General features: G+C 36.4%; 3 protein-coding genes and 1 pseudogene across 3 annotated transcripts; 1 reads left to right on the top strand and 3 right to left on the bottom strand.

The window, feature by feature from the left end:
- The first annotated feature begins 496 nt into the window (after positions 1 to 496).
- LOC144434139 (ectonucleotide pyrophosphatase/phosphodiesterase family member 7-like) lies at positions 497 to 9,158 on the top strand (annotated as a pseudogene).
- Positions 9,159 to 13,007: 3,849 nt separating this feature from the next.
- Positions 13,008 to 95,105, bottom strand: LOC144434138 (uncharacterized). The gene is made up of 43 exons (XM_078122593.1): positions 94,461 to 95,105; positions 50,416 to 50,604; positions 48,579 to 48,660; positions 48,193 to 48,370; positions 47,346 to 47,510; positions 47,044 to 47,190; positions 46,548 to 46,613; positions 45,760 to 45,874; positions 45,249 to 45,389; positions 44,652 to 44,827; positions 43,896 to 44,046; positions 40,639 to 40,770; positions 39,469 to 39,644; positions 38,237 to 38,379; positions 34,195 to 34,437; positions 33,611 to 33,727; positions 32,521 to 32,767; positions 31,748 to 31,932; positions 31,100 to 31,188; positions 29,933 to 30,011; positions 28,890 to 29,132; positions 28,108 to 28,191; positions 27,668 to 27,744; positions 27,150 to 27,211; positions 26,665 to 26,720; positions 25,824 to 26,011; positions 25,333 to 25,436; positions 24,985 to 25,128; positions 24,450 to 24,611; positions 23,779 to 23,895; positions 22,918 to 23,051; positions 22,009 to 22,165; positions 21,138 to 21,267; positions 20,673 to 20,914; positions 20,161 to 20,232; positions 19,384 to 19,649; positions 18,885 to 19,024; positions 17,952 to 18,050; positions 17,138 to 17,265; positions 16,282 to 16,364; positions 15,732 to 15,822; positions 14,881 to 15,021; positions 13,008 to 14,337 (listed from the first exon to the last, which is right to left on the bottom strand). The coding sequence occupies exons 1-43, from the start codon at positions 94,966 to 94,968 to the stop codon at positions 14,062 to 14,064; spliced, it is 6,525 nt and encodes a 2,174-aa protein (XP_077978719.1). The 5' UTR covers positions 94,969 to 95,105; the 3' UTR covers positions 13,008 to 14,061.
- A 10,182-nt stretch (positions 95,106 to 105,287) lies between these two features.
- Positions 105,288 to 115,380, bottom strand: LOC144434576 (peroxisomal leader peptide-processing protease-like). Its single transcript, XM_078123044.1, has 9 exons — positions 114,660 to 115,380; positions 112,797 to 113,030; positions 110,937 to 111,121; positions 109,927 to 110,088; positions 108,789 to 108,960; positions 108,162 to 108,279; positions 107,312 to 107,403; positions 106,111 to 106,205; positions 105,288 to 105,723 (listed from the first exon to the last, which is right to left on the bottom strand). The coding sequence occupies exons 1-9, from the start codon at positions 115,328 to 115,330 to the stop codon at positions 105,611 to 105,613; spliced, it is 1,842 nt and encodes a 613-aa protein (XP_077979170.1). The 5' UTR covers positions 115,331 to 115,380; the 3' UTR covers positions 105,288 to 105,610.
- Positions 115,381 to 118,403: 3,023 nt separating this feature from the next.
- Positions 118,404 to 121,683, bottom strand: LOC144434137 (uncharacterized). The gene is made up of 3 exons (XM_078122592.1): positions 120,152 to 121,683; positions 119,736 to 119,889; positions 118,404 to 118,853 (listed from the first exon to the last, which is right to left on the bottom strand). Exons 1-3 carry the CDS (start codon positions 121,681 to 121,683, stop codon positions 118,404 to 118,406), a joined length of 2,136 nt encoding a protein of 711 aa, XP_077978718.1.
- Positions 121,684 to 121,896: the final 213 nt, after the last annotated feature.

Below are 121,896 nucleotides of genomic sequence, written 5' to 3'. Positions count from 1 at the left end.
TCGAAAAGGAAATGTTAGGCTTTCTTTGCTGTTTCCAAAAAGAGTTTCTCTTTATGTTTGGATAAACAGTGTTTTTTAAATAGATATTCCATGCCAAATTTATTCAAGAACTGGACAGGATAGACAATGATGAAAAGCGCTGCAATTCATTTACCTATGGAGTCTTTATGGCAGCTATTGAAATACAGTTCATTGCTGAACTCTTATTTTACAATAACAGTTCATAAGGTCAAAGTAAACTTTTGTTGTGTGAAAAAGAAACCGCCAGATGACCCAGTTTGAGTCAGTTCAGGGCAGCAGCTTCATCAGTAAAGAAATACATGATTTGTATAAGTATTTACTGTCCATCCAGTTAGTAGTTACGTGAGAAATGCACAGTTCCAACTCATGTAATTTTTGAGAAACGACATCTGCTGAATTATGAGCCCCGTGCTATAGGGAGTGAACTCTATTTCAAAAGGACGCTTTGCTTTGTGTTAAACAAACAAAAAACTAAATGGTGTGTGAATATAAAGAAGTGCTGGTAGGGAAGATCTTATGACTTAAATTTTACATAACCTTTTCATTTTTTGAGTAGACAGGGTTGAGCGGTAGGACTAAACAGACGTATGACAAAACGATTTCTTATGTAAAATCAGTACACCAACCTATAATCCAAGAAGTATGTCAGTGACTACTGATGTTTAGGCATGTTTCAGTAAATAGTTACTAAGTAAAACACACTTAACCTTTATTATATGAAACAAAACAAAAATAAAGGAAAATACTCGTACAAGTTCTATACCATGTCCACTTAATGTTCCACACAGTACAAATAAAACTGTTGCAAACGCTACCACTTGATATAGCTTGGAAAATTGAAATATAGTTGAGTATATATGTAGTGTAGTAAATAGATAAATAAAGACAGACAGACAGACAGACAGACAGACAGACAGACAGGCGGACAGACGGACGGACGGACGGACGGTCGGTCGGTCGGTCGGTCGGACGGACGGACGGACGGACAGACAGACATTTTTTACGGAAGGTAAAAGACGAAATCTTACCTTTGTATATATATAGGGAGGTGCATCGCAACAGAAGTTGTTATTGGTGCAACTTGATTGTCTGAGGTATGACCGGTTTGGGTTTGACATGCCAAACCTAGAAAACATTGGAAGGCAGGGTGTAAAAGCGAACAGTACTCTTCCACCATTCCCGCCACAGTCCATGGCTTCGATGTATACTATTGCAACAGGTAATCGAATTGCCTTTTGTTTCTAAGAACATCTTCGATTTAGGTAAATACTTCGTCATGATTTACACTTTTCACGTGTAAGAATTTAGCCTCAAAGGCTAGGAACATCGAAACTAAATATAGTTACTGTACCAATTTACTTTGAAAATTAGTTTCTAAGATTGATCAGTCTCGCATCTAAAATGATCAATTTGTGAAACATTTCATATCATCAGTCTGATCACTTTATCTTGAACAAATTAAGACATCCTAAGAAACTTGGACTTATTATTGATTTTAATCGAGAGACTAAAAAACAAATAAGATACCCTTTCCAATTTTTCAATTTTTACTTTTTCATCTTTTTTAAAAACACGTCGAGAATAACATGAACTAACATGTCCCAAAAGAAGTCTCAATCAAGATACCCCAAGACAAGTCTCCAAGAAAATAAATTGGAGTAAAGTATTTAGACAACAACATCACATATTGCATATTAGATATCCAGATTTCGCCAACTAGTCATCGACAGAAGGTAACATCTTCGTCATATGACATGGAAACCGACCTAGTGAATCATAACTTTAATACATGTAGCAATACACTATATTGAATACACTATATTGTACAACACACACACACACACACACACACACACACACATACACACACATACACAAATAAACAAACAAACAAACAAACAAACAAACACACTCACACATACACACTCACACATACATACATACATACATACATACATACATACATACATACATACATACATACATACATACATACATACATACACTTTTTAAAATACCCAATTACAGTTTAGTTTCAGATGTAAAATGCACATTTTTGACGTACACACTATTACGCATAAATATTCTTGTACAGGTCTCTACGTAGAAAGTCATGGTGTTGTGATCAACAAATTGTACAACGCGATCACTGGTGAAGTATACAGCCCTGTCAAAACTTTCCATACCGCCGAGTGGTTTGACACTGGTGCCGAACCTATTTGGGTCACAGCTCATTTACAAGGTCTAAGGGCTGGCACACTCAATTATCCCGGTGGATCTGTCAAAATTAAAGGGGTCAGACCTGATAAAGACATCAGTGTTACAACATGGGGACCATATGAATCTGATTTTAACCAACGTATTGATAAAGTCATACAATGGTTTGAAGAAGACGATTTGGATCTTGTTATGCTCTATTATGGACAGTTAGATCATACGCTAAGTCATACCGGTTTGTTTTCAGCAGACACAGCAGCAAAGATAAAAGAAATAGATGATGGAATAAGATACCTTGTGGATGAACTACAGAAACACGGGATTTCGGATAACATGAATATCATATTTACGAGTGACCATGGAATGATCCCTCGAGGAAGAGGAAGAGGAATAAGGATTTGGGATTACATTGATGAAGATGACATTGCATTTATTGTTCCACAAACTGGGCCTTTTGGAATGTTAACACCAAAAGAAATAAGCGAGATGAGGTGGCGTATCAAATTTAGATGGAGAGAGAGAGAGAGAGAGAGAGAGAGAGAGAGAGAGAGAGAGAGAGAGAGAGAGAGAGAGAGAGAGAGAGAGAGAGAGGAGAGAGAGAGAGAGAGAGAGAGAGAGAGAGAGAGAGAGAGAGAGAGAGAGAGAGAGAGAGAGAGAGAGAGAGAGAGAGGGGGGGAGAGAGAGAGAGAGAGAGAGAGAGAGAGAGAGAGAGAGAGAGAGAGAGAGGGGGGGAGGGAGAGAGAGAGAGAGAGAGAGAGAGAGAGAGAGAGAGAGAGAGAGAGAGAGAGAGAGAGAGAGAGAGAGAGAGAGAGAGAGAGAGAGAGAGAGAGAGAGAGAGAGAGAGAGAGAGAGAGAGAGAGAGAGAGAGACTTTTTGAACATTCAAACCTCAGGAGTCGTTTACCTTGTACTTTGCAAAATAGTTCTCTTCATTTACCCCCCCCCCCCCGGGGGGGGGGCGAGTCCCGCTCATTGGGTATACGTATATGTACCACCCTGGTGGGGGTTTCGCGTCTAACATGGGTACTGTAGTTTTAGAGATAAGGAGTCCTAAAATGGGATCTACTTTACATTATTACCAATTTTGTTTGGTCTAAAATAGGGTCTTGGAAGGAATCACATAATAAATTCTCGACGAGTTCGAAATTTCTGGGAACTTGATTTCCCTAGGAATTCCTGCAGTTAATTCGCTGGTGATAGTTTCATATCAGTGATTATATATTATGGTCAAAATGGGTCTAAAAGGGGTCTGGAGTTAACAACATGGCCGCAAACCCAGCAGACCAGGCCAGTGGTACCCCCACCCCACTCCCGGCCATTTACCCTACCATGCCGTGACTTAATTATGACGCTGCAGTCAATAGACAAGCGAGTGTGTGTATCTGCCAAACTTCTCTGTATAAGTTAAGATGGGGGTAATATAGCCATACAGTTGTATTAATAATGTATTGGGAGTAAATTTGGGTATTGGAGACAATTTTCAAGTATTCTATGGCTTCCGATGTGTATGCTTTGAAACTTATGCTACTAAATGGCCTTCTACAAGTCCCTTTTATCAAAAATGTGCTTACCGTGGGAGGGGGACACCCCCTCCACACCCTCCCCACTAGCGATCCTGGGAGAGTATGCTGTTTCTGCCCAGAATTAAGATTGAAAGAGAAAACTCTGCTGGCTAAGTATTTCCAAGTACAGGTTACAGCTCAATGTGAGACCATTTTCGCAAAGCCTACACCTATTTGTAAAGAATCTCTCCGCATGTTATGTGTGGACGCTGAAGTTGATTGCCACTGTTAGTTTACAGTGTGTAACGTAGTGTACCATAAAAAGGTTTTGTTTCCCGTCCTAAGGTAATTTCAAAAATGATGTGGTGATGCGGGGTTGTTTTTGTTTTTGTTTTTTCATTTTTTATGGGGGGGGGGGGGGGGTATGGAAACACACAACTGGTGGATCGATCAACCATAAACATTCCCAAGAACGCTGGCAAACTGTTCTCCAAGGACTGGTACTGCTTTTGCCATCCCAAGTTACGATCTTGCAACCACCTGATAATGGCATTGTGAGTTCAAAACGTCTGTTTGGGCGATCCAAATTATGAAATTTAGGCCACACTTTTGAATGTCTTTGAGTCATCAGAACATGGAAGGCATCTTTAACAGGTTGCTGTGACACTTTGTCACAGTCTTCGATCAAAACGATCTTTAACTACTTGCCACTATGTCTTCCAGTTTTGCTTGTAGGGGGACACTCTGGAAATTTCCTTCATATACACGTGACACCAAAGCCTCAATACGGCATAGTTCGTTACTGTTCGGGTAGAATAAATCGATCCCCAGAACTTAGAATACATTTACATAAGTCCTCGTACAATCTGCATACCTTGGTGGAACTTTCAACATCGACAAGTCAAATGGACGCAAGATTTTGCTGCCAACGGACATTTGAATGGACAAAAGCATAGCGATACAAAAATAAAACATCCCCCTCACTGATCTACCACAGGCAACTGATCATGACAACGTACGAAGTATTTCAACTGTAAAAAAACTTCAGTGATTGTAATACTATATATTTACGGTAGTTAAAGAATTCTTGTTTAGATGTACCTCTATGCATTTCGTCTTTACATGTTAGTTACATTCGAACGTGTTTCCTGGGTAGTTATTCATGTTATCTCAGCGAACGCGTACGCGTTCTCTACAGTTCGCTTCTTATCTCCTCGAACGTAAGCGCACTTATACGTCACCTGTCTCCAATCTCGCATTCTGATTGGTCGAGAGCCCTGCAGATACACAGGCGTATTTTTCACCAACAGCCGTATTTTTGCTTGTTGTATCACGTGATCACTACACGTCCCCTTGTAAACAAATCTAGCAGACAACTAGAGATCGAGCTATAACCAGCATTTCCAATGCCAAATTTGTTGTCAATCGAACAAATATCACCGTTTTATACATTGTAACAAGTCTTTGAACTGTACTTTTCATGTCACAGGGAAATAGTCAAAAATTCCACACACAACCGTGAAAGTCCAGTGACGGCGAACGCACGGTCGTCACGCGATCGTAAACATGAATTCCTAAATTTATGAAGGATATGAAAATCACCACCACAAAGGGTGTAATTTTTGCTTAACTAGAACAACAAAGCACATCACGAACATTTATGTACATTTAATGGAATACAGTACGCAAAACAAAGACGCACTCATTTTTCAGCTGATGGTTATTAAGTTTGAATAAATCGCTGAGTGATATGCAAATAGTAAACATTACGTCATACTACTGAGCAAACGCGCACTCTGATTGGATGATAAAGTTAAGGCTGACATGTAAACAACCGCATTGCAGTTATCAGAGAGGTGCATGATACTACGCTCGACAGTATAACGCGGAAGTGATTTTATTTTAACATGAAACAGCATTTTTAGACATTCAAAAATGGATTCATAGTCGCAGGTGACGTATAAGTATGTTATTTGCCAAATACTGTTCCACATCTTGCTGCTCGAGGTAATTTTTCTGGTATAACGGCTCGCCTCCGGCTCTCCGTTATACCAGAAAAAATACCTCTCGCAGCAAGATATGGAACGGTATTTGGCAAATAACATATACATATCACACTAATAGTAATACACATGAATGATGATATAGACAAGGTGGGAAAGCTTAAGAGGACGTCATCGAAAAACACTACCAAAAAAAAAAAAGAAATCCTCGCTTCAGTTTGTTCATGAGTGAAATGCATGATTAAACAAAGACTTATCTATGCATATAAAATTGTAGCGTTGCGTTGTCGGGTTTTCTCTTTTAATGATGTTTGAAGGATATTGTTAATGTTAGTCACTTCCGCATTTCAAGCTTTCCTACCTTGTCTGTTTGTACACATACGTTGCAAAAGTAGTCATGAAGTATTGTACGATTCATAGAAATATTTGCCACAGTTGTGTTATATGAACTCAGAAAAGGGGAAATTTAAGAAATAATTTCTAAAAAACGTTGTCCTTATCGTGAAAATTTCGGTCGCTTCGCATAGCGTTACGTATACTATGAACTGTCTGTGTGTCCGCTAGACGTTCTGTCGAGCTTCTACAACACATGTATTTCAGAGTACGCGTTCATCCTTATAACATGTATGCACGCGTCTGCGGCATGATACTCTATGTTCCAACGTATTCAGACGAAATGTGTAGTGGTACCATCAAATTACCAGTACTTTACTTACCCTTTAAATATACTAATACAATCACTGAATGTTTGTACAGTTGAAACATTTAGAACGTTGTCAGCTGCCTGTGGATCTACAGTAGTCAAATGAATTTTCACAAATCGCCAGTGACGTCTGAAACAATAAAGGGGAAACAGAATAAAAACGTACGATGCGCATGGTTTGGAATGACGCGCGCGAGGACGGGAAACAAACCCCTTTTTTTGGCCTAATGTGAAGTGGAGCGGGGGGGGGGGGGGGCTGTACAATTACACATTAAAATATGTGCAGTCGGGAGGGGGCTACGAAAACTCTTTATAAGAGCGCGAGGGGGGAAATTGTTAAAATCAAAATGATTGAAAACTTGATTGATCTGTAGCTTGGTGGGATGATTTAGAGATATGTAAGGGAAGAGTTGTTCATTGCATGATGATACTATCACTGATATGCACATCAGTTATAAACATAATTTATGTCTAAAATGGTGAGAGTCGAACCAAAGCTACTACGCAAAATGATTTAGTTGAAATTTTGTGAGGATGTTTCTGGGGATGTGTAGATGATGAAGTATTCAGGACATGATGATCCCATTAGTGATATACAAATTAGGTCTAAAATTAGAACTTTGGTCAAAAGCTAGACGGGACTGACATTTCATGGGGATGCTTCTAGAGGTGTCAATCTGTAGATGTTGGAAAAAAGACATATTGACTCAAGTGACCATGGCAACCAAGACCGTGTGCTTAATAATAGCGGCCAAATGTCAGTTACACGATCACTCACGGCTTAAATTGTACAGTTGGGCTACAATATCATTGTCGCTATTTGCAATAGAGTTAAGCTAATTCTTAATGTTCATCATGCATTATATTAACCGATAAAAAAGATGAAAAGGAAAAACAACACTTTTTGTCATTAAAGGTATATCAACGATTGAAAGAAGCCCATCCTGAACTGAACGTCTACAAGAAGAGTGAAATACCAGAGCACTATCACTTCAGAAATAATGATAGAATTCTGGACTTGTTACTTGAAGCCAACCCACCTTGGATTCTTAGCACGGTAAGACTAGGTATTAATGTCCAGTTTTGTTTGCAAAGTTAGATTATGTTATGCAAATTCATACACATTAGCCAAATTCATATAAAGGCATAGTGACCGCTGGAAATCTTTTAATCAGTTTGTTTGTTTGTTTGTGAACATTATATAAGGTGCTAATTTACACTCGCCTTCTACACCGCCTCTTGATTGGTCACTGTGAGGTTAACAAGACCCGAGAGTAAGGAGTCAGAAACTGTCCATAAATTCATTAATTATGAATGAAACTGTCCTCTATGTTGTTAACTATGACATTATTAGTAAGCTTGTGGAAATAACCAGGTGTAGTCAACGAAGCTTTTCTTGCAAAAAGCTGTCCATATGCAATTTTTCAGTGGGCGGGCATTTTGTTTAGATCGGTAGTGGGAGGGGAGCAAGTGAGGAAGAATTAATTGCGGCAGGGAAGTCCTGATTTTGATACAGTGGGAGGGAAAATGTGGAATTGTGAGGGAGGGGTGCACATTCTGTACATCAAAATGAATTGCTGATATAGTGGAAAGCTCAAACGTTTTCCTGGTGGGGAGTGGCCATCATATCGCGTTGGCAGTGGGCAGGCGGGCAAGTTGAAACCCAGTGGGTGAGGGGGGGGGGGGGGGGGGGGGGCAGACATCCTTCACTACCAGTGGGAGGGTGCATAAGAAAAACTAAACACTCTCCCCACAATTGGGGGTTGGGGGGGGGGGGCGATTCTATTAAAAACATCTATTTGGTCAGAAACAACATATCGTTAATGAAAACCACAAATCTGCCCTTTGGCTGCACCTGTATTTTGCTTGAGGCTTGCAATTGCCGCAGACGAAATTACAGACGATTACCCCAAAAAACCTGGACCTTGGCGATATCTATCAGTAATTATACGTTAATTAATTATTGATATGTATTTTCGGCTAATTTCAGCGCAGTGTATTTAATAGTACAAGTATGGGTTTCCATGGCTACGACTTCTTACACCGGGGAATGCAGTCAATATTTTATGGTTATGGACCTAAATTTAAAGTTAATTATGAACGAGGACCGTTCGAATCTGTGAGTATGATTAATATTATATGTTCATTTTAATGATAAAGATTATAGAAATGAAAAACATCAAGAAACGATGAGCACATAGGTAAAACTGCTTTTAATTAAAAGTTTCATAATTTCTGAAGTATATGTTTGTGAAGTTCTGAAACTACGACAACCAGCCAGCCAACGAGACAAACAGACAGACAGACATACATACAGACAGACAGACAGACAGACAGACAGACAGACAGACAGACAGATAGACAGACAGACAGACAGACAGACAGACAGATAGTGCTAGTGGGGTAGACAGGCAGGCAGACAGGCAGGCAGGCAGACAGAGAGACAGAGAGACAGACAGGCAGGCAATGCTATGACATAACCCTTCCTTACGGAAGGTAAAAATGACATCCAAATCTTAACCGTCATTTTAAGCTATTGAAGGCTTTAGATAAATTGAATTACATATACTAAATGAAATACTGTACCCCACTGTATTGTTTCTTACTTCAGGTAAACATATACTCCTTAATGTGTGAAATACTTGGTTTGCAACCGGCACCAAACAACGGTTCCCTTGACAACGTTAAAGATCTCCTTGCTGAGGTGGCATAAGAACTGCTACTTTTGCACCTATGTATACCTGTGTTGCTATGGAGATGATGTTCGATATAAGTTTAGTTGTTTATATCTAGATCAACAGATGTCTGATATTATACATGCACAAACCAAGTAGTTGTCTTTGAACTGAAAATATAGATTATATACCATGGTTGTTCAACGTCACAACCTATGTCTATGTCACTGGTTGTATTGGTCGAAAAATAAAGTGGCCAACACTGTCACTGAAGTGTCACTATTGTATTTCACATCGTGTGAAAATACATAATATAGTAATATTTTCATGGATACATTTTACTGATTGATGGAGATTAACTTCTTTCTGTGGTTTCAAACAAAAATGAAAAACTACGTTAGGGTGACCCTATTTTATAAATTGTCGGTCGATTAGGAAAAAAAAGCAAAAATTTTGAAGTAAAAAAATCGTCTTCATGCCTCTCCTTTTCCTCCTCTCTTCTTTTTATTGGATTCCTGGTAACAAGCCCTTTCCCAACTTCTCTACAGAACTGTCATGTTTTCAGCCCCCCCCCCCTTCTTGAATAACCTCCGTCATGAAAAAAATGCTCTGTTTGTGAACAAGTGTCGTCATCACCACCATGACTAGATTTGTTTAGCCTGTTTATGGCACTTACGCTACGGTTTATTCCACCTAATCTTTTGTTAAACGGAATATACAGTAAGTGCTGTAAAACGGTCTAACACAAGTGGGTTATAGCTAGGTTTTGTTGTTCAGGTATAACCATCCTGTAATCAATGTAGTTGGAAATCCCCAAAATGTACATTGATCATGAAAGTCATCAGAAATACCACCCTAGTACTGGGTGTATATTTAAACCAATGTATCTGTACAGTAGCTTATATCAACATATTATAATGTCTCCAAAATAGTTTTAGTTTGTGTGTGTCCTAGCTGAAAGCTAGGTTTCCGCTTTCGTAATAATAGCTGAAAGCTAGGTTTCCAGTGTTGTAATCTTAATCTAAAAACAAACATATTTTGTCACCTGTTATTTTATGCAGTATTTGAGTTGACTGTGATATCCGACATGTTCTTCACCCCTAACAAAACAGGGTTGCATGACATTCCATCATATCTTAGACTGTATATTCTAATTCTGAAATGGCCCTCAAGTTAAAATAAACAAAAAAACATCAAACATATATTCATTTCACATCAAATTTATTTCAAAAAAGTTGTAAAATATTTACATAATTACAAGTCCAGTTCTGGGCTGAGAAGAGCCATTTTACATATACATTGAAACCTCTGGCAAATGAGGCTTGCATAATTTACTTTAAAAGGTAAATAAATAAAAAGACAAAAAAAAATGTATACAACTGTTGGAAACTTTGACATTTCACAATGTACTGTATCGGTTTCACACTAAAGTACTGCAGCCTCTCATAATTTTCATCATTTTTTAAAAACATTTTTTTTTTTAAATTTGAGAATAATTTCCCTACAGTATGTGGCATGATCTTGAATACTAAATGATGAAACTGACAACAGCCTGGACATTACCGTGCCCAGTTGGTGAATATTGAAGTTTCAGTTAAACGTTTGTGGTAGACCCCTCAGGAGAACTATAAAATTTTAACCAACACACCTTATAATATAATCAAAATAGTTTGATAAGTTGAGCGTATCAGCAGACTTCAAATCTGTTGGAGTGACGGCAATGTCCTCCATAGGGAGTCCAACTGGCAGAAATGTTGTATCATGCATGCCATCTATATAAGATTTGTCCAAATAACCTGAACAAAGATGGGGGACTGTACTTTCTCTCTAAGATCTATGGGAGTATTCTCCGTGATCGTGGCACTTTGTGATGTAATCATAAATAGCACCATCTATCATGAAGTGAACAAGATTGATTGTTTGCAGTCGAAAGTGCTCAGCTTATCAAACTATGCTGCGTGTATTGGTTAAAATTGTGGTATTCTCAAGCCTGACGTACAGCCCATTTCAAGTTACTGTTTACTGGCTATGTTTGATACATAACATCTACACAGTAACCAATAAGAAATGGCACATGCTACACTTTAAGATAGCAAGATTGGATGAATACAATTTCTTGTGACATTTTGTCTAAATGAAATAAACTAACGTACCTCCATGCAGACATAAAATCATTGGTGCCTGAATGTCTGCATCTAGTTTTTTTTAGACAAAATGTAGCAAGAAAATGCAATCTTAATATCTTAGAGTAGATATACAGTTTCTTATTGGTTTCTGCATGGTTGTATCAAACATAGCTAGTGAATGATACCTTGAAATGGGCTGTACATCAACTGATGCTTCTATTACTCTACAATCAGTATGAGCTGGCAAAATGTCCAAGCTGAAGTCAGGTTTCATCACATTAATTGTTAATCGATCTAACACTAGTTTTTTTTTTTAAAGGGAACAACTGAGATGTAATCTTTGAATCTAACCATACATATACTTCCATTGCACATGACCATCCTTGGCCTTGGGAAAGGTTACTATTACTACACATTTTGTTAAAGAGCAATGGCTCTTAATTATCAATCATGCAAAATTTCAAAATATGATTCAAATCTTGTTGTTTTAAAAGACCATGGACACAACAAGAACTTGTATAAATATTATTATTACACTTGAGTGTTCAAGAGTATGGCAAGCTGGACACTTTAATAGAAAACAAACAAAAAAGAGAACATGGTTTCGTGTACAAGTTTATTATGTTGTACACTTGTTTTTAAATTCTGGTATTCGTATTGTAGAGAGTGCATTAATTTGGCAGTGATTTGATGCAAATGCTTCAATTTTATTGCCTCTGTTAAAAAGAAATATTTCATTATTTTTCATGTTAATATGAAGTTCCTGAAGTTTCAAACGTGTGATGTTAGGTACTTTTTATGTAAATGTCTACTTGATAGTAGTGTACCTATGTTGTTGTTTTTTATCTCTCTATTAGTTAAAAAGCCTTGATGTTTTATTAATTTTGTGTATGAATTTCAGCTTTTAATGATAGAATCATGTGACAGTGGTGAGCTAAGGGAAAAAAGAATACAGTTTCCTCACTAGACCTTTCCAGTAAACAGCGCCCTCTAGTGAGTTTGGTAAAGATGACAGTATATGCACAGCAAGAAGTCACTGATGAATATCATTTAAAAAAAAAATTTTGATAGCATAATGTGACATTTACATAAAATTCAGTTACATTGAGTCATTGCCACTAGAGGGCGCTACTCATCAGGAAGGTCTGTTGATGGTATTTGGAAATGAATGACAAGCCATAATCACAATGTAAACTGTCACTAGAGGGCGCTACTCAGGAAGGTCTATTGTTTATTTGAAAATGAATGACAAGTTATATCACTATTTAAACTGCCACTAGAGGGTGCTAGTAATATGAAAGGTCTATTGATTTGCAAATGGAGATGAGCGACAAGTAACAGGACATGGAAAACAATTACAAAGTTGGTAATATTTCCATCATGGGTTGCAATCAGCTGTTGTACAACAACAGATAACAAATTGCTGTCAATTACACAAAGTGAATCATTTCAAAACAACGACCTCCTGACCAGCAAATAAAAACACAAAGAAATGTGAACAGACATGCAAACATATAAAATGCATGACAATATTTCCACCTGCTTCAGAAACCCAAATATTTATGACATGTAAATTTGTTTGACAAATAAAAGTATTTCTCCTCTGGATGGCACTTCAAGGTGATACTTCAGAGAGCATCAAAGCTTTATGTTATAACTTAGAATATAAGATCATGGGGGGGGGGGGGGGGGGGGCGGGGGGCGGTTAACATCAGTTGTATTTAAAACACAAGACTGTATATGGTAATCCCATAAAACTCTACAACAGGTGACACTGTGCAGGCCACTCTTTGCAGTGTCATGTACATCGAAAGGGGGTGTGTGTGGCCAGGGCTGGAAAGTAGTGATTTTGCTTTTCACAGATCCAGGACCAGTAATCATATTTGACTGGTTTTCATATACAGCTGAACTCTGAATGAGCAAGTCCATGTGTTATTTACTAAATTGTATACTAAAGTGTGCGAGCGACATGTGCATTTAGTGATAACTATCATCATATATAACTTTTACAACTTTTTAATTTACTCCACGAGTTCAACTACTGATCTGTTACCCCAGTTAGTGTAAGTTTTAAGTTTTCACTGGTTCACTGATGACTAAAATTCATCACTTCTTAAATGTACATCACCACTGTTTTCCAGCCCTGGACATGAAACTACAGCCAAAGTACACAGAACTTCCTATGCAAAAATGAGATGTCTATTACAGCAAGTTCTACCCCTCCTGCTTCCCCCCCACACCCTCAACACCTAGAAAAGGAAAAGGAAAAACAACTTATTCTTTGGTTATGTTTTACGGCCAACTTCAATATTTTCACCAATTTCTTGTTTGGCATATTACATTTGGTATAAATAGGGCACATATTTGGGGAGGGGTGAGTGTTATTAAAAACCTATAGAAACACTGAACCCCTCCTTACTTTGTTGGAAGTTAACTTGATTTTTCTAGGGGGTGGGAGAGGGGTGACATTTTTAAGAGAGGACGAGGCAAAGTCTTTACCTAACAGTTAAGCACTGCTATCCTTCATCCATTTGAATACACAAAGTTTTGTAGTTGGCACAGTATCATTATTATTGCAGCAGATAGAATTACTTACAACTTTTTGATTATGTACACTATGTTAACACTTTTTACAAATAAAAAAGAAAGAAAAAAAAAACTACACACAACCTGAGACAAAAAATGTTGCAAGTATTAGACAAGATTTTATTTGACCCATGGTGGAAATGTATAGGGGGTTTTGCAGGAAGTGATATTAAAAATGTGATCTAGGATGCATAGCAAGTATGTATTTAGAGTTTAGGTTTTTTTTACCCTAGCCTAGATATACACCGTTATTCTCTGCATATGATGACGATGACTCCCCATACATGTCAGCTGCGATGTCTCGGATCTGTGCCTCTACGATTGGGTAATGTTTGAGAACGCTTTGAAGATCTTCCCTTGATAAGGCGTATACGTCTACGTGAGTGATGGCTTTGTATGAACATCTCCTTGGAATGTCGTAGACTAGATTGATGTCATCAAAGTATTCGCCTGCATTGAGGACCTTGTTTAGTTTGGTCTCGTCATCTTCACTCATTCTCCCAACCTACAAACAACATACATCAAATTTACATACCTCATCATTTTACAGATTCAATGGTGCTCTGTTGAGAAGACAACACAAGTTTTCTTCATTTAAAGACAAAGCCCACAGGCATACAACACTGAAGTACCATGAAAGTCAGGGTCACAAAATTAAGTAATGGCCATATTTACATTGTCTATTATACATTACACATGCAAGTTGCCAACAATATAAGCCTGCATGAGAATACAACAGAACTCCATAATGCACGAGTGTAAATATGGCATACTCTGGGTCTTTGCACTCGTTTTTACTATGCAATCACACACTTTCGAAATAGAACGAACAATCACGTCCTCATTTGCATGTAGGTATGCAATAATGTTTTTGGTATTGCACGGCAGTGCAAATACTACTAGTATGTATGCACACCAGTTCAAGATGTTAGTAATCTCTGGTACAGAAGTTCTTGTCCTATTTTGAGCCTCTTGCATGAGGTACTGAGAATTACCAATGGTTCTGAAGAAACAGTATGTTGTGACTATAGAACTACAATATACTTACAGTTCCTCGGTGTATGAGGTACATCTCGTCTCCGACATCACCTTGTCGCACCATGTAGTCATTTGGCATTGTCAACACTTGTCGTAACATAGGGGATAGCGTACGGAAGAAGCTGTCTTCTGCACCTTTGAACATGGCCACCTGAGATTGAGAAGGGAAAGTGTATATTAATATCATGCACTATATCATCATATGAGTTAATTCTCCAGGCTTGTATATACCTGTTGCCATCCATCAATTCATCCTTCAGACAAACGCTTGCTCTCAAAAAATTTCACTAAAGTCACTTGGAGATTGCTTCTAAAGAGCTCTGACATAAATATGATTTCTACCAATAATATTCAGTTATCATTTCTTTCTTATAGTGAATACTACAAAGCATTTCAAATTAATGACATATATGTTTTGGAATTTTGTATTAGCTCTTTAGGAACACCCCAACCCTCCCTATTTCCCCCCCCCCCCTTAATTCCTGGGATACATCCTGAATGGCATAAAATTACTTAAGCTGCACTAGCTGCAACTGGAATCTTTTTTGAAACTTTATCGTCATAACGCATAGCCTGAATAGTATTGAATCACCTGTAGGTAAACATATCTGTACAGCAGTACACATAGTATGGTGTAATATATCCAAACAATTGATTTTTGGGTCCGCACCCAAAAATCAGCACCCCAATGAATAACTTCTCACTATACTACTTATAGATAAAACAGACCTCTAATTGACATGTACAGTATCTCATTATTAATATTTTAACAATTTTCAGTGAATTTATTGTTGGTTATCTGATTAACAAAATAATACTCAAGTTACAGCTAGTGCAGATTTAAAAGACCATGACATTTACCTTCTTTAGTAGATGTTCATTTGCACCAAGCCATATTGCAGCATGCATACAGGACGGGCTGTCTTTTAGAAGATTTTTAATATCAACGCCTCTGCAGAATTAAAATAGATAAATAAATCATCACATTTTTTTTTTCAAACAAAACAAAATAAAACTGTTTATATGCATAAATATCACACAAAAAAAACCCAGCAAGATAATCAAGGGAAGGTAAATATAAAATTCAAATCACACTTCCTGAAAAGTCAGCTAAGGTGTGTACTAATGAGTTTGTAAGACAACAATTATCACTCCAACAATAATATTAAACATTGAAACTAGCTGGAGATTCAAGCCATTTTTTGTACGAATTTACTGCTGATTATAAAATCTGCACCTTTTTTTTGCAAACTTATGATAAAGTGATTTAACAAGACCAAATAAAATTACAACATTTTAGTATTGTATTGCATAATCGTCTTCTCTAACTTGAACGTGTCAAAATAAGTTTCACCTATAGTTCATTTGATATTTTCTCAAAAACGTAAAAAGGTAAATTGATTGTACTAACTTGTTCCTCATCCAGATGTAGTCATAGTAACTGACAACTTTCTTCTGTAGTTTGCTAGGCAACCCTTGGTCATGCATATGATCCTACAGATAAGAAGATGTAAGATTACATTCAGTGTAAGTCTACTTGTTTTATGATGTTGACATAAGATGGGTGTGTCTTTGTATATTTTTATGGATCGCTGACAACAGTAACCCATAGTCATATATGTGATATGTCCCTCATACAGGATATTATACATTAATGACAGTTCACTTCTAAATTCACAAGCTTGAATTTTACATCACTTACATTACATGTGATAGACTAGAAATACCAAGTTGAAACTTACTCCTCATTCATTGTTCACTGTAGATCCTTGCCATGGATATGCATTGTCTCATGGGAGTATGCATAATGTAAATAGCAGAACATAAATATTCATGATTGTTTTATTTGAGGGTAATAAGCACTTAGGAGTCATGAATATCTATGTGCTGCAAAAATATACGAATCTGGTAATCCAGCCTTCGGTTTACTAAGATAAGTGCAAACTACATCTATTTGTTCTTCAATGTGGTAGATCACACAAGTGGTTGATAGCGGTTCCTCTGTTGTGCGACTATAATCACCCTGTGATCGGACATAGTGTAAACATTGGAAGTCCCAAAACAGTACACTGCAAATTCATGGAACTCTGTCAATAAAACTCTATCACTAATCCAACATCCATTCAATAACTTATCACTGTTGTATCAAAACGTTGTGACAATAGTTTTAGTTTGTGTCTATCTTAGCAAACCGAAGGCTCAGTTACCAGAGTAATATCAGTGGTGATTTTCAACATAAAGATAAACTAAGTATTGTTGATGCTTACCTTGATACCTGTCAGATGTTCTTCATATGCTACTCTGTTAGACTCGGCATTGGCCAGTGTGGAAGCGATGTTACCCAGGATGAAACCAAAGATCAGCTGACCGACAATCATCACAAAGCTGGCAAAGACTGTAATGATCAAAAAAATAAATAACTCAGTGAGAAATGGACAATCTCAACATTTTTAGTACCGGACTCATTTGAATTCTCATCCACACTGGTGAGACCACAGTACCAGTATTCAAAAAGTAGTAATTATGACAAGGATGTTCTCTGTCCAAGTAATGGTTTTTGAAAAGCTGGCATTTAGAGTATGAACATTTTGTGATATCCAATTAATTTTATTGTGCATGTTTTTCAGTACAATAAATGTATTGACAGCAGAATAGCATTTTTTAGAGAGCTGCAGAAAATGTTATAGATCCTCATATTTGAATCAAGCAGTTCAATTATTTCATCCTTTATTTTAGTTTTTGTTGATTCTTTCACTTTACACAAACTAAGCTGTCACTATTTCTGGCAAACTATTACTGCTAATTCTGGGACTCCCCTCCTTGGTTGCACTTTATTAGAATGACACCTTGATTAATTTAATATTTTGTAGTTGCATTTCTATCGCATCATACAAGAATCTTTAAAGGCCAATGTTGTATCGGTATTAACGTTCGTGAGAAAAACAGTTGCACGACAGAGAGCTGTAGAAAAGTTGGTCCTGAAGACTGACTCTAATAAAATCATTATGGCTCCACTGGCATGATATACCGACAGTAATCTAAGACAATGGGATTCAAACATTGGTCTTTAAATCGACTTACGCATTTCACCGATACTGTAAGCGTGGATGTCACCATAGCCTGTAGATGTCATTGTAGCAACACACCAATAGATGCAGTCACAGTACTGTTGTAGTATACCTTGGTGTTCAAGACCTGGGTACATACAGTAAGAAATACATTGAATATATAAACCCTTACACCATGCACAAGCCATTTTCAACAACAAAATATGGAATATATACTCTGGTTGTTCTATGCATAGACCCTCCACCCACGTATCCTGTTGGTAGAGGGTCTATGTTCTATGTCACAACAACGCATGTCTATATCACGACAACAAGTGTCTACATCATTCGTTCGACTGCATTCGAAATATGAGTCAAAACACTTAAAATTGAAAATTGAAACCGAGGCGCTTAAAGGCGGAGCTGGACACCCATGTGGTTGTCGTTAGCACCTAGACATCCTATAATCTTGGAACAATTACGAGTAATGAACAGTAATGGCTTTTCAGTATGAGTAACAAACAAGCTCCAATCCGATCATGTTTTGTCCAAAACTGTATATACCACATATAAATATCCACTTTCTGTAATAAAACATGCATTCCCTAGACATTAACACGTCCAGACATACCAAATTTATTACCAAAATCACCAGCTGTTCATTGTTGTCATGGCTTTTCATATAGGAATCACTGCGTTGTTCACTGTATGCATTCAACTTTGTGAGAATAAACCCCACGATGTTAGGGTTCTTTTATATCCCTGTACCAGTGGTTATGTGAATATGTGTGGGCTCATACTATGGATATTTACATGCTATTCAATAACAGTGATTAAACAAATGAGCACACACTCAGCGTTCCATGTACATGAAATCATACGACCATTCATTTGTACTAGCACTAATTCTTGTCATATTCTGCCATGCACTTCCACTCACTTCATCACCGTGTCAGTCAGTATATACATGACTTACCTTCATTTGCTGCCCAAGTTCCTGCCATACAATTACCCAGGGGGCACGCAATCACATACCATATACTAGCAAACAGGTGAATCACTATGAACAGTTCTACAAAGAACTTACAGAGTCGAACAAACAGTACACTGAAATAAAAAAAAACAGAATGAAAATATCAAGTAAATAAACAACGTAAAACTATTACTTGTAAAACTATTGCAGTGGTGCAGGAAAATGATTCCAAATAACTTTTTCATATTTTTCCACCAACTTCATAGACTTGCAAAGTCTTTTTCAAAAAATATTTAAATTGTCAATTTCATACAGAAAATAATTTAAATATCAAAAAATCTCTGGACTCCATTTTTTTATTAAAAATTTTTTTTTAAATGTTTTTGTTTGTCTTTCAAATCTCTACAAAAGTCATTTTAAAAGTTTGTACTATTTTTTTTGTGATCTTCCTATTAATTAGTACCATATTTTTCTGAACCGAGGTGACGCTTACTTTATATTCAGTTCTTTCTCCCAAGAGGTGAAAAAATTGGAGACACGGATGAGTCGTAGTAGATGTATAAGTCTGAGCATAGATAAAGCCATATATCGGGATTGTACAGAGCTGCCACACAGTGCAAATAAATCGACGGGTAGAGAAGCGATCAGGTCAACTAAGAAGCCATTGGTCTGTTTCAGATAGTGGTTGGACACTTTGACAAAGTCTTTTTCCAGTTCTGCATATCGGTCACTGTAGCTTACATGAAATTTGATGTAGATCTAGGAAACAAAAAAGAGTTGTTTTTTTTGAGCAGTGACTGCTGCCTTTATGCTACAACTATTGTGGCCCTTTGCTTTAAAGTCAAGATGGTTTGTGAACAGCACACCTAGTGGCCAAACTATGAAATCTTTTGTCTTTCCAGTAGACTGGAATACTGTGCATGGAGCAGTACTCAGGTACTCAGGGACAAAAACTATTGAAATATCGAAGGTCCAGTTTTCATTAGGGGTAAGTTTAGGTGTGAAACAGTGGTCTGGCACGGCCATATATAAAGTTGGTGAAGAACAAATAAATGATTCTATGTGATCCTGACAGCTTCAATTCATTCAAAGATAGAACTTTAAACGAAAAAGAACCTCAAATTGAATCATGGACTTTTTGATTATAAAAGCAAACAAGACAAATAGGATCTAATGTGATTATGTATTATCAAAACACTGGGATCTTGTGATTATTTTTTTCTTCAAAACAGTATTAAGTATCAAGTACATGTATGAGTGTTGTACTCACCTCTAACCAAAAGATGCCTTCACAGATGTAACTGAAGATTAGGATACCAATATGATGATGTTGGAAAGCAGCCTGAAATGTTCAACAAACACAATCTTATCATTTCTGAATTATACCACTAGAGGGTGCACTTGTTTGATCACAACAAAGCTATGGGTGTCTTACCTTTTCTGAATTACACCACTAGAGGGTTATTCCTTTGCTGGCAAACTTACCAGTATGTATAAATCAGTGATTTAACTTTTGTAGGGAGACCTATTTTACCCTTCAGTTACAAAGAAATCATTTAATTTACATAAAATCAGTAATTTATACCAATAAAAGCAGAGTACACATGGACACACAGACACCAACACAGACAGACAGTGAGACAAAGAGAATGAAAACATGAGCACCCCTTTAGGAGCTAAAAGTAAAAAGTATCAAAATTCTTTTTGACTTTGACTAAATATGGAAAAATGAAAGACAACAACTCTCAGTCCAGTAAATTTGACAAGACATGTTTTCCTCACCTCATAAATAATAGTCCAAGATGTTACAAGTGCCAACAAGCTGGTAATATTTCGAAGGAAGCGGACAAACCGACTATCAGGATCGAGTACAAATCGGTTAGCTTTTCTGATGGCAGCAAGGCATGTTCGGAATCTCTCCTTGGAACAGAATTTGGAACAGCAGTTTCTCTGTCTCACTACTTCAGTAGGTGGGATATCTAAGGATACGTCGTCTGTTTCGTTAGCGGCAGCTGTCGATGGGCCTGTCAGTACAGTTAAATTTAGATTTCAATTAGCAACGGTAAAATATTGGTTTAAACTTGACTAAATATCACTTTTGCGTAAAAATAATACAAAAATGGATTATCTGCTATTTTCAGCCAACCTGCCAATAGTGTTCATATAACCATGGACTAAAGCAAAAATACCACATTTGCATTTTTTTCTTTCATAAAAAAATATTTTGCATATTGAAAGAAGTCTCACCTGGACCACCTGGGCCAGATGGCTGGCCATTCTGACCTTTCTTAGCTTCATCTTTCTGTTCTTCTTTCTTCTCTTCATCAGCCTTTTCCTCAATTTTCTCTTGCTTTGTAGCAGAAGCAGATGGTTTGGGCTGAAAATCAATAAAATTACAATTAGTAACGTGATATCCACCCACTTCTCAATTCTTGTCTTTATGTCCTTTGAATACATTTTACACCGTATTTCAACAAATTTCAATAGAGCGAACTTGGTCTATTTGCATGTTGAATGATGTTGAAATGACAGATTCAGTGTGTTAACTGTAGTTTTAACTGCCATTTTGTCTGCTGTACTACATTCTTGCTAGACTCCCAAAAACCTCTAATGCACTTGTCAAATCTTCTATACATGTATTTCTTGTCACTTGTGACACTCAAAAAAAAAAAATTGGCAAATCACACTTAGTCTAGAAGTCATAATTATACATGTACATGTACAATGGTAAAATTCATTCTTACGTAACATTTAATACTAATAAAGTGAAATTTCAGCATTTTTCTAAGGTCAAGAAACCATGGTAACAAAAATGAGGCAATCTGGTAAAACTAGCATAGTTTCCAATACATTATATCATAATTCTGGTGAGGAACCCCAGTAAAAATGCCTGAGGAACTCAATGTTACCGCTTACCAACTTACCGCTTACAACAAAAGCACTGAATTTGCAGCAAAAATGTACATATATAAAACCAATGTACTGAGACGCCAGACAAAGAATTCAAAATCTACATGTATATATTAACCACTGACAGCTGAAGACAATGCTATAGAAAGAAATTGCAGGTAAATGCTGCTAGGAATTCCAATTTAAAAGCAATTCAAGTTATACTTACTGGTGGGACATTGACTTTCTGTTTACTCCTTTTCCTGACAGCATTGATTCTTTCTTCAGCAACTTTCTGGATTTGTTCTTTGATCAGTGGATAATGGGTCAGTACACGGTCTAAGTCTTCTTTAGTTAACACAAAGATATCACAGTTGTTTTGTGTCCTATAGATGCAACGGAATAACATGTATTGTCAGTGTTACATTAGAGATCAGTAAGGAGGGGGGGGGGGGTGTAATACTAATACATGGTATTATGACGTTAGAAGGGGATGTATAATAATAATGACATGACTGTGGGACAGAATAATGTAATTTGGCTATGTGTTAAAGGAAAGGTCCACTCAAACATATTTGCACCTTTAGTCAGCTTTATTTTGTAATTTAATTAATGTGTGTGAATATTAGATATACAATGAAATGTGCTAAAGTTATAGCTGTGTGCAGCCATTTTGGGAGCTTAGTTAGGGAACTGTCAAGATTGTATAGGTTTAGTTAGGCAATTGGAGTTGTGACTCACTACGCTGTGTGCAGCCATTTTGGGAACTTAGTTAGGCAACTGTCAAGATTGTATAGGTTTAGTTAGGCAATTGGAGTTGTGACTCACTGAGCTGTGTGCAGCCATTTTGGGAACTTAGTTAGGCAACTGTCAAGATTGTGTAGGTTTAGTTAGGCAATTAGAGTTGTAGTGCAGCCATTTTTGGAGCTTAGTTAGGCAACTGTCAAGGTTGTGTAGGTTTAGTTAGGCAATTGGAGTTGTAGTGCAGCCTCACTGCGAACTTCGTTCGCTTATAGTATGGAAAGAAAGCCTGAACATCTAGCAGCAAGACTACCATTTTGGGAGCTTAGTTAGGCAACTGTCAAGGTTGTGTAGGTTTAGTTAGGCAATTGGAGTTGTGACTTGTATCTATACTTACCTTATTGATGCTGTTCTAGGGACGCTGAAGACTAAACTGATTTCACCGAAAAATCTACCAGCTTGCATCGTGTCAAAGACAATATGTCCGTCTTCTGAAACCACCTCAACCACACCACGATGGATGAAGAACATCTAAGGAAAGATTCGGTAAATGACTTCTTATTAGGAAGAAAGTTGTGCTTTGTCAATTTTTTCCAACTTTTTTAATTCTATGAGGTATTGTCAATTTGTGGATATTGTTAGTGCATGATTCTGCAAAATTTTTGGAACAAAGAGAAAAGCTGGTAAAACTTGCATAGATTGCCATTAATCTAATTTTGTTACCAACCCTGGAGCAACACTAATAAGGAACTTGCAAACCCGCCATGTTGAAAATTGCATCATGGGAAATGTGATAGTAAATACTAATTTAGTATTGTAAACAATGTTGATACATTGTTTGTAACCACAAATAATCAATTTGTTGTCACCCTGACAATTGTGGGAGGTTTATTTTATCAGTAGCTCCAGATTAGGTATTATGATAACCACAGATAATCCCATAGTCCTTTGCATCTGAGCATGCTCAGTCTGGATTGCAAGTTCCCTATTGTGCAATGCGTGAGACATGTTGAAGTTCATCAGTACTTTCACTTCAGGGCAGAGGAACGTATGTGGGAAGTGACAGCTGAGAAGTGGATACAAATGCTGTTTAACAGTACCGGTACCGGTCCAGTTTTAGTTGACAACTATTCATGCAGTCTATGATAATTTTTTCATCATTCATCAAGCATACTTTTTTAACAAGACGAGTTTGAAATTTAATAAACTACAGGAAAGCAAATACAAACAGTTGTTGATTTAAAAAAATGTGACTTACTTCACTGCCTATGTCGTGTTTTCGGACCACATAATCTGTGGCTAGATAATACACAGGTTTGATACACATTGACAGCATCTTTTGAAAGCCTATTTCAGTATTTTGAAAGAGTGGTACCTAAAAAAAAAGATCAAAAGTAATTATTTACAATGACAAAAATATTGCATGGTAATAATATAGTAATTGGTTGTAATAGGTGATAACACACAAGCACAAGTTAACTTTCATATGAAAATTGGGGAAAATTTTACATGGAGATTGGGTTTTTAAATATCATGCACTACAAAACCAAAGAGTCAAGACATAGATACTACTGTGGAAGCCAAGCTTTCAGTTTGCTATTATGGACACAAACTAAAAAGCTATTGTTGATACATGTGGTAGCTATAGGTGATAGCAGTGCCTCTGTTTTGCAGATATCATCACTTTGTGATCAAGATAGCGTAAACACTGGAGTTGCAAAAAATGTACACTGCAAGATCACTGAAGTTATCAGAAATGCCACCCGACTGAGTAAAATTAAAACAACATCCATTCAATAGTTCATATCAACATGTCGCAACAATAATTTTAGTTTGTATCTATCTATCTATCTAAGTCAGCTGAAAGCTTGATTTCTGCCATTGTTTGTATGTGTCTGTGTGGAGTACAACTGAGATGATCTCACTCACCTTGTTGATAAGTTCCTGATAAAGACTCAAGGTGACATCAGCCTTGAGTGAGAGTGGTAAGCCATCAAACAGTGAGTCCGGGTCAACACCTTTAGTCCGTAGCCATAAATACTCGTAGTAATTCTTTACCATATGTCGAATATTGTATTCCATGTCCTGGTCCTATGGAAATATCACAACAATTGTAACATAATTAATGATATGTGAAGTCATGATATATGAATGACAAGAGAGCTTGGCCCAATTGGCACATTGCTAGTTCAATACAATCTTGTTGTATCCATTTGTTCTTGTGCAAGATTTTTAATCACAAATTGTACCCCACCAGTCAAGGTTCACAGTCTGGACCTGGTAGGACAAACATTGTAATATGAAAGATTTAATCTTTACTGACTACCCATATTCTGTGCATAAAAGGGTGTTGAGGGAGAATAAATGGGTAATAATTCTTGTACATTACAGCACTTTTTCAATTGTAGAAATGAGCTGTAAAAAAAATACATTATCATCATTCGTTATTTATAAATATACTTACCTTCATAAATGCATGAATAGCGGTGATTTTCTCCTGGTATCTGGCCCTCTGTGAGTCAGCATTAGCCAAGCTAGCAGCAACACTAGCAATAACATAGCCAAAGAATGCAATGCCGATGATCATAGACAACAGGGCAATCACCATCTGTAATATACAGGCAATAATTTGATGTTAGACATATGAGCTCTGTCTGTCTGTCTGTCTGTCTGTCTGTGTCTGTCTCTGTCTCTGTCTTTGTCTCTGTCTCTCTCTATCCCCCTCGAAATCTCAATCTCAATCTCACTCTCTAGATAATTACAATTCACAACATCTCTTTTCTTTTAAAAATACAAGCTGAGACAAACTCACCTCTCCAACATTATTTGCATGTATGTCCCCATAGCCTACAGAGGCAGATGTAGCAGAGGCCCAATACAAACTGACAACATATTGGCCGGCAATGGATGCAGCAGCTAAAGTTGTAAACAAATACATAGTATAATAAACACATGTGTACGATTATTGTTTGACAGTAATATTCTGTCTTTTCTTTCTTTTTTCCACTTCTGAATCTATGATCTTCCATTGTGCATTTCCCATTGCTCTTTACATGATTCTTGTTTCAGAAAAAATATTTTCAAATTATTTTTTTCTCTGTTTTCCTTCTTAATCTTGTATCTACAATCTTCCATTACTATTTCCATTTTTTACTTTCAATGACTTTTACTTTAGAGAGTTTCGTTTCAGAATATACTATGCTTTTTTTTTTCTTTTTTTTTTTTTTTTTTGGGGGGGGGGGGGGTTACTTTTCTTCTTTTTCACTGCTATTCCTCTGGTGAACAAAACCACTATATACTTACTGACATTGTGATCTGTGTACATGAGAGCCCAGGAGTTATTAAGGCACCTATGGTAATTAGTTTTGACTCGGCCGACCAGATCGTCTTCAGTGGGATTGATGGAGAATATGGGTGGACAGGCATTGATGTACCACAGACAGGCCCATAGATGAATAAACATCAACAGGTAGAACAAAAATTTGACTTCCCTACATGAAAAAAAAACATGTATAGAATTGCTTATTATAAAAACTCACATTATTTTTCTTCTGTTTTTAGCTGTGTTTATTCTGTTTAGGAGTGGAGTAATGTCTACTTTTTATTATCATTTTAGGGTGCATATTACATATACATGTTTGCTGACAATGGGTGTCCATGGCAATGACCTTCACTAAAAATGAATGAGGAACAATGGCATGCCCATTATATTTAACTACAAAAAATCAAGGTGTACTTGGAGGTTGTAAATTAGTCTCGGTTACCCAGACTCCCACTGCTAGGAGCTCTTCTATGAAAGTCTGGGGAAAACACGTTCCAACTACCCAGCACTGGAAGTCAAACTGTGTAAGTCATAAAAACTGGGCTTCCAAGGCCTGTTTGTTGTAATTTAGTTGCGTCAATTGCTTGAGGAGTGATACCCTGTCATGAAGGTACCTAAATTGTTCGGCCTGCAATGTTGGATGTGAAGTATTCCCCAGCATGCACTGCTCTAGGAGTTAGTTCCTGTGCAGGTGAGTTGGGATTCGGTTTCTCTCGCTTGGGGATGTCTGAGTCATAGGCAGAGCCCCCAGTGACAACAGTCTGGGAAACCAAGACTAATCCTAAATATGACTGAAGAAATCTTACTATGGGATATACTGACCTGATGAAACCAGTCTCACGTTCTACACCAGATTCCAGATAATTGAAAGCCAGTGGCTGAAAATAATAAAATACAGAATGTACATCATATACATTGAAATTCGTGCCAGTTGAGAATAGTATAGATCAACTTCTGAAATGTCTAATATGAGTATTACAGGTTCTGATGATGTAGTCCACATATTATCACTGTGTACTTGAATTATTGGACACTGACAATCTTTACAGGTCTAAAATAACATGGAGGCTCACCAGCTTTCGATACAGACATGAAAGAGGTTGACCTATCTGTGAGGGCGCCCCACATCACATTGCTCCACCCTCACCGGCCTTCGATACAGAAATGTGTGAGGGCGCCCCATCAGGGGTACCTTACAGACTATCTGATTACTTGATCAACTTGGAAAACACAGTTAAATATGCAGAGGAAAATTATCTGAATTTGAATCAAATTCCATTAATTTGTGAATAGCATAGCATACTTACCAGTCTGTAGACACCTAGTAATCTGTTTAGTCTTACTACAGCATAAGCATGTACAGCATACCCTGTAAAAGTTAATGTAAAATATACTCATCAGTGCTGCCCAATACAACAACATATAATGCTAATTCTAATTTTGCTAGTACTTTTCTTTCAGTTTTTACCTATAGCTATTTCGTGTTAATGTATTTGTTGTAATTGGACAAATACCATATGATGGATGCACTGTCGTCAATAAATAAATAAATAAATAAAAAATATTTAAAATATGAATAAATAAATAATTAAATAAAATAATTTTTTAAATAGCTTTGAGGGGAAAAGATGAAATGTGGAAATCAAAGTTTTGCTTAGAATTACAAAGTATCTATATGGTCATGAGCTATGCAACTATGATCCACAAAACTAAATCTTGGCTGGTTTTATTTTTTTCTTAAATATAAGTTTGACATCACTATCTTGGGAAACATAAATATATGAAGGAAATAATTTGTGTTTTCTTTTCACTGGTTGTTACCTACCTGAGAATGATCCAAACACTGCAAAGGCAATCAGCTCAGTTGGAAAGCCTGCCATCAGGTCAAAGAAAAAATTGGTCCTGCAATTACAAAGAAATTAATAGAAGTAAATTAATGTTACCGGATTGAAAAATATTGACAAGTAATCATCAATATTTACCTACAGCCACGTTTAATGTAGTGTGTGACTCAGAAATAGAAAATCTTCAACTTTTGCTATTTAAATTAACAAAATATTATTTTTTTTTAAAAATGTTGCTACTACTTTGTTCAAGAAAACTAACCCATTTTCAGTTACTATAAAGCAAAATAATATGGGGTAAAATGCTGATGCTGTATAAATCAAGTACACACAGGTAAACCCATGGAGAGACCTACAATAGTGTCCACAACTGAAATATGGTTCCAAGCTACATGCAGTGAGAAAACTAACTATAACTTACTTGAGATAATGTTTGGCAGTCGACAATGGATGGGTGACTAACACATTGTTTTCATTGTAAAAGGCAGTGTGAAACTTCAAATACCTGGAATAGATAATATCAAAGGTAAAATGTGTCCACCGACAGACAGATACACATGTATACTATCATGAGTTTTAAATCTTACAAATGAAGATTAAAGTACTAGGTACTCAACATAACCATTTTCCTGGAGACACGGAAATGTTCAATTGTCTAAAAATTGACTATTCATGTTTTAGTCTTACATGGAGAGTGAAATGTCCTTTAAATACTTTCCGTTTGCTGGGGAAAAAAAGAAAGAAAGAAACTTCACACTTCTGAATTTTCAACATGATCATTCAAGACCAGTGTAGAGGGTGAAATATTGAGTTCCTGGTTCCTGTTTTAGTATCCTTCTAACTTTAATGATCAATTTCAAAGGCAATGCCACATCCACAAGATTAAAAGAATAATTACGATTTAAAATATCACCACTGGCAGGGCTCGAAATTAACTCTGGCCCAGCAGCCTGGGGCCACTAAATCATTAGACTGGACTGGAAGATTTTGGAAAGACCTGGCCAATTGGACCGGTAGATTTTGCTGCAATGTTAGCTCAGAATGTTTCTATCATTTTCAAAACTATGCTTGGTGACACCAACATGTACACATACTTTGAAGTTAGACAGGTTTTCCTTTTGAAACCAACCTATCGTTTTAATGGCGTTACACTGAGAAAGACAGATTAAGTAAAATAAGGTCACAATGCTTGTAATAACTTACATGTCGATATAACATATGAGGTCCAAAGCGTAGTTAAAACTCCAAAGCGGTATGTCCATATGGAGAAACGAGGCTTGTAGGCTGACTGAGAAGACTACGAGTATTGCAACGCCAACACGCACAATTTCCCATCGTTTGCACCATTTCCCGCTTGGCAAGAAGCACCGTTTCATCAACAAGAAGGATAGAAGATATGTGATAGGGCTGAGAGATTTGAAGGGTCCTTTGTAATCGTCAGTAGTACTGAAAAAAACCCAATAACAAGTGAAAAAAAAGTTAAAATTTCCACCTAGTTTTGCAAGTAAGTGAGTTTTTCTAAGAGCAAGTAAGTTCAATCAGAACGAAAGTAATATTCAAAAACAATGAGGAAATGGAGAACAGAAATCCAGCAAGTATACGATATAAATCACCTTTATGTTGTACACTATAGTCTTTTATTAATAAGAGTCACTTCTGAAATTCACATGTAATAATACTTCATTCCAATATACGACTTTTCTTTATTACAAATTTCAAACCCTCAAATTAACAAATCTTAAAATGGCTAATGGATGAGAAATAGGTATCTATTTATAGAATTTGGATTACTTTAACTTTACTATGTTTTTCTACTTGAAAAAACTGCCAAAAAAATATAGACCACATCTGGAGTTCAATAATTGCAAAAAATAATTTTTTTAAATTTGTTTAAAAATCATTTCTTATATGTACAGTAACAAACATTTTAATACACATTTTTTTTAACTTTACTATGTTTTACTACTTGAAAAAACTGCCAAAAAAATAGACCAAGTCTGTGTTTGGAATTCAATAATTGCAAAAAAAAATTTAAATCACTTCCTGTATGTACAGTAACAAACATTTTAATACACATTTTTTATTATTAAATTAATATATTATTCTTTTTTGCAATTGATGACTTATAAAATATGGACTTTGTTAATACTGTTTCATATCGCTTTTTTCAAACATCAAAAAGTAATAAACATCCAGAATAAATACCTACACAAATTTGTGATCAAAGCAATGATTTTCTAACTTACCAGTCAAAGACTCTGACAGACTCCTCTGTTGGTGTTACAGGAGTGGATTGTATGATGTCATGTAACTGTTCAGTCTCTCCTGAAGAGTAAAATAAAACATCCAACTTTTAATGTCACATTTTGGTAATCTTAAATTTGATGTTTAGAATGAATACCATTACACATGTACAAAGTCTCTGTTTCAAAGCTGAGAATGTTTCAAAACTATTAACCTCAAACAGGAATTTTTTTTAATCAAAGCTCCTGAATTTTCTTGTAACTTTGTTATTTTTAACATACCGGTAGTTATGTTGTTGTGTTTGTTGACGTACATTTGTATGTATATAATCAAATAATAATAACAATGTTGGTTTTTATATAATGCTTTCCCACTCTGTGCTCAAAGCGATTTACAATTATTACCCCTGGCACAGATCTATAGTGGCACAACGGCCCTTTACTTCAACTCCCTGGGGAGTATACAAACCATTGCAGTCTCAGTGCATAGGATTAAAGCATTCACATTGCAACCTCTATCCTACCAGATTCCCAATTATACAGCTGGTTTGACTGAGGGACAGTCGTGGTTAAAATCTTGCCCAAGGACTTTAGCCATTCAGAAACAAACGGCAGCAACAGGGCTCGAACCTGCAACCTGTAGATTCAAAGTTGGCCACTCTAACCATTCATCAATCATGACTCCAAATCTTGCAGTATGTATGATTACCTAGTCATCAAACCCTGGCAGCATTCCCAAATTTACCATTTGTTAACAAACAAGTACATTTGTCCAAACTGTTTATAAGTACTATACATGGACATGAAGCCGGTGTACATAGTACAGTACCATCAATGACTAGTAGACAGGTAATTCAGTTGATTAGATTTGTTTCCAGTAAAGGTTTAATGTATCTCTCAAGACACAATAATTACCAAAAAAATACCAGGAAGTTCCAGCTACTAGAAATTTGTTGGATCACAAACCCTGGAAACCATACTTAGAAAAGTGGCATATATCAAAACTGTGACAACATATATTTTACCCTGGGATTTCATTTTTTAAATGTAATTGCACTATGTGAAAATATGAGATCAATGCTTATTCCAACACTTACAAATTAATAAATTTAAAATTAAATAGATTTCAACTTAACTTCACAAATATTGTAATAATAGGTTTTAACTTACGTTTGGGTTTGTCCTCTGGTTCCCTTTTCTGAGAAGCATTCCTTAGTTCCATCAAGTGTTGTTTGTTTTCAGCAGCTTCTTTGAATTGCCTGATGGTTACCACACAAGAAAGTCAAAATATTAGCAATTAGATATTACTGCCGATTATCTAAACTGATGTGGTTGAAGCTAATTGTCTAAACTGATATGGTTGAAAGTCAAAGTATTAGCAATTACATATTACTGCTAATTGTCTAAAATGATGTGGTTGAAAAACACAAATGTTTCAAAGCTTTTAAAGTCCTAAAGATCTGAGTAATAGCCATATTGGGTGAAATCCCCAATTCAAACATAGAGAAATGTGATAATTTCAGTTATTAGTTTTGTGAAAGTATGAAGATAAGCATATATTTGAAAGTCAACACTGGAAGTCCTAAAGATCTGAGTAATAGCCATGAATGATGATGGATGAAATTCCAATTCCAACACACAGAAATGTGACAATTTCAGTTTTGTCAAGTGATGTAGATAAGCATAATATATTTGAAAGTCAACTTTGGAAGTCCTAAAGTTCTGAGTAACAGCCTAGGATGAAATTCAAACCCTAACATACATGTAGAGAGAGGTGACATTGTTAATAACAAAGCTGACAAGTATATAGTCCCTTACTTATCAATCAGTGGGAAGTGTTGAAGAACTTCGTCAAGGTCCGGTCTTTGTAACATCAACAGCTCACAGTACGATGAAGCTCTGACTGTCGCTGTACGATAATCACCAAAGATGAGTCCAACTTCACCAAAGTATTGTCCAGGTCCGATCATGCTAGTCACTCTGCTTAAGTCTGATGATAAAACCTGACAAACAAAACACAATGTATGTCACTGTACTTATAGTTTAGTTCAAGACCATGCTTCAAGATACATTTTTATTGCTGATCATTCAATACATTACATTTTCAAGGATTTTTTGGAGTCACAATGGTCAAGTGGTAAAAGCGCCTGGCTAAGTGCTTTGAATCTGCATGTTAGTTTGTTACCAGATCAAGACACTGCCATCTGTTTCCAAAGGCTAAAGTCTTTGAACACAGATTTAAACCGCCATTGTTCATCAGTTAAACCAGGCTTTATAAACAGGGACCTGAAAGGATAGGGGTTGCTCAGTGAAGGATTGAATCCTTATGTTCATACAGAGGCTACAATGCACTGTATGCATCTCTTAGAGTTTAGAAAGTTATATAGGGCTTTTGAGCCACAATAGGTCTGTGCTTGGGATAACAACTATACAATGTTATGATCAGAACAATGACTGTGGAAAAGCAGATTTAAAACACATGTACCATTAATACAAATATGATAACTTTTCAAGGAGTGGGCAGAAATTCCAATACTTTGAAGAACTTTTCAGAAGCATAAAATACACATAATTGTCAATAAAACACTCACTTCGCAAGTCCCTCTACGGATGAAGTACATCTCACGGCCCATATCACCTTGATATACGATTATGTCACCAGGTGTAAATAGGTAAGCATGGGTTTTCAGGGATAACATACGGATAAAGCTTGGGTCGCAGTCCTTAAACAGTGGTACACATCCAAGAGTTGCCTGGGCATCTTCAAATGCTATGTCTTGTTGTAAAGCTATAGGCATATCATGCATCAGTTGTTTGCCACCTGGCATGGCTTCTCCTCTATATAGATGTACAGAAAATGGTCAAATATTAGAGTTTAACATAAAATACGCCTTGGAAATAAACATTTGAACTTTTACTGTTACTTTCATGAAAACTCAAAATCGTTCTCAGTTAAAATTAAGAAGAAGAAAATAATGGCCATTCTAGAAATGTACAAACTTTTGAAAAAAAAAAGTCAAATTGATATTAAATCAAGCCATGATATTAGAATGAAACATGACTGTCAAAATCAAGCCATGATATTAGAATCCAACATGGCTGTCAAATACCTTGTGAATTCAGAGGGAAAATAAAAGAGTGTTGATTTCCTTGAAACTTGAAAGCACAATGGTTAACCCTCAAAGTTCTTTTATTATTTCAAATTTAAAGAACAAGGAATTTAAGAGCTTTCCTATGACAGTTTGCAATGATTTCAAGAATTTTGGTTTTCTGGGAAATTTGATCCTGAGGCGCATTCTACATGTACCCTCAAAGCTCAATATGTGATTCCATATTACGTTCAGAAATACACCACTGTTGATGTGATAAGATAAATCATCAATTTCAAATGCTGGAAAAAGTTCATGGCAGAGATTTTGAAATTTATTTCAAAAACATTAAAGATGGAAGAAGCAACATAAACTGTATAATCAATTTTTTTTCTAAAAATGTCTGTGCCATATATATAGCCACTTCTTTTTAAAAAAAAGAACAACCCAGAAGTATGATCAACATAACCGAACATATTCAGTAGAGCCATTCTCACGTTTACATTGCTCTTCCAACAATTGAATATGGAAAACTACATGTAGTCATGACATCTACATGAAAACTAAGACTATTGGGACATTTGGATATTACCTGTGTCTTCTGAAGAGCAAGCTGAGATAATTGACAACTCTCCTTTGGAGGTCTGTACCCAGGTGATGATGACGCATGAACTCCTGGACGGCAAATAATTTCTCTTGAAAGCTGACTCTGTAAAATAAAAGAACATGAATACAAAGTTTAGTGTCATGCAATCCAAAATATTGACTTTGACATGTACTAGAATCATGCTAATGTATGTATGTATATATGTATGTATGTATATATGTATGTATGTATGTATGTATGTATGTATGTATGTATGTATGTATGTATGTACGTACGTACGTACGTACGTACGTACGTACGTACGTGTGTGTGTGTGTGTGTGTGTGTGTGTGTGTGTGTGTGTGTATGTATGTATGTATGTATGTATGTATGTATGTATGTATGCATGTATGTATGTATGTATGTATGTACGTACGTTGGAGGTGTGGATGTATGTGTGTGTGTGTGTGTGTGTGTGTGTGTGTGTGTGTGTGCATGTGTGTGTGTGTGTGTGTGTGAGCATGTGCATGTATGTGCATGCATCCATGTCTATGAGTCTGTATGTGTGTGTGTCATATCAATAATTTTACCTTGGTGCATCAGCATTTGCTAAAGTAGCAGCAATTGATGACAGGCAGTATCCATAAAGCAGTAATCCAATCAACATGGCAGCGAGAGCTATGGCTCTTCCAAGTGTGGTATGGGCACTGATATCACCGTACCCTGTACTGGACATGGTGGCTGCAGCCCAGTACAGTGCCAACACATATTCTTCAAATGGCGAAGTCTCTGGTGTAATGTCTGCAAATTCTGCCCAGCTACCAGCTGTACAGCTGAAAAATCAAATATGGCAAGAAAAAGAAAATGTCAAAGTTAACTTTAGACATGGGGAAGAATTTAGAAACAAAATGATAGTGTAGATGCACGTATGAAAAGGATGCTAGGAACAGACAGAACAGTTTTAAAGACTGAATGAATTGGAAAGAGGTTGTACACAGAAAAGTAGATAAGAGAAAAATTGAACAGGTAGTAGGAAGTGAATTTACAGTGAAAAGTAGTAAAAGCAAGCACATGTATGTGTGACAGGGTGAATGTGATGCATACTTTAACGTTAACGTTAATATCCTGCAGAGAAAGAGACAATGTAAAGTATAGTAGAACTGAAATAGGCAGTACACAGATCACAATAAGCAAGCTATGTGTGAGAAAGAGACAATTATGTAGAGTATAGTAGAGCTGAAATAGATGGTACATAGATCACAATAAGCAAGCTATGTGAGAAAGAAATAATATATAGTATTAGTAGATTAGAGCTGAAATAGGCAGTACATAGATCACAATAAGCAAGCTATGTGTCAGATAAATCAACATCCAAGTGTATACAGTGTAACACTTATTATAAGCTGAAATGTTAATGATAGGATTATAGAGAGTCAGGTAGGGAGACAGACAGAAACACACAAATATCTGATGGACTTGCAGACAGACAGACAGAGACAGACAGACAGACAGACAGACAGACAGACAGACAGAGACAGACAGACACAGACAGATAGACAGACAGACAGACAGACAGACAGACAGACAGAAAAATAGAGACAGACAGAGACAGACAGACAGACAGACAGACACAGACAGGCAGACAGACGGACACAGACAGACAGACAGACAGGCTGACTGGCAGACAGGCTGACAGACAGACAGACAGACAGACAGACAGACAGACAGACAGACAGACAGACAGACATAAAAATACAGAGACAGCAACTGGGATAAGCAGAGGGGATGCAATGAAGAACTTTGACTTTGCACAAAGAAGACCCACACTAACAGTAACTGTTATATTTGCATTGTGCACACTATTCAGCCTGCTCTGGTGGTAACAAGAATTTAAAAATTGTGATTATCAGATTATAGTAACAAAGCTGTTGGCTGCAAAAATTTGACACTGACACAAGCTGATGAAGTGAAAGAAAGACGACAACACACTTTAAGAGGACAGTTTGAAAGTATGAAAATAACAGGACTTGACCATATCTTACTTGTAAATATCATCACAAAGTTGACTGCTGAAAGAAGAAACAACACATGCACTTTATTTCTACCCCGACTATGTTTGTAATACAGGTGACGATGGCTATCACTGATGAGGGCAGTACATGTATACAACAAACAACACCATTGTAAGTGGTTCATTTTGAGAACTGACCACTTATTTCATAACCAATGTGTGCTTTGACAGTCTCACCCTCTCTTTCAAGGAATTTTGGGTGATTTGAGAAAAGTAATTTACAAGATTTTTATTACCAGGCAGAAACTTAGACTGAAATATTCGTCTTTGTGGGTCGTTTCATTTTGCTGTCACTTAAAAGGGGAAAGTCATTCCAAAAGGTACACACAGGTTATGAAAATGGTCCATTGAACTTTCCAGTTTTTATGTGCTACTGGTATGTATTTCAACTCTCACTCACTGTGTATCCCATATAACAAATTTGTCACTGTAGGGATACTGATTCTGAACTTTGATTACTGTTGCAATGATAGCTTTGTTCACTGTCTGGAGGTATTCCTCCCTCTTATGAGATGTACATGTATGTACAGCATGTAAAGTATGTGTAACCTTTTATTAACACAAACTGACTCCAGTTAACAGTTTAAATGTGTGATAGGACAGAACAAAACACAATTATGACGTTGATGGGTCAAATGACATTCCAAGTGGGTAAGAAAGGGAACATAGAGTCAGAACAATATACATTGTACTACTGTATGTAATTCATGATAAAAGACAACTGAATGTACTATGACAATGAATGAATGTTTGAATGTCTGTGGAATGTATGTACATTGAATGGACTTTCCTTTTAAGTTTTAACCATGCATGCAAACGTACTCTACTAGCCTTGCTTTGCATCCAATTTGAATCTTGATCGTATGTTAACAGAAGGATGTATTAAAGTGTGTGTGCATGTCTGTCTGTCTGTCTGTCTGTCTGTCTGTCAGTGTGAAAGAGCGTGCATGTACATTTATGTATGTATGTATGTATGTATGTATGTATGTATGTATGTATGTATGTATGTATGTGTGTGTGTGTGTGTGTATGTGTGTGTGTGTATGTGTGTGTGTGTATGTATGTATGTATGTATGTATGTATGTATGTATGTATGTATGTATGTATGTATGTATGTATGTATGTATGTATGTATGTATGTATGTATGTATGTCTGTCTGTCTGTCTGTCTGTTCATACATATGCATACACGTACATGTGTACATGGAAGGTAGGGGTTTGTATAAGGACAGCTATTTTGTTATGAACAATAAGGCGTTCAAAATAAAGCAAGGTTAAAGAGTAGTTTGATATATATATAACTGTAAGACTTGTCACACTGAACACACTAATAACAGACATCGCATACCAAAGACAAGACATTGAAAATACTGGTATATGGATGCAATATTTGCAATACATTATTCATGAAGTGTGAATACCAATGTGAATCTGAATGAAGTGCAGATACCACTGTAACGCGGATATCACTGTGAATGTGAATGAAGTGCTGATATCACTGTAATGTATAGGATACCGTTGTGAAAGTGAATTAATGATCGAACCACTATGTAATGAAAACAGTAAACCACCACAGGTAGTTTTTGGAGACACTTTTTACAATGTAGTGGGGGAACACTAAATAGTCACAATTATACCTGTCGTCACTGTTTTTTGAACCTTTTGAAGTGAAGACAAAGGCTTGACCATGTCCGTTAAGTCCATTGTAACACCTTTAAATGTGGTTCCGACAAAGATGGCAGCGTGTTAGAAAATATCGAAAGAACAAAGCAGAAAGTATGTCAGAGAAAGAAAATGTGTATGACATTGTGTGTTTGTCTTGTGTCTTACAGGTAGATTTTATTAACAATATGTTCAATATGTGTGATATCAGATATTTGTTTGCTTTACATTCAGACAAAGCTACTAAGAGTAAGTTAGTCGAGAAGTAAAACTGTGTAATGTCTTTAAAATGTGTCAAATTACTTACATTTTTTCTGTAAGAAATTGTCATGTAATGCCTTTAAAATGTGTCCAATTTATGGATGTTTCTTTACATGTGTAAGAAATTGTTGTGTAATGTCTTTAAATTATGTAAAATTTCTGATGTGTTTCTTCAAGAAATTGTTCTGTAATACCTTTAAATCATAATTATGTAAAATTTCTGATGTGTTTCTTCAAGAAATTGTTCTGTAATACCTTTAAATCATAATTATGTAAAATTACTGATGTGTTTTTTCATGAAATTGTCATATGACTTTAAATTGTGCAAAATTCATGGATGTCTTTCTTCAACAAATTGTTGTGTAATAATACCTTTAAGTTATGTAAAATTTACTGATGTGTTTCTTCAAGAAATTATGTAACGTGTAACACCTTTAAAATGTCAACAATTTACAGAATATCTTTCTGCAAAATATTGTTGTGTAATGCCAAAGTTTACATTTTGTGTAAAAATGTGTAAAAATTTACGTGTTATGGGGTATGTGTTTCTTCAAGACATTGTGCATCGTGTGTTGTTGTAGGTAAGAGGGGTAAAAATCTAGAGATCTGATGAAAACTAATTTGAAATTATTACTTACGCTTTGCCATGACATGCTGACACATACCAGATACAGGCATTCCAGTGTGATAATAGTGAAATGTAAATGAAGAATTTGAAAAACCTGATCGTGCCAATGTCTACATCGAGGTCATCTTCTAACTTGGTAAAGAAGTTAGGAACCTAAACAACAAGAAAATCAACAACAAAATAATATTTACAATAAAATAAATAGAATAGTTAAAAGGGAAATAAAGGTGTTTTCATCAACCTTTGGTTCTGGAGTCATTTCATAATTTTTCATCATATAAATTCTGTGTCATTCCCAAAAAACATTAAATTGAAACTCTATGTCACCTTCATTCTCATAGTGGTCCTGTGTTGCATCATGGGACTTAGCAGACATGCATATGTATCAGATGAACACTGAATATTCATGACTATCAGAACATAATAAGCACTTAGAAGTCATAAATAAATAAATACAATTTGCATGATAATGAGTGTATTGCGTTACCAATAATTTACTGAAAAGTTAAACATCTGTATTGAGTAGATGATGACAAGACAAAATGACAAAAACTGTAATTTTTTACTGAAGTGTGATATGAAATTAATTTGCCTGATATTGTGTGACTAATGAAAAGCCAAGAAACTTTATGAAAATCTTGTGAAGACACAACAGACGCACTGCTGAGAAATGACAAAAACATTGGACTACTGGTACATAAGGTCAAAATATAAAAATTGTGTGTTTCGGATAACCCGACCAACCTTAGTTTAAGCCGCCGACCCTAAACATTTTTCAAACATTTACGTCAAAAAGATAAAAAAAGTCTTTGTTTTCTTGACCTTCAAAAACGTCTGTGCTACCTGTACATATTTCATCAAACTATCACAGAAGGGGTATTCTGACCAACAGTTTGTTTGGTTTTGGGTTGAAGCAGTATTTTTCACAAATTTTAAGTTAAAAAGATAAAATAAAAATAGAAAAAAATCCCAACCTATCTATCCTATTTTCTGAGGCCTTGTTATCGGAAACACACAATTATTTTTTATTCACCTAAAAAAGGCCTATGCCAGATTAGTTCTAAGGAGAGAAAAATAGTTGTCTGGCAGAGCTATGGATAAATTGATCATGGATAAAACAATGATCCTATCTGATCTTTATGGCTACACTGATAAAACAGCATTAATACGAGAACCTGGGATTGAATCATGGGCCTTTAAGCACAAAGACAAGCTTTTACATGAAAGGTATCTTTTACTTACAATCCAGTATTTGATAATTCTGTTCAGTCTGAGAAAGGAGAATAGATGCCATCGTAGGGGTCCAGCTGGTTGTACAAAGCAGAGAAGTTCTATGGGTACAATTGCCATGAGGTCCAAAACAAAACGGAAACTACAGCAGTAATGTTTACGGATGCTAGCAAAGTCTGTCAGATTGCCTAGTGTTTGGAGGAGGAAAAGGAATGAAATTTATAATTAGTTAGTTAGATAGTTAGATTGCTTTAACAAGGACATCAATTTTGCAACCAATTTCTTTGATACTGGTAGAGTAACTTTTATACTTTGAAATGTTGTCATGGCAGTTGGGGTTCTTTGAAAACTGTATCAATAACACTTTTACCATTTTCATTAATTTGTATGACACCACAGAATATATTATATAGTAGTTGAAATGATAATAATTTCAACATATGAATCCTTACACTGACACATTAGCAGTGAGCCCTCTAAGCCAATTTGACATATCGCTGATGTACAGTAATTTCTTGTGGTGAACCAAACATATTCTGTTCCCCTGTCCTTGACTGTTCCTTCCTATGTGGTGACTCACAAGAAACCCCATTTTTTATCATTCTGACTCTCAATCAAATGTTATCTTAAATTAGACATTGTTATAAACTGCAGTCTTTTTTATGGCACTGTCCAAGATGCACCGTCATCAAGAGGCCATGGTATTTCGCAGTGTCGCAGAAGAAAAATCAGCTCTGGTTTGCAAGAATGTAATAAAGCACAATGACAATTATGATAGAGAGGGTCCTAGGAGCCACATCATCTTTAACATACTGAAACAATCAACATTACATGTAGTCTGTTGGATACGCCATGACAGGGCACCCTCACACATCTCTCATAGAGCAGGCTGGCGAGGGCGGAGTGACACAACATATCTTACAGTCTACTTTACATGTAAAAGCTCATTTCTTTAACATTCCTCCAGCTGTTGCATGACAGTAGACATAAAACAAAATCTTCCATGCATGTTAATCAGTAAAATGAGATTGGATTTACAATTTCGCACAAATTTTTAAAAAGAAGAAGTTTTTTGCAATAATAATGTGATTATTCTAATAGCATTACATCACTGATGACTATAGAGCTCGAGGGTGCTGGGCACAGGCACATTGTGTTAATGGTTAGTTAATGTGTGCTTACCGTTTGGTGTTGCTATGGCTGTTCGTAGTTTCACAAAGATGTCTGCTACGAGAATTAGATCCATAAAGTAGCTTATAACAAGAAGAACTGTAGCACCTGTTGTATCACCATAGCCCAAAGTATGCTGATTGGCTGAAACCCAACAAAATTGTCACATGTAAGAAAAGCAAATTGCTGATTGGCTAATAAAAACCATGTGAGAAGAGATTTGCTGATATCAACAAAAACATGTCACATGTGAGAGAAGAACACTGCTGATTGGCTGAAATTAACAGAAAACATGCAGCAAGGCATGATTATTCGACACCACATTAAATGTTATCCATAGTGCACGCCATTGCTATCTGTAAGTTACTCACACTGCAAGAAAAACGTTAGTTACAGTATTTACTTTTTTTTAGAGAATTCACTCAAAATGTTTAAGTTATTATTATCAAGTTGTAAACAGCAAAACACAACAACAGAAGAAGAAAAATCTGAAAGTAACACAATTATGAGGTTAAGCGATACATCATGTCAATCATTTCCTACAAACTATACTAGTCTATAGTTTATGCCACTGATGTTTTTCAAATGACCAAGTGTTCTCGCCATGCTGGCCAGCACTTGTTGGTACCTCCTTGCACTCATATTGTTAACCGTTTCAACTGCCCTTCAAATGATAAACAGACTTTGAAAGTAATGTCCAAATATCAAATCATCAATCAATATTGTATTACAGTTATAACCGTCAATAAGTTGTGACTTGCTATTAACTCAAGGTTTTGGCTATGTTGCAGCTGTTACTTTGGCTCCCATTTTTTCTATTACTTTCTTTCTTTTACTGTTTGCAAATGACATAAAGAATGACCCCCTAGCTCCTGTTCAGGGCGAAATCAACATAGCATGTGATCATAGAATGGAAGAATCCATTGTTCATGGGTGGGTGAGGAATAGTGAGAAGTTGTCGGAGTCGATCAAGCCCAAAGGCTATGAATGTCTATACTAAATACATATACATATTACTTTGTCCACAAAAGTACAAACTTTCGTTATGGAATTATGAATATGGATGCTCTGCTTTATGTTCATTCTGTGATTCTGGATATATAATTCCCATCTCGCTAACTAATCACCCTCAATAAGTCATGGATATTCTAGTAGACCCCACAACTCATCAACGGTCTACTGTATTTTGGATAATTGTCATTCTAATTTAAACAAAACAGTACTTAAAGCTGTCTGGTTACTTTGGAACATTTCTATGCTTGAAAAGCTAGATATACTAAGAAAAATACACAAAACCAAAGCATAAGATCCTTGTCTATATCAAATTACTTTAGTTCATGTTATTAATGCAAGACAAATAATCACTGCAGTTCTGCAATTTTAGTTGAAAAAAAATGAAATCTAGGGAAGGCAGAATATAAGAGTTTTATTTAATTACCAAAACACATTAGTAAATACCAGTAACACATAAACTCTAAAGAAATCACTCTCACCACACAAAATACACATTTCCTGGTTCCAAAATGCTCTAAAGAGAGGCTTGACTCAATGGTAATATTTTAGTAAATTGTCACTGTAAAATTTTCCTAAATACTGAGTGAACGTCTGAAGTCTGTACAATATATTCACTTTGTATCATGATTTCCATTTGGTTGGATTGCCAAAATTTGAGAATATTTTGAATATTGTAATTTTGACGGTGCACTATTTATTATGAAGACCTATTATGCAGTATATGTGGTACCAGGAAATGGACCCTAGACATATCATTACTTCCAAGATACACTGTTCAACAGAGATAACTTCCAATAAATTCATGTTTGGCAGTACATTTCAATATATAATTTTTTTCACAATTTTTCAATGATAGCAAATTTCTGTGAAAGAGAGAAACATTAACAAACACAAAAGATTTTAGATAATTTCAGTTCAGAAAACAACCATCTCCCCTTCCCCCATCTTTTCATATCATATTTTCCATCTCTAACCCCCAACATGAGGGGGGGGGGGGGGTTATCAAACGTACAGGCTGCATCTTGGAATCAATGAATGACCATGAGTCATGAAAGTTGCAACACAACTCACAATGTGTACTTCCATAGTTTGTGGATTCATTATAAAAGTAATATTCTGTGGAAATACTTTGATTTGATATACTAGTAGTCAAGTTCTGCTGATTATCTGGTGAATATACAACTGTAAACAGGAATGTTAGAACTTTGAATGCTGAAAGAATGTTATAACAATGATGATGTCTCAGGTAACCTTTGACCTTTGACTTCATATAAAGTACTATTGGTCAGAGGTCACACAAAATATCAATCAGCACCAATAAGTGTTAACAAAACAATTCAATAAAAAGCCTCTAAAATCAATATTTCTATTCTAAAAAGTGCAATCTCTACAATTTCATACTTTTTCACATAAAATTAGTTTCAGAAATTTCACACTTTTTGTATTGATCATATAGAAAATGCTTCATATCTGTAAATCAGTTTAAACATAATTGGCATACTGTCTTTTATTATATTGTGTTCATGTTATCAATCCCTCTACCAATATACATATATACAATAATTATACCATACACATACACACATATGATAAGATGTTATTCCCCAATATTTTTCTTCGTTCAGCCGAGGAAAATACAAGTGACCTAAGGAGCATTTGTCACTACGCATTGCCAGACGAGTAGTGACAACCCTTAAGTTATGAGTACTTTCCAGCTAAATGAAGAAAAACATTGGCGAATTATATAGTTATACCAGCGTCAGTAATATCAAAGAAAAATTGAGGGGAAATAATGGCAATTTTGAACACAATATTTCAAACACAGCAGAACCAGTGACATAGACACACGTTGCTATGATGTAGAACGACCAGAGTATATATTCCATATGCATGGTATAATATGTAGTAATTAGATATACTATCTACATGTACAAATGTATACTTCCAATTCTAACAACAATTCAAAGTGACTAGTACATCTTTATCAAGATCAAGTTCTTAATGAATACTGCCAACAGGCATATTTATATTTAACAGTACATCTATATTGTAGATTTTTTTTTGTACATGTCAGAATGATACTCAGACATAAATTATTGTATCTCTATGTTAGTTATAAGGTTTACATATTGTGTAGTTCCCCCCCCCCCCCCCCCGTCTTAAGTACTTAGTACATGTGTACAAGCTCTTCATATTTTTCCTATTTAGTTTTTAAGAAATTGATCAAAAACTAGAGAGTAGTATGTGATTCTTACCTGTAAAACATGCCATGTAGGAGTAACTAAATGATACTAGCAAGGTAATAATGAGAACTAGTTTCTCCCAGATTTTGTAAAAACGGGAATTTGGTTCAATTACGCCGTTTTGTATCTTGTCAGCCAGGTCCGATAGTCTTTTCCGAAGTCGCTGTTGAATGAGAGAAGAAATAAATCTTGATGAAACATTTGGACTCATTAACACTGAGTGACTGCTAATCCATAAACACATGAGGATGTATCAAAGAGAAGAAGGTAAAACTTGACTGAGCAATACTGACTACCAATCCATCACTGGGAGAGGGGTTACCTGTGGTCAGCCTTGGTAGGGGGCGACCATGTATCTTCTTTTTTGAGGAAATATTGATTTGGTTTATCCATGGTTTTTGGAAAATAGTTCAGAGTAGACAGTAATTCAATCTATCTAGGCTTTGGGGGAAAATAGTTCAGTGTAGACAACAGTTCCATTTATCCATGATTTTGGGGAAAATAGTTCAGAGTAAACATTAATTCGGCTTATCATGGTTTGGGGAAATAGTTCAGTGTAGACAGTAATCTGGTTTATCAAGGTTTGGTGAAAATAGTTCAGAGTAGGGAGTGATTACGTTTATCCAGCTGAGGTTTTGGGGGATAACAGTTCAGTACTCAGAAATTGTTCAGGTAAAAACCAAACTTTAGGGTGATAGTAAGCTCACTGGAGATAATGTTTCAGGGTTTGGCCAGACACAGATTTCATTTCAAAACTGTAATACTCACAGTACAGCAGTTGCCTTTATGAACAGCTACCCATTCACCACCAGGTTCTTCAAGTTCAAATACATCAATTGATTTACTAATTGGTACCCTGGTTTGTTGGAATTCAGTACTTGGTGAAGATGAAGCTGTTATGGAAGTTCTTCGGCCATCATCCATTTGGGGTTTAGGTAGCATTTCTGTTAGTAACAGGAAAGAAGAAAGTTATCAAGTACGGTATCATGATTTCCTATTTGATATGTGTCAGCATTATGTATGCAGCCAGAAACATAATATCTCTACTACTAGATGACTCAAAATACACACACTTAATCAGAAAGTGCAAAATCAAAAAACTAAAAAATATCAAAATCAAAACTAAGAAATGATAACGAAATTGCTATTAAAGAAAAGAATGATAAGCATCAGCTTATCCAGCTTCAAGTTAAAAGAAACAACAAAATTCAAATATTTTTTGTTAATTTTCACAACTTCGTTCAGTAATGCAGGCAGATCTGTACTCAAGTATTTTCGATAGTAAAGTTCTGTTTGCTAAACTACATGTACCATGAGCCTAGCAGTTAACACTTATACAGTAATTTCAAAGTGACAATTTCTTACTTGGTGGCATAGCAGCGGCAATAGATGTTCTCCTAAGACTTCTAGAAGCAGGGATCACACCTTCTCCAGCTTTTACTCTTTCATTTAGGTGTCCAGCAGCATCACATCGATTCTCAGCAATTTCTTGAAGTTTTTTAGCAACTGTATACAAAACAGAGACCAAACATTCCATAATTATCATTTTCAGTTTTCAGAAAGAAAACAGGGGTAGTCTGTGTGTGTTAGGCATACATTTTACTGACCTACCACCCTTAACAATACACTGATCAACATACATATTATTGAAACATTAGTTCAAGGACCTTTGTTATGTGATGACTTTGATGCCATCTTTTTGTATGGCATAATGAGTTACTATTAACAAGGGTCTACAGGGCAGGGTACTGCTATTATAAGTTGCAACATTCACTACTTTTCATATGATATCTACAACTGTCGATACTTGATACTTGGCAAACATTTGAAATTTGAATTTTGGATAATTGTGTATAGATTCTAGTATTAGACCTACCATCAGGATAGTGGGCTAGCACCTTATGAAGATCAGTCTTTTCCAGTACCATGAGATCACAGTGAGCACCAGCGCGAATAGCATGTGTTCTTGGCATACTGAAGATCAAGCTTACCTACACGAGATAAGGAATACACCATAAACATAGGAATATGAATGCAAATCTAGTAACCACTTTCAATATTTACCTTGAGCTTAGCGGTCAAGCTCAAATTATAATTTCTTGACAAATAAATATCATACACAAAATCTACTTATTTTCTACACAAATGGTATTAAAAAACCACCACCCCCAAAATTGGTGTTACCAATCTCTGAGCCCTCTTTTTGTAAAAATTCACAGAACAATGTAAATGTACTTTGATTATACAATGTGTGTCAGTGTCTGTGCGTGTATATATTAAATATATACATATTTATATATTATTATGTGCATTTGTGTATACAATATATATAAAGTAACATGAAACAACTTAAGTTATATATATAATATACATATATATGTATGCATGTATACATTAGTACTACATATTTAGTTGTTTTACAATGATCAGTGTGAGAAGAACACAATCACATGAAAACCTGAGTACAAAGTCTCAGTTTCTCATTATTCTATACCATTCTGTAACAGTGAAAGCAGCTACATTGCACTGCATTGAGTACTATAAGACAATCCTTCTACAGTACAGGCATATGTAAATATATAATTATGTGCATGTGTGTCTGTGTTTGAGTGTCTGTGGTTTCAAATTAATATTTGTTTGAAAAATAATGTTTGCAATACTCACTTCTCCGAATAGTTTACCATTCTTCAAATTGGCTATGGGGGATTCGTCATCATCTTCTGATAGTACCTGTATGCAATTATAAATGTATAAATGTACATCATAACATGCTACTATTTGTTCATGAAACAGTTACAGTCATTCATTGTCCCCCTGCAGCAAAAAAAATGTTTGTTTACAATTCTTTCGTCCCATGTTATTGTTAGACGTTCCCGTTGTGCGGCTCAGTGTCCACATCAGAAGACTGACCATATCGTAATAGCAGCCGGTGTACGGATGATGACGACACAACAACAGTGTTGACATTGTTCATCAACAAATACAGCGACATACGCTACACAAAAGCTAGAGAATGTATGGTGTGTGTCGAGCCGCATCGCGTCGTCAACTTTTAAAGATTCCGCCATTTTGTTGAGAGTGTGGAATCCTGGGAAAAATAAGTTTACTTTAACCCAGTGCATCCTGGGTAATGACAGTGCTAGCAAACTTTCTTATTTACCTCAACTTCGCCTCGATGGACGAAATACATGTTGTGACCAATCTCACCCCGGTTAGCAATCGTCTGTTTTGGCAGGTATAGCGAGGGTTTTATTTGCAGTGACAGCATTCGTAAGAAGCCTTCGTTCATAGATTTAAACATCGGTGCCTAAAATTCATAAAAGAAAAATACACATATATTTGTTAAAGATAAGTATAACATGTGTATGCGAGGATTAATCAACATTTAAAAAGTATTTTAACGCACATCTAGATCTGTTTCTTTCAGTTAAGTGCACATACATGTAAATATACAAAACTCACCTTGTTAAGGATGTATTTGTTGGCAACGAGCGAGACCTCAGCTTGGAAAGTGAGCGGTAGAGCATCGAATAGTCCTTCCGAGTGGCATCCCTTCTTTCGTACCCAAAGATACTCGTAATAACCAGTTACCAGTTTTTGGAGTTCTTCAGGCACAGTCAAGTCGTTCTGTAGTAAGGAGATAGGGTAGAAGTAAGGTAATTTTAGTGAATTATGCGAAAGGTACAGTAAAAACGAAGTAAAACATAGCACGTATACTAGTCGTAAAACAATAATTATGTATTTTAGCGGCAACTGCACCAGACGTTCGTTGTGTCAGAAAAAATATATATGTTCTGGCCTGCGAACATAAATATGCGTAATTTTAAAGTCCTTCATGAAACTAAATGTGTCAGGAAATACAGAAATTCTCTGCTTGATAATTATTTCAATATAACTTTTCTAAAGTTTAAAAAGTCACAGAACTAGAAGGCATGAAACTGAAATAAGCTGATGCGGTTTGCTGAGTTCGACCGAAACTTCGATTAAGCATCGTCAATAAACGACAGCCTCTTTCGCGGCACCGTCCGATCCAAGACACCCTTTGATTTTTCGACGTGTCACAGAAGAAAAATAAGCCCTTGCCAAGTTTTCAAGAATGGGAATAAGATAAATGAACAATTTCTAGAGGTACATGTATGAACACGAGCTCAGAATGTGGCCAATCTGCGGCTTATTGTTTCAACATTGCAACATTTTTTTCGGAGAATATCGTACTAAAATTGCAGCAATGCCTATATATTTTCATGTTATAAGTCAATGAATAACAAGAATAACTACAGCATATATCCAATGATCCTTGGTTGCTTACCAGGTGGTCTTTAATAACATTAAGTCGGTGAGTGTATCGTGCTCTCTGACCGTCAAAGTTAGTCAACATGGAAGCCATGCCGCCGAGAATCATGCCGAAAAATGTAAAGATGCCAAGTATCATGGCGAAGACAGAAAACCAGCGTTCGTTCTCATTTATGGAATGGATGTCACCGTATCTAAAATAAGAAGGTATGGTTAATCATAAAAGTTATGAAAATAGTTCAAATAGAACCCAATAAATGACACCTAAAAAAGTACACCCTCACATTTCATAGTGACGTCATCATGCTTATCATTATTGTAATCACGAAATACCTACTCTTGGGTTAATAGTATTGAGAGCGTCTGAGTCGCTTAAAGAACCCGTTTATGATATGAACTTACCCAGTGGAAGTTGTGGTAGCTACGGCCCAGTACAAAGTTATGATATAAGCGTCACCCGTAGATGTGTTGGCTAACACAGTGCCTGTTATTCAAAGTATAAATATGCATGTCAATTATTATTCACAAGGGTGAGAAAATACTTCACTGTAGTTTTCGCTGCACAGTAATCATGGATTTAAAACATTCATACATTGATTGAATGATTGATTTTTGTTACCTGTACAACAAATAATTACAGATCACTTGGAAAAAATATATATACACAATTTATACAGGCAATAGAAGTCAGAAAATAGCTTTGCTAATCAAGTCTAACCCCGTACATTAATGGTTAATGGTTAAACATTCATGGGTGTTACTAAACGCACTTGCCCCTCATAGGCAATTCTTAATGAAAAGGTTTGACACACACAACATATCAATCTACCGTGGCCAAGAATTACACCTTACTATCATTCTCTTAGCCAGAGGCAAGTCTAAGCTTCTCCCTGTGTCTTAGCTTTAGAGCTCTCCTCCCCTGTTGTTTGATTACTGTGGGATGACATGACAATGTCAAGACCATACACCAACACCGAAAGGATCTAAGCGATCACTCTCTTTCAAAATAATCAAGCTGGTCTGTTTATTTTGCTCTGATAGATATAGTATTTGCCAGACAGATAACAAGGCCGCAATTAATAAATATATATATATATATATATATAACAAGACACCGAGAAAGACACGTGGCCTGATATAATTTCATTATGTAAACTCATGTCCGATCGATGTACATGACACACATGGTGTTGACATACATCACATACATGAGAGTTGCTGATGAGCTGTTCGATATTTCTGTTTATATTAGTAACACAGACATATCAATTGCACTTTAAATAGTACAGTGCCAAGAATCTCAGTCATACTCATGCAGTGCGATTATTTTTGTTCAAAATACCAATTTCCGTCAAGTTTAAACATAAAATGCTATCAATGTGCATACATCAAATGAGAGCCAATATCTTTAGATAAAGTCGCAATATAACATAGGCCTCTTGCCGTGAAACACAACATGGTTTGATAAAAATCTTTGTAACAATGCTACATTTTATCGACGGCCCGGGTCAACAAAAATCCTAGTATTAACATTGTGACAGAAATTATACCAACATTGCTACATTTGATTGTCTGTTGAGGCAGAAATCACACCAACATTGCTACATTTTATCCAGGTTATTAAAATGTAACAGCTACCTATTTTTTCTGTCGAGCCATACATCAGTGATTCAGGGTTACTGACTTATATTGTCGCTATAAAAATAGATTTTGGGCGATAGTTGGATAAACAAGGACAGTGATTGGACATGAAGTCAGTATACTACATATATGTACATTGTGCTAGGTGCAGTTATACGAAGTCCACATCAAATCTATCGCATGGGGGCGTCTGTAATAAAGACTTCTCGTGCAACATTGTGTCCTAGGATTTGTGAGAACTATGATGGCCATAATAATAATAATACGGTGCACATACACGGTAGTGCCTCAAATATATTATGATGGTCACTTATAATTAACAGACTACTGTTTGTTGTCATAGTCATAGCTACTATTGATCATGTGGTGATGATGGTGGTGGTGATGGTGGTGGTGGTGGTGGTACCGTTTGTGGTAGAGTTTGTAGTTTTGTAGTTGTGGTGATGATGGCAGTGAATGTGAGTGTGTGACTGTGGTGAAAGTGAGGAATGGAACTCCTACCCCCCCCCCCCATCCCCAATGGAATAGAAGGCAGAAAGGTGGTTGCCTTGGAAGAAGTACATGAACATTAACGCATGAAAGAGTTGAAAAGTCATACCTAAGTCAAAAGCGGAGGTAGTACCCCATGAATTGTTGTAACAAACTGGTTCTATACCATCATGTAGACCTTCACATGTTAATGCATACCAGCCACACGATAATAGATGGTTCATCAATGCTGCTAGTGTTGTATATTTCAAAGTACGCACTAATGAGGTATTGGTACCTAACTCGGACTCTCTTGAATCTGTTAGAGAAAGAAAAACAAGAAATGAACACATTGTCAACGTAGTCATCTAATGATACAATAGGCCGTGACTGGAAATATGCTGCTATAGACAGTCTCTCTATCATGTGATAGTGGATCTTTCTATATCACTCAGTCAAATTTGAAAAGTCGTTGATTGTGGATATTTTTTTTACTAATTTAAAAGTGTCAAATTCGTGGTATTCATGAAATTCTGTTGTATAGTTGGTTCAAAAGTGAGGTAGATGGGATTAAGGAAATTTTAGTGATAAAAGATTTAAACCTTGAGACATATCCCTATGTGTCAAAATCGGGATGTGTTTTTTCCCAATACACCCGTTGTATCGGTTTTACTGTATGGGTCCATCATGGTAAAACCACTAACCTCTTTACGGTGGTGCTTGTTAGAAAATATATACTCTAAATTGTTTGGGTTATGTTGGTAACGAATATAGAGTAATCGACCACCACTACCAACCCCCAAATAAATAAGACAATATACACATATATATATACCCACCCATCCACACTAACATGTCTGCATGCACGCATGCTCGCACGCACACACGCACGCACGCACACGCACACACACATAAACAAACAAACAAACAAATCAATCAAACACACCCCGTACACACACAAACACAACCCACCACACCACACACACACAAACACGCACGCACACACACACACACAAACAAACAAACAAACAAACACACACACACACACCATACATACATACATGCATGCATACATACATACATACATACATACATACATACATACATACATACATACATACAGACAGACATACCCACAAACACACACACCCCACCAACACCCCCCCCCCCACACACACTATATTTATTTATTTATTTATTTATTGAATCCATTAGAATTCCGTGAACTGCTAATCCTATATATATTATTTCAATTATTTTGGTTTAAAATAACATTTGTGAAAAGTTGTGTCGTTATATTGAAAATGCAAAATTAATTAAAAGGGAAATATGTGTATGCTACAATCAAAATAGTTTTCGCCCACGCACAAGTTAGTTTCGACGGCACGGGTAAGTCCTTTTGACATGATTCTAGTCGGTAACATCAGCTGCATATCGGCAGACCGTCAGTTCAAATTTCACGTTCTAAATTTGGCTTGGCGTCTGGTGTATGTCATCACGCTTGGTCAAATTTGAAGTATGTAACATACACATATCTACGATAACATTCCGATAAACGTAACAAAAACACGTGCTTTGGGGGTTATCCCATGATAATTACCAATATACACACGTGCTTTGAGGGTTATCCCATGATAATTACCAATATAGTAGTATACACGTCATGTGCTTTTGGGGTTATTTACCAATATACACACGTCCTTTAGGAGTTATCTTATGATAATTATCCACACACACACACACACACACACACACACACACACACACACACACACACACACGTGCTTTTGAGGTTATACTATTAGGTGCTGTACACACCATCAAACTATTTCAAACACTTTCAGTCCAGTTGCTACAAATCAATCGTCAATTCATATATAGTGTATTTTCTCAAACAGAATACAATTGTACCTGAGCTGTCATAATTGCACCAATATGACAAATTTATGTAAGTTTTTTTTCGTTTTTACACGTCTGCCAAATAGACAGAGTCCCAGTGTGGATCCAAGGGGAACTCACCGTATAAAAGAACTGGACATGACATTATAATCTTCCGATGTTGTTGTCTGCATCTTTACAACTGCTTTTGATATTATATTTCAATTATCCGTGGATTACAGTGACAGAGCTATGGGTTATGGTTGTCTATACCTTAAGACCTTTTCTACATGATTGTGTTCCTTTACTATATGCGTGCTTACCATATTTAGAATGAACACTCAGCCTTGAGGAGCTGTTAGAATTAACACTCAGTTTGCATACATTTTTCCTAACCTCAAACACCTCTGTAATAGCGCCCTAACCTAAATTCTTTCGTCAAACATTAGTTTAGTCGTAGTACACCAACTTATGGCTTGGACATGTGATTACACGTAAACTTATCAAGCGAGGTGGAATTCTCTGTGACTTTCTCTGTCTCTGTCTCTGTCTCTGTCTCCCCTCCCCCTCCCCCTCTGTCTGTCTGTCTGTCTGTCTGTCTGTCTGTCTGTCTGTCTGTCTGTCTGTCTGTCTCTCTCTGTCTGTCTCTCTCTCTCTCTCTCTCTCTCTCTCTCTCTCTCTCTCTCTCTCTCTCTCTCTCTCTCTCTCTCTCTCTCTCTCTCTCTCTCTCTCTCTCTCTCTCTCTCTCTCTCTCTCAAAGGTACGGTAGTGAGTTACTGACGTAAGCAAGCCCTAACCTACGAAATTATCGGCTATCACATCTGCCTTCCGCGGCAAAATGTGTTCAAAACCCCGGTGTAAATATTACGATTTGTTCGTAATTCATGATACTGTTTCCATGGGAAGAAAATTAAATATAGCCGAAGAGAGATCCCTGTACATTTGAAAAATGCGTTATCGGCACGTTGTTGTCAACACTTACACGCCGACGTGGTGTCGTGTTCATGATATTTAGTAGCGTTTTCTATCATTTTACATAGCATTAACACGAAGAGGGGATTGGGTTTGGAACATGAGAACCACAAAATAATGGTTGAATTTACTGATACTACGGAAATGAATGTTCACTTAGTGCCTATGGCATAAAGTAAGAAGGACTAAATAATTCCAATTAGATTTTCTGAACGGCCAGGTTGAGATGTTGATAAACTAAATGTATTACATAAAAAAATAACTAAAATTACACAGTTGTGGGAAAGGTCCACTAGTTTTATCGCGTTATATGTTTCATACTAAAAGTTAAACTTATGTGTTCGCCAAAACACATCTGTCTTTTGTGTGTGACTGTGTGTATGGGGTGTCTCTCCCTCTGTGTGTATGGGGTGTCTCTCCCTCTGTGTGTGTATATGTATGGGTGTTTCTCCCTCTGTGTGTATGGGGTGTCACTCCCTCTATCTGTGCGTGTATGTGTATGGGATGTCTCTCCCTCTGTGTGTATGTATGTATGTATGTATGTATGTATGTATGTATGTATGTATGTATGTATGTATGGGGTGTTTCTCCTGTGTGTGGAATGTCTCTCCCTGTGTGTATGGGGTGTCTCTCCCTCTGTGTGTGTGATGTCTCTATCTCTCTGTGTATGGGGTGTCTCTCCCTCTGTGTGGGATGTCTCTCCCTCTGTGTGTAAGGAGTGTCTCTCCCTCTATGTGTGGGATGTCTCTCCCTCTGTGTGTGTTATTAATGGGTTTTGTGTGTGTGTCTTTCATAATTTGTTAAATTGTTAATTGGCCTAATTTCAATGAGCTAACTCTTTTTCATGAATGGAAAGTTTACTGTCTGTATTTGGAAACTTTTCTGAACTAATAACTATCAAAAACTGTCCCCATTTCTTAATGATTGTGTGCATTTAATTTACTTTTTCTAACCGCAATATGAAAGCCTAACACTCTGAATATTTTGCAAGTATTTTTTTGTATGCCATCACATCCGGTTTTTGTTTTCTAAACTTTGAAATATAAATATAACACTTAGCAACAAGAATAACGCGTGTATGGTGATGTTACCAACCTCATACAAGTTTAAGAGTACCAGTAGACTAATATTACTGTAACAGAAAACAAGACATGATGAGAATTGTACAGATGGTTCTAGTTTTATTTTGACTAGCGCTGATAATGAAAATTCAATTATATCGTTTTCTTGGTTAGGTTAATAATGGGACATAAATACGTCCATTTTTCATAAAAATCATTTTTCCTCACATCAAGACGCATGATATTTGTTCAAATGTGTGTTAAATCGAATTTTATCGAATAAATGTTTCGTAAGTAGCATTTCCACACCTAGGTTTGATTTACAGTAATGATCGCACTCATTGTTAGAGTTTGTCTGAGAGCTAAACGTATCAATACTAAATACCAGAACATGACGTAATCCACGATGGTTTAACTGTATTTGTACGTGTAGGGTGACATAGTGTACGTCATTGGTTGAATAATGATGACGTCAGTTTTAACATAGTGCTTTCCAACACTGTGCTCAATCATGGATGTATTAGTGAGATAGCTCAATGTACTTTACAATTACTACGTATACCCCAGGTACGGATCTATAGCGGCCCTTTTCTGCTTCTTCACCTCCCTTGGGAGCAAACAGTGCATTGCAGCCTCTGTAAGCATTCACATTGCAATCTGTATCCTACCAGGTACCCAATTATACAGCTAGGTTGAATGAGGGTACAATCGTAGTTCATCAAGTCTTTCTCAAAGTCTTTAACCAGGAATAATTGGCAGCGACTGGGTTTGAACCTGTTACCTGTAGATTTCAAGCCGACCACTCTAACTGTTTGACCATCATGACTCCAATTGAATCATATGTAATAGGCAGTGGTACAGTGAACGATTGGTCGCTGTGTGTCACGTGTCACTCCTTTAAAGTGGCCGTATCGGTACGCGGTGAGAAATGGTTATTTATTTAGGATTTTTTTATCAACAAAACAACTTTACTGTGTTTTTTTTTACCTGAAACAAAATAACCCAAGCCTCAGGCTATAATTGCAACTCGATAAAGTGAGAAAAAATACGTGTAAAAAGTATATTATTGTACATACAGGAAGTGGTTTCTTTGGAAACAACCTGGATAAACACAAGTAATCAATTGTAAACACGCATAATCTAATTATTTTATGTATTTATGCACGGATGACGTTTCAATGTATGGGGAAGCGGCAGCTGTATGTGCAATTTACATACGAATCACTTTATGTATGTATTGTGAGCTTATACTTATATACTTCTTTTTAGTTTTCTATTGGACTGGGGCTGTATGTTTTACATGTTGTTTTTCAAGTAGAAAACACTGTAAAATGTTTTCAATTATTAAAAATATCCAAAATAAATATCCATATCTCATCCATATGGCCACTGGTTCCAAACTTTTAACAGAAGCGCCAGCAACGATGAATTTTCAGTGTATGGCACTAGCAAAAATTAGTTACGTGTAAATTTTAACGTGTGCATTTTAAATTATATAAAAACAAAGATCTCGAACTTTCCTTTTACGCGATTTTTAGTGCGCTCATTGATTGAGTCAACTCCTGCTACAACAGCTCGCGACGAACTGACCTGGAAGCAACTCAGTCAGTGTTATTTGTTACCATAGTGAATGGCATGACGTACGTAAACATGCATTCGAATCTTATCTCGGAGTCAGTGAAACCGAGGTGTTGAAAGACTGATCGCACATGTTGTATGGTATCTTATACTTAGACACGGGCTCTCCTTTATGACGACTAAAGATTGTGAATAATCTAATCGGCAACACTTAGACAAACGAGTGTGCGTGAAAAGACTCAGTGTGCAAGAACACAGTATTCAAAGTGAACACTTTGTCCTACAATCAACAAATACTAGACAGAGATGTGAAAATCTTATCATTCACACGATGTAACAGCAGTATGATCGTGAGCATGACGATTTCAAAGTAGTCTTTTTTCCTTAAAGTGACCATATGGATGAGGATTTGTCATTTATTTTGGATTTTTAATTTATAAAACAATTTTATCATGGCTTCCCAGTACTTGAAAAAAAAATCAACATGAAACAACATACAAGTCCTTGTTTGTAACTCAATAAATGGCCAAAGACTGATGAGTGTGTAAAATGTTTGTTATTGCACGTAAAAATAACAAATTATTTTACACATTTTTTTAAATAGCTTTTTGCAATGTATTTAGTTACAAACATAGACTTGGTGTTGGTATATGTTGTTTCACATGATTTTTCAAGTAGGAAGCCATGATAAAATTGTTTTATAAATAAAAAATTCCAAAATAAATACCCAATCCTCATCAATATGGCCACTTTAATCAGATATATATGTTACCCTAAAGAAGGTGTGTACTAAATTTTGTTTGAATTGAGCAACCGTTTTTGAGAAAATAATGAGATTTTATCGGGTCACTAAGCCTCTAAAATAAAATAAAATACGAATCAAATCGATTGGGAAATGGATTTCGAATTCATAATGTTGCCTTGACTCACAAGGGAAAGCCTTGCTTGGTAGAAATAACACTCTTTATTATCATAATCAAGAACATGTCTTAAAACGAATTACGCGAACAGAATCATTAAAAGAGTAATTAATTTTTTTTGAGTGGAGGACACTCCATTAATTGCAAGGTTTGGACAAGGAGATGAAACATTAGTGTTTCTCTTTAATTCACTTCATTAGACTCAAAAACTTTGTGTTTTTTTTATTCGTTTTGGTCAATTCAGTTTGGTGGACAAGACATCTCCATAACACAAAAAGAGACAGCAGACAGACAGACAGACAGACAGACAGACAGACACAGTATCGCCGTCTTCCCTTACGGAAGAATATTTACTTTTTAAAAAACATCAATATTGAGATCATGAGCACTAGCTCTCTTCATGCATGTTTAACCATCAGATTTGCTTGTGCATTTGACCCCCCCCCCCCCCCCATGGAAATACGCTTCGTCATTGAAGAGGTATGGCGCCCTCCAGCGACGCAACAAAGTTAGGCTTGCTAGTGCATTAAAATGATGTCCGGGCATATGATAAATAGTGTATATAGGAGGCATGGTGTTGGCTGAACTCTGAATTATTCAAATTAGCACGCAATTCTAAACATCGAGTCTGGAGGCACTGTCTTTCACGGAGCAAAATGTCAATTTTCTCTCTGTTAATCGATAGTCCAAATCGAATTCTTCCCTGTTCTACCCATGGCGGGTATTGTATGAGTCTTTCGTTTAAAAGTGAGTAAAAATTCTTGAAAATCGATCATACAAGGTGTTGTATTCGCAGCCTTTGTAACCATGGTGATGTAGATTCGTGTCAATATTACTGGGAGCTGAACAATGCGTGCGGTTGCTTCAATAAAAGTTGGCCTACCGTACAGCTGGCCAAGTACTCATGAATTTAATGCAATAGAAAGGACATTTGTATCATGTGTATTGTTTGATGGTAATGAGTTGGTTGGGGATGTCTTCAATCACATTATATAGATCAGGGTGGCGAAAGACTACTACCGTGGATAACTTGCGTCCTGAAATGAATGCTTCTTGCACATCGTCAACATTGTAATGCGGAGAGTTTCACTACCTACGAAATAAAACCCAACCTAAAGACAACAGTCGACTATGATCAAATGATGGTTTCATTCACTGTGTAGAACTCTCGTGAAAACTCAACTGCCTACATACATTCATGTCTGCCTTTCGTAAAAGAAGAGTGAGTGTTCTGCCTGCCTGCCCCCCCTCCCTCCCCCCCTCTCTCTCTCTCTCTCTCTCTCTCTCTCTCTCTCTCTCTCTCTCTCTCTCTCTCTCTCTCACTCTCTCACTCTCTCTCTCTCTCTCTCTCTCTCTCTCTCTCTCTCTCTCTCTCTCTCTCTCTCTCTCTCTCTCTCTCTCTCTCTCTCTCTCTCTCTCTCTCTCTCTCTCTCTCTCTCGCTCGTTAATGCAATACATCTTTGGAACGTCTTCAATCTAATGGCGGTGGTCAATTACATAGCCACGTGTGTGTGTGAAGTGATATCTAACACGATTTCTACAGTCCCTACACAGGTCATACGCAACTTCATAAGTGGCATTGACGTACTTTGAAGTCGCAGTTGCTGCGGTTGTCAACATTAACGTCATTGCACTTGATAGTTTTGTCATCAGCCTGGCCATGGAGAAGGTACTGAATACGAAGGTCAAGGACAACATTACTATTAAAGCAATCACGGAGAGTACATGGAATGACATGAAAAATGGAGCCTGGGTCCACTTATTGGAAGATGTTTACTTTACTAGTAGCTTTGAATAGCAGATGGAGTAGCCATAGTAGTTAGATGAACAAAATGAGTCATTCGATGACGTAATTGTTGCGGTGTACCAAATATTACATTAAGAATTACGAAATCATGAGAAATTGCACATGCCTAAAACCATGCATATATGGAGATCTTAATAATCATATCAATTAAGGTACAGATTAATATATGACACTAGATGTGGTTTATGTAAGTGTGTATTTACTACATAAGAATAGAATCTAAAGATGGTATATGCCCCTTTAATGTCAGGTGAACTCAATAATATCAACTAATTATGTGTTACCCTGCCAACATTCACATATGATAGCTGTAATGCATTGATATTCCAACTTCAATTATTATCATACTATTTCTACTTTTTACATTATCATTATATTAAAGTGACCCTGTGAGTTTCATGTCACTGGTGACAGTGCAACTACATGTATACTGTACATATGGCAGTGTCAAATATTGGATTGTGCATGTTATTTTCTCAATATTATCTCGTCAAATCGTCCAAGTCCACTTTTTTCGTGCCTGGAGCATCTCAAAAGAGGCACAGACAAAGTAGAAGTCTGTATCTTTTGTCTGTCATTAAAAAACAACAACTAAAATCACGCGAAATGATGTAAATTTTCCTCAAATCGACCAATTTTACACTGTACACCCATTTCATTATATTTATCTCAGATCCCCCTTCCCCTGCAATCCATGGAATGATGATACTTGTCTATGGGAGGGTATTCATTGATACAAACACACACACACACACACACACACACACACACACACACACACACACACACACACACACACACAAACAAACACACCGAAAAAACCCCGAACAAAAGCAAACAAGTAAACAAACAAACAGACAGACAGACAGACAGACAGACAGACAGACAGACAGACAGACAGACAGACAGACAGACAAACAAAACAAAACAAAACAAAACAAAACAAAACAAAACAAAACAAAACAAAACAAAACAAAACAAAACAAAAAAAAGGGGGAAAAGTACGTGCTTAACAAATCATGTTTTGTATTTCATATATTAAGTGCATTCATTAAGACGTATCGTGTTGAAAAAATGAGTGTTTACAATATTCAATGTTGCTATGCAACCACTTGATTTGATACACTATCAACATTTCGGTATGACGTCAGCAAAGCCTTTCATAACATAGCATGTATTTGATATATATTAATATATGTATACTTCAGTAAGTATAAGACGCTAAGAATTATCACTGTGTACCTTAAAATATGTAGCAACAGTTACACACAAACATGTATAAATACAACGTGTTCCCCTTTAATAATATAAACAATGATATTGAAGGAACGTGATTAAGAACATTTAATTTGGTTTTCCTCTCCTCTCCCTTCCTTCCCTTGTTTATTTTTAAAACAAAAAAAAATATTAGCATTAATTAGAACTATTTTACTCTATAATTCGCAATTGCCAGATTTTTCGTTAGCACTACTCGTGTCTGTGAATGAAACTAGTACTGTTAGACACGGCAATTCTTAACTTCTACGTCATACATTACGACGACGTCATACGTTGCTTTTTGATGAAAATTTTGAATTATGTAGTTATTTGATAAAATGATAAAGGATCGCTAAATAGAAAATGAAATTCGAGTATTTTTGTTTCATAAACAAGAAAAATGAAGAAAACATCGGTCTTAGAAATGTATTTTCTATTAATATATAGTACAGTACAGTACTCTAAACTAGTTATGCTGTACAATTTATTAAGATTTGTCAGTGACCATTAATACGTTGCCACATTCTAGGAAACCATCGATATTTCTCATTCAAGTATTATGGAGACGTCATCTACATGTGTTGGTGTCTCTACACTCACACACATGACACCGACTGTTCTATTAAACTATTTCAGGACACTGTGTCCACTATAAGACGGGTATGATGTAGCACAGAAAAACCCCATTATCTAGACTAAGAAGTATCACTAAAGTGCGTAAGAATGGCGAAAAGATGAAAATAATATAGGCCCTTGTGTTAATGTTAAACGAAATCGACACCTACTTCTGACATCAGATTGAAATATACACGGTAAACATTATTAGGAGTCAATAGGCCTAGTACTCTTTGCAGTAATTAATGTCCTTGATATGCAACAAAATGAATAATATATGAAATAAGAATTAATGTTGAAGAGTGTGTGGGTGGGTGTGTTCGACTTCCTAACCATACGAACAGATCTGTATATGGGATTTAGCGACACGAACACCTGTGTTTTATGACACATTTCACAGGCAAAGATATGAATATATATTTATGTATGTACATTGCAGTATTATGTTTATGAGTCAGTATTTCATTTTTGCTGAAGGTTTTCAGTTTTTTTTTTAATTTATTGGGCATGCTTACTTTTTTTTTCAGTTTTGTCGAATAACATATTGTACTTTACGCCTACCTCCATCAACCTTAATTTAACGAAAAGCAGAATAAATGGTTCACTTTCCTAACAAATCTGACGATCAAACGCATAAGTGTTGCTACCTAAAGCAGTCTTTCTCAGCTGCTGGGCAAATATTACTACAGTGACACATCATCGTAAACCACAGCCTCTTTCACGACACCGTCCAAGACGCGCCGGCAAAAGGCGGTGGTTTCCGCGTTCACGTGTACGTAAAGCAGTATCTACCACAGTGGCTTTGTACATCAACACTACAACCAATTAGATTGCCTCATGGCGGAAGAACTAACAGCTTTGGTTTGCGATAATGCAGTGACATCATTTGGATGATGACAAGGATGTCATTGTGATATACAGTATCTACAATACATGGTCAGCCACCTGCAACCCCGTGGGCTGTTTTTATGTAAAGAAGATATGTTGTGAAATATACATGTATTGAAATTAACATTTCACACTAGCAGTAAACACATTTCTCTTTATGAAGGCATGGCACCCGATAACTAAGTACCAAATGTACTATTTTGTCTCATTCGATGTGTATTATTTCCACTGTGACAGTACTAAATTATGTATGAATTATATATAGTAAGTTATTTGCTATTATAGTGTCAAATTAATCAGGAAATCTTCCAATGAATATATAACAATTTTAAAATCTAGAATTACCATGACAAAAACATGAAACTATCACATATCCTACACAACTTGAGTGTCTATGAACAGTATATTTACATTCTGTTCCGAGTACATTTGATGAGTTTTTAATGAAAATATTTCTTGTGGAAAGAGTGAGGGGAAAAATACGAGATACTCGTGGGAGAGTACGTGGACCAACTGCAGCTTGGTGTGATCTTTGACATTAACCTTTGACATAGTTGACTTCAAAGCGGCTAGGAAGTGCAAACGAAATAATTAAGAAGTATGTGGCCACAGCATGCCGCTGCACATCATATGGTGAAAATAACAAGTTCTTCTGATAAAATAAGTGTCCATGTTCAAAAGTATTGATAGATGGAACGTGTTTAAAACCAAGTTGACACAGTGGTTAATTATATCAGTTGCTCGCCTTACAGGGGCGTATTAAAGTAGTCCTGCTCGCACACACAGTAAGTCGGGACTCCGAGTCGATTCTGATAATGTCCCTCTCTTTTCTCCGGTCGGTGTTTAGGGAATTTGCCAAAATCGAGTCCCGCACCAAGCATGATTACATAAATGATTTGATGACATAATTTATTATACGTGTTCTCTAGGCCTCATACCTAGTACAACGCTGAGACGACCAGTCTTAATTTCATCGAACTTCGAAGGCAAGCATGCAGAATAGTTATCGAGGTTTTATACGAGACTTAGTATTTTCACCCAATAAAGAAGTTTAACAACTTAGTTTATGTTCATTTTCTTTTACCAAACAATGTTTCACTTTACAAGGAATGAATTATTCATATTAGTTCATTAGTATGCAAACTTTCCTCGGAATAATGTCGACACTGATATAAGGGTATTGTTTAGCGTTAAAATATTAATAATTGACACAGTTCTGATTTTCTTACTCGTGCTTGAGTAAAAATCGGTGGTTTTACAGTTACAAAGTCTGCAAAAGATAGTAAACGGTTGACGAAACACCATCAAATATGCAAATAGATGTTAGCTAGATGAACTTGTTATAATAACGGAGGCTAAAGCCCGACGGTGGGTGTTCACTTTGCCACTGCTTTGTACTACACGACCACGACCAGGGTGGTCATCTTACTACCGCCTTGCATACTGAGAATACTATCTAGAGAGTGCAGGGAACGTAGCCATGGTATGCAATGCAATGAAAAGTCTGAACGCCACACCAGCTGACATAGCACGAATTGGCCTTGACATAAATATTTTTTGAGCTATCATACAAAACCCAGAGGTACGGAAATAGTGTACTGTGTAAACGGATATCAAAATATTTGGAGGTGTACATATGTAATTGATTGTTCACCACAGCGCGATAGGGCTCTGTGCAAATAACGTAAGACATTCGTATTGGATGACTCAGCCAACATCTCCTTGGAAATCGTGCTTCTGGCGACAGTTTTGGATCAATATAACTGAATATAGTATAGTGCACCCAAAATACATTTCACATGTTTCATTCAGTGAGTCACCTTTTTTTTTTACAACTGTCTTAAGTTCCTACTATGTGCAAAATACAGAGAAACAAATGTTTGTTCTTTATTAATTCACTTTGGGAGATGTTTATAGGTACGGCAATTTTTGGTGTACATTGGCGGGTTGCTGTACATTTTTCGTCACCATGTACACATGAGTGTCCGAGAGGAGCAACACTTTAATACTAGGATTAGGAATAGCAACGAAATATGAGAACTCTTGTCGTACAGCCTATATCAAGTCTCATCATCTAAGATAAGCAATTTCATTTTGCCCCCCCCCCCCAAAAAAAATAAATAAATAAATAAATAAAAAAAATTACATGTTTGATATCGAAACGTGCGTGCATTGCCCAAGTTTCTAAATTGATGATGTCATAATTCACATAGCTTTGTATAATTGCATTGGTAATGCCACTATACATATAAATGCATCAGGGTTATGTATCTATCAGTACCTTCAAATTAACTATGCTGCATACATAGCTTCAAGACAATGTAGTAGAGCTTTGAGCAATGAACAAGACAAAAAAGCAATGATCCGTAATAAGCAAAGCATACATGTTCTCATATGCATATTGTTTGTATGACTTCATCGTTTGTTTACTTTACTGCGGGACCATTTTGACTAGTTCCCACCCGTGACACTGTCAAACATCAACTGCATCTCAATACATGTATAATCCGATTACTTTATAGTGACAGATGTCCGAAGTTACACATGTATATAAACCCCGTACCCCTATCTAAACACGCACATGCACACAACACGCTCATAACACACATGTATACATACACTCGCACTCCCCAACCAACACGCACATACACACAACACACGCACACGCACACGCACACGCACACGCACACGCACACGCATACGCACACAATCTATATACGCACATACAATAACAATCCTACACAGAGGTAAACACGCAGAATTTGTTATTCCAAACAATGAGAACAAAAAATTAAAATTGACCGAGTTACATACTTGATATAAATACATGCTGTCAATAACATAACAAAATAATAAGAGGGGAATAAATCAAAATGTGGGAATAAAAATAAGAAAACGTGGTATCCCTGGTAACAAGCATACATGGACATAAGTATTTAGGAAATCAGACTGACAAAGGATATTTCCGCCTTGCTCGCTTCGCAACTGATATGATTGTAGGATGAAAAATTAATAAACTGAACATATTTATACAAACACACGGCCTCCTATTGAAATCACGTTTCCGGTTAGCACACAGATCCAATACATGTGTCGTCAGATGAATGTACGTGTCAAAATGTGAGCTATGTATATTTCATGTAAATCATAATAATCACGGTAACAGCTGTCGTTTTCCTATACATTTGCTGTATATTTCATTAGTCCTGGTTACGCCGTGGTGGATGATCACTATATTGAAACGATCAAACCAAATTATTTTATTAAAAACTCATCACTGATTCATTACTGAGTTTACTTGTCTCATTTGTTCATCACGTGTTAGACACACCACGATGTTATTGTTACAGGGAAGGGGGGTTTGAAGAAAATGAATGCCAAGCAATGTGGGAAAATATTGACTTTTTTTTTTTTAAATCTCATTAATTATTAATCGGGTAGAAAGTGGGTTTATTAAGATACATCCATCATTATTATGTATCAAGACTTTAATAAATTTAACGAATGTTTCATATTAAAGTATCAATCTGAGGAAGACTGACATTCTGGTTACGATACACAACGCATCGCTACAATCAAACGACTAACCAAACGGACATGAAAACTAAATTATTTCAAAATGACATCTATACATTATTTTAACACTCACTGATCATGACAGTATCACCTTCGAGGAGTGCGATTTAATACAAGACGATTGACCTTTTAAAGTTAAACGATAAAAATAGGTCGCTATAGCTACCCAGAGAACTGAATTAAAAATATGTAAAAAGTTACAGGTACTACGACTGTTCATTATTATTACGGAAACTATTTGTCTGCACCGAGTAAGTATCACATCTGGGGAACGTCATATTGGAAAAATATATAGCATAGTATAAAAGTAATTATGGTATAGGAATTTTTGTTTCGTAATGATCGATTGCAACTCTAGTTTTTTTTTATACAAACTCAAATATGAGAATCTTGCACATCATCGCTTCAAATAGATTTATGGCTTCTCATTGGGTGAGTGTGCAATGTAATAGTGCTCTTTCACCATCCCATTTTTTTCTTCAAAAGAATTTATGTGTGTTTGGCATGACATCATATGACGTCAGCAGTACCATGAAGATATAGAAATATTTAGTTTATGTTTATTGGAGAGAACAATTATAGTAAACATTCTGGAAATAAAACCCTGTGTTATTTCTAATAAATGTCGCAATCGAGAGTATGTCAACTCTCGCTTGGTACGTTTGGTACTTTGATTTCTTTTTTAAATTGACAATGTAAGTTTTCTATTCGTTTTATCTGGAAATTGAGTAAAAAGGAAAACAATGCTAGTAGCTTTTTCCATGTTCTGCAAAGGGACTATCTCAATTCTCTCCTACTTGTACAAACATTAATTTTGTTATCGTCCCGTTATCAGACTTTTTATATAGTCAACAAGCATGCATTCAGACAGCGCCGTTGTTTAAGTACCCTAAAGTGCGAACCTAAAAAGACCACAAAGTGTAAAACGTCGATGCTGATAAGAAAAAGAAATATATGATGGCAATGTTTTCATCCGTTTTGTTACCATTGTGAGTAGCTAACTTATTCATAAAACACAGTGACGCAAAATCTGACACGTTGTTTATTGATATATTATTTTTATTTATTTATTTATTTATTTATTTATTTATTTATTTATTTATTTATTTATTTATTTATTTATTTATTTATTTATTTATTTATTTATTTATTCATTCATTCATTCATTCATTCATTCATTCATTTATTTATTTATTTATTTATCTATCTATTTATTTATTTATTTATCTATTTGTTTGTTTGTTTGTTTGTTTGCTTGTTTGTTTGTTCAGTTATTTATTCACGTACATATTTAGGTAATTTATGTATTCATTTAACTGTCTATTGTCTTTTACTTACATATCTTTATATTCCGATTTGTACATATATATACATAATTAATACACATACATGTATACAGATATCTTCTTTTTTCTGGTGGTGGGGTGGGGTGGGGAGAGTAGTCACAGCTTTGGACATTGCGGTTCATGATCGTAATAATGAATATTTGATCAACTGCCAAAATTTAATATTGTCCATTGGATTTTTTTTCTTTTTTTTGTAAGTAAGGGACATTTTGTAAAATAAAAAAAATAAAAAATCTCGTGAGCTCGACATAATATCTTGTGCGCACGACAAACTATCTTGTGAGCACGACATACTATCTTGTGAGCACGACATACTATAAGTCGTGCGCACAAGATAGTATGTCGTGCTCACCAGATAATTTTTATTTTATTTTACAAAATGTCCCTTACTGTCTTTCGAACTATGTACATTTCAATCTGTCAATTCTAATTTTGTTTAATTGTGCAAAAGCGGGTAAGGTTGTCTGTTACGTAAACGCCATCTACAGTTGATAATTCTTGTCACAAACGTATGATATGACGTATATGTAATAAAACACAGGATTTTACTAACTGTAACACATTAGGCGGAAAACAAATACAATTGTGTGTTTCCAATAACATGGCCTCAGAAAATATGGTAGGTAGGTCGGGAAGTTATTTTATTTTATTTTATTTTAACTTTTTCAAACTTAAAAACTACTGCTTCAACCTAAAAACAAGCAAAATGTCTGTCAGAATACCCCTTCTGTGATAGTTTGATGAAATATGTACAGACAACGCCGAGGAAAGAAGACAGACGGGCATGAAGGTCAAGAAGACAAAGAAATTCTTATCTTTTTGTTTTAAATGATTAAAAAAATGTTTAGGGTTGGAGAATTAAGCTTGGGTCTGTCAGGTTATCGAAAACACACAATTATCTATTTCATTAGGCCTCTGATGTTGCAAAAAAAAGAACTTTTTTGCAAACTTTTTCAAATTTGTGACAAATATTGAGATTTGACTTTCGCTGCAGGCTTTATTTGTGTATTGCGTCGTGTATCATATCCAGACCACGCATCTTCCCTGATATGACATATAACCTTATTCGTTACGTACGTTATAGCTTTGTATCTCGAAGAACATCGATTTTGTTTTCTCTTTTTAATGGGGAAGAGTTGATAGTCTCAGTGCTGTCATTAAGTGTTTTAACCTTCAATGTTGCCCCTGTACTGAAAATATCACATTTCATCCAAAAACGTGGATTTTTTTTTTTGAAAACTCAAAAGTAATGATGCAATATTTAGTGAATTGTATTGATAGGGAAACCACTGTTTACGGTAAAAGTCGAACAAAGAGAAAACAGCCGCCCCCATTACGCTATTACAAATACCTTTTTTTGTTGATGAGGAGAATAAAGCCGATAAAAAGCCGGAAAGCGCGTCAATTTTTTTATACTATTAACTATTTCCTTAAACTTATCACAGTGACGGAACACCCATTGTGGACAGTTTCAGCTCTTTCAAATATGCCAGTTTTTGCATCTGTCTCTTTCAACTGAGAGTCGGAAACAATGAGATAATACAAGATAGTCACAACTCTCACGCCATTGTTTGTCATCAATATTCAATTCATCATTGTACAAAATAATAGCTCAGCGTGTGAAGTGTATCTCTTGTATAGACGGAAACACTAAATCAACATATATATATATATATATATATATATATATATATATATATATATATATATATATATATATATATATATATATATATATATATATGTATGTATGTATATTCATATAAGTGTCTCACGTGCACTGGAGAGAACAGTGCTCGATGCAATATTAGTGGCAGAGGATTATAGACTTACTTCAAATGAGTAAGGATGTTGTAAGTCGTTACTCGGAGTTTCACGCTACCTCTGCGATCATCATCTAATGATAACATTACTACGTCCTTACTCTTTTGAATTAAGTATATATATATATATATATATATATATATATATATATCTGTGTGTGTGTGTGTGTGTGTGTGTGTGTGTGTGTACGTCATCAGACAGTATTTAATTCGAACAAAAAAATATTACCGGATGTTTTCATTTCAAATTGAAGCTATGTTTTTTTAAAGATTGACAACTTGTTGGTTACAAACTTGTTTATCACAGAAATTGATTGATTGAAGTTGTGTCGACTTCATAAAGTGTTTCAGTATTTCAAACAATGTTTCTTTTCAAAAAACGCAGAAGCGTTTATCTCAATTCGTTTCAAAATGTGTTTATCTGAACACAGATTATTAGTTTCATCTCGTTTGGTACAAATAATGTTTGATAGATCGTTTGTTTTTTGCTGCATTGGTTACAAGTTCCAAAAAGTGTTTACTCCATGTTTCTTTCCTAAATTATGTTCGTTTCAAAAGGTGGTTATTTCAAAGTACTTTTACTTGAAGTTTAAAATAGTGCTCGTTTCAAATTGCGTTCGTTTCAAAAGGTGTATATTTTCAAATTGAGTTCGTTTCAAGTCCAAACTATGTTCGTTTCAAAAGGTGTTTATTTCAAAGTGTTAGTTTAAAATAATGTCCGTTTCAAATTGCATTCGAATTCGTTTCAAATTGTGTTCGTTTCATTCAAATTGCGTTTAAAACGTGTTTAGTTTCAAATTGGTTCGTTTCAAGTTCAAAATTGCCTTCGTTTCAAATTGCGTTTTTTCTTCTTCTTCAAATTATGATCATTTCACACTTTATATTCTATTAGGCCTTCTTTACACATTTTGTTTTCTTTTCATCGAAGGCGACTTTCACGCATGCGCAACTTCATATGATAACAAACTACAGTTAGCTCCAGACAAAACGTACTATGGCAGATTAAGTGATGCATTCAGCTGTCCAACATATACACGATACAACGCAGATAAGTGGTTGAATTTCAATTAAACTTTCACCATAGTCCAAAAACATCAAATATCGATTGTAGGCTGTATAGGAAATCCACATTAACAATTCTGCCCAGTACACCATCTACTATACTATCAGTTGGTTAGTATGTTTCAGAAATAAAAACAGCGATGTTGATATTTATTTATTTATTTATTTATTTATTTATCTATGCCAATTTCATATTTGATATCGTTCGCTTTAGTTTGAAAGGAAAATGACGTTTAACTACATTCTTGAAGTTGTGTGAATTCACTACAACGTCGTCGCATTTCGTACCGGCGCGATGGGTTATCCTTCGTTGCTCGATTTTTAATTACTGTAAGCGTGAGACGTTTGCCTCACACCAGCTGTGGACCTATCGATTTTATCGGGTCACTAAGCCTCTAAAATAAAATAAAATACGAATCAAATCGATTGGGATATGGATTTCGAATTCATAATGTTGCCTTGACTCACAAGGGAAAGCCTTGCTTGGTAGAAATAACACTCTTTATTATCATAATCAAGAACATGTCTTAAAACGAATTACGCGAACAGAATCATTAAAAGAGTAATTAATTTTTTTTTGAGTGGAGGACACTCCATTAATTGCAAGGTTTGGACAAGGAGATGAAACATTAGTGTTTCTCTTTAATTCACTTCATTAGACTCAAAAACTTTGTTTTTTTTATCCGTTTTGGTCAATTCAATTTGGTGGACAAAACATCTCCGTAACACAAAAAGAGACAACAGACAGACAGACAGACAGACAGACAGACAGACAGACAGACAGACAGACAGACAGACGGACAGACAGACAGAGCGACAGACAGACAGACGCGCGCGCGCACACACACACACACGCAAGCCCACACGCACGCGTGCACACACACACACATACATACATACATACATACATACATACATACATACATACATACATACATACATAAATACATACATACATACATACAGACAGACAGACAGACAGACAGACAGACAGACACACAGACAGATTAACACACAAACAAATAAGCAAACAAACAAACAAACAAACAAACAAACAAACAAACAAATAAACCAAAATTCCGCAAGAAAAACAGAATCAGGATGTCAAAGGAATTGGACTTCGCTAGTAAAATTAACACCATAGAAAAAATCTACAAAAATTCGTTGTCTAAAAACCACACTATGGATGGAATAAAAATCTTTTTTAGCAGTATGTCCTTCAGGTTTCCAACCGACCATCTAAAGCCTCTGCCAGATGGAATAAGGTGAACTTCAGTACTTAAAATGTGGCTATTAGCTAAAACCGAAAACGCTTTCTTTAAACGTGTTTATTGTAAACTAATCAAAGGACTCCTTTGTGGCACGCCAATAAGTGAACAACTTAAATGGATACAATTCTTTTGACGGAATGCTGTATTGACTTGTAGTTTACCGTCTTCATCTGCAAATATTTAACCCGAAGAAAAACACGTCTTTGTATTCAATCATCAGTACGTATCAGTTGCAGACACGTCTCTAGCAGATCTCCCCGGAGACATTGACCATTTTATGTAAAGTGACGTACTGTGTAACCTCGGTGTGTTGGACTAACCTACCAAGTAATATTTCTCCGAACGAAGTCAAATATCAAGAGATGTGAATGTTGGTATATATCCAAGCCTATAATTCAATAACTATCATCACCCTTTAATCATAAATAGTTTCCCCCCCCCCCCACTGCACTGTCTATGCTTTTAATCTACACTTGTTGATAAGAATGTTTGTATGGTGGTTGGGTGATGAAAACACCATCAAAACTCGATTTGATATTGATTAAGCCATAAAGATTTATGCCGTCTCATGTCTTACAGTTTTTTCCTTGGTCTTTTTATTGGTTCTCTTATATTTAACCCTCGTTTCGAAAGTACTAAGTATATAACGCCATCGCATTTTTATTGATTCTCTTCGCCCCCCCCCCACATAATGCTGTGGCCATATTAATGGTTACTTTAGTTTCCCTCCTGTTTAAGAAACTTGTACATAACGCCATGGCCTTTTCATGGATTATTTTAGTTTTTTCCCTCGTTTTAAGAAGTACATAACACCGTGGCCACACTATTGATTCATATGGTTTCTCCCTCGTTTTACGAAGTACATAACACTTTATCAATGTCAACAATACACATGATACAAATTTAAAGCGTTAGAGATGTTAACCTTCCGTTTGCCAGGCGTCACAGACACATTAGCATTAGTTTGCACTTTTCTGTGAATAAATGTACCTCTCAAGATATTGTGATTATGATTAGAGACCTCGTCAAGTTCTCTAACAGTTCAAAAGTAGTGTTAATACTACCCTATTTTAACTATCGGCAAGTCAAATGACACATCACAGAAACCCCCAATCCAAAAAAACAACAACCCAAAACCAAAAATGTTGTTTTACGTATCATTTGGTCTTCGATGTTGCACTCGATTTAAATTCTTTATTATTTACTCATAGCCGACAAGAAAATGTTACCTCAAATCAACGGAAGTGGCACTCGTAGATAATGCCAGACATAATTTGATCAGATACTACTACTTGTGTATAAGTTAAACAATCATAGTTAAGTATAGTTTGCATGATTTGACATGTCGAGACATTTTATGGTGATGGTTGTGAAGTCTGAAGTGTTGAACAACAAGATGTAACTTTCGGTCATACATACATACATTCATTGATTCTATTTCGATTCTAAGACTCTGTTGTTTTTTTATTTGGCAATAAAATACTGTGAAAATATAGCTATTGCTGAATTTAACACAAGAGCAATCAAAACTTATTTTCATAGTAGTCCTCTTGATGTTACTATTATGGATTTCACGAAATTTAAGGAAGTTGGGAAAAAAATGTAATGTTTTGATTTCATGTGTAATATTTCAATATGTCAGTTTCAAATTTCCCATTAAGGATTTTGCAATGGACATGGTTTTGTAGACTAAGCATACTTCATCCCAGATAATACGAACGTCATACCCGCATGCAGTGCGTGACTTAAGCCAATTAAGCAACACAACCCAGGCGGATTTTGTTTCCAAATTAAAAACCTGTAATAGTTGCAATTACAAATGTAGCTTTTTTTCCTCTGCATTTACAATCATCACAATTACTTCGACCGCGTTCGTTTCATGAATGAAACAAATGTGAATTCATTATATATGAAGAAAATCAATGTCGATTTCCTGTAATGCCAATCAGACCTACACCTGTCGTTGGTGACTTAATTCACATGTACTCAGTGACAGAAATTACAAGTGACTCATATTTATTTCAAATTTCCGGTACGACTTAGATATCACGCAAGTAGGAATATGTTTTAAAATATTGACATTACTAACAAGGAATGGTTACGTCACAGGTGTCAAATCAAATCACCTGTAATATATTTTTTGTGATTTGAACTTAAAAGTAGAAAAAAAAAATAGTATATGTTTCAGTTCAGTGTTGTGTATTTCAATTTTACTATTATATTTTCTCTCTCCATTTTTGAGATATTAAATTCATTTGAAGAAATGAATTTGTCAATAATAGTATGAACCTGAATAAAATCTGATGAACCAATGAAGCTTTGTTAATTTTTATTTTACTTTATTTCATACGTAGGATAGTTTGTTTTTGATTTTTGCAGTTCCGGGTGAATATAGATAACTCCCAGAACTACCGGCAAAATAGAAAAATAAAAACCAAACGAAGTACAGCACATGAAGGAAATACAGGTAAAAAAATGAATCGAGCCATATTCCTACACCACATTTTAAAGGACTACGTTTCAATACCAGGTCATAGCATTGGTGTTAGATTACATATGGCCATTCTTTTGTTCTAACTCAACTTTTTTCTTTAGCTCTACTACCAAACAACAATTTCTCACACCTAAATTTCAAAGCTAATCCGAAATAAGTCTTAAAAACAGATTGTAACAGTATCAACACCCTGTCAGAATGAAGCACACTGTATAGGTTTTATATTTACGAGCAAACCCAGGAGTTGTTCGATATTTGGCTAGTAGGAACTTGTAACCGTATTACTGTTTATTGAATGTGGGACTATTTAATCTATTTTAAAAAATAAGAAAAATGTGGCAATCGACTTGTTGTTACTATTTCACATCCGTCATCTGCTACCGTTCAATATTATACATCAGTTGCACTAACTGTATTCAAAATATTTATCATTTTTATGACAAAGTTGTTATACAGCAGACAATCGACCCGATAAATCGCCGATGAACGATTTGCATGGCCTTTACATTTCGTTACCAAAATAATTGTTTTCGCTCTGCCTACGTGTGACTGTTTAGGAAAAGTTCGGCAGAAGTTCGGCAAGGGAGGTGTGGGGGAGGGGGAGAGGGGTGTTGCGTTTTAGCGCTGTCGTAATTGTGCGTACATGAGTTTACCATTTTCCTGATTCGGGGATAATTTCCTGATATCACCACAAGTAATCACTACGTCTAGTCCAGTCTGCGCATATCGCATGTGTCTATCTGCGCTTCCCCAAATATTGAAACGTCACCATGCATAAATAGTTTGATTACTTGTTTTAATTATGATTACAAGTGATTACCTATGTTTACCAAGTTTGTTTACAAATCACTTCCTATACGTACAATAATACACCTTTCACACATTTTTAGAAATAGTTTTTTTTTGTACAAGAAAGAACGGGGTCTAGTTGTTCACATGTGTTTTTTTTAAAAGTAGAACAAGACAGTTGAGTTAAATAAAAAATAAATGCTCACTTCTAGTTCATATTACCACTCTAACTGTCACTTCCGGTAAACTTCTACATTTGATGTTTTTCTACATTGAATTATTCGCCTCTGAGTATCTGATTGAGATTCAGAGACATAAACGTATTTGTATTACTAAACCTTCCCGCGGCTTATGATATAGTTTATCTGTTGTACTCTCACCATTCACGTCCTACGTCTTTCGTTGTGGAAATAACAATTCAGCTTCCTAACATAGCATTTGCTCTTTCAAATGGTCACGTGTCAAAATACTCTGACGGGGTTATCAACGTCTAATCTGTATCATCTGTGGTTATACCCATAGTTACTAAATATTCAGATTTATGGCTCTGTTGGAATGCAACTATTAGACGTCGACAGTCACAATTTCCACGTAAAACTGTAATTATTCATATATGAATACATGTATTCAAGTCACTAGGGAAACAAAATTTAAATTTAATGTAAAAAACATGACTCATGGACATGAGTGATTGTTCACAGTGACGCCGATGTTAAAAGCCAAACTCCAATATAATGGATGGTAGGAACTTATAAGAAGCGGCAAGACTGTTACTAAAGGAAACACTAAGCCGTAACAGATTGCACGATTCGGTTGACCTTTGCCCCGGGGTCAGAAAGGTTAATTATTATTAAAAGTCAACAGAGGAAGACGGTCATAATATTGCATGTAGAAACGTATACATTTGGGTATTTGCCTTTGAAAATTGAATCTGTCGTAACAACAAGTTACGCCCATTGACGAGAACCATCCACCAAGGCGTCAGGTTTATCAGAGCGTGGTATTTGATATGAGGTTAAAAACCAGAACGATTTATTATTAATTTCCAGTATATCATAACGCTTCATTTGTGCAATAGATTTTAATACAAAGCTGTTCAAATCACTTTTGGAGACGAAAACTGACACCAAATACTCGGGGCAATATTTTCATTAATAGCGCCAATCCGTGACGACAAAGGGCGTCTGGGCGACCGAAATGTCAGTTTGTGTTAAAGATTTCTTGAATTATAATTATTTTTTTTCGACACAGAGTTCAGGAGAATTCGTGTCGAAATGTTTTATTGGTCCTTTGTTGCGTTAGAATATGAATAGGTACAAGGCAAGAAAACCAGAACAACTCTTGGGCCTAGTAAAACATTATGTAGGTTACATTTTTGAGGTGCCAATGTTATTTATTTTTTTTAAAGGTGCAGGTAGCTAACAGAAGGTCGTTCATATCACAAGTTCAGTTGCCGTTATTGGTGTTTGTGGTCATTTATTGCATTCCGAAGGCCATTGGCCCAAAATACAAATCACTATGAAAAAAACCACAATACGGTTAAAGTTCCCATTCATTTTGTTTCAGCTCTTACTGATAGAGCATGTTTAAGCTTGAGAAAGGTTCACCTGGACATATCATTGGCAATAAAAAAAATCACATTTCAATGGGAAGTGATACTCAACTTCAATTTCATTTAAGTCTCAAAGAACACATATTCGATCGGCTGTTATGAGTCACGTGATCGGTTACAGTTGAGTAACATACACACGAAGTTCGCTAGGAATTTTTCAGTATTTGATGCTTGTGGCAGGAGTATGGTGCGACTAATTACGGTTTATTGATTGATTGATTATTAATTTGTTTGATAAATCCAATTTATTGATTGATTAGTTGATAGGTTGATCAGGTGTTGGATGATTGATGTATTTGATGATCTAATTAATTAATTAATTAGTTAATCAATTCATTTATTGATGATGGTTTGATAATTAACATTACTACAAATTGTTTGACATAAAAATGATAGTTAGGTTAGGATTCGAGGTAAAGGGTCAAACTGATTGTCGGTACATAAGAAAACAGTAAAAAAAGGTATTTCACACCCGTAGGATTATGGAGAGGCAATTTCATATCAGTTATTGCTAGGATTTTCGAATGTGCAGGCTATGTTGCTCGATTAGTTTAATTGTGTCCTTGTTATTGCATGAGCTTTGCTCGTTATCACGATTTTTCTTTAGTACTTAATGACAGCTGCTAACTCGCTCATGCCATCAGCTTACGAATACAAATTCAGTTATGCGACTGCGCCTCGGAAGACCGCAGGGCTTTAAGATATGACAATGATAGCGAGGCTCTCGTGCATAGTATACGTACTACATCTCAGACCACTACACAGCGGTGTTTGTTGTTCTACCCACGCAGTCGAAGACGGTAGCCGTAAAGCAAGGCGTCATTGGGATACACACTTAGGTCTAAACTTAATAAACATTCATTTCGTTCTAATAACAGAAATATATCATCACTTATACTTGGAAAGTGGGTTGCTTATAAGAGAGAGAGAGAGAGAGAGAGAGAGAGAGAGAGAGAGAGAGAGAGAGAGAGAGAGAGAGAGAGAGAGAGAGAGAGAGAGAGAGAGAGAGAGATATTAAATAAGCTTAGAAAGGAAAGGTTATAGCAAAATTTTAGTTGGATGATCGTTTTCCGCGATGTATTCAGTAATCCTCTAAAAACGGAATTTTGTTGTTGTAAATTTGGTCAGCTTTACGCAAAAAAGTTACTGACAGTTTATAGTGTAGTCTAAAATTAGAATGAGGAGAGTTGAACTTTAGAGGAAGCCATTTCTGACTTGTCGTCAAAATAGCATTGGTAAGAAATTTCAGAGGCAGTAATTTATTAATGTCGTCAAAATAGTATTAGTGGGAAATTATAGAGGTAGTATTTATTCGATGTCGTCAAAACGATATTGGCGGGAAATTTTAGCTGCAACAATTTAAGAAATGTCGTCAAAATAGTTTTGGCGGGAATTATTTGTCCTAAAGAGGTTAACTTAAACCTACGTTCTGAAAGACAAGTCGGTCAGATACTTGACACAGAAGCTGGGTTATTAGTTATAAGCGGACTAAATTTAGAATCTTAGAGAGTCGTACTCAGCAGAGTGGTCCTCAGTAGTTGCTCTAGGCCATATCAGTTTTCTTGCACCGACGGTGGTTCAGGTTCCATATGGTGTCTTTGATAGCCCACCTAACAAAAGTTCAGACCATCCGTATTACGTCCAATTGTTTATCATCTAAACACACTTTGTTAATTTAATGACCCTCAACAACAAAGTTGTTCACAAATATGAAAATATGACCTCTTGACACGTCCAAGGACGCACCGAGAAATGACTACCGCTTAAATTGGATAGAACATAAAGTATGCAACGCTAAGTGACAGAACATCCGGTCCAACGATATACGGTCGAGTCATTTTCAGTCTGTCAAAATGCATGTTTTTCTCATGGACGATGGAGACTCCAATGGGGGGGGGGGGGTCGTTGTGTGACTGACATTGGTAAAATATGAAATTAGGGTCAGACAGGGGCTCGGAAAACATACTATAATTTTTTTTAAAAACCCACACATTTCGGAAATTTCGAGGTTCCAAGTTTATGTCGACCTTCCAATACGCCATCTTGTATTTCCCTTCTTTGGGTTATGAGTGACTGTGTATTTACATTTTCATAGCAGTGTTATCCAGAAATTAAAATCACGTTTGTACAAATCGTATGCTACAATGCACTGTACGTAAACGTACCTATGGCGTGAGCAACGCGTACGTTTAAAACGTTCCCAGAATGCAGCCGATTATTTTGAGGTACCTGTGCCATGCCACATGGTCTATATCTCCCAGCTTATTTTTTCCTTTTTGGAAAGTAGTACTAATTTCTGTTACAGTATAATTCAATTTAACATGTGTGGCATCCTTATATACTGTTCACTTTAGATAACGATTCTGATATATGGCCCAGTGACGTCATCCTTGGAATATTTCCAGGAAATTAATATTTCACCTAGCGATTATCACTTACCGTCAATAAAAATCGTGTTATCTGATGAGAGCCAAGCTTAAAGTGGAAAAAATTGATTTGAAGAAGCGATTAAAATTATTCAAATTCTTATGTCACGTGCAGACATCTGTAATTTATGAAGCAGGGTAGTTATAACTATTAGCGACTTTCTTCTCTCCAACAATTTTTTGTTTTCTATATTTAAAAAAAATATACTTTCTGGTATTCTCTTATTTGTCAATCTTGGATTACCAAGCCATTCGTTTAATAAAGTGGTAACTTTAGCCTAAGCGTCGAATCTGACGTTCAAATATCAAATATCGAAATACTCAAAAGATTGAAACAACACTGATCAATGTCAGTTTCAAAGTTTGGACAACGGTGACGTCACAATTTCTCAGATTGAACACAGGGGGCTCGCCGGCAGACGTCCGAAATTGACAATATGGCGACCTGCACGAACTTCAGAAATGGGGAAATTAAAACTTTGATTAAAATCTGTACAGCTGGTAATTGACTTCAGTCAACGGTGTAAAGCAGTATTCATATAGCTTACCAATCATTGCACGTCACATTGTTTTTTGGGTGAACTTTCCCTTCAAGTAAAAACACCCCTCTTAAGAAAATTCTCGTTGGCAATATATGTGTGTGGATTTTCAGTGATGACCTGTAGGCCATTCCATGATCCAGAATGAAAACAGGAAATTGAGAATACAGCGCCCTCGCTCAAATTGGGGGTATCGTCACCTCGTAGTACCGTTTCTTAAATGAGCTTTATCCTTGGTATTCTGTAGAAGTATAAACCAGGGATGTTTTTCGTATTGTTCAGACATCGAGGAAAGCAGCAGTGCTCTATGATTAACTCTAACATATACCATGTATACCCCAAGGTACACACAGACAGGAAGTAGAGCGCCATCATGGCAAATTTTGGAAAGGCCTTTTGAGATACTTTCAAAAAGAAACGGACAGTTTTACGTGAAAGTTTATGAATTTTCATTTACTAATTTAGTAAATTTTTTGAGTAGTAATTATGTTGGCTTCGAAAAACGGGCGCGGAAATATCGACTTGAGGCTCTAATAGTAATATTGGGGGAAGGGGGTGCGATGTCGTTGTATCGATTGCCAGCCAAAAAAACCACAAACATGTTTACAGATCTCAATAAATAGAATTGCTGTAACGTTCTAGGGTATTCAAATGATCACTTTCTATTTCGTTATTATTATGATTTGGAATGAAGACTCCAGCTGTGTCATGATATGGATTATTATAATACTCTCCCATAATACAATATCATCGTCTGCTGCCCAAATATATCTGCCTGTTGAAAAGTCTGCGTTTTTTTTCTGTCTTTTTAATTTTTTTGTTTACATTTCATTTTTTTTATCCAATGTTTTTCTTGGACGAGTTCCTATGACAATGTTGATATAGACAAAACAACGTCCTTACTTACTGTTGGTACCGATTCTACATCTTAAATTAAGACCCAGTTTGGATTAGGATTAGGATTAAAATGATGTTAAAAACAGTTGTCTGATAGAGCTGTAGAAAAAAGTTGGTCCAGAAAGAATAATCCTATGTAATCCTTATTTTTGGCTCCATCGATACAACAACACTAATGTGAGAACCTGGGATTTAAATCGTGGCTTTATCGCAAACTTTACTGGGATATTTATATTTTAGATAACTCTTTCTCTCTCAGAAAACCTGAAGGGTTTCAAGAATTTCCCGCCAATACCCATCAACTTATCTGTGTTCAGTCATAATTTGCTAACTGACTATAGTATTTTAATTAATATGGTAATTTGAACATTGGTCATTATAACCATATAAGGGCAAGGTCTTATCAGTTCACTCTCTAATATTCAGTTATACGTGTCTCTCCGGTAGGTGTCAAATTAATGCTTTGCATGCAAGTGTGTTGTCCGAACATGGTGGGGGGGGGGGGGTGAATGAACATCTTACACGTTCATTACCTGTAGTACGAATAGAACAATCCTCCTAGCGAGCACCATTTCAATATATTAATTAAAATAGTCAGGCTTATCATTTCTGTTTTCGGTGAAAAGTTCTTGTTTCTGTCTCTATTTTTTAATTGTTTGCAAAATCTCTTTTATGGAATGATATTCAAGTAATACCTGTTAGAACTATCGTAATACCCCCCCCCCCACCCCACACCCACACCCACACCCACACCGTACTGTCCTGTTTACGGGAACCCTATCTGACGCTCAGTCTGAAGAATGGCACGAACGAATTGATATCAAATTTGTGTGTAAAAGTGACCGGATATACGAAAACTGTTTTAGAAATCAAAAGTCTTAATTAGTTAATTAATTACTGTGGCTAATAACCGGAATTAGGCAGACGAATTCAATAACTGAAAGTTTAATATACTGCTATCTGTTTTGTATAAATAATTTCGCAGAAGTAATCGTTTTCGACATAACATTTTCCCGCGGTTTTGTTAGATAACATATCGTTCTCATTGTTAGCCTATGATATAAGTTTACGTGGACTACGATCAATCCCTGCACTACACATCATAATATATCTGTGTTGACTTGAAATTCGAAAGTGCTGAAAATTGGAGAGAAAATAGGAGAATGGAAGACCATTTTGACGCTCACATTTCGCAGCGATGGTAGTATTAATGATTTACTTACATCAAGTAAAACCACATCTTTTGGAGGACTGAACTATCAGGATCGATAAATTTTGACTTGAATTATTGCAAGATTAAGTAGGATATTCATGTAGTTACATACACGGGTTTATTTTACGTAAACATTACTCATATCATTTTTATGGGATAATAAATTATGCAGTAATGTAATCTTTTATGTAATCTTTTATCTTTCCTAAAGTTTATACAACCAACTTACATTTGATATAAATATCTTACGGCATATTGACAATATAAGATTTAACATCAAATCAAATTTATATTCCAACATCATCTCCCGGTTCATTTCGCCGAAAGGGTATATATTTAACATCGCATTAATCAACTTTATCACAACGGACATTGCGAAGGAAATTTGAAAGGGTTAGGAAATGTAAGGGTACTGCCTCTGTATATGAAGCCTACACTTAATGTTTTTTCTCTTTTCTCATTATTCATTTCGCTGTTGGTTTGTTTGTTTGATTGATTGATTGATTGATTGATTGATTGATTGATTGATTGATTGATTGATTGATTGATTGATTGATTGATTGATTGATTGATTGATAGATAGATAGATAGATAGATAGATAGATAGATAGATAGATAGATAGATAGATAGATAGATAGATAGATAGATAGATAGATAGATAGATAGATAGATAGATAGATAGATAGATTGATTGTTTGTTTGTTTGTTTGTTTGTTTGTTTGTTTGTTTGTTTGTTTGTGTGTGTGTGTGTGTGTCTGTCTGTCTGTTTGTCCGTCTGTCTGTCTGTTACATATGTATGAATTCATGGATGCCTATATGCATGTATTTGTGTTTGTCTGTACATGTGTACGTGTGTGTACGTGTTTATGAATATGTACGTAGGTAGGTATAAAGATCAATATATGCTTGATTGATTATTAATTAGTTAATTGATTGATTGATTGATTGATTGATTGATTGATTGATTGATTGATTGATTGATTGATTGATTGATTGATTGATTGATTGATTGATTAAGTAAAACTTCTTGTTTTGATTATATATTGTAACACGGTTATTAATTGGGGCAGGGACTCAAAAACTGGAGCAATGATGATCCCAGGAAATGAAAAATGTAAAACTATCATGTACATCGTGGCATATCTTTCATTCGAAAAAGATGTAATGGACATGCCGAATGAAATGAAGCGCACGTCCTGACAGCAGCAATGTACAAACATATGGAGATAGAAGAATTCCATAAAGTATTCTTCATATCACTTTTAAGGCACACCACCAGCTGTTCGACAAAACGACACGACAGCGTCTTTAATGCATGGTGTTCTTGCGACGGCTTTCATCGGGCTGACCTCTAACATTTCATACGTTGACCAAACGACAGCGATGATTGCCCCCCACAATACCGAATGAAATGATTATTGTCCGTTCGTTCGAATGGTGAAACAAACAGCTGTCAATTTCATCTTCCTGTTCTAGACGCATAAACATTGTCATTTGGTCACGTGACTCAGATATCTAGAAATCCTACAGTCTTCACAAAGTACATTCAGTGTAAATATGCGCCAACATTTTTACAGCGTAAAAGTATGCATAGGCCAAGGAAAAAATGAATTAATCGCCTTTGCGTTCCTATCTCGTATTTCGCATACTGCAGTTTCCTAAAGGAGGCTTATCATAAACTTATTGTAGTGTTTCGGCATTTAAACAACTATTTCTCAAACAAAAACGTCTGTTTGAATTTGTCAAAGTGTCCATGAATGTTCCTTAGAAATATTTCATAGACTTTTTTTTTTGTGATGACATGCAAGTTTTAAAAAATACATAGAGTGGAATAACCTCTGTCGGATTTAGTTGGGTCAACGAACATGGAAAACAATGCAATAAATCACGCCGCTGATTTATTCAATTGTTGTTTCAGTGAATAAATTTATCTCCCAGAAACCCAATTACCTAAGAAACTCAAGATTGATGGATTGGTTGGGGCGGGAGGAGACTATTTCCATTGAAACTGTGAGAATTCCGGACAACGTTTACATTTCTCTCGCGTGTGTTTTCCTCGTTAATTAGATATATAGGGAAATGGTAGATATAGATGTTGAGTTTGCTATTTGCCCGTATCTTTTTTGTAAATGAAGAAGTTAAGTATATTAGAAGGCATGTCGTTTTAAAAGGGAAACAAGCTGACTATTTTTTTTGCAGCACATACAAAAGGTACCACCGTTTGCAATTGGCTGAACTCCGGTATCAAGATATGGTTTATAACCGATCCGATGACGTATACATATAATAATACGTATACCAAATGTAGAGGAAAACTCCATTATGCAATTACTACAGCGGCAATCGAAGTTTCGGCTTATTAAGATAAACACAAACTCAAACTATCGTTGTTCGATGAGGTAGATTACACAAGTGGCCTGGGTGATAGCGATGCATCTGTTGAGTGGATATAATCACCCTGTAATCAAGATAGTGTGTGGCCACTTGAGGTAAACTATATACATATATATATATATATATATATATATATATATATATATATATATATATATATATATATATATATATATATATATATATCAGAAATACCACCCTACTGAGAGTATGATTAAACCAACAGCAATTCAATAGCTTCTATCAACATGTCGAAACAATTGTATGGATGTTAGCAAACCGAAACCTAGATTTCTGCTGTCGTAACTGTTCTACCAATATCAGAAAACTATTGTAATATGCATCGTCATTAATATTTCTGTATCAGTAAATATTAATATCATTAGAATACTTTGATTGACGCTTTATGTAAATATTTCCAAGTTGTGAAATTTTTTTTGTAAACTGGGCTTGTGTCATTTTAAAGAAAGGATTAATAATCTGACAAGTTTATATTAATTGACATCATCCCATTTTAGTTCAATATTTAATTGGACATATGGATAAGAAATGTTTTTTTTTTATTATTGTAAACAATTTAATTGCATTTTTCAACTAGGAGAAATAATGTGAAAAAAACATGGATCAAGTTTAAGTCGAAAGAAAGTTGTTTTAGGAATTAAAAATCCAGTGTAAAAGAAGGTGGGAAATGCTTACCAAGAAATGATGCCCATAGACAGAAAAAAATAAAACCCTACGCAAGTTTTCATAAATTGAATGTCGGCAGCCATTACAAAGTGTCGAGAGAGAGAGAGAGAGAGAGAGAGAGAGAGAGAGAGAGAGAGAGAGAGAGAGAGAGAGAGAGAGAGAGAGAGAGAGAGAGAGAGAGAGAGAGAGAGAGAGAGAGAGAGAGAGAGAGAGAGAGAGAGAGTGTGTGTGTGTGTGTGTGTGTGTGTGTGTGTGTGTGTGTGTGTATTTGCCCTATATCTCTAGAGCTTGTTTGAGTGGCGACCCCTTTAGTTGGCTGAGGAGGACTCCTTTGAAGTTTGCCGTGTGTAACCTTCGGTATTGAAGGTCATCGTCGATTTGGGTGCCTTAAAGAAAGATCACCCACCTCAGACGTAGTAGGTCTTGACACAGTAATAACATGTTTCTCGTGCGTCACAACACATGTAAACCTTTTGATCATTAAAGATCCAGTTTTGGCGTTTTCTTCAAAAAAAAATTGTTCAGTTTGGCACTTATGTGGTATTAACGGGTGAATGAGCTGCAACTCGTAAATACCTCACATAGACATTTTTTTTCTTTTTTTCTTTTTGAAAGTGTCAATAGAAATGGCTCTAACAGTGTGGGTAATGCCAACGTAGGTAACTTTTTAATTGCATCACAACAGAATTAGGCTAAGAATAGCAGCTATCGAATTTTAAGGGTGACATGGATGACTTGCTGAAGTAGTTAAGTGAGTGAGTGAGTGAGTGAGTGAGTGAGTGAGTGAGTGAGTGAGTGATGAGTGAGTGAGTGAGTGAGTGAGTGAGTGAGTGAGTGAGTGAGTGAGGTAGTAAAATGGGTAAACATACTTCGTTGTTATAGCTACAGTCCCTTCAATACCGTACATGTTACATTCAAAGATCTGCAAAGTCCGTGAAATACGATCCTTACAGGTGGCTATTGTAACTGAAGCAAAATGAAACCCTGGGCTGGAAAGGTGCTTTATGAGTCGTATAGATATACAATTAGTTGGCTATAAAATATGGAAATTTTCTACTTTAACACTTTGTACATAAAATAAATGAGAGTGTGTTACCGCCCTCATTCAATACAATGAACGGTATTAGTATCTCACCAAATAATATATTACCCCTTTATACAAGCCGTCGTACTTTCAAGTTTTATAGTGCTGTCCGTTCTTTCTTGTTCATGTCAAATATATATAAACAACTTTTGTTTACTATTCTTTATAGATACCTTTCATCGTTACAGTGCCAGACAATAAAAGGAGGTAGAAGGCCTTTCGGCGGCGATTATGCAGTTGTACAACACTACGTGTCTCTCTCACTTCAGTATTTCAAAAGAAAGAAAGTGAACTAAAAGTTCTTTGATCGCGAAAGAGAAGGTATATCATTGTGTTTAGCGTGTTCACTATGACAAACGACGCGGAATACCTTACCATGAAATCTTAGCGTTCGCGACAAAAGCTTCTGTGTCTAAGTTTCGCATTTCTACAATGCTACACGGTGTTACTTCAAAAAAATTGAGCGTATAGTACCCTGGCAAATTGTAAAAGTCTATTGTCTCGGACACTGTGTTACAGTATTTCAAGGTATAGATTGCTTTACTGTATGTACCGCGTGTATGGAGTGTGTCACACAACGACGAAAACTAACACTACAAAGAACATGGCCCAAAATAACTGGGTTTTAGGAGGACTAGCTGTTTCGAAATGGCCGTTCAATTTCGCGATCCACACCCACAAAAACTAATCCCCGTCTGATCAGTACCGGTCCCAACAATCCGGGATGACGTCACTCCCCTTAGATGTTAGCAAGTCTGACTATGTTACATACACACAGATTGAAGAGACTCACGCAATCGGAATTTTTGCAAACTGTAAAATGTAAAGTTATTACCGGAATAACTTATCCAATGTAATAGTTATGTATATTATAAATTTTTTAAGACCTCGACTCAAATGCATTTACGTGTACACGACTACATGTAATAGGTTGAGATAGTATACTGTATATACGTATAGAAATGCGTCGAACTTTCTACATAGTGCTAAGAATGATATATATATATATATAGCGGAATGTGAACCGAGCAGTTGTCGACGCATCAACCATGCTAGTCCCAGTGGTCGCGGTCACGACTTTTTCAATAAATTTCATCGGATCTGGTTAACCCTATATACACACGAAATATTCGTGCTGATAGTATACGAGAACGATTCGTCAACTTTATTCCAGTCCAGCCCTTGACAATTGAATGCATTGGTATGACAATAATTTATCTTGTCCCAGTTCGAAATTTCTTTTGTGACCTAAATAGGCACGACAGCTATATTGTAAAGTTAGCCCCCCCCCACCCCATTTATAGTTGATATCTGTTGAATGCTCTTTGACTTTGATCACACGACAATACTTCTTCGCTGTTTTCTACCAACTATACAGTTTGCCTCCATGTTGTGTTTTGTTAATATAATCAACTCGATACCAACGTGCCACTGTTGTTGGTTAAAGAAAAATGCATCTGAGAAACGATGGTGGTCGACTTTCACAAAGTGATCTTATTCACAAAACTTCAGTTTATATACCTGACTTCGACTCTACATGAAAAGCAAAAAGAAACTGGATCTACATACTTTCGACTCCTAAAACACGTAGTTGTGTACGGTCCCATTTTTTCGCCACTTTCCTCTCACTATTAGGAGAGAGGCCGGGTTTAAATCGCGTGCTGTCTTTCACTAAGGCCAGTTTGTTGGGTCCTTTGTACTACATCTATCCAGTACCAGTTTCAGAGAAAATTAATCTGAATTAGTTCTAATAAGCAAGGTTTCGAGCGCTTACATCCAAGTCGGCAGCAGGTACATCAGATACCATGGAAAGAATGAAAAGTCATTATTTGAAAACTTCTCGGAATCCGCCATCATAAGTTTCTTGCAAGAAAACACAAGTGGATTTATAACAACATTACAAACAAACCTTTCACGAGAAAAAAAAAAGTTTTAGAAAGCTACAGATTATTGACAAAAAAGTAATTAATATTCATGGTATTTCTAAATATTTAGAATGACAGTTTATAAAAGCCCGTCTCCTTTGACCACTTTGGTCATAAAAACGATGAGAAATTAGATTGTTCTCAGACATTGCAATGATGAACTGGCATTTATCAAATACAATTCGTTCACTGTCTGTACAAATGATTTGAAGAATTTGGAACAGAAGAACAACAAAAAAGGCTCAAAAATAGTGTACCTTCAAGGATAGCCATGTGACTGATTGCGTTTTGTTATTTTGTTATTTAAAATTGCAATGCTCCTCCAAGACGCATGTCCGGGAATCGCGGATGAAGTGATTGCCTTTTTTTTTTAAATTGTTGACAAACAGGACATGTCACGATCACTAAATACACCTAAGCTCTTACCCAGCCCAAGATCTAATACCCCTACCCTCCCAGTTGAATCTGGCTTTAACATGACACCTTCACTTGGAGAAGGAGTTTTCCGTGATCATGTACTCTTCTGCTAAGAAACAAAGGTTTATTAGAGCGTCCTTGGTTACTAGTTAGGATTTCGTAGTGTGGGACCCAGAGGCGTGTGTGTGTTTCAATTAGACGACTACCGCACTTTAAATATTGTAACTAATACTGCTATTCCTCTAATAATAGCTTTTTAAATGAAAAAAAGAAGATATTATAAGATATTAACGGGAAGCAGATAGTCCAACTGTGGCCAACTAAATCCACGAACTGAATTCTTTATTTCGAAGGAAAATTGTCGATCACGTAGAACGGTATCATACAAAATGTATCTGTTGTCACAACCACTGCTCATGTGATTAGAAGTCACCGTGCATATCAGTGAATGCCTATAGTTGGAGTGCGATAATCTCTGAAAGCATGTCCATACATTGTCTATGTACACAAACAGTGTATTTCCCACAAATTGAATTGAACTGCTTCTTCTTCGTGCACATGTTTACGCTGTCACGGAAACCCGGACGAATTGGAAAGTCCTTCAGGAATGTCTTAGATAAAAAAGGACGTTGTTGCAGAAGACCTAATGAATCATTTATTGGTGTCACGTCGGCCATTACATATGTGGACTCGGACATGACACGGTAAAGAAAACTTCGAAAAAAGTTTGTGGAAGTTTTAGGGTCCTGGGACACGGTGCACAGTCTTAAAATATACTCTGTTCACGTGCATATACGTGGGCATGCATATCAAACGTGTATGCATGTCCACAAATAAACAATAAAAAATAGCGGTAACCATAAACCGTAATTGGCGAGACGAATTGAACCTATACCGTGGCCAGTAGAGCATGACGGTGAAGCCTTCCCACACGGATACTGTCCACTAATAGTCTCTCTATCATAGACAGACGGTGCGCTGAAAATGCAAGCAAACAAAAACGAATTCGGACGTACACGGATTTGTATACTGTTAGTACAAAACTGTGGAATAGCAGCAGACTTTTGAACTCTTGATTGAACAAAAAATTCTCAGCGTTTGGGATAAATAAGTTGAAATAACCAATAGATCTACTGCAAACTGTCACATTTCCTTTCTTTTACTAACAAAACAGGAAACAGAAAAAGTCTGAACAGACTGATCCGAGTTGAATTGACTATATCAGACCTATCTGTCATTTTGGTATTCAATTCTGTCTTGTTATTATTGTGAATGTTTTAACACATGATGCGATGTATACATATATGGACAAGTCTGGATTTAATTCTAAGCCAATAGAGTTCAAACAATTGTTACAAAACTGTGTTTTTTTTCCGGGGAACGTGTTTACAACGATTATCTGATTTATTTTCCATCGACAATCATACTGAAAGTTACTTCAATCTGTGAACAGCAAATAAAAATTACCATTCGGGATACTGTTTTTGTCAATGGCATGGATATTTGGTCATTATTTAATGAAATTTGCAAAGCAATAATTTTTATTTGAGGTGAAATTTTGCCAATATCATATTTGCCGATATTATATTTTTGACGGGAAGTAAACAAGTTTTTGTTTTTTCAGTTCATTGTGCACATGTTCTTTCAATTTTATGTTTTTGTTTGTTTGTTTGTTTGTTTGTTTGTTTGTTTGTTTGTTTGTTTGCTTTAAAATAAATGACACGCAATTTAAGTATAAAATGAAATGGAAAGGCACCAAAAAATTAGAAAGTACTCATTTGAAATATTAATTTTTTTTAACATATGAACATAAAACCGACGGACTGGATTACAAATCCATGTAGCCGCAGCATTAACATTGCACACATTTTTAAATCACAGAATATTAAGACAGTTTGCAACTGTAAAAATTTCCCAATAGTTTTAATTTAAAGTAAAAATTGAGGGTTTTTTCACCAAAATAACCAGTACGTTACTTAGTGCCTTTGTGGCGTTCAAAACCACGACAGGAAAACCCACAGTACAACATCTTTAATAGTAAGTGTAGATGCATTCTTTTTTGCGCCATTTATACCCGCCACGGAGTAAAAGTTTTTGACCAATTATTTATTAGTATCACATTTTTAGCGCGGTAATGATTGTCGTAATACCAACAACTTGAAGCCCTTTTGCGGCAACACTGAGCACAACACGCGCCATGTATTTTTTGCTCTCGAGAATTCTGATCTGTTTGCTTATGAAGTTGTAGTTTAATTCTAATAAACCGGGACTTGCTTCAGCTCAGCCCAGCTACTAGTATGGTTCTTGTACGTGTAATGAGGTAGGTTTCTACCACTATACCACAACCACCTGGGTAGTTCAATCAAGAATTTTTTTTTCACCACAGTCCCCCTCTCAGATTGCGGGACTGCGGATCGACAAATGGAAAATTTCATATTTAACGTCGGTTCTATGTTCGACACTATTATGCTATCGTGACGATTGCTTGCGCATGACATGGGTATTTTTACTGAGATTTTATTTCAGTGGCGTGGCTCCAATGAAAACATTAAAAATAAATAAACAGAGAAATGGGTTCCTCATGAAAATAAAGTGTTCTATATTATTTAGTCTGTCAAAATGTAATGATAAATATCCACATCCTAATCTCTATTAAAAAGCTGTCACTTGTTTCCAATCTTTCCTTTCCGCCTTTAAAGTGTTCTCTATGCTGAAACCAATGGGGATTATGTTGGTGATTTTACGGGTGAGAAAGCACCCAGATGTTACCATTCTACATATATGATGCATACATACATACATGGCCAACTACTTTGCTTGTATCGAGGTATATGTACCGGCCATAAAGTCGAATTAATAGCTTCATTTTGACTCTGGTTTCTAACTTTTATCGGAATAAAAGTATAAATATTGTACTTGGTTGTTAGCGTAATTTCGCACTTTTTCCTTATATGGGAATGCCTATGAAATCGACAAATCGGAAATTGTAAGACTTTATGAATTGGTATTGAATCATAGATTGCGGTTTAATGATAAGACTATGTGACGTCATAGTGACGTCACACTGTGTGTTGACAGAGAGGTTGATCTGAACAATGCCCTTACCCCCAAGTACAGCGGAGGGGGTGGGGGAAATGATATTCTCATTTTCTATGCATTTATGTAAATCATTCTGATAAAGTATGCAACCCGTGCATGACTTGTAATTATATTACCCATGTACATGGCATGACCTATCTACTCGATAGATCTGTGACTCTGCTAACCATACCCGTTCATTATTTCCAAATAGGGATAGTGAACGGGTGTAACGCACTCACAGATCTAGCATGTTGACAAACTAGCTATCTGGAGGCAGCCGACCTAAAAAAAAGTACCAAATTAACATCATATTGCAATTTTGTATAACTGTGATAATAGTCAGGTAGAAACTTTTGAATATTTTTTTTAAATAGAATTTAAGTATATATTCGTAGATTTGGTATTAAAGACACAGCTTGCTATTGGAGATATTCATACTGAATGACGTCACAAAATGTATTTATCGAAATATACGAAATTACAATAGCATAAATTTTATATATATTCCTCAATGTAATTAAACGTAATCACATTTGAAATAAAAAAAATAGGAGAGACAACTTTATTTGATGCGATGAACTCTGGTCTTGTTGTTTGTGACGTAAAGTGTCATCGATTTATACAATGTACCATATCAATAACATATACTAGAAATATTGAAAACATATACCCCATTATTCATATATATATATATATATATATATATATATATATATATATATATATATATATATATATATATATATATGTATATATATATATATATATACGCTCATACGCTCTACTGTTTACTCCAACATAGACATTTTACATATACTGAGTTTATATATATATATATATATATATATATATATATATATATATATATATATATATATATATATATATATATATATATATATAACTCGGTGAGTATCAATCTGCTATAAGACAGTGCTCTATACCGCAGTGGCAGAGCGTAATAGTTTTGGTAGTACTGGAACTCTTTCTTGGGTGTAACTCGGAGTTTCACGCATATTGCGATCATCAGACACTATAGTTTTGGTAGTACTGGAACTCTTTCTTGGTTGTTACTCGGAGTTTCACGCATGGTGCGATCAATAGACAACTGAGTTGTATATATTATATACCTTCTGATCTATTTTGCGCTTTAATTTTCTCAGCAGATGTGACAAAATTTAGATTATAATCTTTACATTTTGGTCACCTCATTTAAAACTACTGTAACTGTTAGAAAGATTTTGAAATGTTGCATTTTTATCAGTAAAATAATGTACGATGATTAAAAACAAAATGGATGAGAGTGCTGTGTTTGTTATGTGTGTGTATGTGTGTGTATGTATGTATGTATGTATGTATGTATATGTATGTATGTATGTATGTATGTATGTATGTATGTATGTATGTATGTATGTATGTATGTATGTGTGTGTGTGTGTGTGTATGTATGTATGTATGTATGTATGTATGTATGTATGTATGTATGTATGTATGTATGTATGTGTGTGTGTGTGTGTGTGTGTGTGTGTGTGTGTGTGTGTGTGTGTGTGTGTGTGTGTGTGTGTCCTGAGATTTGTCTCGTTAGGCTAGCAGTGATGAGATTGTGCCGTAATCTCTAAAGCTTGGCAGAGTGTCATAAATGGAATGTCACGTTTAGTTTGTAACTGAGGGCAGAGTTGTGATTGACAATTAAGTTGTTCTTAGTATATATACACAATTAATTAAATGTATTCTAGTAATTGCATAGTGGGACTAGACAGCGATCCTTAAATGTATTATGTCACTAAGTAAACCCAATGTATGTAGTTGGGGTTCAACTATGAAGTTGGTGAGACCACGTGTTATCCTTTGCAATAAACGCGGTAACTAAGTACTCCCCCCCCCCCCCAGAAGTATATTTAGAAAACATAATAAACACTCGCAGACCTCACTCACTCACCCACCTACGCATGTATCATGTGTATGTTGTATATACAGTTAGTAGCACTACGTGATAGATTCCTATATAATTTCTATACGGCAACACTGATCGACACAGAGATATTTTTGCGATTGGGGATTTTTTTTTCATAATGCTTGATATGGATCAATATTAAATATAACATGGTTCGTCACAAGCTGTTCGACACACAACATAACATGAAATCAACATCTCTTTGGTTGTAGTTTTTTTTTTTTTTTTTTTTTTTTTTAAATGGAAATTTGCATCGACTTAATTTTCTACAATTGACGTTCATATCCATACAGCGGATGGTTAGCACAAGATTGGAAAATTTGTCGTATACTGCACTTTCGATAAATTTTCACGAATTTTTCTGTTGTGTTTTAACTGGTGGTCCATTCATACGGAAATTACAGCTGCCAGCTGCCGACAATACATCCCATTCATCGCGTTATCTTTATGCGCTTCTCAGTAGCCATGAATTGATATTACCATAGCAACATAAGAAGTGAATTCGATTCTCTGCCCCATCCCCCTATCTATGACTATGGATAAGTACTGTGTTTCTGACAGTTACACTAGAGAAAGATATTGATGTAAATTAATAAGAGTACAACATTGAATTTCGACAATTGTGTGGAACACAACAGGACATTGCGTATATATATATATATATCGGATTGGACGTAGGGCTCTGAAACCAACTGGAACCATAGTATATTTATATTGAATATTTCTACGACGGTTTGGTATTCTCCCACCCAGTTTAAAATTTAAAGTTGTAAGTCTCAGCGGAAATGCAGTTTTTTATTATTAAATCAAATCCAATATTTTTTCCCGAAGAAAATTTTCCAAACATACTTGAACGGTTAATTTGTAAGATTAGTTACTTATGGTGATATCACTCATAAACAAAATATTTACACGCATGAACTAATAGCCTAGATTTCTCTGATCGCTATCTTAAATTAATTTGAAATGTGTCGGAATTATCAGAATATCAAAATGTATTTTTGGCGGGAAAGAGATCTGACAGTGAGGTGATGGGTTCTGTGATCAATGTCAATGGTTCAGCAATTCTCAAACGATGACTGCGAGAAAGACTTACACAATTTGGTTCACGTTTTACTGTGAACGACAAAGCAAGGCCGGCTGATCGCAACTATATCGACGTTGCCTCTGTTATAATGTTACACCACTTCTAACTTTTTTTTAATTAAACGAACTGCTTTTGACATGTTGTTAACAGTATATTGAGACAGGTATTGTATTTTGTATCGGAATTACGGTCGAAGTGTTTAAATCGTGGCCAGGAAGCCTTTTGCATAAAATGCCCTCGAGCGGCAGTAGGAGAATTGCACATAATATCTGCCGTGTGTTATTAAAAAGGGACAAAATGGACGTAGTTCAAAGTTGAAGAAACTCATGATGGAGGCACGGTGGAATGCCAGTGTACATTACAACTGAAATCGACACCACCAAACCACTAACCATTTCATGGCCGTCTACGTCATCAAAGGTTACTGGACCGCAGTACACACCGACTACGACTACAGTGTGTGTAAATGAAATTAACAACATAACGTGGTCTGGACCTAATCTAGGGGAGTCTGATTTATTTCAGAAGCGATCACACACAAATTAAGAAAGTTCTGGAAACACCAGAATTGAATTTCAGTGAATACTGTACAGTTCGGCAGACATCAGACATGGGTCGATAATATAATGCTGCGACAATTCTAAAAACAAAGTTCGTCTCTAGAATATGGGTTTATATTAGAGCATATACTATATTTATTAATGACACATTTTTCTTATATCTATATTCACACGTTATATTGTATCACTTTGTTGCATTTTAAAGAAATTGAAGTGTTTGTATGCATAGCCTTCAAACGTGACTCTCGTTCATATTAGTACACTTGTCAGTACACTCAGTACTTCAGTGGTATACTTTAACAAACTGAGTAATTCTTGTAACTTTGCAATTGCAGGTATAAATATCAGCATTCGCAATCATACTTAATTGCGATTACGTCATCCGACTGTTAGGGACCACTGTTAAACGTAGTGTCGTGTTGGTATATGTATGGATGGTGTTGCATCTTTTTTAGTACGTCAACTTTGCCTGAACAACGACCGTGTACAGTTCACCCTTGGACAGATAGGCGTTCGCTCATTGTGTCCTTTTTTTGACGTGCACAATAAAAATACAATTCCCTCGTGGCAGAGAGATTACGTGGATAAGATTGTTGATACGATTGAGAAAGACAGTGAAGAAAAAAACTGCATAAACAAACCCTGGTTGCCACTGTAACATGCGGGTGATATACATTTGATCGCCCATACACGAGTGGGGCCCAGTATGGGGATGACACCGTGACTAACTAAACCAAGTGCTGGTGTCACCATTACGTGGATTCTTCAACTCACACTCAACGGTCATAACTTCTATTGTTGTGATCCGTGTCATAAAATAAGCACCCCGAATGACAATAGCGTCTAACATAGTAACAAGGTCCATCTTCAGTTGAATGACAGGACACACGTACCCCACCATGTGGTTCGGTAACCATGGCAATTTAAGATTATAAAACACATAATTGAACGGAGAACTTACCGAAGAAACTTAAAACTCTGTGTACTCGAAGTAGTCTGTTTATACAGCGATATTGCGCCAATGTCTTCATATGCCCTGGTACAATACCCGGTGAAATAAACACAAGTAAATCCAATGGGAGGACCGTAAAAAGATCTAATATAAACGTCGTCTGCAAGTAGTGTTTCCTAATCTTCTGACGATCCGTTATTAAAATACCGTTTTCCATGTAGCCTAGGAAGAAGTGGCGAATAATTTCCAAAACATAGAGGAAATCGAATACATAGGCAATAACCCAAAGTATGACAAGTTGGGAATCGAAAGCCGCTAGAAACATTTCCAGGCTGAAAGTTATAACAACGGTGACAACAACGATACATTCCCATAGTCGCATCGAAGTGGTGTGTGGCGAGATATAAAACGGCGGCTTACTCCATGCCTGTTTTCGGGCTCCGATCATCCTCTGCTCGGAGTCCGCTTCGTCCATCTCCACTAAACAGTCACCGTTGGAGTTCGCACCACTTGTCATGGTTTTCCTCCAAAAGTTTTGGCAGTGAGATACGCAATTCTGCGTCCAGATCACGTAACGGACTCGGGCGTCCTCGACTTTTTCATGTTTTGGTACTTTCAATGTCGTCCATACTTCCACATGATGTGTGAGCGTGTTCTACACTAGTAAGCTTTGGTCGTATGGAAACGAACACCGATACACTGATTGTTGCGCGCCTGCCAATGATTGACGTACGCGCTCAATGGTTACCAAGCAACAATTACGTCGACACCACGTTCCGAATGTGAAATTGCTAGTTCATTTGTTCGTTCTCTTGGCTTAGCCGTTCGTGGCGCTGGCGCTGCTCCAAGGACGATGTCGCATATTTTGAAAACGTCGGACCCTGAAGTCGGAGAGGGTTGTAAACTGAAGCTATGCAGCAGTTTATAGTGCTCATAATCTAGAGAAAGTTGTCCTTAACATTAATGATTATAAGGACATATGTATGAATTATTGATCCCCTCTCATTATCCCAATCAAAACAAAATGATTAACACTTATGACACTTTACACGAGAACGATAAGTTTGTCTGTTTTCACACCTTTTTTGTTAAACTTATAATCAACCATAGCGTATATGTGAATTGGTGCCATTCTTGAAGATGGGACTCTGTTAACAGATCTAGAAATAACAGAAATACCCGCGATTAACTATGTATCCTTAGAGGACTAATAAATGAATAATGTTAAGAATTATCAAATTTTTACACAACTATTTTGTATAACTAACCACACTTTCTCCCACTTCGCGAACTATATAACCAACGCCCCATTTTGCCGAACTATAACGTTACCAATCACACTTTCCCCTCATTTCGCCGAACTATAACCAAACACACTTTCCCCCACGCATTTTGCCGAATATCAACCAACGATAATTTCCCCTTATTTCGCCGATCGCGAACTATAACCAACTACACCTTCACCCAGTTCGCCGAATTTGAAGTAACTACACTTTCCCCCAGTTCGCCAAACTATAACCAACCACACTTTCACCGATTTTTTTTTTGCCGAATTCTAAGCAACTATCCATTCCCCTCCACACTTTCCTAGATTTCGCTGAACTATAACCAATAGAAATCATCCCCTTTTGCTTGGTCAACCCGGTAAATACCCTCCGACCCCCGGGTGGAAAATCCTACCAAAACGTGTACTGTCAAAAGCCGTTCCGTTTCTATTTATTTAGGTAAAAGTACCCATATAGGATAAAAGCATATTGAACAGTGGAATGTTTTATTGCTCTTAGTAGTTTTTTATTATTATTCCGACTCTCTTATATGAAATTTGTCATACGGCAACTGTGTAAACAAATAAATGACTCAGCGGTTTCAGTATTTACGATGTTAAAGCCTCAGAGTCGGTATTAAGGGAAGCGACCGGAAAAGAATTGACAGTAAGCAGTATAAGAACGGAAATTAAACGAATTCTTCTTTCTTTATAACATAGTTATGTAGCTAGCCACTTCGATGGCATGTCTTGATCCTAAATCTATTAAAATATTGTGACGTCACGATTTTTTTTACGTCTTCTTTCCGTATAAAATATACTGCAACGTGGTCGAGCGTGCGTGATATTGTAATGTGTATATTTCGTGCGTGTGATAGTGTGGTGCTTATATTTCACGCGTGTGTTTGTGTGCATTCGTCACTTTCATGTTCATGTTTATGATAGTGCGATGCGTATTTTTCATGCGCGTGACAGTGAGTGTGCGTACGTGCGTGTAGCGCATGTGTGATACTGTGCGGTCCGTACTGTGCAGTAGTGTGTCGGAGTGAGGGTGTGCTGTACTTAAAATTTGCTATATATTAACATGCTTTCGTTTTCGCGTTTAGAAAATATTGGGTATAAATTTACCTTCCATTTGGCACAACCGTTTGCCTTTTATAAAAGAATTTCACCAACATCTGATATGTCAGACAACACCTATCGTTGGCGCTAAACTACCGTGGACGAGGGGGACATTTCCGCGCTCTCAATGACTGGGCGTTCAAAGCAATTTCCGCGCTCTCAATGACTGGGCGTTCAAAGCTATTTCCGCGCTCTCAATGATAGAGTTAAAAGCAATTTCAGCGCTCTCAATGACTGGGCGTTCAAAGCAATTTCCGCGCTCTCAATGACCGAGTTCAGCGCGGAAATGTACCCCTCGTCTACCGTAGTCAAAAGTCACAGGAATTTCCATTAAGTTTCCGGCGACAATAATCTGTGGTTCTTCGAAAGGGCTGAAAATGGAATTTTCCAATATGTGTCTATGGTCTTAAATACTTAACATGTTAGATATTATGTCTATATCTTGTACACTGACTCGTTACAGACTGTGTATAACTTATATAGGTGCGTATACATAAACGTTATCTCGTCCCCGAAATACTTTATTTTGTAGTCATGCAAAACAACTGTAGCCGCAGTTTACTGTCCGAAAACTGGAAGAAAATACATAAGACAGATGTGAAAATTTGCAAGTGAAGAATTATGCATGTTTGAAAATGGCATCTAAATGTTCATCAAGCGACACGTAGTTTAACATTTGGCGGTACGGTATAGAAGTTTAGGTGCCCCTTTAGAGTATCAGTACACTACTTATCACGATGACATCAGAATTATCGACATATATATGTACTCTCACTTGAAAATGAAGAAATTAATTCCATTTCACTTTCGGGACGATATATAGTTTTCGCTGTGATGCATACCAAACTACTGCTACTGCAATCGCCGCTGACAACGACAACTACACAATATAATAATAAAATAATTCAATTCTTTTTCCCGGGTATCGAATCAACACCACGTGGCAGGCTAAACACACGCAAATTTCAAAACAGTTTAAATGTATACAGAGGATGGGCGCTTGTGTCCCAGCATTCCAGCAAATGTAGTCGTTGGTGGCGCGCTATTTTTCTCTGCCACTGTGGAATGGTTCAGAATCGAGGATCACTTCTAATATGATGTATTAAAGTGCCTACAGGATTCTGTCCGGTGACGTTATCATTCGACGATCTGAACCTCCGTATACAGTGTCCTTTTTGACAGGCATCCGTAATCAATTAATCGATCTGGTTGTTTGAGCCACATTACTGAACTCTGTTACAAACAATTCAAATGAGGATTACGTTAAGTCTTGGCTGAACACACAAGACAATTTTGATGACTTTACTCAAATTAAAAGTATTGAAATTTTGACTGCAACTAACAGTCTTTCCACTGGAAAGGCTGCCGGTTCAGATACCCTTTCAAGTGAACACTTCAAACATGCAAGTAATCGTATTCATTTCTTATTAGCTTGGTCTTTTTCAGCTATGATTCACCATGCATTTCTACCAGAGGACCTAATGAAAACTATGATTGTTCCACTTGTCAAGGATAAAACAGGAGATATTACCAGCAAAGACAATTATAGACCGATTGCACTTTCAACTGTGTCTTCAAAAATACTTGAACTTATAATTTTAGAACGTTGCAAAGCTATGCTTAATACGGAAGATTTTCAATTCGGATTTAAGCAGAACCATTCTACAGACCTGTGCATTTATGTCATGAAAGAAGTTATTAACTATTATCAGTCATATAATAGTCCTATATATGTTTGTTTCCTTGATGCAACTAAAGCCTTTGACCGTGTAAATCATTGGACACTTTTCAGAAAACTAATCGCCAGGGGTGTACCTAGTCACTTTATCCGTTTACTTATGGTCTGGTACAGTACCCAGACCTTTTGAGTACAGTGGGGTCAGGCAAGGTCATCTCTCTTTTCTGTCACAAATGGGGTTCGCCAGGGTAGTGTTTTATCACCTCAGCTCTTCAACATGTACATGGATGGGCTGAGTACTCGTTTGATGACGAATAAAAAGGGTTGTAATATAGGTGGAGTAACTATTAATCATCTTATGTACGCTGATGACCTGGTATTAATGTGTCCTTCAGTAAGAGGTCTCCGTGAGCTTATTTCAATATGTGAAAGCTATGGTATCGATCATGACATAATGTATCACCCAAAGAAATCAAACTGTATGTACTTCATACCCCGCAAGAGTCCTCTTAAGATAGACTACTTACCTAGGGTGAGTTTAGACGGAAAAACACTTGAGGTGGCACATAGGCATTCTTACCTTGGCTATGCTATGTCAGATAATTGTTTTGATGATGAAGCAATTAAGAGTCAAATGAGGCGCTTCTATATTCGTGCCAATACGCTTCTTCGAAAGTTTCCACTCTGTTCGACTCATGTCAAACTTTATTTGTTCAGAAGTTTCTGTACAAATATGTATTGTTCACAATTATGGTCTTTGTACAGTAACAAAAGTTTAAACGATCTCAGAGTTGCTTATAACAATGCCTTTCGAATCATTATGGGCTATGCACGTGATTGCAGTGCAAGTGCTATGTTCGTGTCAAATACGGTTCCTACTTTTGAAGCTCTTAGAAGAAAATTACTCTTCAGATTTTTTGATAGGGTGAAGAGTAGCTCGAACTTATTAATTTCGTCGGTATTCTCCTCCGACTGTTTTTTACGCTCGAAGATAACTTCAAGATATATGAATTTAATGTATTTTTAAAATATCTTTTCTGTCTGTCTATTTTAGAGTGCTCTTTTTAACGTTTGTCTTGTGTACTATGTAAATGTTGTGTTTTTTATAGTATATGGGAGGGTATCCTTCAATAAAGTTATAATAATAATAAAAAAATTAGGCAAACTATATGATAATTATAAACATGGGCTTGAAGTGACCAATGTTGTACTAAAGTATATTTTTCAGACAAATATGGCAGTCCTGCAATCAAAATGGTCGAGTTTCAAGAAGATTCATGTTTGATATATGTTAAACATTACCAGGTTATGTACATTTAGATTTGAAAGAAATCAACCACTGAAATAATACGATGTGTGTGAAATGCAAGAAAACGGTTTATTTTAATACTTCACTACAAAGGTGAAAGTCAAGGTTAAATCTAATAATAGCAGCAGAAAGACCACATCTGATAATACAGAGGGGGCTAAGCACCTACACATAGTGTTTCCGCATTTCATTTCCTGAGCTATTGTACAAATAGATTTTTACATCAAATATGGCTGGCCTGCCAACCACTCATTAAAAGTTGTATTAACACCAGAATAATTTGCATAAACATGCCCAATATTCGATATCACTTTTCCACAAGCACTTAAATACTGCAATATGCAAAATATGGCACAATTCTGATAACTCTACAAATTTGGAATAATGTTATTTTTTATTTTTTATGTACTAATATTTGGCCATAATTACTGAACAAACACTGTGGATTTAGTCTGAAATTCAGAGTATGTATTGTTAATTGTTGACTTTTCCACAGAGGATGTCGTCGGAAAGTCAGTCTGTGATATTGTGGATTCAGTGCCAGCTTCTAAACTGAGGATGTGTCATCTGAAATTCAGAGTCTAAATTGTTGATTGAAATATCGGGTATAAATTTACCTTCCATTTGGCACAACCGTTTGCCTTATATAAAAGAATTTCACCAACATCTGATATGTCAGACAACACCTATCGTTGGCGCTAAACTACGGTGGACGAGGGGGACATTTCCGCGCTCTCAATGACTGGGCGTTCAAAGCAATTTCCGCGCTCTCAATGATAGAGTTCAAAGCAATTTCCGCGCTCTCAATGACTGGGCGTTCAAAGCAATTTCCGCGCTCTCAATGATAGAGTTTAAAGCAATTTCATGCAGCGCTCTCAATGACTGGGCGTTCAAAGCAATTTCCGCGCTCTCAATGACTGGGCGTTCAAAGCAATTTCCGCGCTCTCAATGACCGAGTTCAGCGCGGAAATGTACCCCTCGTCTACCGTAGTCAAAAGTCACGGGAATTTTCATTAAGTTTCCGGCGACAATAATCTGTGGTTCTTTGAAAGTGCTGAAAATGGAATTTTCCAATATATGTCTATGGTCTAGAATACTTAACATGTTAGATATTATGTCTATATCTTGTACACTGACTCGTTACTGACTGTGTATAACTTACAAACTTATATAGGTGCGTATACATAAACGTTATCTCGTCCCCGAAATACTTTTGTAGTCATGCAAAACAACCGTAGCCGTAGTTTACTGTCCGAAAACTGGAAGAAAATACATAGGGCAGATGTGAAAATTTGCAAGTGAAGAATTATGCATGTTTGAAAATGGCATCTAAATGTTCATCAAGCGACACGTAGTTTAACATTTGGCGGTACGGTATAGAAGTTTAGGTGCCCCTTTAGAGTATCAGTACGTATACACTACTTATCACGATGACATCAGAATTATCGACATATATATGTACTCTCACTTGAAAATGATGAAATTAATTCCGTTTCACTTTCGGGACGATATATAGTTTTCGCTGTGATGCATACCAAACTACTGCTACTGCAATCGCCGCTGACAACGACAACTACACAATATAATAATAAAATAATTCACTTCTTTTTCCCAGGTATCGAATCAACACCACGTGGCAGGCTAAACACACGCAAATTTCAAAACAGTTTAAATGTATACAGAGGATGGGCGCTTGTGTCCCAGCATTCCAGCAAATATAGTCGTTGGTGGCGCGCTATTTTTCTCTGCTGGTTCAGCATCGAGGATCACTTCTAATATGATGTATTAAAGTGCCTGAAGGATTCTGTCCGGTGACGTTATCATTCGACGATCTGAACCTCCGTATACAGTGTCCTTTTTGATAGGCATCCGTAATCAATCGATCTAGTTGTTTGAGCTCTAGGTAATTAAAGATACTTTCAGTTTTGCCTGATTTTGTTGATAGAACCAAAACTACGGTTTGATTCTTATAAATAGTTTTGATTTGAGAAGGATTGCAAGACAACTATGCCATCAATTCCTTTATTCACATTCAGCTGCTTGGCTGGAAAAATGCCTCTACTATACAATAAGAGAGCAGGAAATTTTATAGCCACTCGCTGCACGATTTACGACCATAAGTACATGAGGTAGGAAGAACCACAGACAACTAACACAAGTGCCGATATTGCAAGTCATATATTACATTTATGATTCTGTCAGTAGGGATAGCAAACTTTTCCATCGAAATATCGCGTAGTATCGTGTGGTCTGTTGATTTATACGAGACTATATTGAATTCGGGCAGATTCACACGTTGGAAAGTTATTTCCATGACAATACAGTAATGTTTACCCGAGCTAGGCTATGATCGAGCAATGGGAGAAGGTTTGTTACGAATCTGTCTAGTTAGTTGTCTGTGGAAGAACAAAGAAATGGTAAACAAGGCAGGGCGACTACAAGAGCGCCACCAACGCCTGTATTAGGCAAACTATATGATAATTATAAACATGGGCTTGAAGTGACCAATGTTGTACTAAAGTATATTTTTCAGACAAATATGGCAGTCCTGCAATCAAATTTGTCGAGTTTCAGAAAGATTTATGTTTGATATATGTTAAACATTACCAGGTTATGTACATTTAGATTTGAAAGAAATCAACCACTGAAATAATATGATGTGTGTGAAATGCAAGAAAAAGGTTTATTTTGATACTTCACTACAAAGGTGAAAGTCAAGGTTAAATCTAATAATAGCAGCAGAAAGACCACATCTGATAATACAGAGGGGGATAAGCACCTACACATAGTGTTTCCGCATTTCATTTCCTGAGCTATTGTACAAATAGATTTTTACATCAAATGTGGCTGGCCTGCCAACCACTCATTAAAAGTTGTATTAACACCAGAATAATTTGCATAAACATGCCCAATATTCGATATCACTTTTCCACAAGCACTTAAATACTGCAATATGCAAAATATGGCACAATTCTGATAACTCTACAAATTTGGAATAATGTTATTTTTTTATTTTTTATGTACTAATATTTGGCCATAATTACTGAACAAACACTGTGGATTTAGTCTGAAATTCAGAGTATGTATTGTTAATTGTTGACTTTTCCACAGAGGATGTCGTCGGAAAGTCAGTCTGTGATATTGTGGATTCAGTGCCAGCTTCTAAACTGAGGATGTGTCATCTGAAATTCAGAGTCTAAATTGTTGATTGAAATATCGGGTATAAATTTACCTTCCATTTGGCACAACCGTTTGCCTTTTATAAAAGAATTTCACCAACATCTGATATGTCAGACAACACCTATCGTTGGCGCTAAACTACGGTGGACGAGGGGGACATTTCCGCGCTCTCAATGACTGGGCGTTCAAAGCAATTTCCGCGCTCTCAATGATAGAGTTCAAAGCAATTTCCGCGCTCTCAATGATAGAGTTTAAAGCAATTTCATGCAGCGCTCTCAATGACTGGGCGTTCAAAGCAATTTCCGCGCTCTCAATGACTGGGCGTTCAAAGCAATTTCCGCGCTCTCAATGACCGAGTTCAGCGCGGAAATGTACCCCTCGTCTACCGTAGTCAAAAGTCACGGGAATTTTCATTAAGTTTCCGGCGACAATAATCTGTGGTTCTTTGAAAGTGCTGAAAATGGAATTTTCCAATATATGTCTATGGTCTAAAATACTTAACATGTTAGATATTATGTCTATATCTTGTACACTGACTCGTTACAGACTGTGTATAACTTACAAACTTATATAGGTGCGTATACATAAACGTTATCTCGTCCCCGAAATACTTTTGTAGTCATGCAAAACAACCGTAGCCGTAGTTTACTGTCCGAAAACTGGAAGAAAATACATAGGGCAGATGTGAAAATTTGCAAGTGAAGAATTATGCATGTTTGAAAATGGCATCTAAATGTTCATCAAGCGACACGTAGTTTAACATTTGGCGGTACGGTATAGAAGTTTAGGTGCCCCTTTAGAGTATCAGTACACTACTTATCACGATGACATCAGAATTATCGACATATATATGTACTCTCACTTGAAAATGAAGAAATTAATTCCGTTTCACTTTCGGGACGATATATAGTTTTCGCTGTGATGCATACCAAACTACTGCTACTGCAATCGCCGCTGACAACGACAACTACACAATATAATAATAAAATAATTCACTTCTTTTTCCCGGGTATCGAATCAACACCACGTGGCAGGCTAAACACACGCAAATTTCAAAACAGTTTAAATGTATACAGAGGATGGGCGCTTGTGTCCCAGCATTCCAGCAAATATTGTCGTTGGTGGCGCGCTATTTTCTCTGCCACTGTGGAATGGTTCAGCATCGAGGATCACTTCTAATATGATGTATTAATGTGCCTGCAGGATTCTGTCCGGTGACGTTATCATTCGACGATCTGAACCTCCGTATACAGTGTCCTTTTTGACAGGCATCCGTAATCAATCAATCGATCTGGTTGTTTGAGCTCTAGGTAATTAAAGATAATTTCAGTTTTGCCTGATTGTGTTGATAGAACCAAAACTACGGTTTGATTCTTATAAATAGTTTTGATTTGAGCAGGATTGCAAGACAACTATGCCATCAATTCCTTTATTCAGCTGCTTGGCTGGAAAAAATGCCTCTACAATAAGAGAGCAGGAAATTTTATAGCCACCCGTTGCACGACTTACGACCACAAGTACATGAGGTAGGAAGAACCACAGACAACACACACAAGTGCCGATATTGCAAGTCATCTATTACATTTATGATTCTGTCAGTGGGATAGCAAACTTTCCCATCGAAATATCGCGTAGTATCATGTGGTCTGTTGATTTATACGAGACTATATTGAATTCGGACAGATTCACACGTTGGAAAGTTATTTCCATGACAATACAGTAATGTTTACCCGAGGCTATGATCGAACAATGGGAGGTTTGTTACGAATCTGTCTAGTTAGTTGTCTGTGGAAGAACAAAGAAATGGTAAACAAGGCAGGGCGGCTACAAGAGCGCCACCAACGCCTGTATTAGGCAAACTATATGATAATTATAATTATAAACATGGGCTTGAATTGACCAATATTGTACTAAAGTATATTTTTCAGACAAATATGGCAGTCCTGCAATCAAAATGGTCGAGTTTCAAGAAGATTTATGTTTGATATATGTTAAACATTACCAGGGTATGTACATTTAGATTTGAAAGAAATCAACCACTGAAATAATACGATGTGTGTGAAATGCAAGAAAAAGGTTTATTTTGATACTTCACTACAAAGATGAAAGTCAAGGTTAAATCTAATAATAGCAGCAGAAAGACCACATCTGATAAAATAGAGGGGGGGGGGGGTGAGGAGGTTAAGCACCTACACATAGTGTTTCCGCATTTCATTTCCTGAGCAATTGTACGAATAGATTTTTACATCAAATATGGCTGGCCTGCCAGCCACTCATTAAAAGTTGTATTAACACCAGAATAATTTGCATAAACATGCCCAATATTCGATATCACTTTTCCACAAGCATTTAAATACTGCAATATGCAAAATCTGGCACAATTTTGATAACTCTACAAATTTGGAATAACATTATTTTTTATGTACTAATATTTGGCCATAATTACTGAACAAACATTGTTACTTGTTGACTTTTCCACAGAGGATGTCATCTGAAAGTCAGTCTGTGACATTGTGGATTGCCAGCTTCTAAACTGAGGATGTGTCATCTGAAATTCAGAGTCTAAATTGTTGTTTGCCAGCTTCTCAATGGATGTCATCTGAAATTCAGAGTCTACATTGTGGATTACCAGCTTCTCTACGGAGGATATCGTCCTGTAATTTCCAGACCCTCTGTACATCCTTGTTGGCCATGCTTAAAATCTGCAAACATTTTACATCTGAAAAACAACAACAAATACAAATTTGAATTGACTACAACCAAATTGCAAAAGATGATAAATAAATGTAAAATTTGTTGTTATTGTACATACAATTACAAACTTTTTACACATTGTTTAGCTTTCTGGAATGTATTGAGTTACAAACACAAACTTGGTCTATGTTGTTTCAGATGATTTTTCAAGTAGGAAGCCATGATAAAATTATTTAATAAATCAAAAATCCAAAATAAATACGCAATTTTAATCTATGTGATCACTTTAATTTCTTGTATACTGCAGTGTATTTTATTATTCCATCATACAAACTCTCTCCTTTTAGTTTACATTTCTGTGATCGTAATGTCAACCACTTACACAAAACATCATCTGGGAGAAAAAACTTACCGTATGTTTTAAGAAATGTGTGTATGGCTGTATGTATAGCTGCTATTGGTATGATGAAATTGACATGAGGGAATGATGCCCCACTTTCAGTATCCCTGTAAAAACAAAACAAAAAATACATAATAATAAACATAATAATAATAATAATAACTCAATAAGCACATATACAGCACCTCTAATCCAGAAAGTATTCATAGGTACTTAACAGGAACTACCCCGGTATTAAAATGAAACAAAAAACTTTGTAAAAACAAATTGATTATCTAGAAAAGAGCAACTGTGTCTGCAAAGTTAAAATAGCAAGAGATGCATATTAAAAAACAAAATAAGGTCCAATAAATAATAAACAAGCCAATACCAACTTATTTATAGGCCATAGGTCTGTTTAAAGAGGTGAGTTTTAAGATTGGTCTTAAAATAAGTCACTGTTTTGCATTTCCGTGTATCTAGAGGCAAGGAATTCCTTAATTTTGGGGTGACACAAGAAAAAGCGCGATCTCCAAATGACATGTACATGACTTGTACATTTTTAGAAAATTTGAGAAGACCTAATAAAAAAAATTGTGTTGTTTCGGTTACACTCAATTTTAGAATAGGTGGGGTCGGTAGATTTTTTATTTCATTTCATTATTTTTTTTTCCATGTGCGAGTGTCTAGTTCAGGTTTTCCATTGTTTTCCAAATGGTCTCTGTGTTGTTTATTTCATCCAATCAGATGTATTAAAGCCATTACAGATTGGAAGAACATTTTTAGAGTGTCTTTTTATTAAGTTGATGGCAGTTTCCGCATCCACTATTTCATGTGAGACTTGCCAATTTTTGCAATTTTATTATTTTTTTCTTGAATACATAAAAGAAGTAGAGGGTTGGCAGTGAAAAGCTAGGTGGGGTCAGGTAACCGGAACCAAACAATTATTTTTTTCAGGCCTAATCAAAGACACCATAGAATATTTTATTTTCATAAGCATGAAATAAGTTGTGTCTATTCATTTGTAGAGTTTATCTTTTTATGCTGTATTTTACCAACTTATATAGTGACAGGTTTTATGTAATGTCTTCATAATATGTTTGCTCGTGTTGAAATTTTGTCTATGTGTATGTATATATGTGTGTGTGTGTGTGTGTGTGTGTGTGTGTGTGTGTGTGTGTGTGTGTGTGTGTGTGTGTGTGTTAGACTGTGTGTGCAGTCTTAAGTCACTTACTTGGAGTTACTAGCAACAATTCCAAGAAGTTTCCCAGTGTCTGCACAAAGCAAGGGTCCACCGCTAGCACCAGAATGGACCGCACAGGTTGACTACAAAGAAACAATCGCAAGATACAAAATAACCATCACTAGTACTTTAATATAAACCCTTATTTCCTTTTTTACAACAACCTGAAAGGCTTCATCTCATACAGACCTCAGACCACTAAAAGAACTGCTCTTTTAGTGGTCTGAGTACACACTGAATATGTACATACAGAGAACACTGCAAGCCTTTGTACAAATACCCTGAGTATGCCACACTTGCAGCACTCATACGTGTCATGGGGTTCTGTCACAGTCTGTGCTAAGGTCAAATAAAAATGGTAAACATCAAAATTACGTGTATCTGTACATGTTGGTGATACTTCATAATCATACATGAATGATGTTGTAGATATGACAAGTCAGCCTGGAAGGAAACATGAATCATTTGTTTTTTATTAAAGTTCCCTTATTTCACCAATAAACGATAACTTTCACTCAAGTACATGCTTATGCCTGGGGTCACCTTTGTATAATCAGTGAAGTTGTGATTTTTTTTTATATTCCGCCATACAGGGCATCAATTTTCAAAATCAATTTTGCCAGACTGAGGAAATATAGGGTCAGTCAGGTCATGAGAAACAAAGACTTAACTATGGGTGCCCTTACAGTAGAGATGTATACATGAGATTGATAAATTACCTGTAGAAGTATAGGTGTCCTTACAGTAGAGATGCATACATGAGATTGATAAATTACCTGTAGAAGTATGGGTGCCCTTACAGCAGAGATACATACATGAGATTGATAGATTGATAAATTACCTGTAGAAGTATGGGTGTCTCTTCCACTGTTACAAGGTTGGAAAGAACACCATATGTGATGGAAGGATGCATGGACATTTCTCTTGGAAACAATGCATGGCCAACCACACAGACATCTCTACCTGAGTATAAAGAAAGTTTAGAAAGAATGAAAATAATGTGAATGAAATATAAAATAGGGTCTACGCATACATACCTTTTGAACCTGCCAGATATCATGGCTTTGAAACTGTATATTCATCAAGTTTGAAGATGATCATTCCATTGGAAGAAAGAAGAATGTCTTATACGATTTCCATTCTATAAGCACAAGTTATTCAAAAAGCAACCACTGTCCTACCAGGTCCCACATTTAACAGTTGGATTGACTGGGGCACAATCATGATTCAAATTTTTGCGAGGGACTTAACCCATCCAAAAACAAACAGTGATGGCCATGGCAAGGCTTGGACATGCAACTTGCAAATTCCAAGTCACCCTCAGTAACCATCTTATTCTCATGCCTCCACTTAATTTCAGTTGAGATGGCCGAGTCAAGATGTAAGAAGGGGACCCCCACCCCCACCCCCACCCTCCTACATACACACACCCCAAATCTTATGACTATTGCTATGTTAACACATATACTTACCTTTTCTATAATCTGTGGCAATCTCCAAGTCTGGTAAACTGTTAATACCAGTAGAATGTGTATTCTGTAGTCGTAAGACAGCCAAGTCTAGAGCTGATGTCACTGATGTGCAAAAAATGACTTCAGCACTTTCCCAATGCCTGAGAGGAAAGTCAATTCTCACTTGAACTGTAAAGAATGGGAACAGAATTATATGAAATATGTATCGATATTTATAAGTAATGTGTTATACTTCCATAATGATGCTTATAGTGGGAATGGTGAAATTATGAAGAAAGCAGGAAATAATAGCTCATTTTACATATAATATTGTTAAATATTAGAGCCAATGAGAACATGCAACCACTCACAGGTCTTTGCAGTGTTAATTTGTATGTTCACAAATTAATGGATTTTTAGTCATTAGCATTCTTATTATTGTTGTATTTTACCATACTGTAGCCGCTTAAAGTATAGTAGTAGCCTGGAATCCATGCTGTAAGGAAATTTTTCATTTTTGGTTTTCCCCCTCAAAAAAATATGATGGGAAAGCAAAAATTTAAATCCCCATCCACATGGATTCAAGGCTAGGATAGAAGTGTAATAAAGTTGTTGTTGTACTTCTCTTGTTGCATTTGGGGGGAGGGGGGAGGGGGAGTGTGGATGTTACACAAACAGATAACATCATAAATTGGATCTTCAGTCTACTACCGGTAGTGGTCACATGCAAAGTATCATTTATATAAGACAGCATCTTTCAAATCCACAAAATTTCAAATAAAAACTTTTGTACAGGAAAGTTTTGAGATATTCAACTAATTTGATTTTCAAACAAAAGGGTCCCAAAACAAGATTCATCCTTATAAAAAGTCAAATATCATACACTAGTTGACTTTTAAAAAAAAAAAGCCTTTCGGTATTATCCCCTGGAATTTATCAAAAAATAAGTTATGACCATTTTGAAAAGCAGTCAAATGAACTCTTTTGATATTAAACTTCGTTTGTTTTCACATCATGATAACTTTACTGGATGTTTTATGGTATCGGTGCATTGGGAAACACCATCCATGATGTTACGCTGGCTGAAGATTATTGGAAAACGACAGAATTTCAAAACATGCATTCATAGTAACATGAGTTATTTTGGTGTCTTACCCTTTGAGTTGATAGCACCCTTGACAACGTGTCTACAGGTCAGTATGATTCCTTTGTCAGAGTCAATGATGACCCCTGACCCCCAGACTGAGCCTGCCTGGACAAGAACCACCCTCTTCATTGCTTTGATAATTCCCATACCATATGGAATGGTCATGGATTCTGTAGAATTGAATTGATAGTAAAGTGTAGACAATGAACAGAGGTAGAAAGCACAATTTTTAGTTTTCATTCAGAGAGTGTGTATGTATGTATGTATATATGTATGTATGTATGTATGTATGTATGTATGTATGTATGTATGTATGTATGTATGTATGTATGTATGTATGTATGTATGCATGCATGCATGCATGCATGTGTATGTATGTATGTATGTATGTATGTATGTATGTATGTATGTATGTATGTATGTATGTACGTATGTACGTACGTACGTACGTACGTACGTACGTATGTATGCATGCATGCATGCATGCATGTGTATGTATGTATGTATGTATGTATGTATGTATGTATGTATGTATGTATGTATGTATGTATGTATGTATGCATGCATGCATGCATGCATGTGTATGTATGTATGTATGTATGTATGTATGTATGTATGTATGCATGCATGCATGTATGTATGTATGTATGTATGTATGTATGTACGTACGTACGTACGTACGTACATACGCACGCACGCATGTGTATGTATGTATGTATGTATGTATGTATGTATGTATGTATGTATGTATGTATGTATGTATGTATGTATGTATGTATGTATGCATGCATGCATGCATGCATGCGTATGTATGTATGTATGTATGTATGTATGTATGTATGTATGTATGTATGCATGCATGCATGCATGCATGCATGCATGCACACATGCACATACATTATTGTATGTGAAACTGAATACATACATGTGTGTGTGTTTGAGTGTACATGCTATAGATCATTTTTTCAAGTTTGCTTAGACATATAACGTACCCCCAATTTTTAGAAGGTAATCTCACCTTGCTGAGTGTTGATGCATCTGCCTTTCTCAGAGACGTTCCTGATTGGAAGTAGATTATCAAATCTATGATTTAAGACCTGCTGTAGTGAATTCAGTATTTCTGATATACTACAGGCTAAAGTCAAACCAATCCATTCATTTGACTTCCAACATAAAGGTGCAACAATTAAACCAGCAAGGTATCTGAAAAGAAAATAATATATTATTTCAAAACGCTAGTTCAGCTTTCCAGAAAAGTGCCTATAATGTGTTGTGGTATTCTCATGACCTGAATAAGACTTTGACCACCTAGGCAGGTAATAAAAAATAATGATTATTTTATTTCTTGTTCATCACATTTGATCTATGTGTCACACTAGCATTATGATAGGTGTAAGAATAAGTTGATCTTTCTCTATTTTCATCTGCAAGCATGAGGTAAAATGCTGTCGCAGGTACCAGTACCAAGAACTACAACAACCAATGGCATACATAAAGGTGTTCTGTTACATTTTGTTATTGAAATACTTGAAAGATTGACAGAAGTGGTATGCCAACATTGCCAACAGCTGTACCAACTGTTTATCGTATCAACTGTTATGATGTCATGGCAACTGTTATGATGTCATGGCAACTGTTATGATGTCATGGCAACTGTTATGATGTTATGCCAACTGTTATGTTAATTTTTTGCAATTCCTCAGGGTATTGATATTTTTTACACTACAGCATTGATAGAACAAGAAATGCATTTGGTCAATTACTATAAGTTTGTAACTGCTCAGTTCAGATGTTGATCATCAATTGTGACTCTTTTTCTCTCTCTTAGCTTGCTTTTTTGAATTTTTAACACAAAATATTTTAATAGTTCGCTTTGCATTTACATTCTTGCAAACCAGAGCTTATTTTTCTTGTGTGACACATTGAAAAATCAAACTTGACTTGGTGCGTTTTGGACGGTGCCATGACATAAAAGAGGTTGTGGTTTATGATGATGTGTATTTATTTGTTTAGAGACAAATAGAGGACAATGTTCAAGTTTTTGGCATGGAGTACTAGTATTTAGAATCAAGTTTGGATGTGATTTTCACAACTGCCGAATTGGCCATAGACAGGAACCTGTTATCGTATAAACAATGAAAGTAAACAAATGAATTGGATTAATAACACTTGGCACAGCAGGTTGGAACAGCAGAGACTTGTATTTACACACCATGGTTTGATATGAACAGTTTTATGGCCTCTTTATGTGTACATGAAATGCCAGGGGAACTGGAAATTTGTTTGTGGATGTGAACTATTATGTAAAGAGGCCATACAGCTGTTCTTATCAAATGATGGAATGCAATAATACAAGTCTCTGTACTTCCAACATGCTGTGCCAAATGTTATTAATCCAATTTATTTCTTTACTTTCCCTGTTTGTAACAGGTTCTGTTCATCCACAGTCTGATGTCAGTAGTTGTATATATAAACTTGACTTTGTGCCCATGACTACAAAATATTTCGATTGTTATATGAACACCCTCGGCTCAGTACTTACAGCTAAAACAGGAAGTGTCTGTCAGAAGACTGTACGTAACATATGCATTTATGATCAATGCTGATCCTTTGGTAAGTTTAGGTCATTTCACTCACAGTAGACAAGAGCACTTTTATTACTGAACACAGCAGGATTGTGATTGTGAGAGTTGTTTTAGTATGTTCATTCAGTTTTTAGACTTCCCTCAAGAACAATCATGCTGTGTTTAGCAGTAAAAATTTTGATATATCTATCAAGTAACACAACAACCTAAACTTGCAAAATGATCAATTGGATTGCATATTATGTTACATAGTCTTCTGGTGAACACTGTCTGTATTTCAGACACTTACTTACCCTGGTTGTAATGGATTCTCCATCGTATAAACTCCACCACCTTCTGTACCCGGTAGACACCTTGCATCCGTCATGATCAAAGAATTATTTTCCCTAGCTATGTTCGTCACGATACCTTTACTAAAACTGTTAAAAAATACCAATGGACATACACTGGCGAATGGTGTTGCTACGGTAACTAGAGATTGCCCCTGTTGTAATTCAGAGCATGGTATCATTTCATATGGTTCAATCCTGCAAGAGAAAAAATATCAAGTTTCATAACGAAATTAATAGAAAAATGAAATTACTGTGACTCATACAATGATACATGATTACTGAACACAAAATCCTAGAAAACTCTGGTATTACAGCTGGCCTTACCTTGTGATGAAATACACCACCTCTTTTTCCATGAATGTTATTTTTTTTCACTCTGGTGTGGATGGCTAGCTGGCTGGCAATTTTTTTTGCATGCAAGATATAAATAGTTAGTTCGCAGCCTAGTTTGCAGAAGAAATGGCAAATTCCCAAATAACAGTTATAAATGAACATGGGTAGATAAAAAACAGTGGAAATCAAAAGTCATGAGGTAATAATTAACCTGATCAGCAGAATGATAAAAAAAAATTTGTTATGTTTGTATACAGTATTTGATGTTTTACTTATGGGAGCAATTCCTAACACACCCCCCCCCCAAAAAAAAAAATTAAAAAAATTAAAAATTAAAATTAAAATAAAAAAAAAAATAATAAAAAAATAAAAAAATAAATAAATAAATAAATAAAAAAATAAATAAAAAAAAACATTAAAAACAAAAACAAAAAAAAAACCACCAAAAACCCATTAAGGCTGCACTAGCTGTAACTAGGATATTCTTTTTTCAAGCTGACAATCAATAATACATTTACTTAAAACTGATAAAATACCAATAATTAGGCACTGTGCATATTAATTTGAGGTTGATGATATCCAGAAGTAGCACAGCAACAGGTTGGAATCATGATCGCAGTGATAGTGCTGTTTTTTTGGGTGTGGACCCAAAAATCATTTTGATTAGATTTATTGTACCATATTATGTGTTCATTAGATGTACAAATACAACATCTGCCCACAGGTGACTTAATACTGTTCAGGGTGTATATTATGAATAAGTCACTATAATTGTAACATTGCAACACAGTTTTTAAAAAAATTTCTAGTTGCAGCTAGTGCAGCCATTAATGGTGCAATTTATAAAGTGCAGCCTTCCACAGTGGATGCTGTGATCATAGATAATGTGGTATAATTATTCCTCTGACTGTGGACCAATATCAGTATAATGCCACTGTACGAAAAGTCATATTTGACCATGTCTTTCCACCAGAGGAAATCTTGAGCAGAGAATGTGTAAATGTGGTGAGTATGAGACGAAGTTCCACCTTTGACTTAATTTACCCCCGGTGATCTCGCCCCTGGGGGCCATAATCAGTCAAAAGTGGTACTGTGTCTCGTACTACCCCTGGACAGAGATGGTGGTTACGTGGGTCACAGGTAGGGTAAAGGTTGGGTAAAGGTGGGTAAATTGGACTGTTCATGTAGTGATATGGCTCTATATACAAATGTAACTTACTCAAGTCCCGGCACTGCAGCCTCTGTGATCACATAGGATTAATGTATACACATAGGAAGCTCTCCTACCAGATTCCCAATTATACAGTTGGGTTGATCAAATCTTGGCCTTTAGATGTTAGCCATTCAGAAACAAACTGTAGCAATGAGGCTCAACCCTACTATAACTTGCAATTTCCTTGCCAGCCTCCCTAACTATCCAGCCATCATCTTAAATCGACTTGTCATTTCAATAACTTAACACCAGACCACTAAGATAATTTACATACAAACCTGACGTCAGCACTGTTCCAGTTTTTGATTTGCAGTAGAGCAAACCATGACGTAATTATCATCTGAGATTGAAGTGAAGTCTCTGACTTGGATTGATGTGGTTGAATAGCTTGCTCATCGTAATTAAGATAGTTATTCTCCTCCCCATCCGCTGCCATGGCAACGGACAAATCGTCAAGGTGCGCATCATCAAATCGCCAACCATCAGATTTAGGTAGGAGAGCGTTTAGTACTTTACTGAAATTGGGGCAGTTCCACATGACTATTGGACTGGCAGAGAAAAGCTGAAAGTTTCCCCGTTCGTTACCTGTCGATGAAGCTGGTGAACTTGTTCGTTTGCTAAGCAAAGCGTCAACCTTGTGGACTTTGGACTCCTTCCCAGATAGGGGCACGAAGTCCATACCGAGGTGTCTCTGGACCCGCAAATTCATCGGTTTGGAAAAAAATCGAGTGAAAAGCGAGCCATGAGTCAATACCAATCCCTGCACGGGATCAATTACTACGCCACTGCAGCTAAATTTCTCCACTTTGGTAGTATTCGCTCGATGTGGGGTCTTTGATAAGACAAGGGGGTTGGTCCTCTGATTTGGGTTAAAATCGCGATGATCACCGACGCGATGATGTCCATCGAATGTCAACTCAACCAAACAATTCGCTGAAAACGAAGACATTTTCCAAAGGTAGTGTTACAAAGATGTACCTAAATCGTGACCCTCCACGTTCTACTTTATAATGCCGTACCCGCACGTCGAAGAATTATGCTAGCATACTTTCCTGATAGTTTGTGTAGACTGGGAAGTTTTAGGTCGGGTGTCAAAGGTTACACTTTCTGCATTTGCCGAAAGAGGGCGCACAACCATGCTGTGCCAGAGATCATTACCGGGCAGATCAACAGGTGGTTTGTGATGGTGAGATTTTCTCATAATTTTGAATTGGAGGTTGTTGTGTCAATTGGGCATAAATTGTCATGATTGTTGGACTTTGAAGTGGAATTTGGTAGGTCAATTGAGATTTTCCGAATGTGGTTGAGTAGTTCTTTCAAGTTACACCCCCGTACCCCCCCCCCCCCCCCCCACCACACACACACCATTCGTTTTAAACCCATACCACAATGGTCAATGATGACCGGGGTAAGAATAACCGTCGTTTGTATGAAAGAAATGTGGTATGTGCATTGCGGTTTTTTTTTTACTTCAATTTGCATTACCGGGTGGATGACCAGACCCTATCTTCACATTGCAGTGTAAAGTCACAGAAGACCCAATGTAGCCAGTAGTTGCAATCCGTATATATAGTTTTAACAAGTCTAGCAAGTCTCCACAAGAAGTGGGGGGGGGGGGACCAAGCCCGTTCTATTGCGTAAAAGGTGACCCGCCCATTATTCCAATTTACTAAAAGTGACCCTCTCTCAATTTCCTTTCTTAGAAGCATGATCCCACCCCTCCCCCATTCAAATATCTCAAATACATGGGTGTCAGAGAAGAAAATGGACTAAAGTCTCAGAATCATTGGTAAGGCTTGACCACACCGCTTCCACCATGTTGATGATATTAAAGGAATTTGTCGTTTTCCGCCGCTACCACCACTGATACAATGGTGGCATCGGTGGGATGTGTTAGTATTGGGATGCCAAAATCACAAAATAATGCAAAGTTAGATACTACAATGGTTCAAAGTAAAAAGATGACCATCTCCTTATTCCATTTCTACAATATGGCCCTCCTCGGGAACCGATTTGTAAAATCTGAACATCCCTCCCCATTTTCTGCCCCCACATCTGTAATCCCCGAAGTCTCCCTTTAGATTTATCTGTCATTCAAATCACATTTCAAAACATTAAAATTACAATGCATATAGATTACAATTACTAGTAATTGTGTTCAGATTGTCATTAAGCTTCACCAATAACAACGTGACGTCACAACAAAATTGAAACCAGGAAGATGGGAAAATAACTTGGAATCAGACTGAGAATGACCCAGAGATTCGTCGTTGGCTTTCAAATTTAGTACGACTCGGATCGCCAGACCAGATCCGAAAGTCAACGACGAATCCCTAGGCTAAACTGAATTGAAACATACTGAACTGAGTCAGAGGTACTCATACTCTAGACTTGTGTAAACAAGTTTTATTTATTTATATACGCCATAAAAGATAGTTTAGAGGTTATCCGTTGCTTCGTATTCGAAGCCGTACGGATACTCCTCTAGACTACATAAAAGCACACCTTCTTTTATGTAACATATTCTTAGATATACATGTTCTGCTGGACTATATTCACTAGTACGTGTATCATAAGTTTGTTTTCTTCCATGTTACATACATTTGCTGGCTGAAGGCCTACTTTCAGTTTAAAACACTAAATACTAAGAACAGCTGCTGTGATGAATTGCAACTGACAAGGGGAAAAACAATTTCATATTTTTTTGTAAATTCACATTCATCCTTTCTTATAGAAATAGTGACACATTGGCGGCGTGATAGTACTATCCTATACCTTCCTGCATGGAACTGGTAAACCATAATATTGTATCAATCACTGTGTAGAATGAGTTATCACTGCGTTGATGAAATCGACGTTGTAAAATTCTGTCAGGTTGTTTGTGACAAGAAGTAATATAGTCTTGGTTTAATACCACACATATCTCTATCTAGATTAAGGGTTACCGCAACACCGCCATGACAGTCTTTAGCATATGCGCATGCTCAGTTTTGAATCCAAATTAGCTCATCGCATTCGTTATCACTTGCAATGTAAATATTTTGGAACTGTCCACTAATATGATCATTGCATGACCTAAATTTGCTTGACTATGCGCTCTTCAAATGACACTCAATATTAAACCTACCACATTTACAGAAACCAAGTCGTTAAAATATAAGCGAAGCCTAAATCTGTACAGAGTTGACCCCTTTCTGGAACTGAGAACCCTTAGCTTTGAAGAAGAAAAAAATATATGAAAGTCTGCGAAATTAAATTGATTTTTCTTGTTACCATTTAAAACGACGATTGTCTTCATTGCGAGATTATTATGTAAAACTGTGTTACGCAAACTTACACATCTTTGAGAAAAAACATTACTTAGAATCCGATTGATGTGGATTTTGAATTTTGTTTTCCCCTGAGAGGGGAAAGTAAAATTCAAAATCTCAATCGCCTGGATTCCAGGCTTACTTAGTAAAATCATAGACAGTCCATTATCTTGAAGCATCATCCACTCAAAAGTACTTCTATTCTATAATGTTAACGCCACTGGTACATGGTCACCTAGTGTTTAAAATCCTGGTATTTAGGGACTGTTGAATATATAGTAGTAGTTTATTTTTTTCCACCTGAAATAAACTAAACTTTTCTATGATGAATGGACTGAACTGGCTATATTTATTACTGAGTTATCTACTTTCATGCGAAATGTTAATCGGATCTACAACAAAAGTTAGGTTGCAATTGCCTATATATATATATATATATATATATATATATATATATATATATATATATATATATATATATATATATATATATATATATATATATATACCAGTATCGTCGTAAATCCACATGCCTCTTTTACGATACTGTCCATGACGCATCACCTAAGGGGTATCATTATTGATGAAAAAATATACTCTGGCCTGTGAGACTGTGTACCAATAGTTACTAGTATTCCTTTCCTTGCATCCACTTTAATATTTAAATGTCTACTACGATATATTGGATTAAAATGTCTTTCCCGTCATCGCCTAGTAGAGTGTTGCTGTAACCATAGGCAACGCCATCATTTTATGGACCAACGATCTCTTTTCCTGACATTTGTCTGGATACTTACATGGGCTTGTAATCACTAACAACAAAGCCATGGCGAAGGCCAATGCTACAACCTGGGGGACCTCCGATGCATCGCTGCCTTTGAAGCGAATACACCCTTTCTTGAGATCCAATGTTAGTACACTAGTCAACCTGAAGTTAAAGTCATTTCTTTCGATCAACGTAACTTTCTTTTCCATCCTCTGAGAAAGGCCGAAGAAGGAAAGTTTGGGCCGGTTGTAGCCATGGTGGCTGGGTTCGACTCCCTCACGGACCCACTTTCCGATACAGATGCCCCAGTCTGAGAACGGCTCTTTGATTATCATTGCACGTTCGTTGTCCTCGGGTTGTAACGTACAGCACGTCTCTGGATCTAAATCTGGTACCTAAATTGGGTAAAAGAAAACAGTCTCTTGTAACAGTGTCTAGAATGATGCTCACTTACCAATTATAGTAATAGGGGTACAAAGTTAAAGTTTTCAGAAGTCGACATATAACTTGAATCGTTGTGCTTTGCTGATGATAGCATTAGTCGATGATGATGTTGAGGGGGTGGAGGGAGAGGAGGAGGGGGATGAGGAAGAGGAGGATGATGACGACGACAACAACGACGACGATGGTGACAATGGTGATGATGATGATGATGATGATGATGATGATGATGATGATGATGATGAATAAGATGGTGATGATGATGATGATGATGATGATGATGATGGTGATGATGATGATGATGAATAAGATGATGATGATGATGATGATGATGATGATGATGATGATGATGATGATGATGATGATGATGATGATGATGATGATGATGATGGTGATGATGGCGACGACGGTGGTGGCGGTAGTGGTGGTGGTGATGGTGGCAGTGGTGGTGGTGGTGGTGGTGGTGGTGATGTTGATGATGATGATGATGATGATGATGATGATGATGATGATGATGATGATGATGATGATGATGATGATGAATAAGATGGTGATGATGATGATGATGATGATGATGATGATGATGATGATGATGATGATGATGATGATGATGATGATGATATTCGAACAATTTTCAAATCTTCCTCTATGATTCAAGTGAATGCAAAGTGCATGAAAGTGAGTCAATGTATCCTTAACATTATCTTTGCAAAGAATAAATGATGGTTGTTTTTAAGAACCGGTGTATCACAATACCAAATCACTGTAGCCTTGACAACAATAGACCTTAATCTTGTAGTCAGTATAGGTAGAAAATATCAGTGTAGACTACGTACTTGGATTCGACTTGGCAACGCACGTAAATCGATCGTTTCGGATAGCGCCACCAAACATCCATTGTGGTCGAGAACTTCAATCTTCGTATAGTCTCTAGTTATGTTATTTGTCACACGGGTTGTGAACACAGTTTGGTAATTTTGGTTCATTAACCTATAAAGATGGAGACAACAACATGAACATTAAAAATGGCAGGTATTTTTGTGGACAGATAATTTAATTAGCACGCACGCACATACGCACGCACGCACGCACGCACGCAGACAGACAGACAGACAGACAGACAGACAGACAGACAGACAGACAGACAGACAGACATGCACATACATACATACATACATACATACATACATACATACATACATACATACATACATACATACATACATACATACATAGATTTTTCAATACTCACGAATGTTCTGCAGATTTTGAACCATCGGACAGTTGCCTCGCCTCGAGTAGAAGCGACGTCATCGCAACTGGAGTGGATGGCCGAGGACTCGTAGTGGTATCTAGTTTGACGCGGTGTAGGAAGTCACTAGGTAGGGAAGTGCGTCTGTCAGCAACGTCACCGCCGATTGTCGCTAAACCATACATACTGTCGTCTCCACTCAGAGAATAACTTCCTGTTCTAACTTTCAACTGATCTAGGCCGATATCTGGAATAATTCTTAGTGTGATCGACATACTAATTCCACCGTGACGGCCCTTCGAGTCTGTCAATACAACGGAATGTTCAATTCTTCGACCGTGTGCCGACTTGTCCATGAATGCATTAATCGGCACAGTTGTGGTACCAACTGTGTTGTACCCGAGAAGTTTTATTGTTTTTAACTTGAACAGTAGACAGGGTTTTTTACTTTCATTAAACGTGAATCGCACAATTCCGTCTCGTGATTTACTTTCCCACATACATTTTGTACTTTTCCGACGAAAAACTTTTTCGCCGCCGACGATCCTCATACTCATGACAAATTCGTCCGTTTTCGGTGGTGACGAGACTACCAGTTTCTCGATCAAGAAATCGTAGGTGTCTGTTTTAAAAGACGATATGTTATGCGGTATCAGGTTTATCGGAGGATCGCCACGATGTGCCGTTCCAGGGCGACGGTAATCTTCTCCGAACGTAGTCGCCCATAAATCAGCCGTGTAGTCAAAGGCATCGTGACACCGATCCGTCATGTTCCGCAGAATGACTTGGTCGTCATGCGGCAGTGGGTGACCGAATATAGCCGTGGTATCGTCTCTGTATTTATGGGGATGCAGCATATGTGTGTGCCACATCAGCGAGATGTCATAGGTAGGAACTAAAGTATCCTCGGGATGACATTGCTGCAGGTAAAGATACCGTTTGTACCTAGCCAGTGCTGATTTCAGGAACTTCGAGCTTCTGTAGTGAGAAAGGCTAACTTGGTAGTTGAAAATTCTTTGGTCGCGTGCTGCAGATTTGAGGTCGTAATAAATTCTTGTAATGTAAGGTGTTTGGTAAGGTGAATCGACACCCCTGCTTTGTCTCTCCTTCAAGTCAATCTCAAAATAATCATAGACGTACATATCCTCCCAATACTCCTGGGCTTTCTTCAACGACTCGGCTCTCTCCTTTAAAGACATGATTCGATTGTCTAGAATCCGACTCGTCACCGTAATACAGTCTTTGGTATATTCTTGTGGTGCAAGCATATGAACGTGCCAAATCCAGGCAATATCAATGGGTGCGGCCATGGGTTCAGCTATGAATCCCTGTGAGGCTAGTAGAGGGAGCCACAGGGTTTCGTATCGTTTGACTGCATCGGTCATAATTGTGTCATCATGCACGTACCGATGATCTTTCACCAAAGCAAGAAAGTCAAGGTGTTTCAATGTTGCTCTGACCAGTGGTAGACCTATTTTGAGCTCGTTTGCACTCCACCGAGCTGCCCTCTGCTCCAAGGTCAAGGCTCGCATCGTGGCCATTATCTTGATTTCTCTGTAAAGTTATGAAAGCACATAGCAAAGAATGAAACACGTTGAAAAAACACACTTAAAGCTAAACACAAAATAAACAGTAAATTGAGATCCTGGTTGTATCTAAGTTCCCCTTCATAATCATAACGACATCGAGGGGGGCGGGGGCGTTGTGTAGGCGCTGTCAGTGGTTTATCACACAAAATATTCTTA

This window comes from Glandiceps talaboti, chromosome 4 (assembly GCF_964340395.1).
Source record: "Glandiceps talaboti chromosome 4, keGlaTala1.1, whole genome shotgun sequence".
In the NCBI taxonomy this organism is placed as follows: domain Eukaryota; kingdom Metazoa; phylum Hemichordata; class Enteropneusta; family Spengelidae; genus Glandiceps; species Glandiceps talaboti.
This window is presented reverse-complemented; position numbering and strand designations above follow the sequence as displayed.

What these genes read in the sequence shown, in the direction of transcription:
- LOC144434138 (XM_078122593.1), bottom strand. Translation starts at nt 94,968, where the DNA reads ATGACAAGTGGTGCGAACTCCAACGGTGACTGTTTAGTGGAGATGGAC. An exon ending in TACCTCCGCTTTTGACTTAG is followed by an intron (nt 48,661 to 50,415) that starts GTATGACTTTTC and finishes TTTGAATAACAG; the next exon opens with GCACTGTGTTAGCCAACACA. An exon ending in ATGGTAAACTATTCGGAGAA is followed by an intron (nt 45,875 to 46,547) that starts GTGAGTATTGCA and finishes TATCTCGTGTAG; the next exon opens with GTAAGCTTGATCTTCAGTAT.
- LOC144434576 (XM_078123044.1), bottom strand. Translation starts at nt 115,330, where the DNA reads ATGTCTTCGTTTTCAGCGAATTGTTTGGTTGAGTTGACATTCGATGGA. An exon ending in GAGAATCCATTACAACCAGG is followed by an intron (nt 111,122 to 112,796) that starts GTAAGTAAGTGT and finishes TTTTCTTTTCAG; the next exon opens with ATACCTTGCTGGTTTAATTG. An exon ending in CACATTTCTTAAAACATACG is followed by an intron (nt 105,724 to 106,110) that starts GTAAGTTTTTTC and finishes GTTGTTTTTCAG; the next exon opens with ATGTAAAATGTTTGCAGATT.
- LOC144434137 (XM_078122592.1), bottom strand. Translation starts at nt 121,683, where the DNA reads ATGCGAGCCTTGACCTTGGAGCAGAGGGCAGCTCGGTGGAGTGCAAAC. An exon ending in TCAAAATCTGCAGAACATTC is followed by an intron (nt 119,890 to 120,151) that starts GTGAGTATTGAA and finishes CCATCTTTATAG; the next exon opens with GTTAATGAACCAAAATTACC. An exon ending in CGTTGCCAAGTCGAATCCAA is followed by an intron (nt 118,854 to 119,735) that starts GTACGTAGTCTA and finishes TACCCAATTTAG; the next exon opens with GTACCAGATTTAGATCCAGA.